Source organism: Lagopus leucura, unplaced genomic scaffold, assembly GCF_019238085.1.
Source record: "Lagopus leucura isolate 7727_CA_CO unplaced genomic scaffold, USGS_WTPT01 Super-Scaffold_1, whole genome shotgun sequence".
Taxonomy (NCBI): Eukaryota; Metazoa; Chordata; class Aves; order Galliformes; family Phasianidae; genus Lagopus; species Lagopus leucura.
The window spans coordinates 32,863,601-32,990,771 of record NW_024962250.1 but is presented as its reverse complement, the minus strand read 5'-3'; the positions used below and the strand labels follow the sequence as shown (position 1 = coordinate 32,990,771).

Genomic DNA, 127,171 nt, shown 5'->3' with positions numbered 1-127,171 from the left:
AGAATTTCTTGGAAACAAATGTCAGCTTTAGTTTTCCCAATTATTACGTTGTTCCACGCATCTTAAAGGTTATCCTCCTTGTCTAAGAGATATGGACCCAATTTCAGCCCATCACCTCATAATGGGGTGTTTTTCACAGCTCTATAGTCACCACTAAATCATTGGAGTTTTACAGCTTGTAGAAAAAATCCGGAACTTTCCCGTTTTGGTTTTTTTTCCTATAAAACTGAAAAAATACATCAACCAAACATCGGCTATAAGAGAACCAAAAGGTAGGTGGATCACATGGCGCATCAGCGACAATGGAAGCTGGTACCTTCCCATTCCACAAGTACAGATTATACAACTCTCTGCCAGTGACGCAGGTCATAGTTGGAAGATGTGTCCTTTCAGACGTGAGCTATTTTCAAATCCAAAGCTCAGAACACTATGCAAGAAAATGACCCTTACGAATGATAATGCTGGTTTATCTCAGTAACCCTTAGACAGAGTCAAATTTTATCACTACGCCTCACACTGCCAGCAATGGAGCGCGTGAACACCGGCATCGCTAAGAAGTTAAAAAGTCCTTGCAGAACTGGCAACCAAATTAAAAGCTTAGTTCCAAAGGACCAAAAACACAAACACCACACAGAGACAACAAACCCTGAATGGGTAGGTTAGTAAGCCACAGAGTTGGGATCCAGATATGAATGTCACATCAAGTCTGGGGTGTTTGGATCCAGGATTTTGGTTCAGGTGCTCCTCTGTGAAATTTAGAACTCATTTGAACCCTAAGGAACTAATCCTAACTTGGAGAGAAAAAAAAATAAAACAAATAAACACAGCCTAATATCTACACTGAGATCGTGAAATGGAAGACAGAAGCTGCAGTCTTGCCCATAAATTAGAAGGGAAATAGGAATAGTCAGATCCTTTACATCTCGTGTATCTCTACTCTTCTAAATCTCAAGAAGATGTCCCTGAATTGGCATTCCACAGTTTTCCGCAACCTTCATTATCTGGTGCTTCTCAGAAAGGCCTGGATTAAGAGGCAGGAAAGAACAAGTAAGCCCTCTGGATTTCAGTTTAAAGAAAAGGAGAGAAAACAAACCTCAAGAAAGAAATGGTCAGCCACACTACAGGCTAGCAGAACCAAGATTAATCCACTGCAAAATGGTATCATTCACCCTCCTGTTGAGAAGAGACTCAAGAGACTTTGTTGGTATTTTTGAACAAAGAGAGCAGGATACACATTTGCTGCAATTATTCACACCAACACGTTGTGCTGGCCTTCCACTCCACAGGCTGGGCAAAGCACGGCCATGTAGCAACACAAAGGCTGCCATCCATGTACAACCCCAAATCACGACAGCTTGTATTCTAGCCCTTACTGTCTTGATGTGGGCCTTTAAGGTATGTCAACTCGTTTTCAGTTCCTTTAAAATGCAAATGTATTAAGAGTAGAGCCTAGTGATCGGAAGATGACACTACAGAACTGGATCCTTTCCCTTAGCCTCAGCTCCAGGAGATTCCTTACACAACTCTGGGCAAATCATGTCTCAGCCTCAATTTCCTTTTTCCAGAAGAGGAATACTACTTGCTGTAAGAAAATGTTTGCAGATACAGAGCGCTTACTGCCCTGTACACAGCACAAAAAGCTACTCTCAGACTGAATTCCAGAATTGATCTTTTTTTTTTTGCAGTAGCTATGATTTCTAGGTCAATCAGAACATAGAGGCATTGACTGAATGGGATAGGAATTCTAAGAAGGGGTCCAGCTGTTTTCTATTTTTTTTATTCTTTTTTTTTTTTTTTTTTTAAGAGTGAATTTGCCTTTAACAAGCTGCCCATCTTTATGTTTGGTTCAAATGCACAAATCTCCTAAGTAGCTGAGTGCAAGGAAGGACATGTCATAAGTGACATTCCAAGGTCTCCAGAAAGGCTACACAATTTGCTCATTTTCCCAGTCAGTAAGTGGCTTGTTTGCTATACACAAGACTTCAGACATGAACGATGGGAATCCAAAGTTCTCCCTTAGCCCAGATTCTCCTCCAGCAGGAGCAAGTTATATTTGCACCACTTGATCAGGTAGAACTTGAGGGGAAAGGGTTTTGTTTCATCACTTCTACATTAAAAACAAAAAGACTTTGCATATATGTGTGCATGTCTGTTTGCATATGTATGTACCTACAAACTAATGAGTACTTTAAAGAGCAAAGACTATGAGATCAGGTATGCAACCCAAGAATTTTTCCCTCTCACCTATTTGTATATTTGCATAGTTAAATCATAACAAGGCATCAATACTGCAGTAACGCTTCTCACTCTTTTGTGGTTCAGGCAGTTTTTCTTATCACTCCCTAAACGCTTCTCTAAACAGCACCAGTGTTTTGAAAATAGAACAAAAATAACAGAAACCTTGCATTGTTGGTGAAATGCCTGACCCACGTGATGGAATACAGATACAAATAGGTGGTGCCTTTTATACTCCAACTCAATGAGTCAAAATTGTGGCAAGCTGAGAAACACGAGCAATACAATCACAACCTGGCACTCACGGGTTCAACACTTAAACCGCAGCTAACAAAAATCGCTACTATCTCTGCATTTGAGAAATTGACCAGGCACAAAAACAGGCATGTATCTTCAACTTTTCTAAGCGGGTTAATCCATTGGAAAAGGTAATAAACCATATTTCATGTTTATAAGAATGCAAGCGTGTTACCCACAACATTTTTTTATCCATCAAAATTATGCCACCCTTCCTATCTTCCTATTGCACATTCTCTCTGTGAAGAACATTTACAGTACGAGGCTGAAATCAACATTGCATATCGTAGTCAGCAGTTGAAGGTGTATCATGTAGACAGTAACTGAAACAAGACCCCTTTAATTAGATCAGAGGAGTAACGCAGACATTGTCAATCATAATAATCACAGTTGGCCTTAAAACTGGAATAGTTTCATCCTGTTTAGAATTCGAGACTTTCTAAGTAACAGATGCACACTCGCTGTGCTGAATGGCGCACAAAAAGGGCAACATCCAGATTCTCACACACTGGCATCTCCCTTCAGAAAGCTGGAAATGAAAGAGGCTTGTACATCACTTGGAGTGTCATCATTAAGAAAGAATACCAGCTAGAGACTTCAGTTGTGCGCTGCTAAGATCTACTAAGCGGAGAGAAAAGAAGACCCTGTTGAAGAAATGCTGTTTGTAGTAGTACAAATACTTTGGAACCCCTTGTGACAGTGGCATACCGCATGGGTTAGCCGGGGACTCCAGGGAACATCTGGGGGCAGAGCATTTCTCCATTAATTATTGAGAATAGACTGACCCTGAAAACCTCGGATATCTGGGTCAGAAATACGAATTTTTTAAAAAACCATAAAGGGCATCTAAACGATGGAAGAAAAATCGAAATAATTTTAAGTGTTGAGTAAAGCACCAGGTATCTTTTCTTTTCAATTTAGAGAATATACAGCGGCCTTGTTATCACAAAATGCTACATACTCCTTGCTGGAAAGTAGAGGAAACAGATTTCTATGTACAAAGTAAGAACTCTGCAGAGACAGCCTGTGAGTTCTGCGGAAAGAGGAGTGTTACAGTCAAGGCTTCAGGTATCCCACAGCAGGCGGTGTGTACGTTTGTGTAGCGAGATCCCGGATTTCACAGTACGCAGGGTTGTCAAACTGGAAATTCTCTGGCAGCTTCACGTAGTTTTAAAAAGTGCAGTAGGCCTCCATTTTATTAACTGTGGTAAAAAGCATATATGCAAAAATATTTTTATATCGATAGCACATTACTGCATTATAAAAGCTGCCCAAGTGAAGCTGAAGATTCTGGCAGCTGGTGCTTTTGGCACTTGGGAGATGTGGAAAGCAGCATAGAGATCTGTGAAATAACAACAGTGACTGATGTTTCTGCTACAGTGATCGGCATTAAGATAGTTAGCAGTGTTCATATTTAAACTTCTCTCTGAAGTTTCTGAGTCAGTATCCCGCTAAGAGGAGACATTCAGATCTCTTAAAGCTACTAGTTTGGGCTGTGTGCACACTCAGGAAGACTTCCCTATTAGCATACACTTTTCAAAGTCCTCTTTCAGTCACAAAGGCTGGAAACACTTTTTTCCTCCTCTTTCGGAGCCTGGATTTAAAAGCGCAATTCTGTCACAGGAGTTGGAAACTGTAGTCACAAATCTGCAGAATATGCTGGGCCCTGCTTATACTAGAAATCTCCTCCAAGTCCCAGATCGAAACAGGATATAAACTGTTTTGAGATGGCCAAACGTTTTCATTTAAGTTTGCAAGACATGCATTAGCAATGGGAGGAGAGTCCTTTGGACATTTCCACTTGGGAATCCTGTTTTCAGTAAAATTCTGTGATGCACAAACACAAAAGCTCAGCTGCCTACATTCACAATTATTAAAATGACACGAATCGAGCGAACCTTCGCCCTAAAGCATAAGTGATGGGTTTGCTTATGCAGCCTGCATAAAACTGCAAGTGCCATTGAATTATATCTAGAGATATAGATGCAGGTATATCTATAGATATTTATCTCTTGTGCAGAACGTCCTCCTTGTGTGCTAGAAATTAAATGCTAGCATGTGCCTCCATATTTTAGCTTGCACCTGTTGACAGCTATGTACCATAGAGGGAATACAGTACCTGGACAATGGAAGGCAAGAAAAGGAAGACAAGTTGCTACTGACGATTGTGATGGTCAGCAGCAGGCAGTATTCTAGCAGGTGCCTGGAAAACCCATGAAGACCACTTAGCATGCACTGTATATTCATAAATACTTCTTGCAGGCACTGTGTGTGAAGGCACAGCCAAAAAAGACAACAGCAAAGACAAGCTGAAATACAAAGGCATGAACTCAACTGCACCTTAGACAAAAAAATTGTGACTATGCCTCAAAAAAGCAGAAAGCTGATACAACCTGACATTATAAAGACTAAGATGCACCATCTTCTTTCGAGCCCACACAGGCTTACCACAGCAGTGCAAGCCTGCTCTACTTAAGCGGTTCCTGGATTTTGAAAAGCACCACAGTCAGGCTATGTCACTAGACTTGCTTGTCACAGACTATTAAATAGAAGCAGATGAACACAGCAGGTTGCAATCAGCATGTTTCAGTGCTAGCAAATGCTTTCCACTAAAGTTCAGGCTGTTAGAATAAAGAAGGCCGTGCATTCCCTGTTAGAAAAGCTGTCATGAGCACATACATTCACAGCCCCACAGAGTTCCCCGGATGAGTCTGTTTAAAGTGATGCCACCTTACGACCGCAGGCATTAGAGGAAAAATGTCGCCCTCCTTCATGCTGGCCATGGAGACTGCCTAGTCCAAGCTCCATAGGAGCACTGAGCATAACGTTTTGGCACCTGTGTAAAGCGGATTCTGCCACGGCCAAGCCACAGAAGCTCCCAAAGCCAAAGGAATGGGTTTTGGCTTGTATTTGGAACACCAGGAGGTGCCTAAGGGCTTTGAAGTCAAGGCTAAACATTATGCCTGAAGTCCAATTAAACTACTATTTCAGATATCAGAATTAATCTGAATAAAAAGCTATGGTTTATAAGCAGCACAGCACATCTAAGGCACATGTATGCATGCAAGCCACCATCACTGTATTAAGACATGGCTGATCTGTCCTTAAGAAGCAATGGCTGCTAGTACGGAACAAACATATAGGCTTTTTCAGCACTAATCCTCCTCCCCAATACTGAAAATACTATATACTGCTGACAGCATAATTTGCAACATATATAGCTTGATTGGAAAGCATGGGGCAGAACTTTAAAAACTGTACAGGATTCCGTTTAGAACTCCAAAGTTCAACAAATGCCCTATTTTAGGGTGAAAACAATTATAAATCTGATAATGATGCACAGCATCCATGAGTGATTTTTCCTTAATTTTGAAATAGTGTCATTAATTACGACATATATTGTAGGTTTACATTTCTAAAGAGAAATAACAGAATTGAATAGTTTTTTTTCCTATCACAAGTGATAACCAGTGTTTGATTTCTTCTATTTTTCTTCCAAGAAATATCAGTCTATCAACAGTTTTAAAATAAAATGTTTTCTGTAACAATAGAACTTTAAATAAAAATATGATTTTGATTCAGATACTTTCGAGAAGACATGGATACTTTTCCAAGATCTTCTTACAAAGTAATTATTAAAACAGAGACCAGATGAGGCCTTAAAAAGACAATATACTATATTTCAGACAAGATTGCACCTCAGTTTTTTCAAATAATATAATCGCAACATTACTTCATTTCTTCTTTTAACATGCTGACAATTTCCAGCTAGCCCACATGTGAATGTATTTTTGTATTCTAGCTTAAAGAAATAAAAGTCAGTAATTTATTCAGCACATACTGTATATGTCTTTTCACCTCCAATGGACTAGATCATTAATAAGTTAAAAACAAAACAAAACAAAACAGAAATCCTCTCTGACCGTAATCATTATCCTCATGAGGGATAAGTGATTCTTCAGAGTTTTAAGTGTTGCTAGTTCTATTAAAAAATACACCATGGTATGATTTCTTAATGTGTTGCTACTTTCTCATTTGGACCCTATGCAGTTACGCCTTCAAACTCTTCCATCTGTTCCACAAGGTGGTTCTGTGAGCTTTAGGACCTCTGATTGAAGACAAACTGATATAAAACCCCCAAATGGAGTTGTCTTCTGTTTAATCTGCCTCCCCGACCATATGTCAGGGGTCTGGTAGATCCGACGTATCCACTATGACTTTAATAAAAATAGTATCATCTTTAATATACGTTCCATTCTCTAGAACAGTTTGAGCCACAAAGACTGGGCAGCCAGACGCAATGTTCATTTCTCCAGTTGGCTTCTTGAAACTGCTACTGTTTGGATCTGGCTTGAAAGCATCTCCTAAGTGGCGCCGAGACGGACCCTGATCCATTAGCATGAGAGTCACTTTCTGTTTAAATGGCCAAGGAAGCAACGCATCATATTCTCCACGCATTATGACAAAAAACAGCGACAAGTGCGTCCCCTTGCCCATGCCATCTCCATTAAGGTAAACTCTGGCACACATCTTGTAGCCAAAGTATCCAGTGTAAAAGGGTTGGCTGTACAAGGACAGAGTCTTCCCCATGACTGCCTCTTGCTTCCGACGTTTATAATCTCGAATCTTCCAAATTAACACTCCATTGTAACTAGCAGTTTCTAAAACTTGGAATCGGAGGTCCATGTCAGCCAGCCGAATGTCGTGAACACTCAGCATCTGGTCGTGCCTGCTGAGCTGTGTCTCTAGCATGCCTGTTAGAAAATGGAGAGGATGAGGGGTAAGAAAACGGGCTTTTCTCTAAAGACTTTAAAAATTGATCATCAATACTGTTAGTTAATACACAAACATTTTCTTCTCCAAAAACCAAACCACATATGGTCACCTTTGAAACAACTTCCACTGCCAATAGTTTGCCAGCTAGAAACTAGGTTAATTAGGATTGTTACACGTGTGGGTGTTAATGATGCATTCAGCATGAGTAAACTATTCAAATCATCTAAAATTTTGTCTGGCCAGTGAGCAAGAGGCTTCTGTATTTTGAGAACATACTTGGTAGCATAATCTGTAGCTTATTAGCCTTGCAAGGACTCACAGTTCTGAAATTCAAAGGGAATTTCACCCACCAATTACTCCACATATTCTTCTCACACTCTGCTTGTCTGAGAAGTGTAGTAGTTACCTTGGCTAAAGTACACGATAACAGAATGGAAAATTCAAGCTTAGCTCTGCTTTATATGGTCACTTACTTGGGAGGAAGGCTGTTCCTTTTCCCCAGCATGAGAAGTAATGTGTTACTCTTTGCACACTGACAAAATTGATCAACATGCAATATTGAGAGGCAGGTTTGTTTTATACACATCCATTTAAATGTTAAGTTCTTTTGCCTTATTATTTAAACCCTTATATATGATGTATACTATTCAGCAAGTATGACAACAACCTTAATGCCCAAGCACATCTCATAGTAATTCTTTGGATCAAATACAATTCTGTAACAGATAGCAGAGCAGGTCATTTCAGCTGGATAATACTGATGCTAATCTATTCATGGATGAGAACAAATGATAGAAAATGATGTCTCAATACACTGAGAATGCATTTAAAGAAGATGCTGAAAGCTACTGGCTTTCAAAGATCAGCTCAAAAAGTGTTTATAATTAATTATAATATTGTAATCAAGAGAAGGGTCAAGAAAACAAAATAAAAGAATTAAGCCTTAAGAACCAGTTTGGAATCATTGTCACAACACTGAAGTGACTGTATCATTTCCTATACGCAAATCACAAGAATCAGAATTACTGATGCTTCCACAGGAAAATGATAACAAAACTGGCATTCAAAGGATATCCTTTTTCCTTCTGCAGCACTGCCAAGTACTTCAGTCCATTGTGCTTACACTTACTTGTATTGCGAGCTCCTTGCCCTGCAGTTTTGTCAACACTTTCCAGCTCAGTCACTCTATTCTGGAGGGATTCTACACTGCTCTTCATGCTGTCAGCCTCCTCCCAGTTCTGCCTGAAGGGACGGATTTCTTTGTCCAGTTCTTTCAGTTTCTCTGCTTGACTGTCTATCACTCGCTTTATGAAACAGTAAGTTAGAGTTACAAGAAAAAAAATAACAAAAAGACATAACTCATGCAGAATACACAAAGATTGTGTATTCATTATAAGATACATTTCCAATATAAACAAGTTCCATTTACAAATACTGAAATAACAAAAAATTGGAGCACTATCAGAATTATCAACACAAATATTTCAAAGCAGGATTGTTAGAGTGCCTTTCTCTAAAGACTTTTTAAAAAAGATTTTCAATGCAAGACCAATATTCTAAATGCCTCTACACTGGTATTACAGGCTGGTATTTGTTGGGTGTTTTAGAGTACTTAAGTAACATAGTATGGGCACAACTTACCATGGTGTGAATCAAGTGGCTGCTTGCGTGCATGCTTTTATCACTGGACAAAAGCAAATTAACTCACCCCTCAGGAAAGCCATCAGCACTCTTTCTCTCCACACAGAGTATGAATACGTGCAGACACAGGCATTAGCAAACTACAAGCTCCTATCCATGTTATCCATGCCTAAGTCAGTTTGTGCCCATATCATTAGGAGTAAAAGCTCTACACAGCATAAGCAGAACTAGCACTGCTAACTCCCTTAACCCCTTTTGAAATTCCCACCTTTCCTAAATTCAATAAACCACATGTCCTGAAGGTGCTTGCTTACTGAGTTCATTAGTTGTTTTTGTGTTTTTTTGTTTGTTTTTAAGAAAACAAAATAAAAAAACAACTGATAAAACATTACAATGTTACAGATATTATATATATTATTTATATATATTTATATATATAAAAAAGACTAGTATTCCAAAAACAGGAATATTGCAAGCACCTCAGTATATTTTAAGGGACAAAATACTCCCCCCAGTCTACCTCAAATCTGACATAAGAAATACAGAGTACTTAATCTCATCATGGCTAATTTTGACTAGCAGGAATTTTAGCCAGAACCCCATAGTCAGTTATAAAGTTCAAATGGTAACAGAAATATTTGAGTCAAGAAACTACTTTTGCTACCACCTACAGTTAAATTCCAAGTCTAACTTTACAGTTGATTATTATACAGTGCCAGCGTGTGCAAAAATTACTTTTCACTTCTTTAAAAAAATTATGTTTGAGTACAAAACGAGAAAAAAAGTTAGTTTGCATTTGCATTCTTGTTAACCATGTGGATTCTATGTTCCCCACTGATGGGGAAAACCCTTTTGCCTCACAAAACCTTCAATTCCCCTTTTAAACATTTGATTTTTAATCATGTGGTTTCAGTTATATCAAAAGTCTGTAATGATTAATTGATGGCTGTCAATTTGACAAGCCAGCTAGCAAAATCATGTTCGTCTTGGAGTGTTCTATTCTGTTGTGACCCAAGCCCACTAAGTAATCCAATATATTTCAAGTTAACCATTTATTTCTATGTTGGTGTTTTAAAACAAGCTTTTATGTATACACATATATATCACTTGCAAAATTAGGACTTTGTCATGGAAAACTGTGTCCTGAATCTTAAATCAATGACTATGGTGCCATTAAACAGATCGAGCAACTTTCCTGGACATAATGATCATTAGCTACCAACAGTCACATCCTTTCTCTTGGACTTACAACCATCAGAAAATAAATTAGGAAACAGCTGTTTGCTATACATACAAAAGGAAACACTCAATGGAATGGCATGAATGAACACCTTGAGACCAGAGCCATGGGACTTAGTCATTAGTTCGCAGTTAACAAGCAGAAATAAATGCAAGATGTGTAAGTCTGATGTTTTCCCTGTACTCACACAACCCATGAACTCTCCAAGGCAAGGACAATAACATGCTTAAGGATTTATACAGTACCTCACACAGAGATGCCCTCATTTCTGACTGGGCACTCTTAACATTAACACAGTACTAAACAAAATAAATAAACACATTCTTTGACAATTTGGGAAAGTTTCAAAGGTGCTGAAGAGTTGTAAGCTCTTTTCCTTTGAGGAGAATGTTTTTCAGAAGCTGCCACCAGGGACCAACTTCTCTCCATCAACACGTGCGCAATGTTCTGCCTTGTAAATATACAACCAATGTGCAGTTTAAGCTTCTGCTTGACATGTGTAGCCTTTTATCTCCTCCACCTCTTCACATAAATTCAAAAGATACAGAATAATTACAAATAGGCTTGTATTCCATGTTTGTTTTTAAAGCAGAGGGATCTCTATCGTTTTACCCAATAGGGACACAGTCTCCCTCATGCTAGGAGATACTGATGTATTAATCTGAATTTAATGCAGAAGTGGAGAATTTCACTCTCTCTAATTATGCCACTAGAAAGCACACAGATGTCTCACACTGTACTCATAAATTTTCAAGTAGGTATCAATTTTCCGAGCGAACTTTTTATTTCTGCAACTGACCTCTCCAGATCATTAATCCAGAGTAATATCCCTGAAAAACCTATTCAGGGTTCTTCTGGATATTGATTTTTCATCTAGGTTTTTTGGTTTGTATTTTTAATATATTATTTCAGAATTTTAGCATCATTATTTATTAAAAGAATTCAGCAAATTTCATGAGGAAATCTAAAGAAAACCATATTTGCAGTTCTCTCTCAGATGTTCCTAATGGACACAAGTGATAGAGCAAAACTGAATGGCAAAAGAACACACCAGGAAAGGAGTAACAAGTACAACTTTGACTGGAGGAACAAACTGTGCATCCTCCCTTCTTTGAAGAAACGTACTACCTATTACATGATTTTATATTCATAAGATTGTTATGCCTTTTGTCTTACATGTTTCATGTCCACACTCAGCTTAAGGCTTGGCTTACTATTATGATTTCATATGCTCATAAAAATGACTAGATACAGGATGTGAAAGCTCCTTTCCACAAAATAACAGCTGATCACATGCCCTCTCTTGGTGAAGCTACTGGAACCAGCAATCGGTCAGCAAGAATCATGAAAAACTACATCGTGCTTTCTTTATTTTACTTCTTGTCAGTGGTTATTGAGACAGCAAATGTCAGGCTTACAAATTAACTTACCTCCAGGCAGATTCAGTAGGCAATATCAATACATACATGGATTAGCTTCCCAGTGTCAGAATAAAAAACTGTAAGCATGCAGCCAGATCCCAAACTATCATCAAACCAAGCAACAATGACTAAGGCAAGCTAGACTGGTTACTATGTGAGCAGAACACAGCAAGATTAAGTGCTGTAAGGATTTCTCCCCACTGCTGCAGAACTTAAGCAGTAGTTTGGAGACTTAAGCCCTTCTTGACTATTGTAACACCTTTAGTTCAAATGCAAAATGAACAGTAAGTGAAGGAAATACTTTCATTTAATTTCCTTTAAAGCAGATGCTAAAACATATCTGATATTGTGGCAGAAGATATACTAGGGTAATGTGTAGGCAATACCTTCACAGAAGCTTGTTAAATATCTCCTGAGGTTTCCCTAGCTGCAGTCCACATCATGGACATTAACAATTTCCCAGTATTCGAGTTCCAAGCTAGGTCTGCAAAGTATGCCAGCTTGGACCAAGCATCATGCTTGTGCATCCAGAGCACTTCTACTTTAACGCTGGTTTGTGGCCAGGTGATTCAGACCACAGAAAAAGAAGCTCACACCTATTGGCAAAGGAATATATGGACATATTTTCCTCAGAAAGCTCAAAGGATAACAAAAATACTGATTTTTATAAAGTGTATTAAAATGCATTGTGCTAGGTTGGGAACAATTCGACATCAGATTGATTTCACTCTTAATTAGTAGCTCTTAAAATACCAAAAAAAAGAGAAATATAGCTAAATGTATTAAGCATATGACAATTTTAAGATGCTGATCTTTCCCTCTAGTTTGACAGCAGTTACAATTGTTCTTCAGATATTATCTGTAACTTTGTTTTTATCATTCTCCTTTTTTAAATGGGGCTCTCCATTTTAACCCAGCCTAGGCAATTGCTGTGCTCTAGTGAAGTATCTTCTTCCAACTGTTGTCAGCATGCAACACAACACAAGTCAGCTGCTGACAAGAATAAAACAAAATCAGAAAAGCTTTACAATAAGCTAAACTCTGCCCCCTTTTACTTACAACACCTCACTTCACAAGTGTAAACGTACAGTACAGAAGCTACTACCATTTCTGCTTTAATGGGGAGATTCTAAATTTCTTACCTGTAAGTGAAGTATTTTAGATTCATTATTCCGTAGCATTTCCTTCTGTCTTTCAATTTCTATTTCAAAGCTACAAATCTGATTATGTAAAGTTTGTATACTCTTGTTCTTTTCCAAACTTTCATTCTGGAGCAAGGCCACCTGGAAAAAATTCTACAATTACTCCTGCCAGAGTTTATTAAAAATACCTATAACTTCATTTGTTGTAAACTACCTTACATCCATGAAAGAAATGAGATCCTAAGGAAACCTCTCTATGTGTTTAAAATAAATAAATAGATAAATAAAGGAACAAACAGAACAACAACAAAAAGTAAACAAAGATGAACAAAAAGTAAACAAAGATGAACAAAACTAGCTATTGGATAGCTACTTCTCCACTTCCACAGAGTGGTACTGGTGCAATTTGGGATGATAAAAGCACAGATGGGATACAGAAACAGGAACAGAACTTATCCAAGCATAATCTTATTTAGGTTGTAACCGTGTTGTGGAACTATGACTGCCTCATAGTGCAACAACCACTGTTGACTTGGTTGTGGCTTGGAGTTTGGAAGAAACCATCTGAGCCCTGCACACACTGCTAATTAAGAAAGCATTCATCTTCCCCATCCATTCCTATCTATTCTGATCTGTAGAAATTTCAGTAAAAAATTGCCTGAATGGGATTGGTTTGGCTTCACAGAATGTCACGGTGATGAAAACTCCTGAGACAAGTGAACACAGAAAGGATTCATGCATCTGAAAGAAAACCCAGTGTGTCTACTAGGAGAGCCAATAGCTACAGAGACAGACTGCAGATTATATTCTCTCTCTGTATTGACATTTTATGAATTCATTCATTAGTGACTCATTCTGATTTTAAAACATGAGCCTTGCTACAAGAATATCATATATTATATCTCCTTGGAGATGAAAGTAATACATTAAATATCTCTGTTACTGCAGATACACACTATTTTCTGCTCCATTCATTAATGTGGTTTGGAGAAGGGTAGTGGTGGGTTGCTTCCATTATTTTTTTTAAATCTCATTTTCCCTAGGCAACACTAGTAAGCAACAAAAATGTAGAAAATAAACAACCCAAAATAACATTTGGATAACATTTGGACACATACTGATTAGTTCCACAGTCAGATCTTCATGTGGATAGGAAGCAGTACCATTCTCGACCCACTAAAATCTTCTGATAAACATTCCACATTAAGACCAATTACTTGGATGCTTCGTGTTCTCAGGATCTAACTCCCTCAGCACATACACAGAAGTTTTTACCCCTGATGTGAACACCAATGTAGAATTTAACTGCCCTCTAATCAGACACCACAGGATTACTTGTATGTCACTACATTCCTAGGCTCAAGAAACTATTTAATAAGTAATTTTGATCACTATACTAGTCTAAAGTGGACAAAATAGACTGTCAGAGTCCACATGCATTCAGCACATTCACTGAAAAGGGGTCCAGAAATAGAGAGATACCATACTTCATATTATGTGTTTATCTACTTTCAATATAGCATAGCACATATGTATATAAACACATTAACTACAATTCCCATACATGGAACTTTAGCAGAAGAGGTTCAAAAGAAACGAGACAAGGCTAATTTTGCCAGTACAGAGAGAGAAACAATCCTGAGGCTAAAGTAATGCATTCCTAGGTACTAAACAAAATTTCCAAGAGTAAGTGCAAATTTAAATCAGTATGCCTGCCTCCCACATAGTTCTGATCTGCTGGGTTGCCACTTTAATTTTTACATCCTCTTTTTCCTCAATGATTCAGCGTTCTTTAGTCAATGGTGATCCTTACACTCCTCATCTCTCACTGTTTCCTCCCCAGGCCTCCCAGTCATCAGGCAGTTACACTCTGTGTCACCAGCTTTACATTTCCATTTTTGAACAAGTTATAGTATGTGGGCTTGTCTTGTGCTCAAATTTTCCACACGCTTTTACAGAACATAAGAAAAACAGAATTATGTCTTGCAGTCTTTAATCATACAGAGCTGTCAATGCTAACTCAGTAATTGCAGTTTGGTGGTAATTTGCGAATAAAAAGTCTTTAATGCTAAGTAAATACAGTTTCCTAATTATATTTGGCATAATCTTTGGAATTTAGGGTAATTAAATTAGAAACAGGGTAATGGAAACATAGCATCCATTTATGAACTGCATCAACAACTGACTTCCTTTATTGTGCCGTATTTGCAATATCTCAAGGAAAAAGTGTGTTCTTATTCAGCAGTTTTCCAAATAAAGCCATTCTTTTGGTTATTGTTTACTAAAAAAGAATGGAAGAAATCCTCTTACACCACAAAGAACTGGATTAGGGTAGACAGGTCCCATTTTTAAGTCACACATTAAAAAAACAAAGAAGAGTTTATACTGCATTTCCTTAAGACTGGGGACAAACTTAAGGGACAAAGGCAGAAAATTATATTAAAATCCAGAAAACCAATTGAAATTCATCTGTTTCCAGTGCCAAGAGCACAAAACCTGTGGGCCAAAGCCTGTCCCATCACAGTGACCAAAACACCAAGTTTTAATTTGTTCCACAACATTAAAAGGCTGGATGTTGTGTTGAGGGACATGGTTTAGTGGGAGCTATTGGGAATAGGTGAACGGTTGGACTGGATGATCTTTTAGGTCTTTTCCAACCTTGCTGATTCTATGATTCTATGATTATGATCCAAGATTTTAAATCTGATCAGCTTTTAATTGCTTTTTGCTACTAACACTGTTCAAATGCCAAACTTATAACTCAGCACAACCTTTGCAGCTTCGAAGACTTTCAGCTTGCATGCCCCCACGTCACTGCTGGGGACATATCTCAATGTGGTGACTGGGATTGGGCAATTTCTTCTTCCCCCACCATATGTATCACAGTGAATATCCCTAACAAAATACTGACCCTTAGAAACCAGGGACAAGATTTCAACAGGGCTGGAATTTCTGTGATATTCACCAGCCAAGCTACTTTGCGCTGTCTTTCTTCAGTGCAATTTTCAATTTGCAATTTTTTTTTCTCAAGGAGAACAATGAAGTTACAAATCATTTTAGTACTCTTCACTAGAAAACTCACAGATATATGATATGTGGTTATTCTGGTTATTCTGGTAAGTTGGCACTGTCTTGGGATTTCCAGTGATTCAATTCTTTATTATGAATAGGAAGAAGTCTACAAAGCAGGAAGTGAAAAAGTACAAAAAAAAAAAAAAAAAGAAAAGAAAAAAAGAAGAAGAACAACAAAAAGCCCCACAATGATAAGTAAACTGAAAATCTTTTGGTTTTTTTGAAAAAGAAGACATTAACAACTATAGTAAAGTGTATACAGTCTTAGATGTAGAAGAGATCAAACTGCTGGGCACTTTTTAAATGCTGAAGCACCTCTCAAGACAAAAGGCAAAAACCAATCTATTCTGGAAGTCACAGGGAACACTTTCCTTTTTTTATTATTTTCTTTTATTTTCCTCCAATGATGTAAAACAAGTGGTGTAATTTTAATCAAACTAAGGGAAAAAAGAACTAAAGATACGAATTTGTATCTGATAAAACTAAACCTCATGTAGTTCCTATATTTAAAAAAAAGGCTCGAGTGCAAAAGCAAACTGAAGCATTGGTATTGATCAAACTAAAATTTACTGATGCAGTAAAAATTGTATGGGAAAAAAAACTACATTAGACCTCTCCCAAGCTCAACAATTTCCTTATGGGACTTCAGAATAAAAAGCAGACCGTGCACTAATATACCAGGGATAGAATTACATTTCACTGTTTCTGTTAACTTCTGCTTTAAAACTACACGTTCTGTGGCTGCAGGGTCCTGTTGGAAACTCTTACATGAGAGATCACTGTCTTAGACCAAGAGCAGAATGCACTTTCTAGACAAAGCTTGCTGAATCCCTGTTTGCAGTCTGCTGCAAGATATCAGAAGTCAGAAACCACATATACACAATGGCCACTGAGCTAACACTGGAATCATTATTCTCATTTAAATCACGAGAGAAACCTCAAGGCCTTCTGATTCTTGTGCCTGCAATTGCAGAAGGGTTCTAGTAATTCTGGGATCCCTACCACCACCGTAGAGAGAAAAAAATAATAAAAATAAAAAGCATTATTTTAATGGTTATGTATACCATTAACCTTTTTCAAAAATGTAAGAAACCAGTGACTTCTTCTGAAATTCTCTATTTTAATATCAAAGATGTAACCATCTGCTCTCCAAATCAACTTTAATTCATTTAAACTGTTAACAAGATCAGAGCTATTACTGGTGGGATTTCCAGCAATTTCCAAATACCCTACATTCTAAAAACAAGTAATGCCAAAAGGATGCACTACAATGAAAACTTCACTCTGATCCAGCACTAAAGCAGAAACTGTCATGGCAAGATTCACAGTAATTTAACTGAGCTACAATGATTTAATTAACCTTTGCAGGTCATTAAGTTTGGAGAGCAAGTGCAAAAACAAATGAAATAAACAACTGCTTTATTACCTGGTATTTCTGATAATGTAATTCCTTGAAAAATACTGAGGTAGCAGAAATACAGCTCATAGCACTGCCATATCTTTCTGAACCCTCTCTTTTGAAGGAGATAGCTCAGGGAGGAAATTTAATATTGGACAGTTTATCTACGTGAACAGAGTGTTTTAATTACTAAGATAGCAATGAGGAAAATTGTATATGGAGTTGCAAAGCCAAGGTTCTCATAGCATTTTATAATAACAAAGGTACAGTTATGCTATGTGGCTTGAATACTTTTGGAGCTTACTATTGCTTCAGCTGTGCTGTTGAACAGCTGTTAAACAGAAAAAAAAGTGCTTCTTCTAGTACTTTTATATGATTTAAAGAAATCAATGAAAATTAGAAGTGAGTAGAAGATATACCTTATTTTCTAGAGCATTGCTCCACTCTTTCAATAAGTTAACATGCTGCACTGCTGAGCTGGCTTCATGTGCTTTAATTTGTTGGTTTGTTCCCTGTGACAACAAAGAATTTATACATTTTAGCCAATTCCACTTCTTTTAAACCTACAAAGAAAGAGTACATCAAGACATCGAACCAACAGTACGTATTTTGGTTCACGGATGCATGTTGCAGAACAGTAGGGAGAAGGGAAATCTACTTGAGAATTTACAAAAGTCAGGAATACATTTAGTAGAGCAAGTGTTTTATACAACTGCCATATATCTCCATCCAATGAACTTGATATGTCAGAGACAATAAAGATGAACAAGATTTACAAAATAAATTGTATTTCAGTCTTCTGCATGGTTTTACGCTAAATAAAGCACAATAAAACTCTCGAGTCGTACAAAATCTAAAACGTCCAATTCCCCAAACCATAATTTAAACTCCTGTTGTATTTCATAAGCAGCTTCATAAGCACAAATTTCCCGTCAGTTGAGTATAAAACACAAATATTTAAGATAAATTTATCACCACTGGAAACTGCCAGCTTTACAAACTACTTTGAGACATAGCACCATGACTACTTTGTCACCCTAAAACGATTGCTCTACGATATTCAGATGTGCTGCCTCTGCACAACCTATAAGTGCTGTTACAAATAATCACTATATAAAAAGTTTACAGAACACACATAGATCATATACAGAGTACATAAGATGCAGACCATATCATTTTATTTGTATTGTGTGGCATTACACCTACTTCATTAAGTACTTTGCAACGCAGAGTATATTAGTTTTCATTGCAGTTAAGTTGCAAAGAGACCAAAAAGGTTCCAATGATCCTCAAGGTATGCACTCTATATAAAATACTAAAAATATATATGTGGATATATGTACATATATGCACACATATACATACATAAAATGAATGGCAATACATACGACATAACAGTGGGTAGGGTCATTGCACTGATCAGTTCTACCATTAAGAGCATTACTGTCAACACTGAAAATGATGAATGCTCATTATTTTAAAAAACTGGAAATACCTGCAGGAAGCAGTTTATGGAGAAGTGTTGCTACTTACAGCTCTTGTCTCTTTAAATTATTATGAACTAACAAATGAATGACACTATCTGATAAACTCAATTTTTTCCTGTCAGCAGTTTCTGAAATGTCCTTCATAATCCCTTCATGATACAAGATACATGGTATAGCGAGCAGAATATTTTAAGAGACTGGAATGCTAATACTGAAACTCAACTCCAGTGTTGGACTTCCTTTTGTTTTTTAAAATATTGCAGGGAGTGCCAGCATTAAAACGTTTTTTCTTTTAAACTAGATTTCATGCTATGTTTCAATTATACATGTATGTGCACACAGACATAGGAATGCACATTAGAAGAGATGTTTTATGTGGACTAATCTATGTTTAATTTTAACAAAAATATTAACACACAAATGAAAGAAAATATAACTGTACTTAGCTCAAAAAAATAAATACTTTTATATAAACATATGAAGTTAGTAGGGTTTTTTTTTGCTAAAGAACATAAGTTACCTGGCTATTATTCTGTTATGAAGTTCTTGAAATGTATAATCTCCCTGTTTCAACAAGATGTGCCTAACAAATGAACTCCCAAACCACTGCATGAAAGTGATGTTTTGGTTTTTTTTTTAATATAGCTTATTTTTTAAATGAAAAAAAAAAAAAAACAAACCCATACATCTAGTACTTAATCACTCAGTGCAACTGGATGACTTTTTCTTAACCAAGATTAAAGAAGTCCAGAACTTTCACGTCAAAGAGTTAAGTTCTACTTGCAGATTTTCATCAATTGGGAAGTATAATTGTTATATACTGACCTGAAAAGTGCAGCCATAACGCTTAAAACTACAGGTACTTGGGGCATTAATACATTCTGACAAATGTGCATTCAACTGCAATAGGAAAAAAATGTGAGTTTTGGCAAAAGACGTTTGCATGATAATGCTCAAAACATAACGGGCACAGGTTATCAGGTTTGTAGTGTGCCACCTGCAGAACATACAATACACGTGTGTATATTTTCTCCAGTCTGACCTAAGGTGCAAATACTATATATACACATATGTAAACCACACGCACATGCCAATACAGTATACAGTGATACATTTAGTATACAGTGAAACTTCTACTAAAGACTATTTCAATAGGCAGCCCAATTAAAAAAAAAAAAAAAAAAAAAAAAAAGCAAACAAGACACTCTGCAATTATTTGCATGATTTCATTTGACTTTAAAGAATGATTAATCTTTTCTCGCCGAGTGATTCTTACTGGTGTTCTGGGTAAGTCTTAAGATCAGTTTCACTGTAGCAAAGTACATCTTTTCTATTCTAATTTCATGAGGAACCAGATTTTCAAAACAGAACATGCAATTCTCAGTGCCAAAATTTAACAGTTAAATTACACAAAAAAAGACTAAACAAGCACTGCATGAAACAGACAAAGAGCTTTGTAATAAGTACAGTTAAACAACTTCTAAAAATGCAGTATAAGGGATTTAAAACGATTAGTAAAATGCCTGCATTTTTCAGATTGAGATTTATTCCAGCATTCTTTTTATTATGATGAACACATCCACTTTTCATTTTCAAATAAACCAATTCACAGAAGCATATACACATATACAGACAGCAGCCATCGCAGCACAGAGGGCAGCAGCTGGATGCAAACTGCCCAAAAGATGGAGCAAAGAGCCATTTTGGAAACAATAGAACAACAAAGCCCCTCTCTTCAAAAAGAGAATCTGCAGTTTGTATTTCCCACAAAGCAGACAGGAGCTAGAATCTAGCTCCTTAGCTGGCATCGCTCTCTCGGCTTTCAGGACCTCACACGAAATTCCCACACAGTAAGTCCCATATGCCCCAGCTCATCCACCTTCAAGGAAAGAAGGGGTGAACCAATTCTGCTTTGAACATTTAGGTCTGGAACGCACAGGACAGAGTTTGCAAACTAACACCAAGATGTAGTCAGTCACTCATCTCTGACGCATGCCTATATGATCTAAACACTATCCATAGAAATCCATGGTAGAGTTTCAAAAGAAACACATGGTTCAGAAAAAAATCAGACCAAATGAGACGTGGTAAAAAGGCTTTACTAGAATGCCACATTTTTAACTTCGCCAAACTAGAAGTCTGCCAAAGAGTTACAAACTGAACATGAAAAATTGCCATTTATTCTACTGTAAGATATTCACTTTTTGTGCACTACGGGATTTTCTCAAACTGTTAGGCAGGCATTTTCCCATTTTCGGCATTAGAGTCTTTGTCCCTAACCATGCAGCTATGTATATAAACAGTACCAGAAAAGAATTAAGCAACAAGTAACAACAGATGATGCAAGGCATGCCAACTGTTTAAAACTCTAATTCTACCAATGATTTCAGAACTTATTTTTGGCTATATGTGCACAGAAGTGTGATTTGTATGGTGTATTGATCCAGGCTTTAATGAGACTTTTTTTTTTTTTTTTTCTTCAGTCCTGTACACCTTTTTGCAGTGTTCACTGCCCAAATAGAGATTTAACAATATTCCTAAGTCCTCCAGAACTGGGATCTAAACTGAGGAGCATTCAACAAAGAAAGTCCCTGATAAAACTGACCCAGAATATATACTTTCTTTTTTCATGGCAGCTTATTTTCAATTAATAGGTACAGAACCTATCATACATATTATATTTCGTTATTCAGGGGAAAAAGACTGCCCCTATGTTTGGGAAGTGCCTTGTGCTCCTTGGGTATTGTGATATGATTAACAATTTACAAGTATAACCAGAAAAAAGGAAAAAAAAAAAAATAGAAGAATCTAACTGAGGAAACAAGTATAATTGGAAAGAGGAATGTTCATCCTCAGATCAGAAACTCATCTTTCCTTAAATGAGGTTTACAGAGTGCTGAAAACTTAAATAAGCTCTTTCCATCCTAAGCAAGCTCTTTTTTGAGGAAAAAAAAATAACATCTATCAACTCTGACAGAAGCTACGTATAAACAAGAACATGGTTCTGTTCAAAGATGCGTGCTTCTTTTTGTTTTGCAGTGATGCATAGATTGGATTAAGTTTCTACATATTAATAAGTTTCTACATGCTAAGAGAAATGTTAATGCATTTTTGCATGTGGTTGTAGGAGTGTTGTGTTACCCTCTATGTTACACTAATTCCCCAAGTGTCAGTTATTTTTTCCCCAAATTTAATGATCTTAACCTTATTTTTTTTTTCTACGAAATAATTCATATTAGCAATTCACTTACATTTTTCTAGTCTTTACTAACTCTTGTCAACATGCACTAAAATTTCACTCACTCATTCTATTTTAATACCCTTGCTACCACTGCCCCAAGATGCTGCTCTACTGTGATCAACAAATGCTTTACATCGGGGTAGGGATGTTAAAAAAGAAAGCAGGAAAGACATGCGCTGATCTTGGGCAAGCAAAGTTTATAATACAGACACAAAGCTAATAAATTATTTTTTTAAAATCATTTTTTAATAAATCATTAAAGGTACTTGAGTGTTATCACACTTAACTGTGTGGTAGAAAAAGCTTTTCTTTAGATCTCACATTTTAATAAAGGAAGTGGCTTCTGGCAAAATTCTTGCGAGATCTTACTAAAAAAAAAAGCATTCCATTTTTCAGCACAACACTGGGCAAGACTTCTTACCTCGCTCCTCATGAGTGTTTTAACACTGCATTTATGAGGACATGAAACCATGACACACGGGCAGTCTGTATCTTCATGTTTCTACAGAGAAAAAAAGCAAACAAACCACAGATCAACTCATACTCTGTAATGAATGAGGACTTAGCTGCAAAGAAAAGTATCCTACAGTAATTCAAAAACAGTTTTTTTCAGTGTTTATCCCAATTGTGTAGAGAGTTACAGAACTGCAATGCTGAAACATCCATTTTTGCTTTTGATAATATAATTAACATTAAAATAAGAATTTTCTTATTTTTCCTATGGAGAGGAAATCCACTTGTTTCATCTCTTATTATCTTTTTACTCAAAAACAATGTGACTATAATAAAGCCAGGCTTTCTTCCTCAAGAATTACTCACAAAAATGGTCAGCTTTGACAGTGAACAGAACTACAGCAGATATCCATTTAGTAAGAGTATACAGCACACGGAAAAGCTCTTCAGAAATATTTCTTTTACATTCAGATAACCTTTTCTTCCCACATATGGATACTACCCTTCCAATACTTTTCTAAGTTTTATTCCCAAATATCTGATACCAACTCTCACTGCTACAAACCCGAAGTTCAAAGGTATGTTGAAATTCATCATACTGCTAGACAGGCATTTTCATCTGAACCTAGACAGATTCTTTAGTATAGCTGTCAAACCCTATCACCATTCAGAGGGAAGAAAACCAGACCTAATCTAATTGAATTTACATATCTCCTCAGTTTTTCTCAGCAAAATGAAAATCTGGAAAAAAATAATTGTTTCATGTCAAGGAAATGTCCCATTCAACCTGAAACAAACCGTTTCATATCTAGTGCTTAAGAAAAAAAAGCAAAGGAACCAAAGATTTAGATTTATAAGCTCGCTTGAAACAGAAGCACACGTGGCATGCCATTTTTGCCTAATAGCAATGTTTATCTTTGAAATAAAATCAAGAAGTAGAGGAGACCAAAGTTCAGAGACGTGAAAGGTCTTGGTTAAAGTCTCAGCCAAATCTGTGAGCATCTGAGAACGTATTCCAACTCACTTTAAAAAAAAAAAAAAAATCCAAACACACCAAACATGCCATTCTGGAGCATGTCTATCTTGCAATCCCTCTGATAAGCAAGAAAGACCAAGTAGTTTCTCAACTAGACAGATGGAATAGCCTCTTAAAGTGTGGCAGGAGGTTCAGTTCCTCCCTACCAGTACAGTCACCTGAACAGAGGCAGTGCTAGCACAGATGGAAAACACCTCCTCAGAGCAACAGTACTCTGATGGTAAGAAGCAGGGACACATCTGGCTCCAGCATAGCAACAAAGGAGCAATGTGACAAGGCCACATGTCTTCCCTAGTGGCTGGCACAGTCAGTTCAGCTATATTTCAGATTAGTGAACAATTGAAATTCAGACTGCCTTGGCAGGAACACAGCAGTAGTGAAGATCCAAGGCAACAAGAAATATCGTCCTTCTAGATCTATATCTTAACGCTATTATCTAACTATGAATTTTATAGAAGCACTTTCAAGTAACAGAACATAGAAAAACATATGTCAGAATGATTTCAAGCTACTGGTTTGTTTTATAGTGCAGCAGCTTTGTCTGCCAGAAATTATAGGAAAAGGTAGCTTTGTGGCAAGAAAAATTTTACATATGGTTTAAACAAGAGAAATTAATAAGTTAAGTCTCCTAACAACAGTGCAGGCTAGACAAATGCCATCGAAAGAAAGGAAAAAAAAAAAAAGGAAAGGAAAAAAGGGGGTGACCTAACATTGTTAACTAAAGAGTCTGCATTCAACAACGGGGATTTCCTACCCTACAGGTCATGGGATTCTATGAAGTACTCTGGTAAAATTATTTTTGTTTCCATTTGCATACCTTTTTTCTCAGTACCCTCCCTCTATCTCCACTTTCAAGTCACTGAGGCCTGTTTCAGTCATTATTACAATTAAAAAAAAATTTAGGCTACTGAAGCTAGAGATGAACTCAACCTCTGGGTGACAAATCTCAAATCATAAGGAGCCTGTCACTCAAATGTACGGTCTCATTAAGCTTCTAATTCTCATGACTGCAGTACAATGAGATGACACTCAGACCCTAAAAAAATAAAACCATTAGCATTTCTCTAGTATCTGAATTTTAAAAAAATCTAGGTCAATAAATAAATAAAAATGATAGATTTCTGAAACTAAATAGAGTTTTATGTTCCTCAAAAGGCATGGACGATTTCAGACTCAAAAACATACCTGTAGATACTGCATTGCCCCTATATTAGTAAATCGACTGCAAGAAACCCATGAGCATGTTGGTTACATATGGAAGCTGTACATATGTAAGCTATGGAAGCTTACATATGTAAGCTGTACAATACATATCTAATATTGACTGTTTTTGTCTACTAAGATAGAAGATATTTTTAAACATCTTTCTTTGTCTATTATCAATTCCTCACCAAAAGAAAAATCTGAGACAATAGCATTCATAATCTAACTACAGTTTCACCTTTGCATATGCAAGAATAAACAGTGTAAATAATTTTCTCCAAATATATACATTTTTACATTTCTGCCAACTAATGCTGAGTAATTGCACAATTACTAATGTACCAAACCTTCCAAGTATATACTCAAATAATATGAAGACAGATGTACTTCCAAAACTCAGTAAGAGTCATAGAATCATTTGAGTTGGAAGGGTCCTTTAAAGGCCATGCAGTCCAACCCCCTGCACTGAACAGGGACACCCACAGCTCCACCAGGTGCTCAGAGCCCCATCCAGCCTGACCTTGAATGTCTCCAGGGATGGGGCATCCACTGCCTCTCTGGGCAACCTGTGCCAGTGCCTCACCACTCTTACTGTAAAAAAATTTCTTCCTTATACCAAATCTAAATCTCCCCTCTTTCAGTTTAAAACCATTTCTCTCTGTGCTATCACAACAGACCTCACTACAAAGCCTGTCCCTTTCTTTCTTACAGCCCCTCATTAGATACCTAGGCTGCTATCAGATCTCCCCAGAATATTTTTTTCTGAACAGCTTTAGCTCTCTCTGCCTGTTCTCACAAGGGAAGTACTCCATCCCTTGGGTACACATGCTTTTCAGTAACAACACCTCTGAGTAAAGAGGCTTCTCATGATGGCAGTACTTTACTTAAAAACACACAAGAATACAAGTGAGAATGATCACTCTTGGTCAAACTATAAAAGCTACGTAAATATAAAATAATCACTGAAATGTAAGGGAGTAAGAGAGATTCAGCATAATACAGTAAAATGGGAAATATGCAAACAGCTTATAACTACACGTAATATAAGTATGGTTCTCACTGTCTGCACTGCATTCACACCATGCTTCTTATCAGACAACCTACTCAGAACAGCAGGAAGCCAGTCTAGGCCTGTCATGTACTGCTACTATCAGGCTAATGCATTTTGTTATCACATTGTTGTCTTCTTTCCTTTAACAGCTCACAGAGTACCAAAGAAGTAGACAAAATGACATTATTTCTCTAGTCAATTGCTATGCTTATGCTTTTCCAGTGTAACATTTAATTGTTGATGGGAGTTGCATTTATGATGTCCATTTAAGCAAAACAGAAAAGCAAAACCAGGAGTTACTTCAGAATTAACGGATTTGAATTTATTATTAACTGTAGCATCTGAATATCAGAAAAACAAAGAAAACATTTCCTAGCCAGTGCAGTAGCTGGTGCCTCCACTGGAGGGAAAAAATAATAAAAAAAAAAAAAAAGGAAGTCTACTTTCTGTTTTGACTTAAGACCATCTGAGAAGACAATACTCTATTGGCAACTAAGCAGAAGCACAAGAAGAGTTACTACTCTGAATTAACATACAGAATCTTATTCTTCATACAAGAAAATACTGCACCTGCAACATAATCATTGGGACTTGGCTTTTACAGTATTTACAAGTTGTCTCCCGGTATTTACAGGTCTTCTCTACATGGTCTGGCAAATCTTTTCTCAGTATTTTTTCTTTACAATCAGCACGAGGACACGCAAGTTCTTCAAACTGACAATCAGTTTTCAAATGCATCTGAAAGATGAATAAAAATTAGTCAAGTCAACTAAGTTTTGTGCATCTCTTCTAACCTTTGAGGATGTCCCACACAAAATCAAATAAAGGTTAGAACCAAAGTAAGCAGTTACTTCATGCAGTATACTATGCAAAAGCAAATGGTTACAAGTCTTCTCACAATCACATTACTGACTTTACTTTCCATTCACATACAATACAGTGAAATCTTCTCCACAGATGTATATGACCAACTTTCATACTGTAAATATTCAAAATTCCACAGGCTATTTAAGAAAAATGTAAGCATTCTTTTTCAACATATATTATCTCATATAAATCTATATGCTACTCTAAGGCTATTTTTAAAATACCTGAACAGGTTCACTCAAAGCACGTTTAAGAACTCACATATTTCACTGCAGGCTACTGTGTAATTATCCCTTCTGACTCTTAAGTCACTGGGTTACTGCTGTGTTATGCCTTAATGAAACAAAGCTACAAACTTCTGGGCAAGTCAGGCAAAGCCAAAGGTTTGATATTTCCATGCAAAAATCATCACTTACATCAGAGAATTATCATTAATAGTGAAAAATAGAAATTAAAAACATCCCCCAAAATGTCACATTTTTAAAGTACACATTAGGATTCAAAACAATCCAATTCTGTTCCACTTCATAAATCATTCAGATCAACCACTCATGTGGCACATCAAGACATTGGCCAGGGTTTTCATCGGTAAGATTTCTTCTCGTTCTTTAACAAAATAAGGCAGCTTGTGACTCTTAGATTACTTACCAGTAATTGACCCAAGGAAAGTTGTTCTTTGCAGCCCTTGTTTTCATTTCTGCAGTATATCTGAAGGGCAAGTAGTTCTCTCCTGCAACAATTATCTTTAAATACCTGGAAAAAATTAATTTAAAAATTAAAAATCAAAAGACACTCCACTTTAGAAACTTAAAAGCTCTCAAGAATATGAAAGTTCAAGGAAAGCAGAAATCATACAATGTAATGTCATCTAATTCTAGCCTTATGTGCAAAAAATAAAATACTAAACATGCATATCACAGATTACTCCACTATGAAGCAGACCAGTGGAAGAAGGTATTTGGACAGAAGCTCTAATAAAATAAAGGGTAAAGGTAGAAGAAAAGACTAAGATTTTTGTTATTTGCTTGCCTAAAATAGGCACAAGCTAGAACTCTTCAGGTTATCTGAGAGGCTAAAAGTAAGACAAAGTCCAAGCACAGCAGATAAGAGAAAAATGCAACAAGTCTAGTTTGTTCAAACACCTATTTTCACTTCAGCAGTAATATACAGTTATAGAAATTTCTTAAGGTCTTAGTTTGGAGGAGGTTTGTTATTTCACTGACAAGTAAGTTTCAGCCATCTTTCCATTTTAGCGTTTACAAGATTTTTCAGCCTTTCCACCTATAACAGAACAGCGAGAAATTAGAAGCAGATTGCTCAGGGTCTTGGAATTTTTCACCTTTTACAGATGATATCCCACAAAGCCTCTGATTCAGAAACAATGTAATGGCACTATCAAGAGGTCCTGTTGCTAAGGGAGGAAACTGGGAAAGAGGACTGAACACTGTTACTGTTATTTATCAGTCCAAAATGAAGGAATAAGAACCTGCAGTTATTTGTAATTTCTTCTGTGACTGTTTAGAAATACCAAAGATCTATGCTCAACCACAGTTACTCTACCGAAAAACAGAATTGTGTGATGCAGCATTCCTGCAGCATATGCAGTATCTACAGAACTGTTCAGCATAAAAACATTTAATAACAACGAAAAGTTGGGATGAGAACTGTCCACGATGACTATGAATCTATTCCAAGCATCAGTAAAGAATGAAATACTGCAGACAATCTCATCCAAATCTCATCTGACACAGGTCACTGATTCCTGTTTAGTTTTCAGATGTAAGTTTAATGAATCAACAAATCTCATTTAAATAACCAATTTTCAGCACTGTAGGTTGGTTGTGTTTGTTGGTTTTTTTTCCCCACGAAGTAATTCAGTGTTACTAAGCACAGCTTTGCCAACTGAAATTATAATAAGAAAATGATTTTTAAAGTTTTGCAGAGAATGTCTGAAGGCTGTTTTGTGATTTTGGACATCAGCATTCCATGGGAAGAAAGAGGTTTCCAGTTTCACGAAAATCATCGTCTGATATGCACAGTCAGTCTCACATAAGTATTTAAAATACACTGCCCTTCATGTCATCCTTCTATCTTAGAGATTTAAGAAGCTTCCTAACAAATGTACATGTTTATATGTGTTAAGAACTGGAAAGCCTGAGTTGAAATAATGAATCATAGACATCGTTATTACTGGTCTGATTTCCTCAAGAGCCCACCTATGTCAAAGCTGATTTGTTAACACTGTTCAGAGAACACCTTGGTGTTACAATGAGGAGAGGCTGATGTACCCACTAACACTTTCCTGAAATGGTTACTCCAGAAGCATTTATTGAAGCAATAAAGACTACTAACACACACAAAAAGAATTACTAAATACTTTAGGCAAATTTGATGTAAAAAACTACACAGACCACATACAAAGTTAAAAAAAATTTTCTTTACCCCTCATTCTTTCATACAAGTAGTTTCATTGTGAAAAAAATGTGAAAGATTATAATTTAAGCATGAAATAACTTATACATACAAGAAGTCTGATTTTATTACAGTTACTGTAACTTCACACTGCTATGGTTCCAGTGTGGCTCATGGACACATTGGAAACCAAAGTTAGTCAACAGTAGATGTTGGTCTGCAGCCAAATGAGGAGTAAGATTTGCCAAGATCTGTCACAGTCTGTGAATACCTACACGAGATGCAGTATTTGTTACCATCCTCTCTGTTGATGAGAAAACAACTGCAAAGTGTTGCTGCAGCTCTCAGTTACGACAACCAGTAGCAACACCTGGCTGGACCATTAAGGTTGAAGCTGGCACACTCTGTTCTCTGTCACGTGGTTAACAGTAAGAATGAGCTGCCTTCCCAGAATACCCATGTATTCACAGCTTAGATTTTATAACAGAACTATCTTCTGAAAGTAGCTTATTAGGCTTATGAAATAATGGCCACAAAATACACGTATGCTACAGAATTCAATACTCTTGAATAAGAAATAGTTTAACGATACCTTGTCTTTTACTATGCTTTCTTGACATGCTGTACATTTTGGACTCGGAGTGCTGCAGAGAAAAAAGAAGTTGCATTTCAACTCATCTGAGTTTTAAGAGCCTAAGAACTTCAATTTAAGAGGCACTTCACTTAGCTACAATTATTCAATGGTGTTTTTTAAATGTTAAAAGTGAATCCAGTTTACTGGAATAAGGTAACATGATGTTACCTCAAAAAATTTGAACACTTGAGTCTGGAATTCCTGAGGAAATAAAACCACCACTAGGCCTCTAGCCACATGTGTAGTGGTTTTCTTCATGAAACCTGTACCCGATCCACAGCTCTTGTCAATTTTCTGTCTGTCAGTGCAAACATGGAAAATATTGCTTCTTTCTATTATCCAGACCTCTTTCAAACAACACATAATTAAACCTCACTCTCTCTGACAGTGAGTTATATATCCTGTTCTGGTTTTAACAGCTGCTACAGATCCCAGCTCCCTTTATCTGGAGTAAATTTATTTATTCCTCTGCAGTTCCTTTTCCCCACATAAAATGAGGATAGCCATAGCAATTTCTCTCTTAAAGCACTGAGATCCGTAGATGGAATGCAGCAGCTAACTGCTAGGTAAACTCTCTTGCAAGACAACTAATTGACAGACCATACAAGTTGCCATTGTTGGCAGCATTACAGATCAATGTAAAAGACCAAATTGGTTTGATTATTTTATGTAATTAGTATAGTTATTTCAAATCACCTCACTCTGGCCTTTACTCATTGCAGTGACCATTCTATACATCTGAGCATCTTAACTGCCTTGCAGCTTCTACATCTGTAATATATATATATTTTAACTGGGAATAAAAAGAGGAGGGAAAACTAATCAACTTAAGGGCATACTGATACAATGTCATCCTTCCCTTGCTTTTACTGAATTCACTCAAGCATCCCACTTGCTCTTTTAAACTACAGTTGCATACTGAGCAGACATCTTTATTGCGTTAGCTATACTGACTGCTAGTTCTTTGTCCTCAAATAACCCTGGAACAGAACCTAGTAGTATGTAATCAGTGTGTGCAGCAGCATATCAACACTGAATGAAAAAATTTGTACAGGATTTGTTTGCAAGGGGCACTTAAACATAGTGAAATAACTGAAAAGAAAGAGCAGCATGGCAGATGGTCTTTTACCTATGTGTCCTTTTCAGGAGCAAACTGGTTGAAAAGAAAGGAAGGTAAAATAACACATATTCTAGCTACACTGTAATAAGCACATGTGCATGTCTCTCAGCAGGGAAGGAAAATTGCCCAGATTCCAGCAATGCCAGAATCATTACTGCTTGGATTGTTAAGAGTCTGCTCTGTCCATCTGCACACATCCAAGCATGCCAGGTGTTTGCTTTTCTGCAGTCACTGCTATTAACCATGTAAGAGCCTTCCAAAAACATATATTCAGAAAGAAATAACTGCATTTCTCACAACAAACTACACCTTACATGAAGAACTGAAAGAAAAGTCTTTCTCACCTCCTTCCAATTTGGCATGCTGTAGCAAAAGGCCTACAGGAATGTATTAGGGAGCTACAGACACTTGCATTTCCTCAGTATGGAGGTTACTCTCTATCGTGTGACAGGGTAATGTAACAACCCTGTAACACAACCTCTTCTACCATGTAGCACGTACTCTTAATGTGCATCCTTCTGAGACTATAGTATTTCCAAGCGAAATATAAGCTACTGCCTCAAGTTAGGATGGTCACAAAAAGTAAACAGGAAGTCACCAGAGTTTTCAAAGTGAAATCCTCTCTATATTGGTAGTGCAATATGTAATATCCAGTAAGCTCATTTTGTTCTGCACCTCTGTTACCTATTAGTGAATGGAAGTACTGACTGCTTATTTACACCAGGAGATTGAAGCTTCAAGAACAATCTCTAAACATCAGACCAAGTGTCAAAATAACACTGTTAAATGCAATCACTAGCAATGCATCGAAGTTGAGTGACAAAGATATATACTTCTACTGATGCACAGATACTTCTTAAAATCTAGACACTTCTTTTTAAACAACCACACTTTTATTCTTACCTACATCTTTCAGCATTTATTTTATCTCTAAAACATTCGCTCACACATTTTATGCCCTGGCATTCCTGACCCTACTGCAACCCATAAAATACAGCAATTCTATGTGTTTTCTGGCACTTTATAAGGGAAGGAAGCTCCATAACCATTAACATTAATGCCATGGTCCCACCAGTCAGCTGTAAATCTGAGTCCACCAGTAGGTTAGGTACTATCACTCCAATGAGCCTTTGCAGGCTCACTACTTCACACAGCCATTGTTCCATATTATCAAATGGATCTTGGATCAAAATAGTCATGTCAGCAGTCATGGGAAACAGCTCTTCAGTTTACATTCCAGACAGTTAAGTTTTTACTTTATGCACCACCACAAGGGATTAAAACACTTTAAAGCAATTTTGATAATATTTACAAAATTTTAGTTATCTCAAGTTCACCCAGTATACAGATTACATCAGCACATGGGTAAGAAATAAGAAAGCAACCAGCAAGTTAACACTGCTTCCAATCCAGGGCATTACCTTACAGTACACATCAAACTAAGGTGGTGTTCAAATTGTTTTCAGTTGTTCTCAGGTTTTAAACATGTTTCATTACAACGGGAAACATACCTCAGCAAAGCATTCATGCAAGTCTCGCAGAATCGGTGTCCACATTCAGTCTGTTTAGGATTGCATAAGATGAAGTGACATTTCTCACATTTATACTTATCCTCCACAGCATTTACAAATTTCTCTTTGTAGCCACCTTGCTCTGGAACATAAATGGATGCTGAAGGACTACGATCAGGATTGGCCCTTTGTTGTACCATTTCTACAGATAAAGGGGGTTCTGTCTTCTTACTGGTGTCCATGCTCTAAGATAATTTCTGTGGAGCAGAAGCAAAATAAGAGAGGCTCTGAGAAACAAAGATCTCTTTTTCCATTTAAAAAAAATAAAAAAAACTTAGCATCTGAGAGACTACATAAAAACAGAAATTGCTAAGGAAAGACATCATGTGGACACAGCACATACATGAAGTGGGCATATGTGTAAATATATTAAGCTTAGCAAATTTATACTAAATAATATATATAATATAATAAATAAAATACTCAACATATGTAAAGGCTGTAGAGTGGCAAGCATTAAAAGCTGCTCCTAAAAGCAGTCTTAGTTAAATTTTGCCATTACTCTAGAAACAAGAAAGAGCAGAGTTTGTATCCTTCCATCTCTGTTGCTGAAAAAAATGTCAGTAATATTGAAGTTGTGACTTTCATTAGTGGAAACAGCAAGGGGTATGGAGGAACAGGTGTGCTGGTGCAGTACCATGCACAATGCTACTCATATGCTACTGTAAAAAGCACGTAACCACTGCTATTCTACACAAGATATCTGGAGTCCACACAACCCCACTGCCAGTTTTTCCTTATCTCATGCAATAGCAGTGCATAAGACGCACTGTTTTAGAACAAAGCAGCAAGATCTTATTCATTAAACACCTTTCCAAACTTTTCATCGTAATTCCCACATTTGGAAAACAGGTGATATAAGTCTAATTGACAGAGGAGATAGGTGTACATACTACGGCCACTTGGTTAATTAAGTAGGACTAAGTACAACTGACAGGCAGCTAAGAAAATAATTAACATAACCGAAGGATGAATTACAGTACCCATTTTCCTGGACTACAACACCTCTCGGCCAGCATGAAATGAATTAGCAGAGGAACAGAGGAAGAAAACCCCAAGTTAAATTCAAAAACCTGCTTTGAATAACTTCTGACTTATAGAATATTAGAATAATTTAGATTGGAAAAGACTGTTAAGATCATCAAGTCCAACCATTACCTAAACACCACCCTCATTCCTTAAGCCATTTAAATCAAGGTTGGATGGTGCCCCAAGCAGCCTGATCTAGTAAGTGGCAAACCTACCCATGGCAGAGGAGGTAGAACTAGATTATTTCTAAGGTCCAATCCAACCTAAGCCATTCTATGATTCTAACACCACAAGTCAACCACTAAACACATCCCTAAGAGTCACATCCACACACCTCTTTAAATACCTCATAGATGGGGACTCCACCACTTCAATAGGCAGCCTGTTCCAATGCCCAACTGCTTTTTTCACGGAGAAATTATTCCCAACATACAATCTAAATCTTCCTGGAACATCTTGAGGCCTTGTAATTAAGTACTTATAATTCAACGTATTTTCTCATAGGTCATTTTTCATCTATATTTTAGGTTTGAAATTCTCCACAGACTAAACACGCAAGGAACTTTCCTTCTTTTGTTTCCAATGCTGACTGTTTTTTTCTTAAATCAAAAGACAAAATCATTACAACCCACCACTGATGCTACCTCATGCCTGTGCCAACACCAGTGGAGCGAACGTAGAGATGTTTAGTGAAGAATCCACATGTCAGCACCCTCCTATCCCAGGGGAAAGCCTCACTGCATCTCAATAAACCACAGAGAAAGCCTGAGGAAAACCATCCTCAGAACTCAGTACATACACTGAATGATTTAGTCTTACTCAAAACCAGTAAAAAGCATACAAAATAAATAAATAAATAAATAAATAAAATCAGTTTCTACATTCACTGAAAGGTAAATATGAAGTCTGGTTCATAATCTGAATTAATGTCTGCCTGCTCCTTATGTAGTCTTCAAAGACTTCTGCCAAGGCATTAGACTGCAATCTGAAGGAGAGAAAAATCAGTGCTGAACTGTACGAAATTTGCAGTTCTCTTTAACGAGCAAGTTCAGATTAATTTAGATCAGGGAAGCAAGCAAAGCCTGAACTAGAGTTTCAGCAGCAAGCATAAAAACAGACTATGACAATACTGAAGAGGTAACTTCAGAGGTTGTAACCAGAACACAGAAAATGAGATGTGATGCTGACAAGAATCTAGGAGACAAGAAGGTTAAGAGAACTGTCATGAGTGAGAAAGGAAAGCAGCTAATGAAAGTAGTTGAGCAATAGAGATTGCCCAAGACACGACTGGCATAGCTGAACATTCATGGCTGAACAGAAGTGACCTCAGAGACAAGCTGAGGACTTAAAACTTTGAAGCACTAACAGAAAAATGTGAAATTTAGCTACCTATAGATTTGCTTCTTGTGTACAACTATGAAAAAAGCTGAATATGGAGCCTGCAGTTCAGGAATCTCCATAGGATTCCAGTTCTGTGTTGATTTATGGTTTGTAAATACTCTCTTTTTCCCTTTTCAGCTGCCTATTCTTCTGTCATATTTGAGACCTCTACCACTCATTCTGTCAACTCTTGAAGTCAGCAGACAACTTGAAGCACATCGAATGGTGAGAATAACAAATACAGGGAATATGATTTTCCTTAGAATGCAAGAACAGAACAAGACATGGTCTGAATTTGACTCAAGGAACAACTTGAAAAAAGAGGCACTGAAAGAGATGCTGAAGGGAGAACTGGCAAGTCACAACAGTACACAACTCCTGAACTTAAAGACATCCTACACAACATAACTGTTTAATGTTTGTTTCCTCAAATTTCTTTCAGAAAGAAGCCAATTATGATTTGCAATTTAAAGTCTTTCAGTAGCATCATTTCTTCATGGAAACTGAGTCTCAAGGAGGCAGGCAGGGGTGAAAAGGAGGAGAGGCAAGATTCAACTGAGAAAGAATACTGAATGTCAAATGAGCAGCAGGTGAGAGTTTCACAGAGATATGAAACCAATCAGGGGCTGAACTGTCAGCTGGAAGGAGATTTCATACCAAAATAAGCTGTACAGTGCTCCACGTGAGTCCCCATTTGGAATTGACATATTGGATATCTTGTCATAGAAAACAACCAGAAAGCCCACTGACAAAATTTACTATGCAATATGCATAACAGTCAGATTTGTGTACTTCAAATTTTATATTTTTGTTTCATGAAAAAGTATATCAGCCAGAAAAGTGCAGCACCACAGCAGCCAGCCTGGTGAAGAATTCTTTTCTACAGCATTCTGAACAGTCAGCATTTTTAGCAGCAAAAACAAGAAGCAATTCACAAAGTGCAGCTATAGAATAGTACAGAGTACCTAAATCTCTTTATTACAACCTGAGAGCTGCATTTAACAAGGAGGTGGGGAGATCTGATGTTTATCACAAACTGCTCACACAAGTCAAACTACTGTATGCACAGCTAAGTACTCATGCATGAGTTACATGCTATTACATGTGCATATGAGATCAGCAATGAATAAAAGTGCAGATAGTATAAACATTTCAGCTGCCATCCTTTTGCAAACAGCTTTCTCTAATGGTTTGCATACCACTACAGGGTGTCATCTGTGATGTCATTTTTTCCTTTTCAGGAACTTCTAGAATTGGATTATACCCTCATAATCATGTTTCAAACTGCCAATAAAAGGCAATTTTGAAGTCACACCTCAGTAAGATAGTATGTGCTTACAGTAGGGAAGGTAACCACTTCCAGAAAGAAGTGAGATGAAACTGGCTAGAACACTCAAGATATGCCAGTTCTGGTGGAAGCTTCTGACTCCTACAGGCATGGCAAGCTGCCATCAAGTTAGTCCTTGTTCAGCAAGCTAAATCTTAACTCCTGATTTATCGCTAGTTATTTCCTTAAGCTCCAGTTTTTTATCCTTGGGAAACAACACAGAGTTAGAATAAAGCATCTATAAAACTTTAAAAAAAATATGTCTGAAAACAAAACAAAACCAAAAAAAAAAACCCACGCAGAAACAAGGTGCAACTCTTACTTAACCTACAACATCCCCCAAAAGCCAACCACAAAAAGACAGTTTCAATATATTAACAATAGAAAACAAATAAGCTTTTAGCAGACTTTTAAAATTAAAAAGGTCAAGCAGATACTTCAAGTGTTATGTTATGCTAACACAGAAGGAGATAACAAAAGATACTAATTTGTTTTTTTTTACTTAAGACAGAAAAACTTTTCCATCAAATTACAATTTTCACTGACAACAGAAGCTTCCCAGAGCAGTATGCATGCACAATCTCTAAATTAAGTTCCAAAAAAGAAACCTTAAGTTGGACAGCGAGCAAAAGATCATAGTGGAAAGATATCAATTTTCATGAAACCTATGCAGGGAACAGAAAGAGAAACTTCATGGAGTGTCCCAGTGAGCTGGAAAGTGGAACCACAGTCACCACTGCTTCTTGTATGGTCTATTAACTGGCCCACCACTTCACAGCTACATCAAAACCACCTGCTCCTCTTGTCTAGGGCAATAGGATGGTCTTTGTTCCCTCCAATACTGTAGCTGGGAGGGGAGAATGGAGATCTCTTAATTATTGAGAAGGTAGAAAACTGGGGCTAAAAGTGAACATAGTGCATAGATTGGAAGTAAACCAGACTTCATTTCCTTCACTCTCTACAGCATTTTGCAATTTACAGGATACCCTCAGAGAACCAAGCAGTCACACGTTAGAATGGTATTTCTAGCTCTGCAGTCCTCCTAGCTCAGGCGCTTTCTGTCTAAGAGTTACTGCCTCAAGTCAACACACAGAAATCTTTATCTTAAATGATAAAAAACAGAAAACAAGCAAAAAGACCTGAATTTTTCATTTGTCTTTCAGCATTTTATAGCTTCTAATACATTCCTAGTACACACAGTGAAAAGAACATACACATCTCCTTCACACCTTTTAGACACCCCTTCAACTCAGCTTTGCTTCCACTTTTGAGTGTAATTACAATACACAACATACACTGACATAACTTCATGGCTGGTTAAAACAATAATGCAAGCTGAAAGAAGTATATTGGTGACAACATATTATCATTTTACTCAACGCGACAAATGTCAAAAAAAATTAAGGCTGAGCAGCAAGCCTGCCATAGAAATCTTGACTTCAGAGCTGCTTAGCACAAGGACACATCACTGCAGAGGTCTGGTATCATGTCTGGCCCTGCCTTAGTAAGACAGGGCAGCTGGTGGTTACCAAAATCAGGCAGAACTTTGCAAAGCGAACATCTGAACACAGAGAGAAAAGTCTGAGTATTCTCTGCATGAGAAGTTCCTGCCGTTTATAAGCTCTTTACAGTCACTTATTAGGTGCAACATTCTGGAATCATTCAGGTTGAAAGAGACCTCTGGAGGTTATCTAGCCCAACCTCCTGTTCAGAGCAAGGCTAACTTCAAAGCTAGATCAGGATGCCCAAGGCCGAGCTGAGCTTTCAAAACCTCTAAGGATGATGATACCACAACCTCTCTGAGCAACCTGCTCCAGTTGCTCCCACTGCGAGGAGTTCTTTTTATGGCAATTACAATGTGATATCATACAGAAAAGAAATTGTTCTGATAAACAAACTGCTATTTTCTCAAGCAACAAGGGCAGATTTCACCATTATGCTTAAGAGCTTAATTTGCTAAGAACTGTTGAACAAACAGGAACACTTTGGGGTCCCCCCCCCCGCGCCGGCTTGAATGGTGCAGGCTATTCTTTTCCTATCTGAACTAGGACATTAGAAGTATAAAATACTGGTAACTTGAAATACTGCAAAAAACAACCACGTATGTCACAGACATTACAACAAGGTCTTTTTCCCATGTTCTAGTTTGCAAGGTTATTAAACAGCAGATAATGAGTGGTAACCACGTTTCAGATTGTTTCATTCTTTTAACTTTTTATCACTTTGTTTGACCTCATCTCTTTCAACAATGAGTTCACACATTCGTGTCAAGTGACTTACAGTATTAAACAGAACATCACCCAGATACAGTTAACTCTATTTAGCAAGCCTGCTAGGCTATGTTTTCCGGGAAACAGTTCTAACATACTTGTTACTCTGAGCAACAATTACATCACTATTAAGAGAATATTTATAAGTAATAAGATCCTTTTTTTTTTTTTTTTTTTTTTTTTTTTTTTTTTTTGGGGGGGTATTCAATAGCCCAGGAACTGACAATTTTAGTACCTACTCCACAACATGCTGAGAATAATTAACAGTCTAATATATATTGCACTATGAGGAGGAAGGGGGAGTAGGGGAGGTGAGAAGAGAGAAAGTGAGACAATGACTCAAAAAAGAGCTCTCTTAAGAATTTAATAATTAAAAAAAAAAAAAACACAGAAAAGCAATACGGTTTAATTTAGGAAAGCTGATTTTAAACACCACTATGTTCAACTATTCAATTTTTTGCAAGTTACACCATTTCTTTTGAATAGTAACATATGTTACAGCAAAATGACCAAGATTCAGCCTGAGGCAACACTGGAAACAGTGCTTTTATTTATTTCAACTTGCACTTGCTACCTACAGCTCTTAATAATTACTTAATAATCTCAGTAGGCTACCAAAAGATGGTATACAGTCAACCGATGTACAAGAAATCAAAAGTCTCTTTTAGAAATCAAAGATCTCTTAAGCTTTGAAAGCCTGGGCCACAAGACAACAGATAAGAAACATGCTGTCCAAGCTTGCCATGTGTAGGAGAGAAAAGAGTACATTATGAAATTAACCCCTAGATAGGACCCATATTCCTATCTGAGGTTTCTAGTAGAGGCATTGAAAGAACAGGAAAGATTCAAAGATGAGCAAACAAGTGCTGTACAAAGTGTACTTCAATCTTTTCCTGTGCTGTTTAGGGGAAGTCCACAACTGAAATACATTTGCCAGTCCCATGGCAAGGAAGTGGATCAACATCCTACAGTTTTGCAAATTCTGACTCTGTTTACGTGGGAAAAATCAGTCATTCTAAAATTAATCCTTTTCTTTTGTGATAGTTATGGCATTCCCAGAATATTAAAGTCTATCTCAAGTTAAAGGTAGTTTCATTTTACAGAACTGTTTTATATATGCTTTGAAGAGAATACTAGCAAAACCAGTTTATATTTGCATCCTGAGTATCCTATCTTTATGGAAATCTATTGTCATCAATTCAGATTTCCCCCATTTCTCATTTTGCAGCAAGTCTAACATTTCCTTCTCCTTTGTTACACAACATAGAAGCCACAGCACCATATGTCACACACAGTAATGCCAAAACACACATGCCCAAATGAAAAGTAACTATGTTTCCTTGCTATGCCTACTATGATGGAGAAATAGTAGGCTTGAACTAGTCATGACAATTTCTAACAGGGATCAATAAGGATCATGGTAAACGGCACATCCAAATTACTTTGGCCACGGCAGTCTCAGAAAAAGATACCTAACCCTCAAGTGATCTAAAAAAAGTCACTTTTCCTCCTCAGGTTTGCCTTCAGGGTTAAGAATAAAAAAAGATCAGAAACTACTTGGTTTTAAACTACATCAACTAAAAACACACCAAATTCTTTTCATTTCTGAAATCACCAACAAGGAATCAACTGCTCTTGCTGTCTTTTGAAGTTAGCCTTTAAAAACAGCAACCCTACCAATGGACGCTATTCTGTTGCAGTCTGTTAATGAAACAGGCTCTCGTTTTCAACCCTAATGAATACTCTTCAAATCATAATCTATCTACTCTGCTGACTGAGGAGCACATGAGGAATACTTTCCACATTGCCAGACTCTGGCAAAATGCATCTGTGCATCACAAAATACCTATCTTAAAATCCCTTACTTCATCTTTGGCAGCTGTAGTAAGAAAGGATCCAGAAACAAAAGTTACAGAGACCAGGAAACAAGGAATTAAAAAATAAGTTGATAAAAAAGCAATAGAAGACATGAAAATTGCCTTTCTCAAGAATCTCAAAAAGACCAATCTAATTTTAAAGTGCAGCTAACGTTTAACAAAGTAACACTCCCAGGAAATTCTGAACACAGCAGAGTATGGAGGAAGCCAGCAAATGAAATAAACAGTTTCAAGTATGGCTCCATGCTTTTTGAATTCTATGTTGAAATTCAAAACTGTGGAACTAGAAACAGCCATTCAGTAGTACTGAGATGACAGAACTCAAACCATAAATGCTTTCTAGTCTTACCAGATTAAGTTTTCTAAGTCTACATAAAAAACTAAATAATAGTAATAAATAGTCAATCTACCCTGTTTTCTATGAACCCACATTTCCAATGCTCCCAATCCAAATGACTACTGTATTCTATAAATTCAGGTAAGAAAACTACTTTTTCTCAGTGAAAAGCCTGAAATATTAATGAAATCCCAAAACCTGAAAACAAATCACATCATCAGAATATTTAACAGTAAATTGTCTGGAATACATTCATCCATTAACAGATCATGAGGTATGCTTTTATTCCATGCTAGATGACATCTTCAACTCTGTCTAAAATCATTGCTTCTTATCCAGGAAGAAAGAGGTGAAAAGGTGGGAAGGGCAACTCCCTCTTCATTTGCTTTTATTTTATTATTCATCAAAACGTGGAGAAAGACCAGGACATTGACCACTTGTTCAGTGAAGTGATCAAAGGTTTATCTTCAGTGTTTTCAGCATTTGCATTGTACTCTTTACAGCTTTTCATCCTGAACTCTGAGAAACTAGGGGTTTGTTGCTGTTGTTTACGAGGGAAATACCCATCCGAAACTCATTTGTAAATGAAATCTGAAAAGAACATTTGTACTAGTATTTCTGGTTATTCCTGTTTCTAGATCTCCAGTAAAAATATATTACTGAAGTTTTCAGGAGCAAAGCCAAAAAAGTCTGGAAAAAGTCACGTTAGCATGTCAGAATCTGAAGTCATAGAATCATAGAACCCTTAGAGTTGGAAGGGATCACTGAAGGCCATCTAGTCCAACTCCCCTGCAATGAACAGGGACAGCACAGCTAGATCAGGTTGCCCAAGGCCTTATCCAGCCTTGTCTTGAAAGACTCCAAGGATGAGGTATCAACCACATCAGCAGGCAAGCTGTTCAGTGCCTCGCCACCCCCTTCATAAAAGATTTTTCCCTCACATCTAACCTAAATCTATCATCTTTGAGCTTGAAGCCATTTCCCTTTGTTCTATCACCACAGACCCTGCTGAAGAGTCTGCCCCCTTCTTTCCTGTAGCTCCCCTCAGATACTGAAAGTTTGCAAGTCATAACTTGCAAAACTGAATATTACATTCATTGTTTTCTAAAGCACTTTTTAATTTCACAGAAGTGTTCATGGAAGGAGCTGAGTTTATTTGTAAATGAGGATTTAGATTTACAAAACACACTTTCCTGTCAATGCAAGAAAGGAGCTAACTTGTTGCTTTCTCTTGGGATACAGGGTTTAGGAATGTGCTATTGAAAGCTAAGTCTATATTTAGTCTATACTTGAAAAATACACGTTTCTTCTGGTGTACAACAGTACTTTTTTTTTCCAGTTGCAAAGTCCCATTAGAAGATTCTTCCACCTGGAATCTGATGCAATTTCCCACTTGCACACTCAGATTGCATTTACTTTCCCAAATATCAAACCACTTCATTGTTTTGCTTTGTCTACTTCTACTTTTATATTTGCTGCCTGCAGGTTATTGTAGAGGTTTCAGATTTCAGATCAGTAAATATTAATATATTGAGAATAAGCCATTTCTACACAATCAGCTTAGACAGGATAACAAACCAAGGACAGAAAAAAAAATGAGCACAAACAGTAGGTCCCTTTGAACGTTGATCTCTGGCACTGGATTTTGAGAATTATCAAAAAATTGATGGGGATTTTGTCTGTGACATGCTTTCAAACATACTTCTGGTAGAACAATAAAACATAGCTACTTCTTAAGAGACCTGTTAAAAACTCACACCTTGTACATCATCCACAAGGCTTTAGAAAGATTTTCGTATTCAAGCTAGAAACGTGAAGTTACCATTTTTAGTTGGAAATTCTTTTTGCACACTTTAAGCCAGGGGCTCCTTGGGTTAATATTAATGAGATCATGTTCACCTCTACCAAATAAATACTAAACGGAGTAATTGCTTAATGTATTAGTAGCAACCAGATATTTAACTATGCATTCTTATTTTTAAATTTCAAACCTGACAGCCTCTAGGTGTTGAACTAAATGAGACTAAATGAGAATAAGAATACTCAGAGATTCCTTGAAGAATTCAAGCCGACAAAGACTACCTGCTTGCATTACAAAGATACATGCAGGCAGAGCCTAGAAATGCAAAGAGCAGCTCCCCAGTTGGAGCAAATACCAGATTTAAAGTATTCACTGTTAGAGCAAGCAGCTTAAGTCCTAAAATTAAAGTATGTTGCATCAGTAGTGATTATTCAGAGGACAAACTGCTGTGATTCTCTACTTTTTTCAAATAACTTGTATCTAGGCAATGATGCTTCAAATATTACAGCAGTGGTTTGGAATTTTTTACACTGATCCATGAATTTAAGACTTTACCATTTTATCTTTTCCTCTTCAATGACAAAATAAGAACGATATTACTTACAGCCTTCCTGGCCTGAAAAATTCTACATCAGCAGAAAGCATTATTTTTAGAATCTCCTTCAACTGAGATTTAAGTGTCACCAAAGTCCTCATAGAAAATTTTAAAAGAAAAGAAAGAAGTTCCTCCTTCCACAGGACAGTACAATTAAAATGGTCTTGTAGCCCAATGCTTCATGATCCACACAAATTAGATAGAGGATCTGAAAACACTAGGTCTACCATCATAGACAAATAGTGAGGTCAGGTCGCTTGCACCTCTATACCTAAGAAGAACTACCACTGTCTCATTACAAAGTATGTACCCTTTCCTTCAATGGCTTTTCTTTTCCTGGCAGTTGGTACATTGTTACTTTTAGAAGATAGCAAGTGAGCTTCAAATGTAAACCAGTTAGGAACATCTGTATCTCAAAGCCCCAAATTACACGAAGACTCCAAAACATGCAGCTCCTGGGATCTTTTCCAATCGTTGAAAAGTGTCTATAACACACTAAGGACAGACTCCTAGCCTACAGCACTTCTGCGCTTCCCTTCATAATTTCATTCAAGCCTAAAGACAACGAGTATTTGCTTTCCGAAGACAAAGCTGGAAGTTTTCTTCGCTGGCAAAATACAACATCTGAGAAAAAATAACGGCAATAAAAGTATCTCCAAAGCATCTATTTAGCATTTACTCTATTAACCTTAGAAACAATTACTTTGAGGTCAAGCACAGAAAATTCCTAGTAGTATTAGATAAGAAAATTCTGTAGATCAACCATAAACCATCTTAAAAGAAAGTAAAAATCTGCTTTTCATGACACTTACTCAGGGAACAACAACAACAACAAAAATAAAAAATAAATGAGGAAGCTGTGTATTCAGAAGCATATGCTATATATTTTTTTCTTTATATAGTTCCAGTGATTTCTTCTCCTGGGTATCAATTGCACCAAGAATTTTACTAATCACAGCTATCACCAGCACAGCTGTCAGCAAATAATATAAGCGAAGCTTATCCCATTTTGGAACAAGGATGCATTTTGTTATCAGTCTGAACAGCTACCGTGCCTCACTGAATTAATGGATCCTCTAAGTGCACACAAAGCCAGAAACAGCTGTAATTAGGACAAATTCACAGTATCCAAGTTCAGCTGAATAATACCAACTTCTCACTACTCATATAAAAATTTTAAATGCTTAATGAGGTGCCTATCAGCCTCTTTTTTTTTTTTCCATCTCCAGATATATGTTAAAAATTATCTCTATAATCTCTATTCATACAAATCTTTTGGACTCGTACACTATCCTTTATACAGCCTCCTTTTATCTGGTGAGTTTTGATCAGTAGTTTCATTCAAGCCCTCAACCATTACGTCAAGATTCTACCTTGAAGCACAAGAATTTACAACCCAGATTTAAAAAAAAAAAAAACAAGAAAACATTTTCCTGACGTCAACCTTTCATAACAGCAGCAGTGTAATGGAAACTAAGTGCTGCACATGGAAATTCAGACTACAGTCACCAAAATACATGCTCACTTTCACAAGAAGTTCTATTGTACTTTCAGCGTCCAAGAGAAGAAAATTTGTGTATGACTAGATGCTGAAATAAAAAACAAGGCAAAAAGGAGATGATTTCTCAGTGAAGTTTGAGACGGCACATAAGCAGAAAAACAGTCAGCAAGTCAAGCCACTTATGTCAACCCAGCAAAGACTGCTCTGGAAGAACGTTCTTAGGAGAGCATCTATCATGTATCCAGTGTTATCAAATTCTTAAGCTGGCAAACGTAGGGTTTATCCTAGCAGCCAAAAAGAGTTTAGATTAAAAACCAAATGCATCAAGAAAGAATTTGACACAGATGTGAAGACAGCATCAAGCAACACCCCTGATTGAGTCACAAGCATCAGAACATTAGAAGTGAGTCTCCAAACAGACGATTCCATAAGATTTATGTATTTTCTTAGAATCTGCTCTTTAGTACATGCTCTCTGTAAGAACAAGTTTATAAAAACAGGTAAATTGTGCATCGGCTGGGAATTCATACACTCCTCACATAAAGTTCTCCTTGAAAGACAACTGAAGAGATTACCACATTGAAAAGTGATTTGTTAGTTTTGAATGCTATTGACATCCAAAGTTCTCTTGACAGATTTTTAATGGAATTTCTATCCTCCTTTTCTTTGTAGACTGACATCCCTCCCTTCCCCCAAGTTCGGAACAGGCTTTTTGATTGCTTACATTTCCTCTGTTTTATTTGAATCTCATTTGATCTGCAGTTTGAGAAGAGGGAAGAAAAAAAAGCACTTTCTCAATGGTCTGTAAGCGCTCTCTTTACTCTTGACAAAAAGAACTTTGCAGGTCTGCCTGGCTTCTTTCTTCACCCTAGAGAAAGAAAAGTTGAATTTACATCACATATCACCTTCATTCAAAAATCACGTACACGTTTTTCAGCATCGATAAAGTCAGTCCAATGAAACTGAGTATCAAACTAATTTTTAATGGCAAATTTTAAAAATAGTGAAGAAGAGTATATGTAACATATAAACAAATGATTTTTGTTTTCCTTTCCACTATTGCTCACAGAGTACTTTTCAATGAAACAATATTATATAGCAGGACCTACACAAAGTGAAAGTTATGGTCAATTTTTTCTGCCTTCATACAAAACTTCTCCACCCAGATGCATTAGTTGCCATCACGGACTGTAAAGAACTTTACAGGGCAGCACAAACTTCTCCTTAACAGTCTGTCAAATTCTATTTGGAAACATTACTCCTGGAAAATTAATTCTGGAAAAGTAACCAAATATTCTGCAGACTTTCTCCAAAAAGCACTCACCCTAAGACAATATTCAAATACACAGTTAGAAGAAAGTAACACGTGTTAGGGAAACTTTCTCGAACTTAACATTTTAACAGGCACAGAGAAGAGGAGGAAGAGTCTGAAAGCATCATTAATGGAAGACTCCAATCTCTATCTACGTACATTTCTAAAGGTGACAGTCAAGTTTAAATGGAACAATGCCACACTACCACTCAGGCAACCAATACACCAACTCTAAATCCCCACAGACTTCTCATATTTACACTTCAAGGACAACACTTTGCGGCCATCTTGTAGAAAACTCATTCGACCATATACAATGCACACAGCAAAACCACATTTTTGCAATACTTTTAGTTTCTCAGCTCTTGTCAATGAAGTTTGCAGCCACCTACCACAGAGCCTAACAGTGTCAGAAAAGTCTGAAAAACGTGACCAGCTATTCCGTAGTGCCAATGCAACGATGCTCCCAGATGACACTAAGCAGACTGGCACCAAGGGCCCAGCTTGGCAGGGTACTCCCAGCTGTCATCCTGCACAAAATGCTGCAAAGATGGATCAACCTCAGCAGTTACATAGAACTGTTTATGGAAATGAAGACAGTCACAGAATTACAGATCTGACACTGAATGTGCGAGGCTTTCATTCTCCTAATCATGTCTAAAGCAACTTTGTAACATGAGACCAAGATGATAACAGTTGTTTAGAAACGCCACAGATTTTCAGAGCTATTAAATAGGTCCTTTTTGATCTTTATCACATGTTTCACTTCACCTTTGCTCCTCAGGAAGTAAAAAGGCAGGGCTACACTTCTAATAGAGCAGACCACAATCCTACTAATTAAGGGTAATGAGTGGCTGCAGACTCTACAAAAAAAAAAAAATACACTGACATTTTTCATGACCAATGAAAGCCCAATCTAACTCTAGAAAGAAATCTGGAAAAACAGCCTAACACTAAGATGTACAGAAACAAACTGTTACCCATATGAAAAGGAGATCTGCATCTGTACGGTACTTCCCCCACCAAAATAGTGTATTAACTCCCAATGAGCCCACATTGCTAGTAGATGTCACAAATTTCAATACTAAAGTTCAATACAGTAACTCACAAAGTTACAAGTTTCAAAGCTCTTTTAAACTCCTACACAGAATTTAGACACAGATTATGATTCTCCTCGTCACTGTACATGCCATGTACACTTGCCATGTACATGCCCAGCTATAAAGCTTAATTTAGTGTAGGGAGTTTTTAGCTCTCAGCCTCTCCTGTTTTCCTACACACAACTCCTTCCAATTGACAAAGTAGTTACGGGCCTCCACATTTTCACTCTTACTGAATGAGCTCCACATCTAAGTTGCAGCATTATGATGGTGCTATATCCTTAAATCTCTGACATCAAAAAACATGCAGAGACAGGAAAAAGACATCGAAAAGATTGGTTTTCAACTCTTATGATAAACATAAAAGACCAAACATTCCAAGAACATTGTTCTTGAAAAGAAATTTCCATTGTTATACTGAAAAATCAGAGTTAGAACTGACAAAATAATCTTTTAATTCATACATAGTACAAATTTTTTTTCTCAACTTGAGTACACTAGAGGATCCACAAACTTTATTACAATGAATTTCCATGTGTTGCAAGCAATTAAAAAGATAACCAAAACTTCTACTCTCCAACAGAATGCAGTTATTGTTGCATGCTACATCATGCACAAATTACTTCCATTATCCTTTAAATGTCAGGCAACAAAGTATCTTACCTTACTCTCCACTGTCTGAGCACAAAGGATTAAATACAAAGTATTAGGCAGAAACTGCAAGTATTTCATATCAAAGAATAAACTAATCACTGCATCACTAAATGTATTGGCTTTCTGGCATGACATGCAAACACTAGGAACACTTAATGAAGACTGAACCATGCCCTTTTCCACAAGCAGCCACATCTCTGAATCAGGAACTGAACTGCATCCATTCATTACTTTCTGCTCCCAAATGCAGATCTCAGTAAAAGGAGTCACCACAGCCTGATTTTCCCTTCTAGTAATCCTTGCCAATTACTGCACTGCAGTCTTCCTGATGGTTACACAAAATGCAGGTAGGGACGGACTGAAGGTGCCCAGAAAAGAAGCAAAAATTTACAGTATAGCTTGTTTCAATAATCTCCTGCCACATCAGATGTGGGTTTAAGGAAATAAACTGCAGTTTGGTGGGATCTCTAGGATTTTTTCTACTATTCTTCCTTTTGGACTCCAGCATCATTCTTCATCTATTTTTTGTTCATACAATTTTTTTTTGTTGTTTTTGCTTCGTTGTTTTTTTGCTGAACAGCAACCTTCAGCAGCCCTTCAGCACCCTGTACCTCACTTCCAGACTTCTTGCTGCAGCCTCAGGAGAAGGTGCAAGATCCAGTATTCAGAACACGTTATTATTTGGAGAAAAGCAGGAAGGACACTGGAAAGAAATTTCATGTGCATGAATCCTTTTGGCTTCTGGCTCCCAGTAGTGAAAAAAAATTGCTTGTTTTTAGTGGCATGCTTCAACTAGGCTTACACTGACCTTTTAAAGAAAAGGTAACGGGCAACATAGGTACAGCTTCACAGATATAATCAACACATCTACTACTCACTTCCCCACCCACAGATAGAAGACAGATTGCTTTCTCACAGCCGTGCACAAGTCCTTAGCTTACTCTTCACAGGGGTTCCTGAGTTTCCAGGCACTGAAGTAACAGTCTTACAACTTGGGTTGTTTTCTTTTGTTTTCTTTCTTCTCCAGCATGGCATAGGTCCCATACAGAGTTTCAGTTACTTAAGCTTGCAATTATTAAGAATTTATTCAGTGCCAAAGGTCATCTTCAGTTTAGAGCCTCTTCTAAAACCCCCTGGTTTGTACACTTAACATTAAGTACTACATTAAAAATATATAATAACAGATTTGGAAAGGGGAAAAGCCTGGTGGCTTTGATATAAGGGTAAAAAATTAAAATATGAGAAGAACTAATAAGTACAAACTTTCTACGTGACTTAAAGCACTTCTGTACTTTTCTGTTCTCCTTCACTGAGGAAGAAGGTATGCTGCCTCCTTTCTCTCTCCTCATTTGGACACCCTATCAAGTTCCCATCTCTTCATATACTTGTATGTGTATTACTTCGAATAATACAGCTTCAGTCTGAAGTTGGGAACTGCCTAACTAAAATAAGGAACAACAGCAAGAAAATCTTAGAAAAGCTGGGGGAAAGGAGGACCAGAAATATCCCTTCCTCCAAAAAAAAGAGAACATAAATGGTAAAATAAGATCTTTTAAGTACCTTTCAGTTTCTGCATCTAGTCTAAAAGTAGCATCTTAACAACATTTTTTTACTTATGTTGCTTCAGGACACTGAAAATTCCTTCAAGACAGACATGTGCAGTCTCTAAGGATCCTAAGAGAATCCTTAGATTCTCTTAGGAGAAAAAAACCCAACACCTACCATTACATTACAAACTAGGGCCAAGGAAGAAATTCTTGCAGAAAAGTAGCAAGTCTGCTTGACCAGTTGTTCAGGATTCCCAGAGTTTCTCCTATGTGGAATGTTCTTTGTCATAATGCTTAAAAGAACTGTACCAAAAAAAAAAAATAATCTTCAGATGTACTCCTTTTCCATACAAAGTTTTGAAAGAACTTCTCTAGCTTCCAGCCTTATAAAACTGCACCTGCTCTGAGGAACAGGACACAATCTCATGTTCTGTAGTCTCAGAGTATCATCTGCTGCTGCTCTCTGAGGACACGACCCCTGCTGCTCACCCAGAGTACTCAGGAATATTCTGTGTTCTTGTCAAGAAGTTAAAAGGAGCATCTGTTTCACTTTTTCTTGTCCACACTCATTTTACAGATAAAACCAAAGGCAAACAGGACTGCCAGACTTCTGTAGAAGTATCTTTTCTTTCCAAACTTCAGAAAAAGGAAGGCGTAACAAGGAAGGAAAGGAGAACCCCAAAAATATTTAATGTACCATTCTAAAATATTTCTTCCTCTTGACTAAGGAAGTGGCTAACATTTATAGTGTTTCTAAGCTATTTCAAAAAAAAAAAAAAAAGTCTCCCACTGGTATTCAATGAAATAGAGATAATAATACTTACCTTGGTTGCAAATAGAATAAAATTGATACAATGTACCTAAAAATTATTAACAAAGAAACCTCCATTACTATCAGGGATCATAATTCCACCAAGCAGACACTGCAGAAGAATTTGCTGAATAGTCCACTTGGATTGTGTGGAAGACACAAAAGAAGAGTGGTGCTGAGAGGGCTGGCTTACAGAAACAAGAGAAACTTGCTTGAGATTTGAGGCATCACAGCCGAAAGCAAGTTCAAGCACTGAAGGCGATTTGTAAAATTAATACCATCAACTTGGAGATGTGAAAACATAAAGGAGAATAAGGTACTTTACGGTTTCACACAATTACAGGAATTCTACCCCAACTCCCCCCCCAAAACAAAACAAAACCAAAAAGAGAAAACAACACTCACACGACTGTCACAAGATTTCTAAAATTACAAAAACAATGTATATAGGGAAAAAAAAAATCACAACCTACCTGTTTACAGGAAAAAAATCCACAGCGCAAACACAGTGATACACAAGACTGCAGTGTGTACTTCCAATGGATTAATACATTGTCTCCTGCTGCTGAGAGCTGGTCTTGATTCAGTTAAAGCCTAAGCATTCAGGCTTTCCTGCTGGGAAACAAACAAGTAAAGTTGGTTTCAAGTGTCTTCTTTTAATATACAGAAACAATTCTCTCAAGCTTGAAGGCATTAAAGAGAAATAGTACGTTAAAAGTTGCGTGAAACCATACAAACTACAGCAACTCAAAAAGCCACACTGAAATTTATTAGTTGACTAGAAAATTCATTGCAAAAATGTATTTGCTTCAAGGAGGAAGTCACCACTGTCACCACGGAGTGAGTCAAGTGATCTGCAAGAATGTTTTACATAATGGGAAAATTTTTATTGGCCAGAGGTTCACAGTGTTCTTAAATTTCCAGAAACTGCAGATGTAAAGATACTTCTGTTAACCTGAACCAAAACCAAGAAAAGAAACCATCTATCTGAGATGCATGCTCCATTTCTCAACACAGGTCTAATTTTACTAGCTACTGTACTTCAACCTATTCAGCAAAGGAAACATTCACACTCAGATGAAAAAGAGAGGACATACAAAGACTGAAAACAAAGGTAGGTTTAATATCGCCATCGAACAGCATCAAAACCCACTGGCTACCATACCAAGGCCATATCTGAGTTGCAATACTGAGAACTAAATGTAGTTTAAGCTACCAATTTATTGTAAAAAAATAATTATTTGTGAAACAATCAGAATGGATTTACAAGAAGGCACAATACCATCTTAATTCTTCCATGCTCACTTTACTGGAAAATAAAAGCCAACAATAGAGCCAACGATCACTACAGTCAGTCAGTAACAAACTGAAAGGTTTTCTTGCCTTCTTTTACCAACAAAAACATACTCCAGCACAACTACAGCATAAAATCCAGTTCACTCAGAGTAACTATGATGAGGGAATCTTTCCTCCATTTTTCAGGAGTTGATAACAGCTTTCAATCAATCAGGCAGCTCAAAATAAAATCAGAGCATAAATTCAAAGCATTTCACAGTTCAAATATTCTTCTTAGTCTGCTGAAAATGCAATAAATTTTAAAATTCAGATTGTCCAGATTATTGCTTATAGCTTAGTTTCTGCTTTTATTTTATCTTTTTTTTCACAATAGTAAGAACTAAGTCTTCTTTTTTAATTATACAACTTTTGGGAAGTTGCAAATTGAATAAATACTTTTAATTAATGTTGTGGATGTTCATTGCAGAAGTATTAAGATATGAGTTCTAGAGTATTTTAGATTGCAAAAATCAAACATTAATTAAATCTATCTATATAGCAGCTCAAAAACAGAAAGACCACATTTGTTTTAATGCTGAAATACAACTGGCACTTTGGGAAGAGTACAGCAATGCCAGGCATACATCAGGAAAGACAAGGCAAAGGTGGAACTAAACTTGGCAAGGGATGTGAAAAAAAAAAAAAAAAAAAGGGGGATTCTACAGGTATATTAGTTAGAAAAGAAAGACCAAGGTGAACATAACCCCGTCATGGTTTCTTGGTTTTTCATCAGTATTCCACATCATAACATCATGCAGTGCACTGGAAGTTAAAGAGTGAATGCTGCAGTTCCATGGATTGTCAGCGTTTCCAGTCTTCAGTTTCAGAAGAGAAGAATGAACAGCAACTCCCAGAAAACTGCATTTTCCTGTTTCCATTTTCCATTCAGAGGGAAAGATAAAATCGACTGGGAGTCACGAGACCTCTCTCTGCTCCCTGGCAGCTTCACCTACATTAGAATAAGGACTTCAGAAACTCTCTCTTTTGCATTTTATTTGACTTATTAGCTTCAATTTCCAAACACATTGTATGATATTGTGTTACCTCACATTCCACTACTACATTTACTAATCCAAGTTTTTCCTTCAGCTCATTGTCACTGTTTTCCTTCATCCAGGTCCAGCTCCCTACCTTTTCCTTTCCCCCATCCCCTTCTTTTCCCAGGGTATGAAATGGTGGGTACCTTCACTTACATCGTGAAAATAGGCTGAACTCAGAATACCTCTCAATAAATGAGAAGGGAGAAATGATAACCACAGACATGGTTACAGCTACTCAAAAAGTTACTTGCTTCAGTCTCTCACATTCCTAAACTACTAGGTGGGAATTGAGGAAGCAAAAACCATCCCACTGTAAGCAAAGAGCTAGTTAGAGACCTCCTGATGAGACTGAATGTCTGCAAGACTGTGAGGCCCCATGACATGCACCCCTAGTTGCCAAGCCACTCTCCATCACATCTGAAAAGTCACAGCAGTCAGGTAAAGCCCCCATGACTGGAAAAAGGAAGATATGGATTTGAAGGCTGGACCCAGTGGATTCAGTGGATAAGGAATCAGTTGGATGGTTGCAGCCAGAGGGTTGTAGTCAACAGCTCTGTGTCCAAGTGGAGGCTAGTGACAAGTGGTGTCTTCAAGGGTCTGCCTTGAGACCAGTGCTCCTCAACATCTTTATCAATGACCCAGAATAGTGGGATTGAGTACATGCTCAGCATGAGGATGTTTCTCACTCAGAGGGTGGTGATGCACTGGAACACATTGCCCAGAGAGGTTGTGGATGCCCTGTCCTCAGGCATTCAACACAAGGCTGGATGTGGCTCTGGGCAGCCTGGTCTAGAGGTTGCCAACCCTACCATGGCAGGGGGGTTGAAAATAGACAATCTTTGAGGTCCTTTTCAACCCAGGCCATTCTATGTTTGCTCATGACACAAAGCTGAGTAGTATAGTTGATACAACAGAAGGTAGGGATGCCATCCAAAGGGACCAGCACAAGCATGAAAAGTGGGTCCACATGAACTTAAGGAGGCTCAACAGTACCAAGCTAAAGGTGTTACACTTCAGTCATGGCTATACCAGATATTGTACAGACTGGGAGAACATATTGAGAGCAGCACTGAGGAGGACTTGAGGGTCCTGGAGAATGAAAAGCTCAACATGAGGCAGCAATGTGCACTTGCACTCCGGAAGGCCAACAGTACCCTGGGCTTCATCAATGGGGAGTGGCCAGCAAGGCAAGGGAGGTGACTGTCCCCCTCTTCTCTCACCTCAAGAGACTTCATCTGCAGTACTGCATCTAGTCCTGGGCCTCTGGCACAAGACAGACATAGAACTGCTGCATCCAGAGAAGGGTCACGAAGATGATCAGAGGGACTGGAATACCTCTCCTGTAAAGAAAACCTGAGGGATCTGTGCTTGTTCAGTTCAGAGAAGAGAAGGCTCCAGGAAGACCATTTTATGGCCTTCCAATACTTGAGGAGAGTTTTTAAGATGGAGAGAGATCAACTTTTAACATGGGCATTTAGGGATAGGACAGAGAGGAATGGTTTTAAACTAGAAAGGGGAAGATTTAGATAAGGAACTCGGAAGAAATTTTTTTACTCACAGTATTGAGGCACTGAAACAGTTTGCCCAGAGAAACAGTGTATGCCCCATCCCTGGAGGTGTTCAAGACCAGGCAGAGTGGGGCCCTAAGCAGTCCGATCTAGTGAGTGGCAACCCTGCCCACAGCACTGGGACTGGAACTAGATGATCTTTAGGATCTCTTCCAACCCAAGCCATTCATTCCATGATTCTATGAAATCAGAAAGCATATTTTTAACTGTTATCTGGGCATGAACCCACACATTTATCTGAAGGCTCAAGTTCTATCTTTGGAACACACAGCCCAAGTAGTAGTAATGTAGCTGCACTACCTAAGAAAAATACAACACATCTGAGCTGCAGCAGCCAAAGCAATGAATTGTGCCAAAGACCCAAAGTTGCCAGCAGCTTTTCCAGAAACCAGCACAGCTTTTTACATTCTGCAGGATAACTGAACACCTTCACCCTGCACCCAGCCTTCCTATTGGTCTGAAGAGCATGGTATTTTCAGTGGCTTCATCAACTTTATCCATCAAGCGAACACCAGTCCTCACCTTCCATGAACTAGCAGGCTGCACTCCCTGTATGCCTTATCAAAAAACCACAGCCAGAACAATACTGGTTTTGTGGTCTGCCTTAGTTTTTCCACCTAAAGGCAGCTGATGCTCTTCAAATTCTAAGTATAAGCACAGCTCTTCCTAGTGTGTCATGCAATCAGAAGTCATACTGGAGCAAGTTTAATCCGTTCTTTTGAAAGATGGTCCTAAAACGATCGGAAATCTTTGAGCCACTGCCATAAGCAAGGGTCATGCCATGAAAGCACCTTTCCTCAACTCAGATAGGAATACAGTGCTACAGAGGGTTCAGTACAGTCTTGTCAAATAACGTATTTCCACTTGCTTAAGGAAAGGGCCTTAGTACAGTAATACAAAACTGCACCATGACAGAAAAAAAAAAAAAAAAAAAAAAGAGAAAGCAGTACTAGCAAACCAGACAAGAGGCAAAGAACACAAAAAAAGAATTCCTTGCAGCAGCAGCAAACAGACGTATGCTAGCCCCTAGTGTAATCCTATAAAGAAAGGAAGAAACGAGCAGATGAAGGCAAACAATATCACCACACAACTGGAAGGCTCCTTTGCTCCTGTAGTTGAGACCTCTGTCCTTCTACTGTACTCTGCTCGTAGGCAGATTAAGAAGCCCCTCCTTGGTTGATGACACCAAGCTGAGTGGTACAGGTGATACACTAGAGGGAAAGGATGCCAACCAGGACCCGGACAGGCTTAAGAGGTGGGTCCAAGAAACCTCACAAAGTTCAATACAGAAAAATGCAAAGTTCTCCATCCAGGTAGGAGCAATCCCAAGCACAAATACAGGCTGGGCAGAGAATGGCTTAAGAGCAGCCCTAAGGAGGAGGATTTGGGGGTGCTGGTTGAAAGATTCAACTGAGGCAATGTGAGCTTGCAGCCTGAAAAACCAACTGTTTCCTGGGTTGTATCAAGAAAAGCGTGACCAGCAGGGGAGGTGATTCTGCCCCACTGCTCTCATGAGATCCTACCTGGAGTACTGAGTCCAGTTCTGGGGCTCCCAACACAAGAAAGGCATGGGGAAGTTAGAGCAGGTCCAGAGGAGGGCCATGAAGACAATTAGAGGGTTGGAACACCTCCCCTTGCAGGGACAGGCTGAGAGAGTTGGAGGTTTTCCGCCTGAAGAAGAAAATGCTGTGGGAGGACCTTTTAGCAGCCTTCCAGTACCTGAAGGGGCCTACAGGAAAGCTGGGGAGGAATTTTTTATAAGGACATGTAGCAACAGAACAAAGGGAAATGGCTTTAAACTGGAAGAGAGTAGATATAGACTAGATATTAGAAAGAAATTATTTACTGACAGACACTGGAACAGGTTGCCCAGAGTGGTTGTAGATGTCCCTCCCTGGAAGTGTTCCAGGTCAGGCTGGATGGGGCCTTGAGCAACCTGGTCTAGTGGGTAGTATACCTGCCTTTAGCAGAGGGGTTGGAACTAGATGATCTTAAAGGTCTCTTCCAACCCAAATGATTCTATAATTCTATTATATCACTATTTACAAGCAGCTGAGAGTTCACTACAAATGTATTCACTTCTCAGACTTTACACTGTTTCCGAGTCAAGAGTATGAAGCAGAAACTCTTATGTTTGGGCAAACTGCAGGCAATAGCAACTGATTAAAGATGTGTAACATTTCCATACTTGCTTCACCTACACATTTTTGCCATGTTCAATACTGGTTTTACCGACTGACATAGAACTGAAAAGTCATCAGCTCAGTTTCAATTCCCACCCCTCCTGTTTTTCCAAAGTTAGTTAATTCAGACCATCTTCGCTAACTCGTTCTTCCAGGACCATGGCAAAGCTGTAATACTGTCACAAAGAGCACTGACCATTCCCTGCAACTGCACAAAGAATGACCCAGTCACCACATCATCTCATTCTAGCTACTGAAAACAAATGAATATCCAGCATTAGCCTAGAACAATGGGAACTGAACTCTTCTGTACTAATTACAGCCACTACATGCTGACCTCTTTATTCAAGCAGTGAACATCTCAATACACATAGAATAGTGTCTCAAAAGTACAAAGATTAAGGGTTTCTTAAACATGCTCCTATTTACAGGAGGAAGAGTAGAGAGCAGAAGAACAAAGAAACAACATCAGTTTAAAGGGAGTACCATAAGGCCTCAGAAAGTTCTACCAGGGCAGACAGGCCATACACGAACATGCAAATTATTATATGCTCTCTAAATGCTTTTGATCCTATTTTACTTACTGTATCTAAAACTAGGCAATAGGCTCTAATGCCTGAGCCCCAGTGACTAACAAGAGCCATTAAGATTCTGCTGAATCTTTGTTTGGTCTTCACATCTTTCCCTTTGAATTCACCATGCTTGTAGCGTTAATAAAAATTACAACATGGCTCCTTCATTTTTACTGTTCACTTCACCACTTCATACAATGTAAAACTTATGTTCACTGGTGGTTTAAGTAGCATTCATGGTATCAAGACAACTCCAGCACATACAGCTCTGGGTCTGTTTTACAAGTAGGGGAAAGATGCCATTTCATTTCAATGCTTGTAACAGCATCAGGACTGACACGTTGCATTTAGTCATAAATTCAGACTTAGGCATTTCATTTAGGATGAGGCTGTGGGCCAAGTATTTTGAGCTCAATGACATCTTGAATTGGATTCAATATTTGAAAGCAGGAGAACAAGAGAAATTGAAGATGCAAGAAAAATGTAGGCTGTACGAAAATTTAAGAGCAATGAGTTACCCAAAGCCAATGACTGTACCTCAGTCAAGACCTGTTCATTTTGAATCGGAATTCTGTTCTCCAGAGAACTTGCACGCAATCTCACTTTGATATCCATCTGCAAAAGGAATGGATGCCTTCTCTACTGTTCAATCCTTTAAATCACTTTGAAAATTTTAACCACCTCAGGAGACAAAAATAGATGCCTAGGCAGCGTATTGGAGGATAATCACAGCTATTGGCATCCTTCTTCTCACTTTTCCAGTTCATTCCACACTATCCCTGCAATTACATCCTGTAAAACAGAACATCTTGACCCAGTCCCCTAGACCTCAAATCATGACACCAAAAGAACTGTGATAAAACTCCAATGGAAAAAATTCTAATAGCTTTTACCATCAGTCTGCTATCTTGCAGATGTTTACAAATTACATCTATTCTAGTTTTCCTGGTAAATAAAATTCTATTACTCACTTTCACATTACTCATTTCACAGATATCACAAGATAAAACACTAAAACATCTGGAATTGCATTTAACCTCTATGAATCACCACAAACATGCTGAAGAGTTAACCATTAGGTGGATTATGCATTATATCACCTCATCCTCACATAGAAATAAGCAGTGTTCATTACTTTATTCCTCTTGGCATCAACTATTGTTACTTTTCCCTTCTTATTGACTGCTGGAACAATATCCTCCTACTGTTCAAAACCATAGGAAAGATAATGAGAACATATTTGTACCTCCTTCACTAGTTTGATATTGTTTTATGTCTCAAACACTCTTTTTTTACTCCATGTGCCTGTGTCATTCTTTCTTTCTTATCCTTAACATTCTCACCTAGCTTCATACTTTTTTTTCCCTTGGATCTGAGGTCATTAGCAGTGTACTGACTTAGTCAAATAGGTCTGCTGCTATGTGCCAGTGCAAAAGGAAGTACTAATCAGTAATTCACACTTTTTCCCAACAGAGCGGGTAATATTACTGACTTCTTCTTGGTTTCTAATATTATTTTCCTATGGCATCCTACAAGTTTTCTGAACTCTAGCTATTCTACTCTTCTCTATTTTGTTATTCTTCCCCCATCGTTTCCTAGAAATAATGAATTAATCAGTTCAAGTTAATCTTTCACAAGCTACTTTTTATTTCTGTTTCTTAACCAGTTCTTTCCTCTCTTTGTCACTGCTAAATCAAGACAAGTTTATCATCAAGAGCTTTCCTGTGTATCAATAAACATAAGAGCACTGTCCTATCCGCACTCCTTTCCTGAAGGATGTATGTGCAAATAAAATCCTTCATTTCATATTTGATTGTTCATTTGTTGCTTTTCTTCTTGAGCAGAAATAAGTTTTGCCATCTGTTTTCAGTGGATCTATTACAGCACTGCTTTTACCAGTCTCTAGAACCCCTTTAACTTTTTTTGCCAAAAAAAAAAAAAACACCACTCATAATGCACTACAATATTTTGTCCCTTCTTTCCTGACTGTCCTCTCTGATGAACATTCTAATGGGATATGCTTTTGACTCTATTTGAGCAATAGCTACTCCTTGAATCCAAGCACTGCAAAATATACTGGTAAATCCTAGTAATGGCGAAGTCTTAGCCTATAAACACAATGGTAGCCACCTAATCAGATATAAGCAAAGACAGGAGGCAAGAAGGAAGGCCAAGATTTGCTAATATCTTGCTAGTAGAGACCCAAAGCAAGAATATCACTACCCTGTCTACACACTTCTGTCTATACATGATCCTACAGCAACGTTAGTCTCTATTCAAGATGACCAAGCATGACTTACTTTCTTCTAGATTCACTTCCACGCTTGGATTGGCCTAACTCAGAAAGCAAAATCGTGTAACTGAGGAATAGCAAGTTCATATTTGATGTGAAGTCATACAGCTGTAACCACTATCTTCTACCTGCCCCTTCACATGTTATTATTAGCCAACAGTAAATTAACGGTAAAACACTCAAGGTGAAGCTCTCATTTCCTCACACAACAGTTTGTCCATTTCCCCAGTTATCGCATAAATGTTAACATTTAAGTAACATTTTATTTAAGTTTTTCCCCAAGTGGACAACTAAGGTCATCAAAGAGAACCAACCCTCTGCCTTATTACTTCAACCAGCTTGATTCTAGGGAACTAAGCAACTTACAATCACACAGCCCAACGTAAGGTTCGAAAGCAAACAAGGAATTTAATCAAGGATCTCATTTCCTTTCCTTGAGAAAAGAAAATTACACATGAGATCCAAAATAATTTTAAATTTCCAACCCCAAGATGAGGATGCTTGCTAAGCCTGCCAGCCAACCTTCACAAATGCTTTTGAATAAAAAAAAAGTCAGAAGAAAAAGACATATATATATATATATAATATGTCTTATATATATATGTCTTTTTCTATATATAAGACATATAATAAGACATAAGACATATTTTCTATTATATAAGACATATTATACATATATATATATATATATATATATGCCTTATATAATAATAATTCCTTTCCTTAAAAGGAAGTGGATATATAAAAAATAAAATAAAATCCCTCTGTTACATTTCTCACTCAATGCTATTCAATGCTACCAAACATTTTTAGCTGACTGGTCACAATCACCTGTACTCTTTAAATCCTGTTAAAAATACTTATACCTCTATCAGGAAGAGGGCTGTGGCTTCATGAACCCAATCAAGAACCAAAAACGTTTTGGGGTTGAAAGGACCTTAAAGATCATCTTGTTCAGCACCCACAGCTAACTTCTCTTCCTGTTGACCAATACTATTTCTAAAATTTAGGTTATGTGGGTTTTTTTGTTTTGTTTTTGTTTTTTCTGTTTACAGCTCTGTGGTATGAAAGATATCAAAGACCTCATCAGCCTTGCCTTGCCATCTTTGAAGGAGTCCTAACAGCAAGAATATGCTTGCAAATGCACATTGTTTTAAATTAATATGCATGAAGAGTTGAGTGTCCAATCACGGGTGTTAAGCTCAATTTTAGATGTCCTAAAGTATCCAAGACGTGCAGAAAAGGTAGGTATGGTTTTAGACACATGGGAAATTGATGAGGTTTGAAGCAACAACTTCAGACCACTCAGATTGGCATAAGCTATGGCCTTTATGATAGTACTATATGCCTACAGATAAGCACCACATTTGTTGCCTTAGGTTTTCCTGAAAACCAGGAAAACCAGCCATGGCTTGTGCAAATGAATACTATCATTCTCTTGTTCAGTTAAAACAAAACACTGCTCTTCAGAAGTTAAAACTAAGTGGACAGCAGGCAGCAAGAAGACTTGAACTCCAATTTATATGGGTGTTAACACTGTAATGGTCAGTCTAATTCATTTGGGGATTTTAAAAATCAAGCACTTCTTGACACTGCATTTCTTTAGTACTACCTACAGTTATCCTCATCTACATGGTAGTGGTGTATGAAAGAAACTCAGAACCATCTTTCAAACAGATGAGTGTTACAACAAAAGAGGCAGCTGCTAGAATCTAAATCACCCATGCAAAAAGTGTATGCTTTGCTTCTTCCATGCCTCCTTCCCATGGAAACAGCCTTTCTTTTCAGTATCTTACCTATTTATTTCAAACTGAAAAAAAAATCTTTGTAAGTATCACTGCCTTTGGAAAGTATTTTAATAAAAAGAAAACATTAAAAAAAGAAAAATAGGGGGGGTTGGGGTGGTTGTAACAGCAGTTCTAGGTAGATGTCTGCTTCCATTAGGTACATAAATATTTCAATCCCAGCAGCACCATCTAATGGAGAGTTCACCAATTTTTTCCCCTTCTTTAATATGACAAAACATTTTATTTTAGAGGTGTTAACAACTGGTACTATAACACATGGCCTATTTATTACGCTACAAAAACTGATTATCTACAAGAGAAGCCAAATCATTTTTCCACAGACAGCAATCTGACAGCCTTTTTTTTTTGCAGATACTTTCACGTGCAAATGTATGAAGCACAGTAGGAAGTTTGTTTAGCCAGCAAATAAGAGTTTAGTTAAAACTACGTAAAAACAAAATATTTGTGAAGAAGCAAGGATAGTTTAAAAATACCTTATGAATGTTTAAACATTCTCTTCAAAAGCAAAACAGAGGGAAAGGAAAAATCTAAGGACAGTGCTGAATCTTAACCACAGCAACCAAAGTCATTATCTACACCTGCTAAAAATCAAGTCCAGCTCTCCAAGGTATCTTTAAGGTTGTTCCTCTGCTACAAAATACACTATGGGAGACGGGCAGTAAATGAACAAAAAGCATCAGTAAAGCATGCAGTAAGACGACTGCTGGCAATTTCCACTGTTTGTCTCATTAACAACATTTTCTTATGTAAACAAACATGTCAGGAGAGCATACAGTTACATATGAAATGGATCTATAAGTACTTTCTTTCTTGCTGCATTTTGTCCCTTTTTCCTCATATCATTGTTACATCACAATGCTGCAAGCAAGGTCTCAACTACCCCATACTTTGCCACACTGACATTCTTGCTATGGAATAACCACCTTTTTACATACAGCTTAAAGGACTTTCAAAACCTATCGGGTCATTTCTAAACAGTCAACTGATATATTGAGTTTGTATCACAAAACAAACCTTAGTGAATAACGTTATGAAGTTACACCACCATACTTCACCTATAAGTACTACTGGCTTTGCATACACAAGCAGCATAATTCCAAACCCCTTCTACACCTATTCTGGAAGGATATCCTCATACAGAACACTGTGGGCAGAAATTTGTTTGCTTGTCTTAAGTCTTTAGGAAAAAAAAAAAAAAAAAAGAAAAAAAAAAAAACACAGGCAAACAGAGGGGAGAGTAAATCCCCTAAACTCCCTCAAGAAGTTACTGGGTAAAATACTCAAGGTTAGATTGCTAAACAAACTTTGTTAAAATGAAAGTGAAGCTTTCAGGAATTTGTAAGAAGGAAAGGAGAAGAAGGGGAATTTATGGGCCCAGGTGCCAAGAAAGAGCAGATGGAGAACACAAACAACAAATAACAATAAACTTGTTTTACCTTCCCGGGGATTGCCGGGCATTCTGCTGCACATGCTCCAAGAAAGTGTCAAAATACCTTACTATCACATGGATTAAAAAAACCCGCCGAGCACAGGCAACACAGCAGCAGTGTCCACTACTACGACTACAATGCAGGATCCATTGGTATTTCCATTATGTATCAACACCTTCAGCAGGAGAAATGCAAGTTTACCAATGGCGTGTTTCCTGAACTGAAATGCAAGAGGATACTGCTCCCCTTTCAAGGATACTGTTCTGAACAGAAAAGAAAGCAGTGAAATGGACATACTAAAAGAGCATTTGAAGATTTAAGGACATACAGACTTCAGACAATAGCAGAGTATGCTGTAAGGCCATCTTTGGCAATCTGGAAGAGCCTGTTAACTCATCTTGGGTGGAGGGAAAAAAGAAACAGGCAGCTACAAAGAGGTGAAAGGAAACCTGATTTACATATAAAGATTACTAGTCAAAAGTATGAAAACAAATCCAAGTCTGAAAATAAGTATTTCAAGACAAAAGTGATGAAAATGGGGACTAAAGCAAACAGCAAAATGTAGTCAGCTGTTTCGCTCATGTAAGATGAGAACACCTTGGAATAAAGTCATCCCTTCACAACTTAAACTTACAACAAAAGATACAGAATGACTGAAAGCAGTCCTTTTTATAAGGGCATCTAATGACAGGACACAGGAAATGGCTTTAAATTGAAAGAGGGCAGATTTAGACTAGATATTAGGAAGCAATTTGTTACTGTGAGGGTGGTAAGGCACTGGAACAGGTTCCCAGTGAGGTTGTGGATGCCCCCTACCCAGAGGGGCTCAAGGCCAGGCTGGATGGGGCACTGAGCAGCCTGGTGTAGAGGGAGGTGTCCCTGCCTATAGCAGGGGGTTGGAACCAGATGATCTCAAAGGTGGGAACTAAGTGATCTTCTAACCGAAACCATCCTATGATTCTATGAAATTGAGGCACTTCCATGAATCAAAGGAAGAAAGCTGAGAAGAACATTTACATTGCTTGTATTTCTCTTCCATCTCAAGTTGTTTGGCCAGTCTGTAGAAGAGTATTTAATTAATAATTGAATTGCATAAAATAAAGAGGAGTCAATTAAGATGGTTTGAAGAAGAATAAAACAAGCAGAAGGTAGATGGAAAATTTAAGACTGTACTTCCTAAGCAAAAATCAAGACTTAGAGAAGTCATCAAATAAATGGTCAGAAGGCATCACTCAAGGAAACTTACTCTTTGGAAGGTTCTGTGGTGCTCAGAGACATGATTTAGCAGAGGGTTGTTAGAGTTATGGTAGTATGGTTAGGTTGTGGTTGGACTTGATGATCTTTAAGGTCTTTTCCAACCTGAACAACTCCATGATTCTATGATTCTTCTCTGTGAAAAGGCAGAGACAGTGGATAGTAAACTGATAAAGTTTACTGGTACTATATGCCTACTATGAAAACTCCAGCAATTGTCCTATTTATTTCTCTCTCTCATGCACATGGACAAGCTTACATAATGAATTTCATTCACATTGCCAAATTTTGGTTCACAAGCTGGGCTTTGCTGTTAAAAAGTTATTTTAGGCACATTTATTGTAAGAGTAAGCTGGTTCCATAGAATAAGGAATAATTATTAGTGCTCTAGAACAACCAAAGCAGAAAGCTGGGAATAAGTAAAAGCACCATTCTGACAAATTGTTGTGTACTCTCAGATTCCTAAAACACTGCATACTTGCTGTACACAACAATGCAAGAGCTGTGAAGCAAATTCTATTTCCTGCCGTGTAATACTGATGGAACAGAATGGCACAGCCCTGCAGAAGAGACAGAACGGGATACTTACACACAGCTCATGCAGTTTGTTTCATTTATCCATGGATAATGCTCGTACTGCCAGGCTCTGTCTCAACACATCAACTCTGATGCCCTCAGACTGCAGGAAAGCAACACTACTTCCATTTTTACAGACTAGGAAAAGACAAAACCAGAACGGGCCAGAGGCCAGGCAGATACAAGCCACAGAATGTACGATAAGTATTCTCAGAAGTCCCAGCCAGCTACTACCTAACACCAGAAGCACTTAAATATCAGCCCCTTAGTATCAAGTCCTAAATACACCAGATAACAATAACCAAGACACCAGTGGGAGACACACCAGCAGGCTCTACGCCTTTCCTCATCTCAGTAATTGTCTTAACCACTTGACTGGGGCACCATGCTTCCTCTTACTCCATTTCTCAGGCACAGAGTTTTCATTATTCCTGGCATAGCAGAAGAGCTTGAAGAGAAGGAAGTGACTCTACACTTCACTGGCCAGTGGCTGACTATGAGAATGCTCCCCAGGGAAGTAGAAAACTTGGCTTGGAATCCCCCTTCTGCCCCTGGGACACCAGCATGATGTCACACCACTCAGCACTGCAACAAAGGTCCTCATTGCTTTGGCTGCACGGAATGACTTACAGTACAGACCATTACAGGAACAAGGAACAGCCTCTAGGTCTCCTACATCTTACATTGGTATCTTCCTTCAACAGGCCATCTTCTTACCAGAGCTGGAATATGCACAAAGTAGCAAGCAGAAAGGCACTTCACATCTTACAGAAGCACCTGCAACATGCTTTTCAAGACAGACCAAATGGAAGTAATTCATTTTGTTAGAGGCCTAAGAAAACTGTGAAGACTCATGCCCACCCAAGACAAGTCTGGAATGCCATATCTTACTTGGCTTACCAAAAGATGCTTTCTTTTACTACTGTGTAAACCACAAACTCAGGCAAGTTCAGCATTACTCCAAGTATTAAACTTCTGTAATAATGAGCTTCCATACAGTCATCATTACAGCACGTAAAAGAGAAGTTCCTCACTCTTACATGAGCTGTGTGGACCTCCTTCAGTAAAGTTTTTGTTTAAGGCATTTGCTATGCATACTATATGTGAAAGGCTATTTTCACTTCAGATAATTTATACCATATTAAAGAACTATTGGTGATTTTATCATTGTAAATAACCTACAGAACATTTACTCTATACAGCAGATAAATCTATTTCACAAGTGAGCCTTTTATGACAGTATATAAAGTAATAGTGGAACTATAAAATGCTCCAACCTAAAGCATTTCTGCTCTGCCCAATGCAGTTCTAATGCTTACAATTTGCAGCAATCAATCTTGATGTCAAAGCACACAATAACCCTGTTTACAGAACTGGGGAGCCAGGGACAGAGGCCACCACATGTACAATATGGAACTTCTGCATCCTTGAGCATGTTGAGACTTCTCTTCCCGTGCTGCCCTTTGGTAGATGAAATGCAGGATTCTAGTAGAAGCACACTTTGCATACGTGGAGTAAATCAGCACGGAAGAACAACAGGATAGAAATCAAAGGCTTAACATTTTCGGGGTGTGGAGAGGATTAGTGACCTACAGTTGCTATGTGTAATTTTAGAGACACTTGCCCTGTTAACCAGGTTATAAAGCCAACAGTCAGTAGCAATTGAAGTCAGAATGGCAACAGTATTCTACTGTATGTGTTAGGGTAGAAAACATTTCCAAGAAAAAGAAGTCCAAAAGAACTACACAACTATCACAATTTCCAATATCAAATTGTCTTTGTACCTTATTTCCTTCCTAAGTTATTTGATATTTCTACTTAATGCTTTCCTTATTGGTTTCTAGGTTCCCTTTGGGGGAGGGAGGGGAGCTCTATTTTATCTTCACTCCCATTAGCACAGACAAGAGAGCACCTCTTCCTACTTCCTACTCTGCAGACACCTAATCATCTTTCATTGCAAGTTGCCACCTCTTTCCTCCAAATTCTCTATCCCTTCTCTTTTCCTCTTGTCTGAAAAAGAACATAAAAATATTAAAGACAGATAAATTGAAAAGTGTTATTTCTCAAAACAAGCATAAACAGATTTTCCCACTTACTATAGTATGGGCTTTCTGCAGGCAGAGCTGGGAGACCAGTCACATTCCCTTTGCCAGCCCCTTGCTGCTGTGGTTTCTATGCCACCACTTCATCACTGCAGGTTAAAAAAACCAGTACAATAAAACCTTGCATGGCTACAGCACTTTTCCTTATGCTACAGTCATACCTTTCCTTTGAAGCACAAACATACACAACTCTCCCTCTCTTGGCTTCTTTTCCCCATATCACATCTTGAAATCTCTGATTTCACTCTCTCCTACCACTTTTGGTGTTCCTGAGCCATAGGCAAAAAATGCCAGGAGGTTTTAAATACAAGCATCATATTCAGAAAGTACCCACCCACAGCCATTAACAAAAAAAAAACAAAAAAACAAAACCAAAAAAAAACCTTAAGTCTTGGCAATTCTTTAAAGGAACTGCGCACAAGAACACAGACATCTGAAACCAATGTGTAATGAATCGTCTTCAGACATCATAGGATTCAGCACCTTCAATTAAGAAACACTATTATAACAAAAAAATGGAATCCAGCTGTTGCATCATCTGAGATACTGCAAGAATAACACATTCTGATGTCTAATATCTATTCATACAAAGCCAATTCAGAATACTGGATTAGATTTCAGTCATACCTATTTTTAAACCGCCTTACTTTTTATCTTCAGAACTCTGATTGCCTACTTACCAATGTATTTTAATGCCAGTGATTTAACAGCAAAAGTCAGAAATTAAGATTGCTGGCTTTTTTAGCAATATCTACTAACATGGTATCGAAAAACACGGTCCTTCTCTGTCACTTAAACTTCATATTGTGGACAAGAACAATATAAAGATCCAAACCGCTGCAAGTGTTGAAATGCTTTAGAAAACAAACTGTGTTAGCATGGACTGGTAAGACCCCTTTAAGAATTTTTTTTTGTCACTGCTCTTAAGTACTGCCATCTTAAACGGTTTTCCAAGGTACCAACAGTAAATATGCTGACGTGATGGTGATCAATTCTCTAATTCTACACCAGAACCGCTTCCCAAAGCCAATATTACCAAACCTGATTGCAAGAGGACCTCTGGCAAGCCTGAAGACTTGCTCCTTCAGTACCCTCTTTGAAAGAGAATTTGCTCTGATACTGAATGCATTTCACCTTTCTATATCATAGGTAAAGCTACTGTTGGAAGCTCTGAATCAATGTCAGATTTCAGTAAAACACCTACCATTCTCTTGCTGTACCAAAGCAACTTTTCTAACCTCCCAGGGCAGTCTGCTTGCAATGCCCAAACTCATGACACATCAGTGTTTCCGTTATCAGGCTGTATTAAAGGGGTTTCCCAGCCTAGCCACAAAGAACTCTGATTCAGTCCAAACATCCAAGTACCTCTTGTCTTAACATCAAAACCCTCTCCCTAGGCATAATAATCAACATTTATGTCTACGTTACTCCATATATGCTTCAGTATGGACTGTCATTAGTAGAGACTTTGAGTCAAATAGTGCATCTTGAAGGAAAACATGCATTATGTTATCATCTCTTTAGCCGTAACTCCAACAATCAATGCATGCTTTACATTCATGCTTCTGTGTAAGTCAATACCCATTCTGAATACAGACTTCACTATTTCATATTTAGCCACTTATCCGCTGTGCTGCATACAGCCAGCGTGCCTTTACATTACACACTGAGCTCCGTTCTGGTCTATGAATGCAAGTTGAGATTAGTGCACAGCATTGCTACACATTGCATTCCGTGGGATGAACCAACAGTGAAAAATACACAGCTCTACTGAAGAATAAAAGCACACGCATCACAGTGCACAGGACTCTGATAGATCTCAGCACGCTAGTGAAGTCCCTGACTGCAAATTTCCAATTGTATCATCGGAACTTCCCACATTTACTACTACAGAAGCAGAAAAAAGATGAAGAATGTCCTAATGCATGGTACAGACCCACCCAGAGGGGCACACACAGCCTTTCATGTCACACACAGGCTCTGACTGGCAGAACATAAGATTACGCCTTTCAACATTAAGACCATCTCAGTTGTTTCTCCACACGTAATTCAGATCTCAGACACAAATAAATCAAGATGTAAATGCCTTACCTTCCTATTTTACAAGCCACTGCAGTTCTCAGATTATGAGTCAGTCATAGGTTCATCTGCAGAGGAATGACTCAGTATAAACTTTTAAACACTCATTATTTTCCCTAACCCTACAACGCGATCATTAATTTAAGCCAGCAAAACGCGATGCTGCAAAAACAACGCAGGAGACGGGTGGCGTAAAAAAAAAAATAAAAATAAAAAATAAAAACACCAAAGCGCTGCCCGCTCCCGCCAGACAGCGAGAGGCCGTTCGTTGCATGTAGGAAAAGTGGCTCCGTCCACAACTCCTCCCGCACCGCCGGGCCCGCTCCGTGCCAGCGGCGGCAGATGTCCCGCGCTGACCGGGGCCACCCGCCCCGCTGCCGGGGCTCGGAGCCGCGGAGGGCGGCGGACTCGCGGGGGGCCCCGCTCGGCACCGGGAGCGGAGCGGCGCGGCGGCTGTCGGCGGTGCCCCTTTAAAGGCCGTCGTCCCGCCCCCAGCACCGCATATGGAGGGAGCCAGGAGCGGAGCGAGGCTTCTGCATTCAAACGCCACATCAAACGCCGCAAGCGCCGCTCCCGCACGGCTCCGGGCCGGGCCCGACGGCGGCTCCCCCCGCGGCACGCAGCCCCCGGGGCGGCGGGAGGAAGGCAGAAAGGAAAGTGGGGGGAGGGGGGAGGGGGTGAGGAGGAGAGGTAAAAATCAGCGAGCGAAAACGGGGCACCTGCAGAGCGCCGAGCTGCCGAGCCCGCCTCGCCGCCACCGGGGTCCGGCAACAGGCGGAGCGCCCGGCCCCGCAGCGCCGTGCCTCGGCCGGGCGGGCGGCGAGAGCCGGGGTACGGCGCGGAGCCGAGGGAGCCCGAGCCCACCCGCAGCCCCGAGCCCCGCTCCGGCGCGGCACCCCGTCTCCGGGTCGAGCAGAGCCCCTACCTGCGTGCGAGCGAGCGTGCGGCGGCGGGGCGGCAGCCGGAGCCCGGCGAAGGCGACCGCCAGCCCGACGGAAAGTCCCTGCCGCTCTGCGCCGTCTCCCCCCGCCCCACACTTCCTCTCCCGCCCGCTCAGGCTGGAAATCCCCGGCGAAACCCGCTCCTCCTCACACACCGAGGGGCGGGCCCGGCCCGGCCGCTCAGCGCGCAGGCGACGGCCGGGGGCCGGGCCTGCCTTAGCCGGCTGCACCTGATGCCGCCGATACTCGGCACCCACCGCCGCGGGGCAAAACCCGGGGGGCCGAAGGAGCGCGGGGCTCGGCGCCACGCGAGAGGGGCGGGCCGTTCGGGGCGGGGGGCGCTGCTGGGGGGCTCGGCGCGGGGCCGCGGGCGGCTCAGCCTAGGGTTGTGGTCGCCCCAGAGACGCGCCCTGAGGCGCCGGCAGCGGGCGTTGCGGCGCGGCCGGGCGGGAGGGAGGCGGTGCGCGGCGGCCGTTGGGCCGCGCGGGAAGGCTGGGGGGGGGGTACGGCCCCGCTCTCCTCACAGCGAGAGGATCCGCACAAAGGGCCGCTTGGAAACGCGGTCGCCTTTATTTAAAAAACGCCGCTGGGGAGGGAAAAAAAAAAAAAAAAAAAGGGGGAAGAGGAAGAGGGATGGAGAAAAAAAAAAAAGAGAGAAAGAAAAGAAAAACGAGCGCGGGGAGGGAGGGAGGGAGGGGGAGAAGAGTCTGGAAAAGAGCAGAAAGGAGCCGCGAGCCGGGGCGCCTCGCCCCGGGCGGCAGAGCGGGTGCCGAAGCCCGGGCAGAGCCGGGCGCTGCGTCCCCGGCAGAGGAGGAGATGCTGCCGGCCGTTAGCAGCCCGGCCAGCCGGATGAAATAAATGCCTGCATCGAGCTCCGCTCGTACCGTGTTATGTCCTGATTAGAGCAGATGTTTGACAGGCGTCAGAGGTGTCTGTTTCACGCGGGGTGCACGACACAGCTTGTCGGTTCCCCGCAGCGGGCTGCGAGCGGCGGACGAGGCTCGGCCGTTGCGGGGTGCTCGGCGGGAGCTGTGCAAAGGGGCTGCAGCCGCACGGGGCTGCTGTGCTGGGCGGCGGGACGTGGGGAGCGCGGAGACCGGCAGAGCCGAGCACGGAGAAATGTGCTGGTGTTTGGCCGGTTTCACTGGGATGAGGTCACCGTCCTTTTTGTACGTTGTTTATCGAGGATCGCTAGGGAGGAACGGCGGGATGCGTGATCCTGAACGGGCGGGCTGCGCGTCATAGCCACTGCTTGCAGCATCTCCCCGTGTCCCCAAATCCATCCTGACCCTCCCTGTTCGATCCGCATCCCCCGCATCTGTGCAACGCCCACGCCAACTCGCCCGGCGAACCAAACATCTCCTGCTCCGCTGTGTCCTCATCAGACCCCAAACACGACGCTCGGCTGGCACTGCTAATTCCCTCCTCGTGTGCTGTTTTTCTTCCTCATCCCACCTCTCTGTTCTCCCCCCTCCTTCCCTCTCTCCCTCCTTCCCTCCTTTTGCTGCTGTCCCCAGGAAGAGGCTGGCATAGCTGTCAAGACAACTGCGCCTTTTGCAAAGATGCTGTGAACCTGTGATCGGAAAGACAATCTAAGACCGATGTCTTAAATGTTCCCATCACTTGCTCAGGATTGCTTAGCTCTGGCATGGCTGGCAGGACTGAGTACTGAGCCCTGATCTCTCCAGCAGCAGGGCTGTAAATAAGTTTCCATCATAAACACGCCTGCAATTTCCTTCCTTGCTGCTCTTTTTGCTGTTGTATGTTTGTCCTCTTGATTTGCCCTGAAAAAAAAAAAGAAAAAAGGGAAGAAACATAATAGGATTGCAGTGCTAATAGCTTTGACAGTTATACTAATGTAATCTTCCTCCCCTCCCCCTCCCCCACCAAAAAAGACCGAAAACAAATTCTTATACTATCTTTAAGATGTCAAGCAGAGGCTTTTCCATATTTAAAAGTGTCAGTAGCTGAAGTGTTGGTCTGATTAAATACCTCCCATTCCAAGTGCCTTGTTTTTTTCTGTGTCACAGTTACAAGATTTTAAAAAATTCTAATATCATAGAATTATGGAACATCTCAAGTTGAAGAAACCCATAAGGATCATCGAGTCCAACCCCTGGCTCCACATCGCACCACTCAAATCCAAACCCTGTATCTGAGAGCACTGTCCAAATACTCCTTGAACTCCAGCAGCTGGGACCATGCCCACTGCCTTGCACAGGCTGTTCCATGCTCACAGTCCTCTGGTGCAGAGCCTTTCCCTCACCCCCAGCTGCGACTCCCCTGACACAGCTCCATGCCGTTCCCTCAGGCCCTGTTGCTGTCAGAGAGCAGAGCTCAGCGCTGCCCATTCGCTCCCTGTGAAGTCTCTTCTGCTCAGGGCTGAACAAACCAAGGGAATTCACCTTGTCCTCCTTCCAGATCCTTCCGCATCTTCATAGTCTTCTTCTGGACACTCTCTAAGAGTTTTATGTTCTTTTTGTACTGTGGCACCAAAATCTGCACACAATACTTGAGGTGAGGCTGCATCAATGCAGCGTAGAACAGGACAACTCCTCCCAGTGCTTGATGCACCCCAGGACATGGTTGATTATTACAGCAATATGTTTCTGGTGGTGACCAACCTACGAGTGGTTTGGGATTTCATGGCATACCCAATGTTTCCAGTGGCTACTGAAGCATTGCCTGCCAGTGCTGCTGTGGCACACTGCAAGTACCTGCCATGCAGCGCTGCCAGCAGCAGTGCTTGGAACAACAGGAACTATGGCAAAGGAGTACAGAGTAGCACTGTATTTTAGTAAAATGGTTCAAAGAAGTAAAATAAGAGGACAACGATTTGGAAAATTATATGAGAGCAGAATTTTAAAAGAATCCACAGTAATACCAGCTGTAATCTATTACAGACTTGGGTAGAAACTGTTATGTGTAGAACTATGGAGAAAGGGGGACAAGTGAATATCACTATGGAAAAGCACAGTATCTCAGATAGAAAATCAGTCAGTGGATGGAAAATACCACTGGGAAGTTGCATGGCTTTAGTGTGAGGTAAGCAAGATTCTCAAGCAAACAGGGGGAGTCCATGACAAAGGAGGCTGGTTTAGGCCTTGTATTAATAAGCAGAAGGGCCTTGTAGAAGGCCATAGTATCTAATCTTATCTTGAACTGAGTAATCACAGGCTAATTCAGCTCCTGTTAAATTGAAAGAGGGACAAATGTGGATCTGTCTAAGCTGGGACACCACAGAACTTAAAGAAAAATCCTCACAGAGGGACCAGGGGAGACAAAGCTGATTTTTACTCACAGATATTGAAAGAAATTGGCAAATAAAATTACAAACTGAAAAACAAGGATTTGTTCAAGGTTGGGAGTGGTGAATGGAGAAAGGTGGTGATGATGGTACTGTCTCTGGCCCTTCCACGTGGGTGCATCACTCAGTGAGAAAACAACTACAAGCTGCCAGCATGCAGAGCCATGGAAAAGGCTTGTGTGAGCCTGTGATGCACCAGCTGGGGTATTTTTAGTAGAGACAGGAGCGTATTAACGTGGCTTCACACAGCATTGCTAAGGACCCTCATCTGGAAAATTATGTACGATTCTGGTGACTTACAAGCAGAAAAGCTTGACTCAGATTGCAACAGGTGCAGAGGAGGAATAGTGGGGTGACGGGGGAACGGAGCATCTGAGCTCTTGGGTGGGAGCTTAACGTGCAAGTGTAGCTTCCTTAGCTGGACAAATGAAGGCTGCAAAATGGCGTGATGATTCATTGTAAATACATTCGATGAGTAAATATCAAAGAAGGAAAACTATTTAAATTAATGAAATAATTATACAAGCAAAAAGATGTAAGTTAGGAATCAGTCGTGAAAACACTTGGACTGGAAAGCCAATGAACTTTCTAACCATTCCAGGAGTGAACAAACAGTGCTCTAGGCACAAGCACTTAAAAGATTTTAAATCAGGGCATGGTACTTTGATATATCCAAGGGGAATTTAAAGGGGACTGAGATGCTAACCTTTTCAATTGTACTTCTACCATTCCCAAACTTCAGGGCATCTTCTGGTCCTCCGTCCCTTCTACATTTAGCTTGTCATGGCTTTTTCAGCTGCCTCAGAAGCGCTGAAAATTAGTCAGAGGCAAGATGTAGAAAGAACTCTGGTGACATTAAATCGTCGGATGGTTTGTGGTGCATCTTGCTCATAGAAGTATGGTTGAATTGACTGGCAGATTTGGGTCACAAAGAAACCTTTTCTTTCAGGTGAGGCTAGTAAGGGTCTGTTTTCATAGAATCATAGAATGGCTTGGGTTGGAAGGGCCCTCAAGGATCATCAAGTTCCAACCCCCTGCCATAGGCAGGGCTGCCAACTGCTAGATCAAGTACTAGATCTGATTGCCCAGGGCTCCATCCAGTCTGGCCCTAAATTCCTGCAGGGACAGGGCATCCACAACATCTCTGGGCATTCTGTTGCAGAACCTCACCACTCTCTGAGTAAAAATCTTCCCCCTGACATCTAATCTAATTTTCCTCTCCTTTAGGTTAAAACCATTCCCCCTTGTCCTATCACTATCTTCCCTTGCAAAATGTTGTTTTCTGTCATGTTTATAAACTCCCCTTAAATACTGGAAGGCCACAACGAGGTCTCCCAGCAGTCTTCTCTTTTCCAGGTTGACAAAGCTCAGTTCCTTCAGCCTATCATCATAGGAGAAGTGCTCCAGCCCTTGCATCATCCTCATGGCCCTCACCTGGACCCTCTACAATAGCTCCACATCTTTCCTCTTCTGGGGGCCCCAGACCTGGATAGAGCTCCAGAAGGGGCCTCGCGAGGACAGAGTAGAGGGGGAAGATCACCCCCCTGTCCCGGCTGGCCACTGCTCTTCTGACAGTATCCAGGATACCGTTGGCTTTCTGGAGTGCAAGTGCACACTGCTGGCTCACGTTACGTTTTTAATCAACCAGGACACTTGAGTTCTTCTCAGCAGGGCTACTCTCAAGGAGTTTTTCTCCCAGTTTACATACATATCAGGGATTACGTCGACCCAAGTGCAAAACCTTGCACTTTGTTGAACCTCAATACGTTCACAAGGGCCCATCTTTTGAACTTATCACAATCCCTCTGGATGGCAACCCTTCCATCTGCTGTATCAGCCACTCTGCTCAATTTGGTGTTGCCTTTCCTCTCCCATTGCCAATTTTTCATAATCTCCCATTAATATCTTCTAACTCCCACAAGTATCTTCTAAGATACTGGTGTTGTTCTGTTACAGTCCTCTCTAATATTATGCTTATGAGGTCTGGTCTTTTAGCACAGCCCTTGAGCTATTATCTGATATTCAGAAGTATTTTGTGACTCCAAATGAGTGAAGGCTGAAGAAAATTCTTCTGTAAGACCTCCTATGCAAAACTTCCTGTGTTGTTGTTCCCACTGTAGTCATGGATAATTTCCAGTCCTATCATCTTGAATGCAGTATCAACAGATAATTTTTAATGCTGGAGGTAAACATGAGACAAGGAGAGAGAGGAGAGCAAACCATTGTTTCTCGTGTGAATTGGTTTATTGAAATTAACAGTCATTCAGCTGAACTACTGCAAATTGGTAATGATACATCACATCCCTATTAGCCCTGCTGTTTCAGGTGCATTTTGGCACTTCTTCTGTACATAATGCTCACTCCAATGTTGTAACTCGTGTTCACTGTGCATGCCTTCTCCACAGTTCCTACAGGTTAGTCTCAGAAAATGGTTATATCTCATTCCTAATCAATACCTATTGTGTATTTGAGCAAGACTTAGTAGAAACTAGTTTCTGCATGTCTAGCCTGAGGAAGCTTCTTGACTTGCAGCTTCCTCATCTTATGCTGTGGATTGAAGATGCCTATTAATAGAACGATAACATCTTTAAATTTGTATTCCTTTGTTTGCTGAAGCTCAGACCAGGAGAACCAGTATCATGGGAATACACATTTATTTATTCCATCCTATACACAGGATAAAGATTCCCCTGAGTTTATTTCAGAAGCTACTAAGCAATAATGTTTAATGTCATAGCCTTCCTGCTTAAGGAAGAAAAGTTTTCCCCTGCCCAAGCAGTGATTATCTACTTTAAATTCCTAGAAAGTGGTGGCTTTTTAAATGACAAGGGTTTGAGCTGAAACATTTCCTAAGTCTTCCAGAAGTTAGTTATATATGCTATCGGGTGTATGCTATGTGACATTTTTCCTTTCTTTCAAGCTGATTGTAAGTCCCATGTCAGCTTATACATATCCTACACGACTGACAAGAAATATTAGTATGACATATCACAATATGTGTCAGTAATCTTAGGGCTTTCTTATTCTCTTGTTGAGACCCTTCAGGTTTTCCTACAATCGAGACTACCGTTGTGCCTGCCTGTGTTAAGTTGACTTTGGAGTCAAATGAAACTTTTGAGTGGATGTCCAAAGAGACCTGTAGGGTAGTTCACTTGAACTCCAAGTTGTACCTGGAAGAAGAGACATGTTTCCACAGCAGGAAATTACTAGAGTACAGCAGTGTTTCAGCTTTACATTTGTCTCTCAGATCCAGATCTGTGACTGGAAGAGTGCAGATTCAGCAAGATCAGCTCTCCACCATATGGAGATTTCCCCATGACAGCTGAATCCAAAATATAACCAGTAAAAGCATCTTAAAGGCCACTTTAAAAGCCACTTTCTGCCTTTTGGACAGTACAAAGCAGCTTTATCAAGAGCAAGGATTTAGTCCAAAAGTTTTCCCCAGACTTATAATGTCTGCGATTATGCTAGTTTGTAACTAGCAAGTGCAAAGATTCTATTAATACTTGGCAAAGTAAAAGACTGAGATGAATGTAACAGCTGTATTGATTTATCCAGGTGCTCTCATTTTTCTGGGTGATATATCCATCTCTGAAAATATCATTAGAATCTTTTCTCCATCAGGAGTATCAGATTCTAATCATATAGGAGGAAAAAAACCTCTCCTATTATTGGAAGAAAAACCAAACAAGTATACTTTCAATGCTGAGAATTGCTCATTACTTTAGAAATTGTTACTAGCTCTTTGTGGTAATCAATAATAGCTGCTTTTTCAGGGTGATGTAACTATTTTTACTTTCACCTTTTTCTGAATGTAGTCATGGGAACACAAACCAACTCGTGAGAGTCAGACTAAGGAAAAATTTGGGCATCTGAGGTGACTGGGAGGTGGTCATTGAGTCTCATCACTTCCTTGGCTTCCGACTTAGCTTTGTGCCTTTCCTCCTGTACCATGAAAGCATCACAACAGATTTGTTTCCTGTTCTGCCAACTAAGAGGCATGTATTTTCCTTTATTATTGACACTCGAGATATGGTTTAGTAGCTTGTGGTACTAATAGGAATGGTGGTTGGACTGGATGATCTTGCAGGTCATTTCCAACCTTGCAATTCTGTGATTCTGTGATTCTGTAATTCTGTAATACACTCCTCTAGCAAGTTCTAAAGGGAGATTTCAGAGTATTTTTGGAGATTGTTTGAGAAAAAGATAAAATCTCCGTTTCAAAAGATGGAATTTCAAATCTGCAAAAGATGAAACTTCAAACCCTGAAATCTTCAGCCCTGACTTCATAAAAAGCCTGATCCCAGAAAACTCAACTGGCTTTGATACTGAAGAGGTTACTGCGCATTGGAACCTCAGTGTGTTGCACACTAATACCAGCAGAATCCTGGACAGAATCCAGTCAGTAGCAATAATCATCTGAAAAATAGTTGTTCTAGAAGGCTGGAGGACAATAAAACTTCATTTGTCGGCTTTGTTCTCTTGGGAGCTATAGCTTATCATTGTGGAGTTTTGATTTCCTTTTTAAACTGCACGAATCTATAAGCAAGACATAAAAATCCCATGGAAGAATGTTCCATCACAGATTCAGTCCTTACAAACACAATTTTGGGACTTTCCTTATGGCCTCAGCAATTGAGTGCTAGCCTTTGCCTAGTATATCTCAAGCTATCTAGTGGATCCACACGTGTTGGATCCAAGACATGTTTACACTGATGTGCAGGTATGATATCCTTCTGCCTCTCTTGTCTTTTAGCATAAAGCTTGTAGTTCTCTGTTGTTCTGCCCCTTGTTACTCAGCAATGTTTTCCCACTATTCTTGGCAGTTTCTCACCTTGTATAATAAATAGTTATTCAGATTTAAAGTTTCCCAGCTTCCATTCATTCTGCCTCAGGATAATATGAGGAAAATGTTGCAACTCTAGGGGGAAAAAAATTACCCATCTGTTCGTCAGAAGATATCTCTCAGCTGGGATTCTGTTTATCCACCTGAGTCTTCAGAATTAAGAAAGGAAAGATCGCTTTATTTGCTGACTCATACTTTGGTTAATTTCACTTTCACCTATTTTGTTTTTTTTATCAGAGTGTCTCAGGAGGTCTCTCTTCTCAGTGTATTTGAAGAAAATGATAGAAAGTCTCCAAGTGGTATCTAGATGAATGCGGACGTCTTGAGATGCAAACAACTGACTTAGCAACCCCAACACACTGCACAGGAGAGATCCAAGACCATGTATCTACTTAAAATGTATCTTCAGGGATGCACGATGATATGCAAATATCTTTTTTTTTTTTTTTTTTTTTTGCTGAGTTTCAATATTCTCTGTATCAAATATGTTCAGTTTTCAAATAAGAAAATAAAATCTAAATGTTCTCAGGACAGATTGAGCCCAGCCCCTAAGAATCAAGCTTACTTTCTTCTCAGCTCTCACCAGCTATGATAAATGTTCTGCAAGCCACGTGACACCCTGATCAACATTTGCATAATCTTTACTATCTCTATGATTACAGTATGAGGGGGTTATATATAAGCTAGACAATAATTTAAGAGAGCTAGAAAGAACCCAGCTCTAGTTATTAGCATAAAGAAGTAATGACTCAAGAGCATAGAGACTGGGGATAAAAGCTTAGAAGGAAAAATGTGCGTTGGCTATCAGGATAAGGCTTGCTGTGAACCTATGAAATGGAGAGCACAATGGATGCACAACTACTGGAGCAGGGACAAGGAAGGAGAAGGCCTCACTAAGGAAGGCCAGTGCCAGATACTTGCAATGAGCTGTGGCTTTTCAGGTACTCGTAACCCTTCCTCTACCCTGAGTTGCTTCATTGTGCAGGACTACTTAAATACCCAGTGCAGACCTGCACCAAAGCCCAAACACCAGGAAAACAGACAGACTTGTTGGACAGTTTGTTATCAAGCAGCCTCAACTATGCACCTGTAGAGGCTGCTGCTTGAAAACTAAGGTGATGTCAGATTCTTTTGGCATCAACCCACACATGAGCCGTGTCCACCAGAGAAGCCTCTCTTGCTAAGCCAGATCTTGAAAGACCTGTTGTGAAAGTGGTGAAATATTAGCTTGCAAAGCTCTGAACCGGAAGTATTAGAAAAATTCCTTTGGAATCTTCAGATGACTGGAATGGAGTGTGCCTGACAAAACTGGCTCGAAGCTGTCAGAGAAACCCATTTTTTTTCCACAAGAAATGAGTGACCTACTGCTACTGGTGGTGGGCATTTCTGATAGGTATGGGATAGCATATCAATCGCATCCTCTGTACTCTGTAACTTCTGTTTGCTGCTTTGCAATGAAATGCTTCCCTACTGCTGATCAGTGTGAGTTTAGATGCACAAAATCTAATGTTATCTTTGTACAGAACTAAAAGTTGCAAAGAGCTAAATTCTTCTTTGGGCTTGGTCTTACCTGCTGCGTGCTGTTTTGTCTTTGTGCAATTGGTGAAGAATTAAATCCTGGCAATCCAGTGCAGAAGGGAGCCCCAGACATCTGCTTGTCTGTTAGAGATAATACAGAGTTGTAAAACCAAAAGGCAGTATCCCTGCCACTTCCAATTTCCACAAGGTATCGGGAAACTTTTTGATCTGAAATACAAAGTGGAAAGTTTTTGCTAACTTTCCTGGATCTGTTCCCAATTCATACTGTGGTAACAGATTGCTGACTCAGCTGAGATCAGAATTTTTTTTCCTCAAGCCAGGCCTCCAATTTAGGTGGTTGTGGAGAGATGTTGGCAGTCTGTGTCTTTTCCTGGAGAAGTTATTTCTAATGGTATTGCCACAAAAGTATAGCCTTGCATCCTTTGTAGACTTCAGGAAGTTCTTTATTTGTAAAAGAGCATATCTAAACCTCAGGCACCATGGAGGAGCTACGAATCGCCGATTCTTGCCATTTTTATCATAAGTTTTGTGATATTTGAGGTTTTTTCCTCAAAGTATCGGCTCCTGGAGTGGAGTGATTACACTGCAAGCTCTCATTTTTCTTTCATTTAAACAAAAAGCTGGTAATTTTCTTGCTCTCGTGGTTGCAGAGAGAAAGCTTAAAATTATGACCTGAATAACCTGCAAATACTCAGAAAGCAGAAGGCAAAGCAGAATGAGTTGAATGTATATTCTTTTCTAAACTCTTCTTCTTCTAAACCAGAAGTCCATGTCATTTTTTAAAAAGTTTATTTAAAAATCTGATTCATGATTTTTAAGTTATTTGATTTGGCAATACTGTATAGATTGACTGTGCTCTGGGATAAAATTCTTTGTCATGTTAAAGGCTAAATTGAGCCAAGAGTAAATTCACTGTATACAATTACATGTATTGTCTATTCTTGGCTTTTTTAAAACATCATCTTCCCTTTACTAAAACTCTATGACACAATGAAGACTAATGGAAAAATATAACTTTCATCCTGCCAAACCCCACTGTATGAAAAATATAAAAATTGAAAGGCCCAGCATAAAGAGAAGCTAATAAAACTTGAAATAGGTGAGATTTATTTCTTTGTATTGTAACTTCGATACCCACAGGACCACATTCTGTTCTGGGTTACACTGAGGTAAATCCAGTAAAATAATCTGACTTTATTGGCCACAACTAATATACTTTGCAGTGAATTGAAATCAGTTCTGCTAAGTGAATTTGCCACTCCATTTCTAGATGCAGCATTTATATCAGAATCTAGTAAGAACAATGTGACTGGGAAATGGAGGAAGTCCTAGAATTAAGCGTGAGTGTGCAACTTCAGTTTGACAGATATCTCTTCTATCCTGCTTCTGATTATTAATTCTGAAGCCTTTGATAGAATGATCAAATATTTTCCACAGGATCTTCTATCTCTCTGTGTAACTGATTGCTCTGTTAGAGATTGGACATAATGTGTGTAGCAAGAGACTCTTGACTTCTAGATCTCTATTTCACGTTAAAGAATTACTTGGAATTACACAAACTAGGACCAATAGAAGGCAGGTAAAATGGGGTATTCATACAGTCAACTGGTAAGGAATCCAAGATTGCAATGAGAGTTCACCATGTTCTGCTTCAAATACCTTACACAAGAAGGAAAAGCATATAGCTGCAAGGAAAAATGGATCCAAATCAATCCTGTTGTCTTCTGATCTATAATCAGAGAATGTTACCCATTGCTTTTGGCAAGGTTTTGCTGGGATGGATGCTCTCCATAATCAAAGTTGAAAGACTGATAATGAAATTTATTTCTAAAACTCCACATAACTTTCCCCCAGAATAACAGAGCAGAAAGAAACACTTGCCAGGCTCTGATATGAAGATGAATTGCATGTTTGCAAAGCCTTCTAAACCAGCAGTGATGGAGAAAATTTTAAGACTTGAGCTATCGTATAACCAGCAAAAAAGGGAAGTAGAAGTCTTAAATGGTAGCTCTCACATCCTTTAACTCCAAAACTTCCTCAAACTATCCTTTAAAATCCTGGTTACTTACTAAAAAATTACCTGAATGGAATTCAAAGAGCAGAAAAGCAAGATGAACCAGAGAAAAAAATATGCCATCCTTACCTAGGAGAAAATAGGTGGTCTTTAAAACAAGTCTATAAATTATAAAGGGGACCACACATTAAATACTGCAGACACAACAAAATGACTAAGGGATCCTCTGTCTATCTCATGTCTATGTAAAAAAAAAAAAATTGAGTTGTTTGGAAAAAATAGTATTCCCATTAAGACCTGCCTCATAGTTCAATTTTTATTCTGTCATTTTTCTGAGTCATCTGAATTTCTGAATCACCTGAACTTCAACCTCATTATTTCTTGTACACATAGTTTTCTATTTTGGGGGTGAGAAGAAGGAGATTTTATTCTTATTTTTTTTTTTTACATGACATGTAGAATCATTCATATATTCAAGCTCAGAAAGAGGAGACTCTCGGTCCATCCACACTACTGCTTGCACACTGCACAATTCTACTGCTTGACCTAATGGAATATCTGCTCACAGTACTATGATACCAGCTACTCTGAATGGGAGAGCACCTATCCTGCCATCACAGCTTCGCAGCTATTTATTGGTAGCAAAACAGAGAGGCTGAGCAGCCGAACTACCTTTCCATGCAGTGATGGGGGGTATCACACATCTTGGTGTGCATTACCCTAGTATGGACCTTTCTACATCCCTGCTTCACTCTTTTCTTTACATCCCTGCTTATTCTCATGCTATTCCATTTTCCCACTCTTTTCATTTCACTATCCATCGCTCGGGGATCTCCTCCCAGTCTCTCTGATGGCCTACTTGTAACCTCCATCTCTGGATTTTCTGTCCCACTGCTGCCTTTCTGTGAAGTTAACTCCTGCTCCTTCTCCCCATTGCTGATTTCCCTTTCTCTTTTTCTTGCCTCAGTGCCCATGCCCTACACTGGGATACCACTGTGAAAATTTTGACAAAAACAAACATTGGTGCCATGGTGAAATCTGAGTTCAGGTTTGTTGCTTGAGCTACTATACTATAGAACACAAGTTTTGAAATGTTATGAAAATATTTGCAGAAGTAAGGGTTAGTATGTTTGTCTGCACTTCAGTTTGACATTTTCTGCAGGCTGTCATGCAATATGACAGAACCTGCAGCTTTAAATAGTTACAGGAGAGCACAGGAAACCTGAAAACCATCAAGAACTGCTGGCTCCACAAATTAAGAATTAAAACTTGTGCTCCTGTCTGCTTAACAGATCAAAGGAAGGGGGCTCATAATGCTGGGCACCCTTTCTCCTACAAAGCCAGAGTCAATTTTACAACTCAAATGAAATGAAAGGAGTAGTCTGGTGAAGATATTTACTGGAGCTGAAGATATACGATGAAACAATTTTGTAAATCCTGGAACTTCATCCATCTTGAAGCCTAAAAGAATCACACAAAAATCACTATGCTGTTTTGTGATATGACTGGAAGCCTTTCCACACCAAAGAAGATCAAGAACAGGTTTGGAAATCTTAAATTCATCTTATTTCTGCATCAAGCAAAAAAGTCAGATTCTACCATGAAGATGTAAGAAAAAACACAACTTGCAGGTGAAAGGGTCAGAGTAAATGCAGCATATTCTGAAGCCCTCAAAGTAACAGCAATAACACAATACACCGATGTCAAATGTTTAGGTCCTTGGTGTATTCCACAGTCACTGGCTGCTTCTTCTCTCTAAGCTTACGTGCCTCTTTGCCTACAGTTTAGAGAAATGCTGCAGTCTGGCATAAAGTGTTGAGGGGACCAAGACAGAATGAGACTAAGCATGACAACTTAAATTATTAGGGATGGTCTGGGATGCTGAGACTCAAAGGTAGGTGCTGCAATCTCTAGAACAGTTTTTTTCTCCTCCATCCTTTTCCCTTACCTCAAAGATCTCTAATTATTTCATGCTGCAGAGAAAAGCTTCAAAAGGTTGCAGGGTCTCCTCTTCCAGCGTAGAGTCAGCTACACCTGGATGCTCTGCTGATGGGTGGAGGTGGATCTCTTTGTCAAGTGCTCTAGCCCCAGCCTTTTGTCTCATTCCCAGCAGCTGACACAGAAGAAACAGAAACAACAACAAAAAGACTAGCACAGGAAGACAAAGTTTCATGCACCTAGCTCCAGTTTGAATTTCAAATGTAGAAAGGCACTGCCTGGTTGCTCATGACATAGTTTGTCTGCAAAAAACAACTTTGCTCTGGAGCGGGTGAGGAACATTCAAGTGAAGTGTTCTGCCATGACAGTGGTAATCTTGGGAAGAAACACGATAAACAACTGAAAGGACAATCAGGTCATTGATTGCTGCAGCATCTTCTGAAGCAATAGTTACAGCTAAGGAGGTCTTCTCTTTTCAGTGCCTCCTTTGGGCTGTTTTAAGTAAGCAGCTTTTCAGCATGCTGGCATTTATGAATCCACTCCTGATGCTATCTTACAATCTCCAAGCACTGGGAGATCAAGTATCTAACACAGACCTGTGGGTTCTTGTGCATCTCTTTGCTCTTATTACTGCATCTGTAGGACAACTCTCCCCTCTCAGGGAATAAAAGCATGAACAGTATGAGGGCATTCATAAAAGACAGGATGAAGACCGTAAAAATGAAGAAATTATACTTCTACAATAATTGTAGAACAGACATTTTTTTTCCCACATCTATCTTATTGCAAATTTAGCCAAGCATAGCCAATAGCCTGCTGTATTGCCTTTAGCCTTAGTTGTATGGCCAGAATAGCCTTTAGGTAAAACGTTGTTGTCACTGTTATATGACGACCCAAAGACTAATTTTAAATGTGCCTTTGGCAAAAACAAAAAAAAACAACAAAAAAACCTCTACATGAGCAGGAAGGTGTGGAGAGGCCAGCTGGTGCCTGCCCAGTCTTTGTGACCTGCAGACTCACACCAAGCCAGCAGACTGCCTTTTACCATCATCTGACTTTGTTTTCATCTCATCTCCTCCCTCATCATCACTATGGTGACTACTGTACCACAGCTGTTGAAATCGTCTCTCTCTCTTCCTCATTCATCTTTTCTCCCTCAGCATCAGTTTTCCCTTCAACTCAACCCTGCCCTTTAAATGATAGGATCAGCTCTGGGCTGTGGCTGAAATCATCCCAGCTGTCCATCCTGTCCCTGCTGCGTGCTTGTCTCATCGCTCATCAATCATCTTCTGAGCTACCTCAGTTTGCCAAGCAACATTTTAAGACAAACTGAAATAAGAAGTGGTTCACCTTGAAACACACATTCCCAACTGTGGCAGCCAAAGAGCTGGCTGACAAGCAGCTGTACAATGGGAGGGAGGTGAACACATGTCCTAGGGTAAACTTTCCCTTCTCTTACTACAGAGGCCTCGATAAATACAGGTAATGAATGCTCATCCATCTCCCTCTATTGATTTAATCTTATGTCAAACCCACCTTTTCACATATGCTGGAAGAGATCCTGTTTTCCTCCACGTGTCACCTCACATTACCTAGCGCAGTGGCTGAGAGCAGCATAGTTCGGGAATGATAACGAGCTTTGTTCTTTCTGATGCAAGATGCAGCCCCAAAGGCTCGAAGGTGCTAACTCAACTTCAACTTATTAAATGAAGTCCCAGGCTTCACACAGATCATCTCAGGCCTGCGTATCCTACTTAATGCACTGAAAGAGAGAGAAAATATTAAAAGCATCTGACATGAAAAGGATCAAGGCGGTAATTTTTAACATTTCTTACTCCATTTCCCATTACCTTTAATCCCAATTTCCTATTGAAATAAGACTTATGAGATCAACTGGGAAATGCAAGCCTCTCCCTACTATCTTTCCCCCATCAGCTAATCTTAAGAGCATTTAATAGAAAAAGTAGAACTCCTCAGAGATAATTGCATATCCACAGGATGTATAAATGCCAGCGGCCAGGAAGCAGAGAGCGTGGTTAGAACCTTCCCAAGTCGACCTCAGGTGGTTTTTCTCACATCACCCACATTCTAGACTATCACTTAGCTTTAAAATACAGGGTGCCATCATGGTAAAGGTTGAGCAGGCAGCACACCAAAGCAAGATAATTAAGAGAAGAGGGCAGGCTAGCAGAATTCCACAAGAACATGAAAAAAACAGGAAGTTATTTCTTGTAGCTCTGCAACTGCAGACATGCTGCTGTGCACAACAAACTTCTCCTGAGAGTCATGGCTTGTGGTCTGGACAAGGACTTCCCAAACCCTGCTCTAAAGGTCTGAAGCGTGACTTGCACGAGCCAGAAAAGGAGATTGGACATTAGGGATGTATCATCCTGGAAATGTCTAAATATAGCCTTACATGAACTGAACATGGGGTGCTGACAGTGACTGCCATGAACGCGTGACCTCAGTATAAGGATGAAAAATTAATCAATTAAAAATGCATGATAGCAGCTAGCTGGCAACGAGGGAGTGCAAAAAGAATTGAGCAAATCCAGTTGTGGCCCAGTTCTTCTGCCTCCAGCTGCCATGCTGGTCACTGGTACCAGTGTGACACCTGCTGTCCCACCCCTGTTCAAAGCTGGGTTGAGCCCCACACCGTCTAGAGCTGCATGAACAAGCTGCAGTCCCTGTAGTGCAGTGACAGCCAGGAGGAGAAATGGATTATGGCCAGCAGAGAATGGTGGAGGCTGATGGGTCCCAGCTCTTGTTCACAGCCAATTCTGAAGTGCCTGCTGTGGCTAGTGGGGGGGTAAGAGGCCTCGAAAGAGCACCCATGATGGAGGGCCCATGATGGGCAATCTCACTGTTCCCTGGTGTTCCCTTGCACAGGCAGCAACTGCTGTTTGGCCACATCCCTCCCACTACCTGCTGCAACAAGTAAAGACCTTGCAGAGAGAACAGTGCTTGTGTTAGGGGAAAGAATGAGTTAAAAAGGAGGAGGAAATGACAACACAATCTCAAGAGAAGCCTGGAGCAGCAGAAAAACATGGAAGCAATGAGGTGAAGGGAAAATGGAAATGAGCAGGAAAGTCAGCCTGCTGATGGCAGCAGCAAAGCAATGAACATGCCAGGGAGACAGGATGGCTGGAGAACCTGGACTTGCCGAGCACGATATCATTTATGCTTTATGCAGAGATAACAGTAGACTTGAGTATAATTCACTTAAAAGTCAATACTGCCCTTTACGTGATAGGAACATAGATCTGCAGAGAAACAGGCTTCATTATTTTTCCTGCTTACAGAACGACCTAATGTCAGGAATGGCCACTCTTTGGGTAGCTGTTATAAGGTACTGGAGGTGACAACAAATGTCCATTTCGACAAAAGGGAAAAGGTTATTTTAAATGGGCCAGAGCAGATGTTGTTTTCTTTCTCCCGAGAAATAGACAAGAGCACATGAATAGAGAGAGAGAGAGAGACAGAGAGAGAAGAGCTGCAGAGGCAGAAAACACAGCAGCTGTTTTGGTGCCGATTCTTCCTCTCCATCTCATTGTATAAGAAAGGGCACAGCACGTAGCCTTATCATTTCCTTTGAGATGATTTGTTCCAATTTTCAGCTGTTTAGGACACTGCTCAGCCTGCCTGAGCACCCTCACAGCACTGTAACAAAAACTCAGTCACGTCCCAGAAACAGGGGCACATGGAGACAGAGGGGAGGAAACAGGCAGAGGGAATGAGAAAATAAGTACAGGGCAGCCTGGTGGAAACAAGGATTTTCACTAGATCCTTTCCCTCAGTTTCCCTGTCTAAATCACTCTTCCAGGAGCAGGTGAAAGAAACCCATCAGTGACTCCCATCAGCTCCAGTGGTTCTGGGGCTTGGAGAAAAGCCTGGGCAGGGCTACTCTGATGGCAACAACCTCCTCAGCATCCTGACCTCCTCACTTGGTGCAGACTCCAGAGGAGCAGAAATCCCAATCTTCCATCATTTTATCTTGTATTAATGACTCTGTAGTTTGTTGCAAAAGGCCCTGGCCTTTCCTGCCTCTGTGTTCAGAAGATCTTGCCTGTTTCTTGCAGCAGGGATCATAGTTTCCCCTTTACCCAGCACAGATCTGCCACTCACTGTTCATGTCTTCCTCTGCAAAGCAGGCAGCAGCTTGAGAAAACTCCTGCTGACTATGGGCGAACATATTTCTGTGTCATTTAGCTCATTTAAATGTTATGGGACAGACTGAGGATCCCAGTAGTCAATTCTTCTCTCCCTGTTTTTCACTGAGTTGCACCAGCACAAACATATTGTAATAGTACAGGTGTGAGAAAAAATAAGTTGTTAAAACATTGACCCTTAAGAACTGAATGAAGCAAAGAAAGCCTCCTGAGAGTCTCCTCTGCTGTGTTTTATTAAACAGAAAGAACTTGGAGGCACCAGAGAGCCGGCTGTTTGCCCAGACACCAGTGAAGAGATTTGATTTTTCTTTTCTTGCTGCTCCCTTTACTTCCCAGGAAGGAAGGAAGGAGGATAAAAACATCTTGAGTTTGGCAGGAGGGTCCTGGTTCATACCCTGACCAGGCTGCTGAAAACTGAGGATGCTGCTGGCAGGACGTTTCATGCATCTTCATTTTATGCCAGCAAAACTGAAAAAGAGCTAAATAGATATTTAGAAACTTTCACACACTGCATTGATTTGCTTTGGGGCTGTCATCTTTTTTAAATAACCCGGGTGCTGCTTTGAGAGAAACCTCAAGAGTTGAAGGAGCATGAGTGCTGTGGAGCATAGGTAGCCCAAGAGCACACTGGCACAGGAACAAAACCAGCAATTCTTCACAGAAATTAATCATTACTGAAATAGAAAGTAATCTTTCAATAGATTTGGAACGCATTTTTTAAGATATATGTCCAATAATTGAATTTGTTATACAGAAGCTGTAGTGTTCAGACAGCCTAGGTACTCCCAAACCTCCCAGGGAAGACGTGATGCTTGTGTGTTAGCACACACACAAGGTTTTAGGGTCCACAGGGTCACTTCTTGCCCTCCCATGCAAATACCCATTTTAAGCCTCTTTATCCCCACTCACTCACTCAGCTCTCAGTCCAGTTCCCAGTACCTGGAGGATCCCTTTGAGGAGCATGATGACAAAAGAAAGGTACCTCGGGAGGGGATCTAATCCATCAAGATATCCAGCCCATTCGGGAGGATCAGAGCTGCTTTGCAGAGGTAAAAGCATCAGGACTCTCCCAGACTGCAAGGCATTTAGTAGCTAAGCCAGGATGAAAGGATTGTAAAGCTCCCCTGGAGGATGACTCCTGTAGAGAACATTTGTCCCCCAAAAGAGCTGCTAGAGCCAGACATAGAAGGGAATAAGGAACTGAAACAAATACAGTGAGGCATCGAGTAATTTCTGTGCTTGTTGTAAATTCTTGCAACACCCTCTGGGAAAACAATACCCAGGCAAGTTAAGGCAGCTTTCCAGAGTGGCTGGATCCATGCTGCATGTTAAGTGATCCCCTCAGGATCACAGCTGTAGGCTACTCTCCTTGACCCAGCCTTTCTACCAGCACACCAACAAATGAGGACAGACAGCAGTACCTCAATACCTGATGAATGAGCACGAAATGTGCTGCTGTCTAGGTGAAAAGCATGGCGACTTTCTTCTGGTTGTTGGTCAGTTTGTAATAATAGATTTCAAAACAAAGCTCAGGAGTTTGGGGTATTTTTTGTTTTGTTTTGTTTTGTTTTTCCAAAATGGACAGCAATGCATAAGCCAGAAAATCACTCCTTTTTCTCTATCCAAATTATTTATTTTCTAGGCTTTTACCAAATCATTCTTTGCAAGACTGATTTCCATTTGGACAGGAGCCAGATCTAAACTCCCAGGGAGAGTGACAGCACGTGCTCCTACAAACACTGGCACATAGGTGTCAGCAGGCCAGGCTGCCTGGGATTTTGAAAGCAACACCTTGAGAAGCTGAGATGCACATGCTGTGAAGGAGCAGCTTTCCTCTTGGAAGCATAGCGTTTCCCAGAAAAGGACATTCTGTTCTCCACCACCTCTAAAAACACAACTGATCCTGTCATCTCCATATTTGTTTTGCTACAACTGATATTTTTAAATTGTTTATTAAATAAAGTAGTGACTTAATTGAATGTTTGCAATAGCAAGAGATCTGTGCTATTGGCTTGAGCCAAGAGCCAGAAGGGATGTGCAAAGCTTCCCCCATTGCGCTGCCATTGCCAGGCCTCCATGGCTTGCAGAAAATCCCTTTCTTATCACAGAGTACAAAACCTCCTTAGCATCTTCCCCCCACCTGCTCAACCAATTGGGATAAAGCTGTAACAGCCATGAGAAGTAGCCTCAGAAGCCAAATTGGTTTAAACCCTGGGGCAAAAGCACAAGGGGTGCATCTTTAATTTCACCCTAACTGTCAAAAATTGTTTGCCAGATCCTACCATAACCATAGCATAGAAAGAGTCCATGAAAAAATCTTCTCATTGCAATTGCCAGAATCACGGGATTCGTGCTGCAGTACTATTGCCCTGGAAACTATTATAATGAAAGCTCATAAAAATTGAATTGCAGGAGTGACCCAATATGAAATGCAAACACCAAAACAATTTCAAAGAAAATCTTAAAATATTCTGTTTCAGGAAAATGAAAAATAAGGGATTTTGGTATGGAAACTGAAGGGAATAATGTGATTCAGCAATTACAATGCTAATAATAATAAAAAAAGAAAATGCAGAAATCAACTTGGTAGTAATGAAATGAAGTCAATGCCAATTAAGTGGCTGCTTACACAAAATACAGCCCAAAAAAAAGCAAACACCAATGACATTAAAATACTGAGACAAAATCCCCAAAAAAACAAATTCAGAATTAAATCAACATTCTCTTTAATGTAATTCGCACAGGAACATCACTTTTCCAAGAAGACACCTTATTCCTAGTATATTTTCTTCCTGCCATAGAGTAAGAATAAATAAATGATTTATTTGCATGGTTTAAATAGTGCTCTATATTTCACACTCACAGCTAAATTAAATATATGGGATGGGAGACATCCAAAAATATGAACAAGCTATCAGGACTGTATTTAACTACAGCTGTCTCTGTTCCCAGCACTCTCCGCAGTCCAAATCCACTTCTGCAGGGAAATTGATCACATTTACTGTTTTATCCCACAGAGCTGTCCCTCACCTCTCTCCCCATTGCACTTGGGGCCACATCTGGGAGATGCTATCCACCAGGGCTGGCAAAGAGAAACAAGTGAGAAGGGGTGAGACAAGGGCTGAAGGTGCAGCAGTTTCATTGAAATGGAGAAGAGGTGATGTCTCACCCCTGTTAAGTGCTGACCACTGGCTCAATCAAGAGGATTTCTGGCACCAGCAGAAATCCTCAGGCACTTCTATAAGCAGTGCCTGGGCCCAGGTGGAGCAGGAATGAGGGAGCTGAGCCGAGCTGAATGAGGAACCCAAAGAACCAGGGTGAAAGAGTCAGTATCCGGGAGGGATGGGGTGCTGGAGAGAAAAGGGAGCAAAATGGGGACAGAAATGACAGGGAATGCGTGTGCTGGAGGCCAAGAACAGCAAAACTAGGGACCAATGGGAGAAACATGGCATAAAGAAAAGGAGTGAGGTGGCAAACATTGCAGAAAGGAAGGAGAAACAAAGAAAATTACTTCAGTGAATTTGAGGAGAAGGCACTGACTCCCAGCCAGACAAAGCCTCCCTTCAGTTTTCAAATGCCCTATACAAAATTGTGGATGAGAACAATTTTCCTCCTGCTCCTGATAAAACAAATTGAAACATTCTCTATGACAAAAGCTACTGAAGCAGAGTCAGCACTGGCATGAGAACAAATGGGTCTGAAGAGGCCATGAATGCATTTAAAGTGGAAGCAAGAGGTGCAGTTCTGGAGCAGCAAGGGGCAGAAGCTTAATTCAGTGTGAAATGGAGCGTTCATTAAAGGGATTAAGTGGTGTGATCACCCACAAAGACAGGGAACATGTTCCAGGAGTCCCAAAGACCCCCACAGCCATTCCCAAATCCCACTGATCTTGCTGAGCTTCCCCTTGCCAGCCACTCATGCTTTCATGGACTCAGCTGCACCACGCTTCAAGAGTAAAGTGTAATGCAAAGTTAGAAACTATTAATGTAATGCCTCTCATATTTATAATCTTACACCATTAAGACCAACCTTTTCACTTATGAGTATAGGGCCAATCAAGTGCAGAAAGAGCGCACACAGATCCATCCCAAAATAATGCTTTATGTATATTTCGGGAATGAGCCTTAACTATACTTAGGATAAGGAATTTGTCTTCATGTGATGAGCCTGACCTCATCATCTACAATGGGAGCAGTTGTGAGCAAGCAGACTCTGCTCTCATCTGCAAGGTCCAAATCACCCGTATATTCCATATATTTAAAGTACTGATCTGGAACCCATTGCCATAGCGTCTGGGTGCCTCGTAGTCTGCCTAAAAATAAACAAATATCAGTTACCCAAGTGGGTGACTCATGCTCACACACAGGCCCGTAGAGTGTGAGTGGGCTGGCTGGTTAATTAACTCAAAGTCTGACTAACAGATGAGCCTAATACTACCTTCAAACTATCATCAAGCCACTTTAACTAGGATGTACAGAAGGGCCAAAGTGCACAAAGCCAACAAACTCATCTTCACTTTCCTCTTATGTCATCTGCTAGAAAAAATTACCCATTCAGAGACCCAAATTCATCTCCATTGACAAGTAATACAGAGTTCTCTCTGTCCCATATTTAAATAATGGAAAAGGAGCAGCCACTTTCACTTCAACGTATACTGAGGGAAAATGTACTGGCATTACCCTTCACCAGACCATGATTCCAGCATAAAATTCAATATATTCTTCAGATACTTGCAATGATACTAGTGTAACTTATTGCTGATATTTCTGGTGACTTAACCTGACCATACATGCCATTCCACACACCTAGCAAAGACACAGTCTGTTAGCACTATGCTTTAGAATCTAGGCCTCGCAGACAATACTTTTTAACTACTACAAATATTATAAAATACAACATTTTTAGGTGAGGACAGCCTTTTGGGCTGGGATGCTTTATTTCACCAGTTTTCATTTTTCATTTAAGAAACCTCTCTTATTTACATATATGTATGCATACACATGAGCACATGTGTACACATATAGGTATATGGGAACACACGGAACTGTTTTTGCCAGCCAGACTCAGCCCACTGGGAGCTTGCTGGCAAGCACAGGAATCTCTGCTGCCTTTTGACTCAGTAGCAGCTCTGTCACTGCCAGCAACATTAGTTCAGTTATCATTCAAAAGTGCAGAACAAAATTCTGGGCTTAATTTTCTTACAAAACCACCACACTCAATTGTTCCAAAAAAAGAAAGAAGAATCATTGTCATCTCTCTGAAGTGTTGCAGCTGGCCACCTTTAATTCACACTTGAAGCTTAAATCCATCTCATACCTCATCTTTTGTGCTTTCCAGTCCAAGCAATTCTTCTGGGTTGGAAAAGGAAGGATGGCACATCCCAACAGACACTCCTCGTCTATGATCTGCAGCTGTAGTTGCACTTTCCTTTATCTTGCTCTAACATTTTCCAGGCCAAACCCCACTGTTCTCATGCAAGGAAATCTCTTTGGAAGCCAACACAGAACTGTCTCTCCAGAGTCAAAGAGAACTGACTTCTTTGGTGTGCCTGCAGATGCTGGTCACAGCCACTTTCTGACATCCTGCATTACATCGGCTCTGTGTTCCCAGATGAGTGAAGCTGCTCCCTAGTGACTGACTTGAAGAGACTTCTTACTACTGACAGCTGCAGGAGCTCTCTTTCTGCACAAGTGATAAAAATGTGTGTTTTGGACACAAAGAACCAGACAGTCAGAGTAAAATACACTGAAGCCAATGATAAAGCCCCTACCAACATCAGTAAGATCGGGAATGTATCCTGTCCCCTGGCTACTGGTGGATGTGTGCAGTGTACCTTGTAGTGCTATGCCTTCCTTCAGCTTCTACCCAAGGATCTGCTTGGCAGCACTCTGAAACTTCAGGAGTAGCATCAGTGCTCAGACCTCAAAGTGCTCTCTTATCTAATGTAATCTAATCCTAACAGCTCTTGTAAGAAGCACACGCATGCCAGTGCCATCCAATGGATGAGCACAAGTTCTGGTTTCACGACTGCTTCTGGGGGATCCACCAAACCCAACTGAGACTGTACTCCTGAGAGCTAAATGCACATTTCTCTTCACGTTGCGACTTGAGTTTTCTATCAACATCCCAAAATGTGTGAAAGCAAAGATAATTCAAGTTTTCACCTTTCCTTCTTGACTATTTCAAAGTAGCTCAATAGCATGTACGTAATTATCTAAGTGGGATAACACAACACCACAAAAAGTACCTTTAGAGCCACAGGACAGCATCACTGGATGAGCTGTGCATGCTACCTGTACTATGAAATATGCAGGTAATACTTTGTTCTATGTAATCCTGCAAACATGATGTGTTTGTTGTTGTTGTTGTGTTTTTTTTTTTCCCCCAGGAGCTACAAAGCGCATGAAAACAAATGGAAAAAAATGTGCAATAGAAGCAAACACAATGCTCACCACAGAGGGCAGACCAAAGAAAAAAAAATTCCAGCATTATTTCATAAGGGTTTTGTTTCACAGGGAATAAATAGTGCAAATGAATAGTGCAAATATGCATTCTCTGACCTAACCAAAATATGAACGAAGGCAAGAAAGTCTTCAGGCTGCTAAAGATTTTACTTTAAGATGCCCATGAGCTTCATGGAACATTTTCAGTCTGATATTGAGAAAGCGTCAGAAAATATGGGCAGTTCCACGTGCTGCAGCTGGCCCTTCTCTTTACACTAAACAATCTGTGGATATAATTGCATTTTCAGTCTAAGCTTCCTTTTCATTCAATGATAGTCCCCCACAACTGTCACTCAGGGGAAACAGGATACTTGATTTTACATGCAGATAACAGTGAAACTGGTTATACAGAACATATCTTCAAATTTAACTGGTGAATATACTAAGAAAAATGGGATTTTTTAATTCCTCTGGGCAAAAGCAGTGTGATACTGAAGTCAGTAGTAACCTTTTAGCACTAGTAAAAACCAATGGTTTACACCTAAGGAGTTTTTTCATGTATCGAAGACACACAAACCTCCCTCTAAAAATAAGAGGTGATTTTTGTTTAATTCTATCGAAGAAAGCAGGGAGTTATATGTATTTTTAAAAAATAGCATAAAAGAAAAGGACGAGCTTAAAAGCAAATTAAAACCACATGTTTAATTTTTAAAATATGTCCTTTGTGTCAATGTGCTGTGTGTTATGACACTGCACTGCACTAAAGTGCATCCTGCCACAAATGCTACTAAAGAACAACCTCTACCATAACTTCCACATGAGGATCAGTGTCTGGATTTAATTTTTGAACCAGATTTTTAAGGCAAGGTTTTTTCTTACCTTAAGATTCCAGTGTGAAAAAAAAAAAAAAAAAAAAAAAAGTCCATTCATTCCAGTTATGCCTTCTTTTAAATTTCAGCATCTAAAATGGAATTCATCCCTCTTGGCTGAGTGAATCCATGTGCTGGGGTAAGAGCTCATGCCAAGGGTGAGCCCTTCCCTTCATGTCTCTGGGACCATGGGGAAAGAGTCTCCCACTTCTTCTCCACCTTCTCCTTCTTGCCAGGAGCCCTGAGATGATGCTTTCACACCATCCCCTGCTCGTCTGCTGAGCATTCCTCCAGGACCCAAAGGACGTAGACTTGGTGCTCTTCTTCTTTGTCTGCTACTGAAGCAAAGAGAAAAACGAGCAGGATGTTGTGAGCCTGCAGCAGCACACTCAGGTGAACATGGCTCCACTGTGTAGCACACACTTGCCTTGGACTGTTCCGGCTGACAGAGATCAAATGTTGCTCTGAACAGAAGCACTTCTCAAATGCTACACATACACACTGATGGCTGAACCAGGTCAGAAATTGGATCAAAATTCCATGGAGAGTTTAGAGTCCAGAGAATTCTGCACATTTTTTTTCATGGCACCAGGAACAGGGGCTTGGAATTTCCTGTGATCATCTGGACGTGAAGAAAGGACTGCCCCACACTACTGGTGCCGATGGGCATCACTGAGAGCAGGCAGACAGATTGTTTTCTCTGGACATCACCTTCAAGCAAGTCTGGAGTCTTTTTAGACACCAAAACAAGGATGAGTTACTGCCTCTTTCCTGTTCAGTGGTAGGAATTGAGAGTAGAGGACAGGGCAACACAACCTGTGCCATAAGACTGTGTTTGCCATGGAAAAATGAGGGTGTGACACACACCCTGAACAAAACACCTCCATATGGTTCAGTACCCATTACTCCTTTTTCCCCACTGGCCCACCAAAGTCAGGGGACCGGTCTCATGGTGAAATAAAGAGCTAAGCTTTCATAATAAGGGCAGAGTTGCAAGACTAAGGACTGATGCTTTCCAAGATCAAAAAAACACTCTCAGCTGCCTTCTCTGGAGCACATCTGGGCCTGGCTCAGTGCAGATGTGTTGGGCTCCCAGCAGTGCTCTGAGCTGGAGCAGCTGAGATAGAGACTCCATTCCACTGCTACACAACCAGTAACATCCTGCAAGGGCTCGGGTGCTCAGTGATAGGTACAAGTGGGCTTCAGGCTGGCTCCCACAGTAACTGCAGGGATTTAAAAAGCACATGGTGCAGTGCCCCAAGATTTGTTTCTTTGCTCTTCTGATTACAGAGAGTATTGTAAAAAGAAAATCTTTTCCCTTCTCAACATTCCACCTTCCCCAGCTACAGGTAAGCATCTCCCAGCAAATCCCCGCATAGAAATGCAGCCCATCAGAGAACCTCAGCCTGGTTTTTAAGAGAGAGCAAACAGTGCCAGCAAAGTCCTTCATGAGTGATACAACTGCATCAGCACAGGGATGTTTGCCAGCACAACTATTCTTTTGCTCTGAGAAGGGCAAAAAGCCCCTGCTCCAGCTGATGTAACTAGGCTGGAAAACAGAAGCACAGGACACTTCTTGAATAGAATCACCCTCCTATGTCCTCTTCTCAATCCCCACTTTCTCCCAGTACTGCTCACACAGCTCCAGCTCTGCTGAGGATGGGGAGGGATGGGTACAGCCCAAGTGATGTGTGGGAGCCAACACAAGGGGCTGCGGGAGCTGAGGGCTGCGAGCAGTGTGTCATTCGGCACCTCGCTGAGCCTGTAACTCAACAGATTGCCACCATTCTTGTTGAAAGCCACAAAGCTGTTGTTTAAAAGGAAAAAGGCTTGAATGATTTTGTGTGTGGGGGGGAAAAAAAAAAAAAGGTAGTTTTTTTCTCTGTGATAGCTGCAGTACTGCTGCTTCATCTGTGGAGCGCCGCTGGAAGCAGCGAGCGGCCAAACACATTGCTGCAGCCTGTTCATCGTAATGAGCAATGAACTTCATGGATGAGTTGGGACCATTTAGTCAATAGCATTATTAAGCAGAGCTCACTTGCCCTCTCCTTTCCCATATGAAGAAGAGCAGCTCAATACTGAGCTGTGCGCTAATGCAACTGCAAAACAAAAATCATCTCAGGAAGGGGAAGCAGCACGCCTGGCTTGGCAGCAGCCGTGCCCTCTCACACACCTTGTTGTAGAGGCACAGGTGTCACAGGATGGGGGCACCCTGACGGTGCCACAGCACTCAGCAGAGCAAGTGGGGACACTCAGCTGAGCCTGAGAGCCACCGCCAGCCCCTCTGCAGACTCACCCCTGGATTGTTACTGCAGCTAGCAGCGTGTGCTGCAGTCTGACAGTCTGTGCTACAGCTCCACGTGTACGTGAGCAAACCAAGTAACACACCAAAACCAAAGCACACACAGCCACATCTCTGCAGGTAGTGCTGACTCTCATTCTTCTTGTCAGCATATCCAGATTTCTTCCTTCCTATGGTTCAGCAAGTGAATGCTATCTGGGCAAAACACCACAATCAGCATATCAGTTGACAGGAATACTGAATTCAAAAGGCTTTGTATAATGTTGACACAATTCTCAGCTCGAAAGCATATTGCTTACAAACAACGTAACACGTAACAATATTATGTATTGATTTCATTAAATAATAGCACTGGGTGGAGGGAGATTGCTCTGAGTAGCAGCTTTTAAGAAAATCACTTTATAGCCCACGACACCTGATAGAAACATACTGCCGCATTCTACACCGAGGGGAGAAAGAGCTGAATCAGAGGCCCCCAGGATGCAGTGCCGGTCTGTGCTGCAAGGGTGTGGGAATCCTGCAGCAAGCGTTAGGATTCTCCTCCAGCCCTGCAACAGCAGCAGCAGCATGTGACTGCTTGTCCCCCCGCTGCCGCACTGAGCCCGTGGAACTCAGCCCCAGCCCTCTGCTCCAGCCAGCACAGCCCTGCCAGTGCAGAGCGCGGCCAGAGCCCGGCCTCGAGCAGGATGCGGGGAGAAGCCCTCACTTCCCCACTTCAGCTCGCGCTCCAAGCGGCGTGGGCTGCATTAGGATCCAGCGGGGCATCGGTTTGACCTCTCCATCACTTCCCATCAGCAAACGCTGCTGCCCCTGCCAGGGTGGAGCCCAGTTAATTGAGCTTGTGACCTCCACATTCTCCGACTCCTCTCATTCAGAGCAGACTCATAAAAGCGCAGTTGCTGCCAGCCAGAAGTGCGCTATTAGCAGCAGTAGTAGCGGCGCTGTTATTATTAGCCAGCGTTTTATTTATTTTTTAGGAAGTTACAGTGCCAGCCTGCAGACCTGCCTGTAATGCTTTTCCAGGGGGGGGTGGGAGGAGCAGACTGCCCGGCACCAAAGCCATCATTAATCTATTTTGAAAACAAGATCTTGTTTTCCAAATCTCCCTGCATGACTCGCTCATATTCTGCCAACACATTTTTATGGTGGTTTGGGATTTTTAGGGAGTTTCTTGGTGGTGGTGGAGAGTGTAAATGATTGATAAGCACGCTGGCTGGCTTTGCAGCAAGTCAGGAGGACAAAGTGCAGCCTGTGCCCTTGCACTGCGTGAGCAAACCCTGCTAAAGCCTTTCTCCATTGGGCACTGTGCGTAACAGCTCCCAGTCAGTGGATGTGCCTGCCGGAGCGCTCCACCGCCCAGTGACACCCAGAGCTGACAGCATCACCAGCCACATACGCTGGGTAATGTGCCTCAGAAGCATGGTTTAATCCACAAAATGCAGGGGAGACTGCAGCCTGCCAACCTCGGGGACGGATCCTCAGCTGATGTTCTGCAATGCTGGCTTCTACCAGCACATTTTCTGAAGTGATGGCTGCTTCTCCCACAGTGACACACTGCCAGCCCCCAGCCAGGCCACTGCAGCAGAGGGGAACTGGAGCGACTGAAGCACTGTCCTACCCACCTGAGTGGAGCTCATCCTGTGCCAAAGTCCACTTTGTGTCATTGCTGTGATTAGAGGTGAGCCTCAGCTACATGCTGCTACGTCAGAGATGATCCGGGTGGTTTACAATGCTGGAGAGAGGACTGGCGCTGCAAATCTGAAGAGATTTGTCCTGCATCTCAGCTGAGACCAACTCAGGATCAGAGGCCGATTCAGCCTCTAGATGCTATTGTTTAAGGGAGAGGTGTACTTACTGATAGGAAGAAATCACTGCTGTGGGCTCACAGAGGAAAAGCTTTTGGGAGGAGCTGTGCTGCAGCTCTACCTCCTTACCCTCCAGACTGGCACAGACATTGGTAAGAGGCATCTGAGCTAGCAGCACCCCAGAGGTGAGAGCACAGAGCTCAGGAAACACTCTCTGCCTCTAGTACCACCTTTGCCTCCCAGTAATCCAGTATAAGACTCCTCACTCCGTACCTCAGTTTCTGTAAAACCTCTCTGTAAAAAGGGCTGGTGAGCACCATTCTGACCCAATCGTGGAAAGGAAGGGAAGCAGTAATTCTGGCAAAGGACAAGAAATAAACAGCCAGGTGAGATGTCTGACACAGATGAAGAGGCAGAAACAAGCCTTAGTTGGGAGCTCATTCACTGACACCCTCAGCAGAATGTCTCATCAACTACTGAGACTGGGACAATGCTGTCAAACGGAAGTTCATATTTTACCTTAAATAATGTAGAAAGTCCCAGCTGCTGCAGGGAAAGGCATCCTCCCCCTAGGACAGAGCCAGGGCGGCTCAGGAGGACGTGAGTGTGCTGCAAAGCAAATCTCACGTAGAGGCTACTGCATGCTTTTCTCATTTAAAACGGTGTTGTGCTTATTCATCTTTGTGCAATGTCCCCTGTGATTGCACATGGCTGCATGCAATACTAGAGAAGTTAGGAGAAATTCAATTATATTGATTTACAGAAGAAAGAGACAATAACAAATGTAATGGGTAGTTGTTATTCCATATTTTATCGTGATCCATTAAGACTTTGGTTTCTAACGTCCTCTACCTTTAGAGTGAGAATGAAATTAAAACAATCATTTTCAGGATGAGGCTTTTCTACACGCAGAGCCCTGGGCTGCCAGCTAACCAAGTGCTGGCACACATAAATCAAGACCTACTCAAACCTGGGTGCATTCAGATCCTTGCTGGAAATGAATGGAACCAGGTTCTACTTAGAAAAGAAGCTTCTCAGTAGGAAATGTGCCAAGCGGCCATCCCACTCTAATTCTATGCAAATCTTATTGTGGAGTAAATAAACACACCGCAGGAAAGCAAAGCTTTTTCATATAGTTACAGAACCAGCAAGGTTGGAAAGATCAGTAAGATCATCGAGTCCAACCCATGTCAGCCCTTGCCTGTGGCCTCTCCAGGCATCAATGACCAAAAGCTGACAGATTTTAGGGGAGCTTTGAAAAGAGAAAGATTTTTGAGAGAAGGAAGGAAATCATGCATCCAGACTTGAGGTTACTGGCATGTCCCCCTGCTGGATATGCATATCACCAGTGACAACTCGATGTGCTGCTGCTCTGCCACTAGATACACAGCTCTATCTACACAAGCAAAAGCCCTGGAGCCTCTCCTCATCCCGCTTTCCTCCTCCTGTCATGAGAGTTCACATTACCACCTTACAAGAGGGCCCAGGCATAACACAACATGCAGCTGGTTCTCCAAATCCCTTCTTTCCAGCAATCAGACCTGAAACTCTCTTGCTCACAGCTGCGCTGTCCCCATAGGAATTCCCCTCCCCAAGGCTCAGACTCTGCTGCTGACAACGCAGCCATTTCTCCCTGAACGTTGAAAAAGGCTGTACTTGATTATGGTCAGCAGCTAAAAAGCTGGTGAAGCACATTCCAGTGCTGTGATATCGCTCCAAACAGAAGAATGATCGGATGCAGCCCTGGCTGCTGGAGGTAGAGCATTTTTATGTTGATTGCAGTTGGGAGCCACATTCAGCAGTTGAGCGATTGACTATTTGTTCGCAGCATCTTAAGCTATTACTGCACCCAGTTTATGGTGATTTAACTGAGTATTTATAGCCGAGGTTAACCATTTCCCTGCAGTATTTCTTTGCTCATTGCCATCACTTGACACCTTGAACGGTTCCTCTGTATCCACCTTCCAAAAGTGCTTGGACCAAGCAGTGATGCGCTGCTGAAAGTGCATCCGTGGGGATGGATAGCTGCTTCAGCATCCACCTCACCAAAGCTTCAGGGCACACTGCTTTCAAAAGAGTCTCTCCTGGCTAACACACAGGCCAGCAGAAGGCCCAGCTTTCTGCAGGCTGGCCCTGCACCAGCCTTGAGACCATCCCACACCCCCCCAGGGCTCTAGGCTCACCTCTGGGTGGAGGCCCAGCAAGGGGAAATGCAGCTGCAAGCCTTCCCCAGGGAGCACAAGCAGTTTCAGTGGTAGTTTTGAAGCACACATTTCTCACAATATATCCTCCAGCCTCCCTCTGCCAGCTTATTGCTGCCTCCTCAGCATTTTGGGGAATTGAGGCAAGTTCCTTGAGATCTACAAGAGGGCTTCAACGCACCAGGTGTAACCCCAAGCAGGAGGAGGGAGCAGGGGAGCAACAGGGCTGCATGCTCTTCCACCCAGCTGAGCAAGTTCTTCTGTAGTGCGGGGGGATTTGAGACGCCAGGGCTGGCAGAGCAGTTTGCTCAGCCAAACTTTGAGTATGTCCAACAGTAGCAATACCACCTGCTCTTTGGATGACATACACGATTCCTAGTAACATCCAGACAGGCAAATCAGCATCTGAACACATTATCAAAGCTTGTCCAGAGCCAGCTACCTTCATCAGAATCATAGAATCATTAAGATCAGAGAAGACCATTAAGACCATCCAAGTCCAACCCAATTCATCACCACTGTGCCTACTGATCACATCCACGTGCCACATCTCCATGGTTCTTCAGCTCTTCCAGGGACAGTGACTCCACCACCTTCTTGGGCAGCTGTGCCACTGCATCACCACTCTTTCAGAGAAGTTTCTCTTCATACCCAGCTTCTCTTCATACCTTCCCTTACCTTGTGCCTCCTCTTCTGCATTGAACTCCATTAAACTCCATTAAACTTCTCCATTCTCTCCAGTGCAGAGCTCAGCCCAGCTCTGCTCATCCTTGGAAGCGTCCACCACCTCAGAATTATGATCATGTAAGCACAGGAGATGCAGTCTCCCAGCCAGATCTTCTCCCCTGAGTTCACCATCCATGTTTTTGATAATTCACATAGTTAAACATTCTACCTTTTACCATTTAACCTTTGTCAGCAAAGTTAATTTGCAGAGGCATATTGTGAGCTCTGTGGGACAGAAAGCACATTTTTCTGGTGTGTTGTACATAGCAACAGTTTCTATGTAATATTCCAAAGAAATATGAGTCTTTACAGAACTGGCTAAATATAACAGATCTAATGAAGCTACCTTTGGTTTTAAACATAGCATGCTGCCTTCCAAGCTGCAGGATTTCAGTACATGCATTGTTCCCCTTCACCAAAAATAGGGAGCAGGTTATTTGGCTTTCTGTCCTTAGGCAAATTCTCCTGCCTCCTTTTTGGCCCTTTGTTTTTTAATGTCATGTGGTCACCCCTGAGAAGTGTCACTGCATTCCTGTCCCACCTCAAATCATAGTGGAAATGACCCAAAAGAATCATGGAGTCCAACTCCTGGTTCCACACAAGACCACTCACAAATTAGACTATTCTCAAGCCACTTCCTCACCTCTCTCCCACCAGCAGTGGTCTTCTTGGCCTCCTGGACTTCATCTCTGCCACAGCAGGAACTCTGTATCCCTGCCCTTCTTGGCATCTTTTTTCCTCACCAATTCCTGTCATAACCCAAATTCTGGTGGTAAATAGCTCTGCCACATTTTAGGATTGTTATCTTTCTTTTTTTTTTAATAATTTATCTCTGAAAAGAAGGTGATAAAAGTTCTATGAAAGACAACACCAACATCTGGATGTATAAAACTGAGTCCCTCCTGAGTTCCTGGTTAGAGGGGGTGGAACTGACATTTCCTTTCAGGAGTTCACAGCACAGGCGCTTCAAAACCAAGGACCTGTATTGATCTCCAATACTCACACCTGGTTTTTGCTTAGGTTGATCCCTACCTGTGAATTACCCACATAGCCCAGTAACACAGCTCTCCACATCAAAGACATCCACAACAACTTCAGGGCTTTGGTCAGCAGTGACAGACAGATGCTCTTCAGCTTGGCCTGAAGAGCAGAGCTCTTGGATTGCTGCACCTTAATGTCCATGGTTATTCAATGCATTTCTTGGGGCCATCTGCTCCCACAGCTGCTGAAAGGCAGAGGGCAGGCTACTCACAGTAGCTGCTTGTGTTTAGTGCCTTATCTGGAACCCGAGTCACAGCTGGCTGCTGGTCCAGAACGGAGAATGAAAGACACCCAAATGAAACGTAGTCAGGTGGAGCGGTGGTTTAGCATTTCACTAGCAGGCTTCCTCTCTTCAAATCACTTGTAACTTACCTTACATGTGGGGAAAGAGCAGCCCAGGAGCTACAGACACTCTGTAGACATGGAAACAAACAGTAGCTAAATTGTGTGTGGTTATAAGGGGGAATCAGTATCTCTGTTATGCATTCCAAGCGGATGGATTATAAGAGTTTGATTATCTTTTTACTACTGTCTCCTTTCTCTTACACTGAAAGCAGTATCTGAAGAACCCCAATGAGCACAGGGTGCCTCATGATGTCAGTCCTAACCTGAGTGGATGCAGTGCTATCACTGGTTATGTGCACAGAACCCTCTCCGCGATATGAAATACGATAACACGGATACCCAGTCCCAATCCCTTACACTGCACACCTATTTTCCATACCTAAGGAACTGTGCTGTGTGAATTGAACACAGAGGGTTTATCTGAAACATCCATTTCGCATTCCCTTTAAAGGCCGGGTCCAGCCAATAGCATTCAGTTCCGCACACATTGCAATGAGCTGTAGATCATATTTTGGCAGGAGCTGACCCGCACACTGCCAAGTTGTCCAGGAGATAGTAAAGCACAGCCCGCAGCTGACACAGGCGTGCTGGGGACCTGTGAAGCAGGCACTGGGTCCAGGTCACAGTCACTCTCCTTGGCAATAGTGACAGACACGTCTGGCTGCTCCTCAAGTCACAGCTGATAGCCTTCTGGTGTGGGTCTTGCTGCACGCTGTCCTGTAGTCTCTCTGCAGAGGGCAACCAGCCAGGGTCCGGGCTGGTGCCACTGCTTTGATGACTAATGTTCCAGTTAACAGTGGAGGATCAGCTGCCCTGAAAAACTGAACTTGGGATGTTCAAATTCCAAGGAATAACTCAATTTACTATCCTGGACCTGGAGCTCTGTCCTTGCCACAGTCTGAGATGCTCTTCTAGCAGCGTGCCCTAGAGTTCAGGGACACATCATGATCCCTAAGTGCAACTCACAGCCTCACAGCCGCTGGAAACTCCTCACCTTACCCAGGCTGCTAGTACTGCACAAGAGCAGGGGTGCCTGGAGACTTGTCAAGGTTTTGGCATATACATTTTTTTTTTTTTTCTTTTGTATAAATTAATTGAGAAATGGAATGCAGAGATGCTCCTTTTTTATTGGCTCAGCTCTGAAAATGTTGATTTGCAGCTTTGGGGAAGGCTTAAGAGATAATGCTCTTCTGATGCAGACACCTGCTGATAGGCAGTGGGTACACTGCTCTGCTTCCCCTCCGCTAGGTTTTACAGAGCATGGGCACATGGCACTACGTATTGTATATGTAAACATATGTAAAAGCAAACATTATACAAATATTTTAAAAACAAACATTTTTATGTCCGTTTGTTTATACATTTATACACATACACACATTTGCTTTCCATATCTGTATTGCAGAACTCCCTTTCTTCTCTCTAGGCAACCTTATTGACAGGCGAATAAATACTACAGCATCTCTTTCCCATGGATTAGGAGAGCTGGAAATATCTGCTTCAAATAATCCATTTTTTTCACTGCATGTAGTAGGGGAGGGAAGAAAAAGACTTATAAGCCACGCCGGGCGATCAGGCAGGGGAACAGCACAGACACAACATACTCCTCAACAAGGGTAATCGCTTCCCCTTACTGCAGGAAAGTTGGCCATGTACACACAAAGCTGTAAGAACACGGGGAAGGGAACGGGTAAAAACAGAAAAGGTGAAGGAGAAATGAGATATGAAATTAATTAATGGATTATAATGCCTGTCTCTTGCCTGCGAGAATTTGGAAGTGGTGAGACAGTGAGAACCCAGCACCAGGAATACCATCAAAATAGGCTCATGCAAGATCTTATTTTTATGAAGATGTGCTCAAAAGGAAGACAAGCAAAGCATGGCTTTAAAATAAATATAATTTTTCACTGTCAAAAAGATTAGTTTTGCTCAGTAGTCTACAGTCAAGTGGGAAGAACAAGCAGGTTATTAGACTACACGAGAAAAGAAACAGAAGAACACTGCAGTTTTACCAAAAAAATCAAGGGATGTCAGTTTCATACACAGATAGAGCCTGCCAAGGTCTGAAATAGCAGGTTTATATCAAACCCACAGCCCAGCAGATACAGATTAATTCTCCTTCATGCAGCAGAGGACGGGAGGAGAATCATAGAATCAAGGTTGGAAAAGACCCCTGTGATCAGGCAGTCCGACTGTTTACTCACCACCAACACTGCCCGCTCACCATGTCCCTCAGTGCCACATCTCCATGATCAAGGCACCGCTGGGGAAACATCAGTGGGAACCTCGGGATGCCTTAGAACTCAAGCAACTGTGTGAGGATGGATTATCTGAAGTTTCAGTGAAGGGGTTGAAAAGAAGATGTAACCAGTGCTGAACAAGTGAACTCGGATCAGATACGTGCGTGTGAGACGGTTGGCCATCAGCATCTGAAACTGTGCTGGGATTCAGCTCACTGTGCTGAACGCAAGCCTGCATCTGAGGAACAAGCAAAAAAAGCCCCACAGCTAAGGCAGGGAAGAAAAACAAAAGAAAAGCCCAGATCCCAATAGCAGGCAAGGGCAATAAAGAAAGCAAAACCTCAGTGTAAAGAGACACAGAATTTGAAAAAGAAAAAAAAAAAAAAAAAAGAATGTTTCTGAACATACTGAAGGAAGACAGATTCACCATCCAAGCTTGGCACAGCCTGTTTATGCTGGGAAAAATATATATTGATTGTTCTTAGAATCAAAAAATAACATTATTATAGATTGGAAACCAGTAACCTATTTAAAACGTCTGTCAGTCATTGCATAACAGCGATGGAAACAGCAGCTACCCAACCACAGCTTCTAACAAGTTAAAATGTTTCATAGGGGAAAATAAGAAGTGACTGAATCAAGCCCTTGAGTCCCAATCCCCTCCCTCTTCCTGCTGGCCACCCCTCTCTCAGCTCAGCCCAGGATGCAGGCAGCCTTCTGGGCTATAAGCACACACTGCTGGCTCACGTTGGGCTTTACATCCACTAGAACCTTCAAGTCCTTCTCTCCATGGCTGGTGCAGAGGTGGTTGGAATGCACACGGGCGAGGCTAGCTCTGGGTGCCATCAAGTCCTGCTGCTTGTCCAACTCCCCTGCAACAAACAGGGACACGTACAGCCCTGAGCACCCAATGGAGCTGCAGGTGTCCCTGCTCACTGCAGGGAGTTGGACTCGGAGCCCTTTAAGGGTCTCATTCAACTCAAGCAATTCAAGGATTCTATGCTCTGCTCTTGCAATGCTGTGCAGGTCCTTCTTTCCAAAGGCCCTTTGAGACAACAGGGCTGAATCCTTGGTGGCCCTTGGGGATCGCTGCGGCTTCTGCTAAAACTGCTCCATGGACAAAGCGCTTGAGATGCTAATGGGTTTTAATTTCCCATGAATTTGCAAGCAGCAGTATCCTGCAAAGCTTCGGGTGGTTGTTCATGCTTCCTCACCTAGTCTAACATTTATTATATTTTTCAAATAGACATTAGTATTAATTTAATCTTTTTTTTTTTTCCTGAAGCGGGCTATAATTAAATGTCCTTTTCCCGTGACATTTGCTAGGATATGGCGTAGCTGGGCCATTTTTAAAGACTCATTCAATGTAACTAGCATTTCAATTAGCGTAAGTGCACGAAGCAAACATTAAAAAAAAAAAACATCCCAGTCCCTTGAACTCATGCACATGGGACGGTTGATTTGTAATTGACTGCTAATTTTCTTCCTCTTTTTTTATTTAAAGGGAGGGTTGGATATTAAGAAAAATGTCTTCTCAGGGAGAGAAATGCAGTGGCACAGGCTGCCCAGGGAAATGGGGGAGTCACTGTCCCTGGAGGTGTTCAGTTACCATACAGCTATTGCACCGAGGGGCAGTGGGCATGGTGGGGGTGGGTTGGGGTTGGAGTGGGCCAGGCCTGTCCAACCCATGGCCCAATACAGCTCACTTTGTGGTCATTCCCACAGCACAGAGCACTACTAACCCCAGCTGGGCTGAAAGCAGGGCGCAGGGCAGGGCCAGTTCAGCGATGGCAGAGGATAAAGGTTTACACATTCTGACACACTGGCTAAATACAGTCCTATGAACAGTGAAACGTGTGGAGCCGTGCTTCCCGTTGTGATAAAGGAATATGAGGACAGGTTTGAAGATTGCTCAAAAATCATCAACGTTTTGGTCTGTTTGTAAATTCATTTTGAGTCAAGTTAATAAATGCATTACTTGAGAATTTTCAAATGAAACGTGTAGAGTTGCAATCCAAAATCTGATCATGTCTCTTTACTGGACTTCTATAAGCCTCCTCTTACTAGAGATAAATACCCCTCACCTCAGTCACGCTGGTTCATGCCGCTGCTTTTTGCAGTACGCTCATTTGTGGGCCACTCTTTCCAAGGATGAAGCACAGGAAGAGTAATATTTCGTCAGAAATCTCTACAGAATTCTGTAATGGAATATCTGTGAGAAGATTCAGCCTCTGCTGCCATACCATCAACATCCACCTCTGTTGTTCAAGGCCAACACCATAAAATAGGAGGCATTACATTCAGAGCAACCTTCATTGATGTGACCCAAGACGATTTCTCTCTACCCAACTCAGTGCAGCCCAGGCAAGCCAGAAAGTTGGACGCTCATGGACTGGATGGTCTTAGGGGTCTTTTCCAGCCCTAATGATTCCATGAAGCTTGACTGAATGGTGACATCCCTAGCAAAGCATGCATGTAAAAGCATGATGAATTTATTTTCATTTTCTGCTCAGAGCTGCTATATATTTTCCTTTCCACAGCTGAAGCTTCGTTTTGACACTTCATCTCCACGCCGTTGCCCTCACTTGGTTAGATTTTCTTATAGGAAATTTCCTACTGAGCAACATTGTTTTCCTAAACAAACCTTGTTCTCTTTGGTCCATCCCACCAATAGAGCCCGAGCACAGACTAGCAAAGTTCTCCACAACATCTCCAGTAATTTACCCTTTCTCTTTAAACACAATCAGAGAAATATGGTGTTCTTCTTGTTCCCATTTTTCAGGAAGGATTTCTAAAATAAAGCCTCCTCCAGGGGTTCACGGATGCAGCTCTGAGCTTGGAACGAGGTCATTAAAGCCCAGGCACATCCCCATGTGCATTAGCCCAGCCCTGACCTTGCTTGGGGTGCGGGGGCACGCTTAGGCTGTACAGTACCAGCAGTAATTGAGCCTTTAATGAGTTGTCTCAAATTACCATAGGAGGTATTAAGAAAAGGGACATTTAATTACAGTTCTCTGTTAAAGGGGAAAAAAATAAAGGCACGATGGTTTTAATTCATCCTCTGCAGTGGCTGCTCCACCGCAGGGACGGATGCCATGGCACAGCTAGGTGCACACGGGGTGCACTCCATGGCACAGAGAAGCACAGGGATGCTGCACAAGGAGGAACTCAGCACCACCCCGCTGGTCCTCTTCCCACTCACTCTTTCGCAGCACCAAAATGTTTATAAAAGCCAAGCCGACTTCTAAAAATAAAGGAAGTACCAGTAAATGCCTGTGTATGAAATGCAGCGTTTTATCTAACACCACCAATTGAACTGAACGCTGCGCTGCACATTCTGCTGTTCCCAGAATAAGCACGGTGCATCTCAAATTGATTTACCCTTATTACTCATTTTGTACCAGGGTTTGCAAATTTCTCTCCCAGTGCAGAACATAATTCCTGTCTGTCGTTCATGGATGGCAGCCGGCTGACTCCAATAAATCCCACTTGGCCGGAGCCAAGCATCTACATCGTGATTCCTCCTCACCAACCAGCCAAAGCCCTACTTGTGCTTTCACAGCAGTGCTAGCAGGAGATTTCCATAGTTTCATTTATTGTTCCTTTAGCCTCCTTCATAGCTCCCAATTATTTCGGGCTCCGGAGACGCATCCGTCAATACAGTGATGCTCCAGGAGGAGATGAGATGTGAGGGCTGCTCTCCCTTTGTGGTCCCTTCCAACCCGAGCCATACTACAATTCCACCATCCCAGCCAGGAATTCACCTTCACGAAGGTTCAAACACGAACCAGCTCCGATGGGAACCCAGGACCCCGCTGCCCTTTCCCCGTTTCAACCCACTGTCCTTGGGTTGAGTTGGAACAGCACAGGCCGTGTTGTCAGTCGGGTAGAGATTTATGAGCAATTTAGCAATGCTGCTAGAACCGTGTTTATTTTTGCGCAGTCGGTTACTACAGTGACTACGCACTGACAAGTGTCCTCAGCACTGCGCTCGCCTCTGTGTGCCTGGCATTTCCTGCTGACAAGTCCACACAGGGCTCTTATTAATAATCCCCCAGAGCTCAGCGTTCACTCGCAGGGGCTCCAGCACTCGGCTTCCTGGCCCCCCTGTTCAGAAGGCACTGCAACAGGTGGGTACAGGAGATAATGGGGGGAGGAGGAGGAGGAGGAGCAGTTCTGCACGGAAGCCAGCCTGCCTGGCATACTGATGAGCCGCCTGGGCGCAGTGCCTCGCTGCCTGGCGGCAATCATTTCCCCAAACCTCCCTACAGTGGTGAAAACACTGCGCTGTGGGAACGCCGTGCGTTAGCGCCTCTTCTGTAACTCTTCCTCACATAGCCCAGTCTGCTGTGCTCCTCACCACCTCGGGCATCCCACGGAAGGGATGTGGGAGCCTCTTCCCTCTCCCAGGGGTGTCCCAGATCCTGGTGTCAGCCCCCCCCAGGCATCAGCAGCAAACCACCCTTTGCTATAGGGACTGTGCTTTTAGCACCTGAAGCCTCTTTTCTCAACACTGCCAAGTAGAGGCATAGTTGCAGAGGCTGCAGAAATGTTCTCATTTTGTATTTCTTTTTTCTTTTTCTTTGGTTAGATTAGTTCAGGAATCAGAAAATGAATGAGTTTAGCTCCAGCCCCGCAAGCCTGCTTTTCCTCCAGGCAGCTAAATACACTGCTCTGCTTGCTAGGCAAACATTTAATGACTGTCTGCACGCAGTATCCTTCACCACGGTGGGAGATGGGCTCTTGACGTGTTCCCATGGGCACAACAGCCACACGCATATGTTTATTGCCCATGCAAGTTGTGGTCAACACAAGGACAGGTACAAAGAAAGGAAATCAGTTTTGTAAGAAAGAAGCCTTGTAAACCGGATCATATTAAACTTACAGAGAATCACAGAACGGCTTGGGTTGGAAGGGACTTCAACTATCATCTTGTTCCAACCCCACTGCTTGCATTTTCTGTGTAACTACAAATCAGAAACCTATCTGATAATAAAACTACCAGACAATTCATCCCAGAAAACACAGGTGAACACTATTATGTGTTGATCAATACCAAGTATCACAGTATTGAACAGAGGGTGACAAGAGTTATTGTGGTTCTGTAAAGCTTGCTTTTTCATGAGAACAGAAAAAACACCAAACACCCACACTTCACAGAAACACAGAATCATTAAGGATGGAAAAGACCACTAAGATCACTCAGTCAATCCCAGCCCATCCCCACACCATGCCTACTGACCACATCCCTCAGTACCACATCTCCATGGTCCCTGAACACCTCCAGGGATGGTAACTCTCCCACCTCCCTAGGCAGCTGTACCACTGCATCACTATTCTTGCTGAGAAGAAATTTTTCCAAATATCCAACCTGAATTTTACTCAAAATGAGTCTAAGATGCAGCCAGATCCTCATCTGCAGGCGCCCATCTGGAAGGAGGTGCCTGGTGGTGGCCTTTAATCTAGAAGGAGATTCAATGAGAGACACCAAATAGAAAAAAAATGAAGGCAGCAAAGGCAACTTAGTGTTGAAGTTACTTGCTTAGGGACCTTGCGAATTCATTGTTGCTTGAAGTCAAACCTGGGCACCTTTCCAAGAGCTATAGCTCAAGAATAAATTACAGGTGTGACAGAGCGGATGTTCTGGAAGCACAGATATGATGAACGCCAGGGAAACAGTCACATCAAGCAGGAGCCATTACAAATAAATTGGCATTCCTCACCCAACAGAACTGCTGAAGTGTGTGGGAAAGGGAGGAAGGGGATTAAAGCAAGCTCTCACCAGTGCCTCCATAGGTGGTTTGTCCTCTGAGCACCACTGGGCTCAGGAAGCCTGGGGAGGTCCATCAGTGAAATACCAAGCTGCCCAAATGGAGGATCCATCTCACACCGGTGCAACGTGAAGAACCCACGCTCCTTGTGCTGTCTGCTCCCACTAAGCTCCTGTTAGCTGCACACATGTGCTGCTTCATGGGCCTGGGCCAGCTGCTATCGCTGGCAGCTGTGGAAGTCAACCATGTGGAAATCACCACTGTCAATGGGAAGACAGCTGCAACATTAAAACCCTTCCTTGGAGGGACGTGTGTGTGGGTCATGGACACAGAGGGTCTGGAGGAGTGGCCCAGGCCAGGCTGAGGGCTGGGTAGGAGCTCCCATGTACAAGATCTCAGGCAGATTCTGAGAGATGGATTAAGGCTATTAACATCTGAGTGGTGACAGGGTGGATTAATGCTCACAAATCATTGCTATGGGCCTCACTGGCTTTCAAAACTTATACAAATTCATCCCACTTGATCATTTATCGCCAGAGGCGTGGGTCCTTCATGCTTTCCAGCACAGATCATGCCTCCTCCTCAAATTATACTCATCTAGATTTCTCTTCAGAGAAAACCCCAAAATAAATCACTCGTGATTTGTAATTTATTCGAGCATTTCCCAACCCATTGGGCTATGCGTTGCTTGGATTGTCATCTGACAAGATTAATAGCTTTAGGAGCCACTGGGAACACCTTCCCCATCTCCTCCTCAGAGCTGTGCACACTCCAGCAAGGCACAGGCTGGAAGTGCCACCTGGCAGCCCTGCATTGAACACAAGCTGTCAAAGAACAGGTTGTGCAGAAAGACATCCAAATTCACTTTCACAGCAATACAGAAGTGACATCTGTCACTCAGTTCTGCTAATGATTAATTGCTTTTGTCACCTTATTTCCGGGACTTCCTTTGTCAAGAACTCCTGTCTAGCCTTATAGCAGCCTGGGCTGAAGCTCCCACCTGTGCACCCTCCATGACCAGAAGCCATGTCCCACAGAAGTCCTTCAGCTCTGCAATGTACACCGTGTGCCTCTTTCCCATGTGTCAAGAACCTGTACCATTTTCTTCCAACAACTCTCCATTCCTGCCATCGCCCTTCCGAAGCCACAGCTTCCCAACTGGACAAGGGGTGGCTGTTTTACTAGGTGATTTCGGTATTGGCTGGGGGAATCTGGACTAGAATCAAGCTTAGCACATAGTTTCTTCATATGGGAGGAAGCAGAGAGGAAATGTAAGGACACATCCAATGACTCTTTTTCCTGTAGGATCTACAGCTTCTTCCCAAGCTTCTGCTGTAGGTAATATTTAAGATAGCAGCACACACTGCTGGCTCCCACCTGCAAATACATGGCTTCCAAAGACTTCTGCAACCATTGATCAAATGCTTAAGGACACTCAATTTTCACATGCTAATTTACTTAAATGACACATTATTTTGTCTTCACAACTGAGACAGTTGTGAAACAGCTGAACAGAAATCACAAACTGAATCTCATAGGAATAATTAATAGATGAAAAATAAAATAAAACAAGCTAGAGCCACCCAGGCAAGCAGCCCTTGGGGTCTACCAACAAAACAACTCATTTAGAATCAAAAATGGTCACATGCTGAAGACATTTGGACAGCCTTCTCCAGAGCTCCAGCTATTCTAAGGAAACAACCTGCTATAAAATTTGTCATGAGAAACAAATCTTGAGGTGCGTAACCAGACCCAGAGTGGGAAACAGAGCCAAGTGATCACCCACTGCTTGGGAATGGTCACAGAGATGGACAAGGCAGAGGCCCTAGATCCAAGCCACTTCACAGCCAAGTCTGCCATAAACATCAAGGAGCAAGGCAACATCAAGGGCAAGACCTTTTGAGCATCAGGGAACATCGTCCTTCAGCAGCAAGCCCATGCTGACATCTCCCTCCAGAAGTCTCCTGCTTGCAGCCAACGCCTCACCCCCCGGCCAGGTGCTCCAGTACTCAGCCTCAGCCCTGCCATGTTCCCCAGCAGGGCCACGTGCAGCTCCTTGGGTCAAACCACCTTTGCACCAGCATCAAGTTCTCATTGGGCTTGCTCGACACGAGACAAAAAGCAATCCTTTGCTACCTGATGTAATCTACCACAAATCTCTGGTATGATGCTGTATTTGTATGTGCTACGTAAAATGAGTTGCTTTGTGGAAAACAGCTATTAGGAAATGCTTTCTTCCTTGTGTATGTAATTGCTCCTCTACAACTGTGCAACATTAACTAAGTTGTTCCTGCACAGGCTGGCAATCCAAGCCTTACTTGGGCATTGTTTGAGGACTTAACCTCAGTGGAAAGGACACACCTAGTGCAGACACCTAGTGCAGACAGCACTGCTATCACATTGACGTTGCTGCCCTCCACTCTGAGCTCGCAGGTGAGTTAATGCTAGAATTAAGTCAACAGCAATAAGCAGAAATTACAGCTTGCTCCTCCTCCATGAGCATATTAATGATTCTGTGCTGTGAGTCCCCCCAGGCGCACAGCCTTTACCAGGTTCTGAATTTCCAAACAAAGGCTTATTCTCCTGAGTGTTTACGGGCATTAAGTAAACATTACAGTTTTTAGTGAAGTGCAAAGACATTTGAAACCATCTCAATTACTCAGCTTTCATTTATGCAGCACTGTGACCTCCCCATCCCAGGAGGCTGGAGGAGCAAGGCTGAGTTACTAAACAAAAAAAATCCACAGATGTACCTTTGCAAGAAAACAGAAATGAAGCAATCACTCCACTACCCTTTCATAGAATCACAGAATCATTAAGATTGGAAAGAGCACTAAGATCACTGAGTCCAACCACCAACCTATGCCAACCTGTGCCTGTGACAGCTGTGATCCAGGAAATGACCACCTCCAGTGGGCAAGGAGCTGACTATGTATGCATATATGTACAAATTCCCTCCTCAAAGATCTCCCAAAAGGCTCACCAACCAGCAAACACAAGAAGAGGCACCAGACGCCCTCTCCACTTGACAAAGCATTGCTGGAATCTCGCTGCTTCATCCCTTTGCCGGCAGGGCACAGCTTTCCTTGTCAGTTTCTACTTGACCTGAGACACTAACAAGATGCTGGCAGGTAATCATTTAAAACTGCATTTGCTCTCTAAAGATGTGAAGTTATTTGCTTTTCCCAGTCCAACTCGAACTGCAAACTGTGGCAAAGCTGCTGAAAAGGCTCAAATTAGACTGTACAATCTAGTGTCTGTAAGCACAAGCAACCCATTGCGGGAAGACTTGCAAATTTAAAGCATTAAACAAAAATAGCTCAAGAAACCCAGCAGAAGCTAAGGAGCAATTAATTAATTTGTATACATCAAGTTTTCTCCTCCTATTTCAGAAGATTTTCTAAGCATCGGGAGCCAGGCAGAAAGGACAGTGACTCTCACATTACCGCAATGAACTAAAGACACAAGGCAGTTCATGGTTATTTATTACACTTCCTTTTCCTTGGCACCGGATCGAGCCACAAACCTGGAGCCGTGGGCAGATCCCAGCACTCACTGCTAACGATGCACAAAAATAAGACAGGAGTTCCTCCTGGAGGAAGAGAAGCCATCCATCCATGCCTCGGGCTGCAGGCAGCGCTGGTAACAAATTGCTTGACTAGTTTATCTTCCTTATTCCCGCATCACAATTCTCTCAAACTGCTTTTCTGCTTTAAGTCCCAGCGTGGTCCTGGGTCACTCAGTGGAAGTCAAGCCGAGCAGTGCTGTGATGGAGCACAGCCTGGGGATCGTTTGCTTCCAACCGTGGCACTGCTGAACCTTGCCTGATTAATTGTGAAACCGGGATCTCTACACAAATCGTTTTAAAGGAGAATTTGATTAAGCTTAAAAGGTGTCTTCTAGGAATATTTGTGCCAGCGAGACTTGATCACACAGGGAGAAGACGCAACAAAGGGAAATTAGCTTGAAGGAGAATATCCAATTAACTGCTTTTTTTTTTTTTTTTCTCAGCTACATTAATAACAGAGCGATAAAACAACATTCTGAAATCCAAACAAATCTCTCAGCACAATATACCAATCACAAAGTCACTTAGGCATCAGCAAAGCAGTCCCTAAGGTTGTATTGGAAAGGCCAAAGATAATGGAAAATTCATACCAATAATTTTATTGGTAGTGAATTTGAGCAGTCCTGATTGGAGGTGTTTCAAGAGAAGTGGGACATACGGCCCAAGAGAATAGAAAGAAATTGGGTTCAGTGAGGCATTTCCCCCTCAGCACAAGTATATTTCCAGAGTTGATGTACGGTACCAAGTCACTGGAGTGCCAGCTCCGTTAAAATTTGGGACCCTCCCAAGGACACCCTTGTCTAGAAACTGTAGGAGTTCACAGAGCTGGTCCACACTTCCCCCTCTGCCTCGTGGCAGGAAGCAGATTTACTCCTCCTTCACAAGGAATAGCATAGGACAGGAGGGCAATCATAGAATCACTAAGGTAGGAAATGCCCCTGGGATTACCTACTCCAACACATCCTCCCACCACCACACTGCCCGCTAACCATGCCCCTCAGTGCCACATCTCCCCAGTTCCTGTCTGTAGGATATGGACTCTCCCACCTCTCTGGGCAGCCTGTGCCAATGCTTCACCACGCGGGATCAAGGAGGACAAGGACTCTCTGCAGGAAAGCAGGACAAGAAATTCAGTTATCAGTGGTGGAGACAGACAAGGCTATGGGACGTGCCAGGCTGCAGTTTGGGGAAACTCAACACTTAGTAAGTATTGAAAACAAAATAAACAGATTCCTCCAAACCAACCCTTCCTCAAATGAATCATTTCATCTTATGTGAAGACAAACAAAAAAAAATCCAGCTGGAGACACAACACGGAGCGTTGCCATGCACAGGTCCATCACATCTCCATCCCCTCCTGGGAGCATGGCCGTGCCCATCACCCACAGCTAAGGCAGAGCCCCGGGTGGGAAATGAGCACTTTCAGGATGTAATGCATTAGATCAGTTCTCAACACATAATTTAGGACTAAATTAATTACACCCTAGAAAAGCTTATTTTTCTCTAAGGGATTACGGACAACAGGCTCGGCAGCAATAACCGTGCGTGCTGATGAGAGATTGACTAGTCTGGCACAAGCCTTTCTCTGCCAAACCCAGCGTGCCCACTCTTCGACTTTATTAATCCACCTCAGCCTCCTTTCAATCAGGAGAATTCTAGATCTTGCATGCACAAGGTAATAAAGAAGACTGCAGCTGCCTGGATCTCCTATTCATCTTTTCCTTTTGGATATCAGCTCACTTTTGTCAGACACACCAAATCATCTTCCACTGTAAAAGCATATTCAGGTCCTGCTAAGCCATACAGCTCCACGTGCTAGGTCTGACAAAGTACGTATCTGCTCTCCCAAAGCATACAGATGGACTGAAGTTTCCCCCATTTCTTAAATTTCTTGAAGTTTATTTTACTTCCATTATCTCACACGCTGTCTTCCAAACTACCTTAGAGAAAACTGCAGCAAAACATCCATCCAAAATGAGAACAGCTCTTCACCTCTCCCTTAAGTTATCTCTGGTTGAACACTAGCATAAGCCAGATGACATTTGTCAGCTTTCTCCTCACTCCCATTTCCTGATCTCCCCAATGCTGAGCAATTCTGTAAGTCACTGCTCTTTGCTGCCATTTTCTAGGCTGGGTGTGCAAACTTCAATGCAAACTTTCCCGCTTCAGTAAGGGAAACTTCCAGGTGATTTCTCCATTTTTGGTAAAGTTCTGACATTCTGCATGTCACTGCCCTCAAGATTTTCCCTTCTTGATGACTTCAGCAACAAGCTCCCTTCGTATTTTTGTAGTAATTCCCTCCCCAGTCCTCCAGCAAAAGCAAACAATTCTCCTACAAATGTCAGCAGCCTTTTTTGTTTGGTTTTTAAGATCACACACCTTGTTTACCATTTACTAAAAGCAACATCAGAGATGACATTTCTTACTCGTTCACAGATGATGTAGCAGCCAAGCCAGACCACGGTCTAGAATAGAACAAGACAAAGGGTTTGATGCCCAGTTTTCTCTCCAAAAGGACACTGTTTTACAGACTCTTTATGGAACAAAGACCACGCTTGTTTGGAAGCACATTCTTGGGGAACACAAGTTTGCTTTACCTTTGCTTCAGGCAATTCCCACGTAAGTGTCCGGGCGCAGTGAGCTCCGGGTTTCTCACCTCTGCATACCGACTGCTCCTCTTGGTTTCGCTTGGGGTTGGGGAAAGCGTGTGGGCAGGAGGAGGCAGTTTGTTTTGAAGGTTAGGGGCTGAAGGAGCCACGTCAAAGAAACCCCACTGAAGAAGCAGTTGCCTCCTTATAGGGCTGGGACAGCACTCTCCACCACCAGGAGATTACAGAGATGCTTTTCAGTAGAACACCCTCAACTCCCCAGTCTGCCTGTGCTTCCACACCACCAGGCCAGTCGCCATCCCCACCCTCTTTGCTTTTTCATACATGAAGACGTGACTAATTGCTGGCCCCACACTTTACTGGCACTGGAAACCCACAGCTAAGGATGGGGCAGGCCCCCAGGTGGTGCCCATGGCCAAACATGAGAGGCAGCTGATGGGTTTCTGAACGGCGTTTTACATCAATCACATTTTTACTACATGTTTTATTACATCAATGGCTTGAAAAATTTTTTATTTGATGTCAGCAAACATTGGAAATCATAGAAAAATGAATTATGTAGAATTTCACAAAGGAATTTACCCCACTATAATTCCTCGTACAGTAAAATAATTCAAAACCAAATGTTACTTTTCAGTGGCTAAGCAGTTTTATAATGCTATGAACATTCATCACAGTAAGTGTGCTGAATAATAGAAAACAGGCAAAAAAGACATTTAAAATATTACTTACAACAGCATTATTACAACATACTTTCTTTAAAATCCCGACGAGTATTTTATCACTTCAAAAGCTATACAGCATTTCCATTATATTTGCAAACTTAACCTTATACATCTTTTAAAATCTTGAAAAAACTTCTTTTAAGCAATCTATAAGCAGTTAACAAAATTGATAAAATCTACATAATGGAATACTATACACTCCAGTATAAATTTTATTTTAGGAGAATATGAATGTAAACACTCATTATTATACAACATGCATAGACTATACTGACCTTCCATCTTCTGAACTGTAACTTTCGCTGCAATTGTGCTTTACTATCAACAGGAAAAGCTGCATTAATCCAGGGAGTGGCAGAAAGTATTTGCTTTGGGGGCATTGCACAAGATCGCTAGATTTTGACTTGCTGAAGACAAGCTGGAGCTAAGAACTTTTTTTCTTTTTTGTCTTTTCTTTTTTTCTTTTTCTTTTTTTTAAGAGTAAGTATCAGGTCATCAAATGGGGTACGCACAATTTTGTACAGGCTGGAGAGAAAGAACGCAATTATCAGAGAAATCTCTTAGGACTCTTTTTGCGCTTCACTGTCTTGGGGATGGATGTTGACAAACCCAGTGTTGGAGCTAGTGTCATGCACTGCTTGGCTCATATTTGGTGTGCAAGAATACCGACAGCATTTCAGCAATTCAGAGAGTAGAAACTGAAATTTAAAGTGACAATGAGCGTATTTTATTACGTAACGTTTCAGATGTCTTTGTACAGGAAAGAAAAACGTTCGTCAGGACGTTGCTTCGAGAGAATAAGAGTTTCACTCTTGGAGCATCTATTAAAAAAGTGTTCTAGTGAATATTTATGGGGACATCCTGGCTGCAAATTCATGAAAATATATTAGGATTCCATTATCCCCATCGGCATTAAGTGTATCCCGACAACCACGGTGGCTGCACCACCAGTTATGGCTGCACCACCAGTTATGGCTGCTATAGTCTTACACATCTGATTGTACATTGTTGCTACACTGTTAAGCACAACTGAGGCGTGTGTTTTTTTTCCCTTGGTTGTAAGATTATACTACAAAAATTGATCACCGTTTCAAACCAGTTAAACACGCATATTCAAGTAACAAGGTTGTTTAATGGATAAGTGGAAAAAAGAAGTTACCTAGCACTTTACACGACTACGTAGAAATTAAATAGAACAAATGAAATTTGTTTATGCATATGCAATACACTTTTATATCTTTAAGATTTCTAAAACTAAAACTTAAACTATCATTTTCTTTAACCATACCATATTTTGCACAATAACTTATACTTAGGAGAAATTATTTCCCATTTTCCACAAAATATATATAATTATGACATTCACATTGATAGTTTAAGAAACAAAATTTAAGTGAATATTCTATCTTACGTAGTTATCTTTGTGGACCCTTCTAATCAGAATGCAACCAGTTGATGTAGCTAATGCTTGATTCATTTTTAAAAAGGAAGAGGGTCTTCACCTAAACAAGACCAAACCATCTGAACTTTCAAAAGCTAAAATGATTTTATCGCATTTAAAAACAAAGAGAATGTAAAAAAACTAAGCCTTTAAAATACAGTGCTATTATATTGTACGTCTCAACTACAGTAAGATAGCTGTCAACTGAAAAGTAATTGAACAACTTTTTTCTTCCTAATATCACAAATTATACACGTTTCCCCTTACCCCTTGGGGATGAAGCCAAAACACAACTTTTCTGATTGTAAGATGGACAGATTTGAGGGCAAAAACTGAGAAGTCCTCATAGGTAGCTCAGTGGCCAGCAGGAGCCCAGACTGATGAGCTCCACCAGCTGGTATGATTGCACAGTCCCCTCACACTGGCACAGATCTGTCTCTGCACACTGATATCAGCAGGAAGTTTAGCACTAGGGTGCTTCTAACGAGCAGCACTGCTTTGCACCACAACTGTCAGCTCAGTTCACAGTGCTGTTTGCCCACCTTTAGTCCTACCTCTCGCTGGCTAACCGGTGTCCTATCCAGCAGCTGTAGGACCAATGGGATGCACACAGGTCCACCTTCAGAGCTGCCACTTCACACAGACAGATGCAGGGATGCTGCCACAGACTTGGGTCACGTAAGAGACTAGAAGTTTCCAACAGAAGACAGGGAGTGATTCCCTTCCAGCCCCTCATCAACTCTAAGGATCTCTCTGGAGCTGCCACAATGAATACACTCAGAAACAGCTGCAGAAGTGACGAAAACAGGCCCCTTTGGGGCTAAACACTGCAGCACATCCGAAGAAATACCCACCTGCTCCTTCACCTGCATGTCACCACTCGATATCTGATGATGAATCACTTTCCCCACAAGAGGAAGAGACAACCTCAGAGGTAACTGAGGCCACCTCCCTGCCTTTCCTTGGGCTGTGACCACTGAGAGATGTCACTGCAGCTCTCTGGCAGCCAGCTGGCATTGACCTAGCTGCTTTACATACAGAAATCTGAGCCACCGCAGCACGGCCCAGCAACTCAAGCACCAAGTTGGGGCTAGACCTGAGCACTGCACCTCAGCTGTAGGGCAGGACAAGAATAGCTCACTCCAGGTTGCATCAGGAAGCTGGTGCCGCACACTGCTGCGTGCTGTCCTGACCCTAATCCTCTGTAGAGGAAGAGAGGCAAAGGTCCATTTCTCCACCCGCGAAGACACCTGTTGGTTTCTTCCAACATCATTAAATTAACCATTTTTTAAATGCTTTGTGACTAGTGTTGTTTTGCAGCTTTCCACCAGGCAAGAAGTAATACTGCTTCTAGCTCCTCTAAATACTGTCTGCTCGGCAGCCAACTGCCTTGCTCAAGGTGCAAAGTCCTAACACAGGACTTCCAAGAACAGCTCCAGCTCAAGCCAGCTAGACAGATCACAGCACAGAGGGCTGGGGGTTCTGAAAGCTGCGTGCACCAAGTATTTGGAAAAGCACCTCTTAGATTTTAAATTGCATATTTTGGTTCAGAACATGAAAGCGACTTGTGCTTCAGAGGGGTTAAAATGGCCAATGAAATTAACCCGGCTCTTCTCCAATGAACTTCCAAGAGACCAAAAACTACTTGAAGGTCGAATTTTGTTCTCCAACCCTTGCCCAGACTTCCAGTGGGAGAAGTAGTTTGATGTCTTTGGCAAACAGCGCCCTGAAGAGGGATGAGACACTGGGACTGGAAGTGATCTATGGTAGCCAAATGTAAAAAAGGCACATATTCCAAAAAGGAGAGGCACCAGAGAAAGTTGTTTTGACTTAATCCCGCAGAAGATCAGGAAAAAGAAAGTTGTGTAGCACTCATTTAACAAGTTACAATGCAAATGCTGAATGCCAGGGTTTAAAAAGCATATCAAACAGTTTCAGGTTACGTTTTCCCTTTTGCACTAAATAAAAGCCATTAAAATATACAGGAATAAAATGCTCATTTAGGGAGCTTTCTATGAAGCAAGAACACACAAATACAGTGGAAAGAATTGCACACACCAGCAGTGTAACGATTACTTTTACAACCTTGGAATGATCAAACCTTCGAGATAACATTTCCTATCACTTTGCATTATTCAAGATTGCTTGTTAACATGCCCCGTCATTTCAGAACAAACATGACACCACTGGCATGTGCACAGGCCTCTCCTTTATAGAAAGCTCACTAATAATAGTGTCATCGTAAGAATACACAGGAAGCAGAGACCACAAGGCCATGCAGCAATACGTACTTATACCCTACAGACCAAGTATTATAAGAACTCCTAACATGTAGAGTTACTGTGGGGCTGCTAAGGAGCTCCTTTTGTTTTGCAGGTTGGTCGAAATTACAGACAGGTGTTACTGGTTCTAGAAATCCCCATGCTCAAGCAGGACGTTGATGCGATGGAGAGCTGAGCTATCTGGGTGCATTTGAAAGAAAGTGGAGGCAGTATGAAGGAATGAGGGGAGATTAAGGCAGATGTAGCACAGGACTGGAAGCGTTTGCCTTTTTTTGGTAATAGCTGCTTGTCCACAGATATGATGCAGATGGCTGTCTGAGGTTTGCTAATACCTGATATCCTGGATAACACAGTAGTCAACACAAATTGTTCTAGGCTACAGCACCTTCTCATGAAGCAGATGCATATCTGACATCAAGAACAGAAGTAGCCTGGAAGGAAGGAGGAAGGGGAAAAAAAGAAGAAAAAAAAAAAAAGATGTTTAGTTCACAAATGAATATACACAGGCTTTTTCTTTTATCTTCAAACTTTACCCCAAGTACTGAAAGCAACAAGACAGCCAAACCTGGCACATGGGGAAAATCACAACAGATTCCCCTGTTCTGTACCACACCAGGATTAAGACCAGACCCAAGAATGTCTCACCTTCCCACTTCAAAGTGGGGGGGAGGGCGGAAGAAAAAAAAAAAAAAAAAAAAAAAAAAAAAGAGGAACTTGCTATGAAAACAGACCAAAGGGGAAAGCCCAGAAAAGTCAGAGGGCTGACAAAGCTTTTGTTAAGCTGGGGCCAGGCAGACAACACATGCCAGAGGAGACAGTACCTGAGGCACTGCAGCATTAGGCCAGCAACATCATCTCCTGCCCACCCAAGCAGCTTGTGAAAGAAGCACTCTTGAGTGCAGGCCAGGAATGCCCCTCCTAGCCCAAAGAGATCGCTTACGTGATAATCCAAGTCACACTCCTCATGCCCAGAATCACTCTGGCAGGCACCAGTGAGCCAGCTCCTTGCAGCACTGTGCTTACATTACCTCTGAAGGCAGGAGCTCTACGTTTAGCGGCAAAATTTAGGTCTGACATGCTCAGAGAACTCAGTTGGCATTAGAACTCCACCACGGGACACCCTTGTGCCCCTTACTCTGGCACTGCTACAAAAAGCTGAGGGCTTGGTAATTAAAATCCTCTTCACACTGCCAGCACTTCCCTTCTCCCAGCAACAGCACAGCAGTTCCTACCATCCAGAAGAGGATTCATTGAGGACCATAAGCCACATCACACGGTGCTAGTTTATAGCACATGCAGTACGTCACGGCTGGCAGCTCCTGCCACCCTGCGTCAGCCTGGTGCAGACAAGCTGTCCCTATCCCTTCCTGTACTGCAGGCACAGTGTACTGTTATACAGTATCTTCCTTTTATCTGGGCTCTGCAACTATTCCCACCAGCCTGTTGTTTTGCTCCACTTTCTACCAACTCAGCACGCGCTCGACTCCAGCCGGGGTGCTTTCCGTTAGCGTGAGCACTGTAACTTCTGTCCCAAAGCCGTATCACCAGACCTTGCTGTCATGCCTCCAGTCTCCTTCCTCCTTCTAAGCCAGCTTGTCTGGAATTCACCTCATTCCAGGATCCAAACACTTAGCTGCAGCAACAAACACCAGTTCTTGCCATTAACAGACATTTGCTTTCTACCGCATTTGAGGCACTCTTTGGATCTTAGCTTTGAGAAGCAAGAGTGCATTTGAAGACAGAAAATCCAATGGCTCAGAAGTTCAGCACTGACAAGGAGATACAGCTCTACTGGTCACAGGAAAAGGCAATGACATAGGCTGTTTCAAAGATGGCTATGGACTAGTACACTTGCCTCTCTGCTTCTCCTCCAATTCCAGAGAAACAGGACAACTTCATTCCCCTCCTTCTAGGAATGCACGTATTTCTGAGTTTGGTTCTGTTCTTATCTCTGGACCCAGCCCTTAGACATAAGCATCTTAGGAGAGCATATTACTAGGATTTGTGAAGCAATGAAGTTCTGCTCTCTGAGCATCTGAACAAGAAGCAATCTACAAGTGAACCAACCACAATCAAGGCAACTTAGGAAAAAATATCCAGTAGATGGAGAAATCTTACAATTATTTTTATTCAGCCCATGCCAGACCAAAATTTGCCTTTTACTGTTGACTGCATTTGAGAAGATGCAGCTTTTACACCAAGCTGCCTTGTAAAACTAGCCCCAAAGAAGCCCTTGATCAGATTTTATTTTATTTTTAAGCGTACAAACCTTTAAGTGCAGTTTTCTTTTGCAATAATGTGTCAATATTACATTTTTATAGCCAACTTCAGTATTCAAACCAATCTCTTAGCCAACTTTAAGCACGCACTGTCTTTCGAAAAATAGTACCTCAGTGAGCCTCCATCAAGGAGAGCAGAAAGGCTGTTTCTAGAATGCCTTCACAGAAACTGCTGTAAATTCAAGGAAATCTTGCCGCTAGGTAATTCCAGAACAAACAGTATCACACAATTCACTGTTTATAAACTTCTTCCCTTCCCTGAAGTGAAACCACTCCATGATCAAAATGAAAGACAGCTTTGCCTCAGAAGTCTGTGAGATCTCACAAAGCCAAACCTAGAACAACGGCTTGGAGAACTGCGTGCAGGGAAAACATCCAAGTCATATAAATACCTATCAGGTTTCAGCAGCAAGAATCATTAAAACGTCTGCGTACCGATGAGATACCATCAGACTACTGCAGACTGCAGACTAAGTGCTCTCTTTCCACTTTCATATACATCTAGCATTCCCAAAATCAATGTTGGGATCTGTAGAGCCGAAGCAAAATAATCTCAGCTGCACTTTATTTATTCTAGAAATAAAAACTGACTCACTGAAGATACACACACAAACCCCTCTATCTATATATGAACTGAGCTCAAATCGGAAACTTTGTCATTTTCGAATGGAATTTACCTCGTCTTCCTCTTCAGACATTTTAGTGGAATTATCAGGGGATTTTATGGGCTTCTGGCTATTGGTTCCATTTGTCTCCTCTTTGCCGTGTTCTGCCTCCCATTCCTGTAGAACTTCGTCTATGTTGAAACGACGTCGGTAATTTACAAAAAAGTTTTTCACTTGCACCACAGATTTGTTACCAATCACATCAGAGATTGCCTGAAAGTCTCGTCCATATTTCCTGATTGCTAAAAGCATCAAGAAGAAAAACAAAAGTGAAGTGTTATTTTCACAAAGACTACAAATCAGGCTCGAGTCACAGCAAAAGGATCCAAAGCTGAACTTCTGCCTAGTTTTCAAGTCCTTCTCTGATTAAACCAGCATGAAACAGTCTCGGTTGTGCATGAGGCACAATTAAGGCTAGCCCTGCAGAAGGAAAAGGAGCTGTAGCAGACAGGCAGAATGAAATCTAGAAGACCTGTGTAAATCTGGCTGTATTGCTTGAGAAGTTGCACAGACAAAGAGCAAAGCAGTGACGCAGCAGAGTTTCCCTTTCAGAAAGCAGGGACAAGCAGAGATTAGATGCAAGTGCTCATATGGTAAAACACATATTGTTGAGGGAGAGGCTGACAACAGTTTCCTTGTTCAGTTCTGTTTTTTTATGCATTAATAAACAACATCAAAATCCTTCATTAGCTGCTGCACCGAAACAGCTATGAAATGCAAGAGATTTGATTATAACCTCCTGAAATACAAATACACTTGTAGTGCCATACCTTGCACAGCAAGAAGCTGCTCATCTGTGGTCCAACGTGCATTAAATTTCTGAACAACCTAGATGGCATAAAAAATTCAGATAGCTTGTATTAACATAACCAGCAACTTCCACTTGTAATTGAATTCATAAAAGCCTCACAAAAACACAGCAATTAATTCACTGTTAGTCAAACTATCACTCATTTTAGTGGCAGCGCTGTTTCCAAAGAGCTGCATGTGGCATCTATTCAGTTAACTGTGACACACGGCACCTGTAAGTCACCGGATGATATAAAAAGATAGGGAACAGTCTCAGCAGATAACCAAGAGCCACAAACTCTTCAGAAGCACCTACTTGTCTTTATCACAGGCACCCTCTGTAATCTTGGTCAAATTATTTCCATCATGAGGTGCCAGAGTTGGAAGAAAAACAGCAAAGCACTGAGTGCCAAGAGAAAGGACAGGCCGTTAATGTACCTCCTCATTTCTCAGCACATAGAGCAAAGCAATCACATCTCACAGGTGCATGGGGATACAACACTGAAAAAAAATCTGGGATACTAGTACTTCTGCTAGAAACCATTTGCACATGTAAAGCATTGCTCCTTCTTCCCTCTCGTCCCCACTTCCATTACATGACAGCAGTGAACATGGTGTAGGTCTTGATTCACCCTGATAAGGCGGCACTGGTCCTAGCTGACCGACCAGATGAACAGCCCTGATATGGTGATACAGATTAGCTTTCATCTCCACAAGAAACAAGGGTCAGAAAATGATCCTACCTCCGGAAGTCTGTACTGTTCTATCCCACCTTCAAGTTTTTCTTTGAGAGCGCTGTTTGTCTGTTTGATATTTTGAATCTGTGAAGAAAATTTCATCTCTTTAACAAGGATGAAGACCTTTGGCAGGCCAGCTTCCAGCAGCCCCAGGGGGAAACACACCACCTTAGCATCCTGCTTCTCATCACCTATCTTTCCTGATTAAAACAATTATTTGGAATAAAGGAATGTAGGTGCAATTACAGTATTAGAAGATATTAGACGACCTTGTTTATTTTATTCTATCCTACCTGCAACTCGTTTGGAGCAATAACTGCTCCAACTTCCAGGTCTGTATAGAGCCCAGTATAAGATGAAAGCCCTGTTCACAGCAAGTAATGAATCAAAAACTGCTAGAGAGCTCTGCTTCTCCCAGAGCGCCAAGAAGGCTTCAGGCCAAAATACCAATTCTATTAAGTTTAATAAAGAGCTTGAGCCAGATCTCTACTTTAAAAACACTGAAAATGTTCTCATCCAGGAAACAGACTCATGTAGTAAACCTGTCTATACTAATAGATATTTGAAAAAACATTTGTTCGTAACATTTGTCCATAACCATTTAAAAGACAGATCCATCAGATTAACAAAAGGTATGTAGGAAAGTATGTATGATGCCTGTCTAGGAAAGAAGAGGAAAAAAAAAAAAAAAGCACGTTGGTCTGTTCCAAAAGTGCCATAGGAAAAGATAAAGAAAATTGACTGCTGCAGATTGAAATCAAACTTGTGAAATCAATGATATCTGAAGGAAATTCGTCATTAAAAGGAAGGAACTTTGAACTGTAAGAAACACCAAGAGCCAAAAGACGTTCCTTCAGGTCAGTGCTATGGATTTTCCTTTGCTTCACTTCTGATACAAATAGGCATCTCATAGAACAAAAGCATAAGAGAAGAAAGCACATGGCTGCGTTAATTTACAGCATAAGGCCAGCAGCTTGTCAATTAAGCCACATAATGATGTGCACAGTTATCATCTAGCTACACATTCCTGGGAATTGTGCAGATGTGACAGGCAGTACCAACAAAACTAGCAGTTATTCCTCAACTACATCACCCATACCTGTCGCTTGATTGAGACTAATTCCATGTCCAGTTGTCTGAGTACAGTGGTAGCAGCTGTGGCATTGGCAGAAACGGCCTCCACATCCTCTTGAGAAAGGAACATTCCTTTGGGAGGTTTCCTCTTCGCTCTGTTCTTGGCCTGTGTACTGTGCTTCTCCTTCTTCACCTGAGGAACGGTTTCAGCAGGAGGCACCTAGGAAAGATTTTATAAAACACGTGCAAAAAGCTTTAAGTGGCCAAGTAAATATTCATACAAGCTGTGGCTGCTCTGTACAAGAATTCTAGAGTGATCACAAAAAAACACAATTCTAGATACCAGTCATTTTTCAAACAAGGATTTATGCTCTCAGATTAGCAAGATACTTCAGGTGCTCATTTTCAGTCATCCTCACAGTTTGC

At 41.1% G+C, this 127,171-nt stretch overlaps 2 protein-coding genes across 6 annotated transcripts in view; both read right to left on the bottom strand.

The window, feature by feature from the left end:
- Nucleotides 1-6,206: 6,206 nt before the first annotated feature.
- Nucleotides 6,207-69,039, bottom strand: TRAF3 (TNF receptor associated factor 3). 5 transcript variants are annotated; one of them, XM_042864098.1, is made up of 14 exons: nt 69,005-69,039; nt 68,092-68,147; nt 50,313-50,454; nt 45,140-45,283; nt 32,239-32,495; nt 29,566-29,617; nt 27,210-27,314; nt 26,265-26,432; nt 22,373-22,453; nt 19,536-19,610; nt 17,643-17,735; nt 12,753-12,893; nt 8,438-8,612; nt 6,207-7,286 (listed from the first exon to the last, which is right to left on the bottom strand). In XM_042864098.1, exons 5-14 carry the CDS (start codon nt 32,478-32,480, stop codon nt 6,715-6,717), a joined length of 1,704 nt encoding a protein of 567 aa, XP_042720032.1. In that variant the 5' UTR covers nt 32,481-32,495; nt 45,140-45,283; nt 50,313-50,454; nt 68,092-68,147; nt 69,005-69,039; the 3' UTR covers nt 6,207-6,714. The 5 variants fall into 5 exon arrangements, with proteins under 5 accessions (XP_042720032.1, XP_042720041.1, XP_042720057.1 ...); XM_042864107.1 differs by having other exon boundaries at nt 50,313-50,451; nt 69,005-69,020; XM_042864123.1 differs by lacking the exon at nt 17,643-17,735.
- Nucleotides 69,040-117,256: 48,217 nt separating this feature from the next.
- The window catches only part of RCOR1 (REST corepressor 1), an 82,770-nt gene continuing 72,855 nt past the window's right edge, over nt 117,257-127,171 (bottom strand). Inside the window, exons 8-12 of the mRNA XM_042867332.1 lie at nt 126,771-126,965; nt 125,678-125,755; nt 124,916-124,973; nt 124,158-124,387; nt 117,257-121,632 (exon numbers count right to left, since the gene is read on the bottom strand). Of these exons, the coding sequence (XP_042723266.1) occupies nt 121,591-121,632; nt 124,158-124,387; nt 124,916-124,973; nt 125,678-125,755; nt 126,771-126,965 (603 nt within the window). The 3' untranslated portion in view covers nt 117,257-121,590. The remainder of the gene's footprint in view (nt 121,633-124,157; nt 124,388-124,915; nt 124,974-125,677; nt 125,756-126,770; nt 126,966-127,171) is intronic.

Bases quoted from the DNA above. Each gene is read 5' to 3' on its own strand.
- TRAF3 (XM_042864098.1), bottom strand. From the start codon at position 32,480: ATGGACACCAGTAAGAAGACAGAACCCCCTTTATCTGTAGAAATGGTA. The intron at 17,736-19,535 runs GTCAGTATATAA...TTGTTGTCACAG, and splicing joins GTTATGGCTGCACTTTTCAG to GGAACAAACCAACAAATTAA. The intron at 12,894-17,642 runs GTATATCTTCTA...AATTTTTTCCAG, and splicing joins GCAATGCTCTAGAAAATAAG to GTGGCCTTGCTCCAGAATGA.